The sequence below is a fragment of the Apodemus sylvaticus genome, chromosome 4 (genome assembly GCF_947179515.1).
Source record: "Apodemus sylvaticus chromosome 4, mApoSyl1.1, whole genome shotgun sequence".
In the NCBI taxonomy this organism is placed as follows: domain Eukaryota; kingdom Metazoa; phylum Chordata; class Mammalia; order Rodentia; family Muridae; genus Apodemus; species Apodemus sylvaticus.
This window is the reverse complement of record NC_067475.1, coordinates 33,234,056-33,378,234: the sequence shown is the minus strand read 5'-3', so window position 1 is coordinate 33,378,234 and position 144,179 is coordinate 33,234,056. Positions and strand designations below refer to the sequence as shown.

The 144,179-nt window shown below is 43.2% G+C and overlaps 2 protein-coding genes and 1 pseudogene across 4 annotated transcripts; 2 read left to right on the top strand and 1 right to left on the bottom strand.

The window, feature by feature from the left end:
* Positions 1-6,782: 6,782 nt before the first annotated feature.
* Positions 6,783-21,649, top strand: Pitx2 (paired like homeodomain 2). Of its 3 annotated transcripts, none has more exons than XM_052178504.1 (4): positions 6,783-6,828; positions 7,364-7,462; positions 18,345-18,550; positions 21,018-21,649. In XM_052178504.1, the coding sequence occupies exons 1-4, from the start codon at positions 6,783-6,785 to the stop codon at positions 21,579-21,581; spliced, it is 915 nt and encodes a 304-aa protein (XP_052034464.1). In that variant the 3' UTR covers positions 21,582-21,649. The 3 variants fall into 3 exon arrangements, with proteins under 3 accessions (XP_052034464.1, XP_052034463.1, XP_052034462.1); XM_052178503.1 differs by having other exon boundaries at positions 7,325-7,462; XM_052178502.1 differs by lacking the exons at positions 6,783-6,828; positions 7,364-7,462 and adding an exon at positions 17,255-17,459.
* A 49,104-nt stretch (positions 21,650-70,753) lies between these two features.
* Positions 70,754-140,218, bottom strand: Enpep (glutamyl aminopeptidase). Its single transcript, XM_052179266.1, has 20 exons — positions 139,217-140,218; positions 128,672-128,813; positions 126,401-126,532; positions 116,105-116,225; positions 113,139-113,293; positions 112,381-112,494; positions 108,367-108,501; positions 106,341-106,406; positions 102,159-102,224; positions 101,877-102,028; positions 94,575-94,651; positions 84,005-84,138; positions 83,820-83,875; positions 81,523-81,673; positions 78,989-79,062; positions 78,772-78,876; positions 78,511-78,681; positions 77,620-77,760; positions 72,490-72,568; positions 70,754-71,543 (listed from the first exon to the last, which is right to left on the bottom strand). Exons 1-20 carry the CDS (start codon positions 139,906-139,908, stop codon positions 71,400-71,402), a joined length of 2,907 nt encoding a protein of 968 aa, XP_052035226.1. The 5' UTR covers positions 139,909-140,218; the 3' UTR covers positions 70,754-71,399.
* On the top strand, positions 85,204-85,997 carry LOC127682702 (60S ribosomal protein L7a-like; annotated as a pseudogene).
* Positions 140,219-144,179: the final 3,961 nt, after the last annotated feature.

Sequence of the window (144,179 nt, the reverse complement as noted above, 5' to 3'; positions counted from 1 at the left end):
AATTAGTTGTTTAATGGGAGTATGACTAAAAATGTAAAAGAAGGATTAGGAGCGTGAAACGTATGTCCAACTCCTTCCCCACACTCGAGGAGGGAATGAGAATCATTCTGGATCTTCTATTTCTCCAGGAGACATTTGCATTTCCCACCAGCTGCTCACTTCAGCTGCACTGGTGCTGGGCGCTGCTGGGGACCCAGCTCAGCACCGAGGGACTACAGCCGCCCACTCTGGAGGTTAACCCTGCGGGGTGGGGGAGACTCCAACAGAGAGAAGGGAGAGTGGGCGTCCGCTTCGCTGCCCGGAGCCCCTTCCCCCAGCCCTGGCCGCAAACCTCTGAATCCTGGAGTGGGGAAAGAGTTGTCTGGGCAGACGTGCGCGGCTCTCCAGCGCAGCTCCTTCCTCTTTTCCTCTGCTCTCAAGCCGGTCTTGATTTCCACCGTCTTCCCACATTTCTGTGAGACTCTCCAGCCATGCCACCAGCTCCTAGCCAGGCTGATCTACTAGGAGCCCCTCTTAATTTCTCTAAAATACCAAGGGAGAAAAGAGAGAAATGAGACATTAGCCCATTCTTTTAGAGGGTGAAGACCCAGCAAAATAATAGTGGATGGACAGAAATGAAAATGTTCTTGTTCGGGACATGTTCCTGTGAGGTGAGACCAGAGAGGACTTGTTGAAGATACTTGATTTCCCGCCCCCCCCACCGCCCCCCAAAGGCTCAGAAAAAAAAGAGGAAATAAAAATAAAAACAGCACATGGCGGTTTTCCTCCTGTTTCTCTTTGAGTTTCCATTGAGTAAGGAGAGAAAGTTTGAGTTTTCATGGACCTTACAAGACTTAAAATGCTGCTCTCTCATCGGTTTTTCCTGGAGGCTGAAGAGGCTGACTCTTTCCATAAAATGAGTCCATCTGTCGACTGTTAGCTATTTCAAAGTGAAGGGATTTGGCACTCAAAACAAATTGAGCAAGTTTGTTTGCCTGTTTTTCCTGCTAACACCAATGAATTGAAACCACGGAGTCATTCAAGAAAATACAGAACATACTCCAGACAGCCCCCAAATTCAAAGGAAACTCGGCTTGTGTGCGGTAGCCCTGGGTTGGTGTGTATACATCCCGTGGACATCCTTCAGAGGAGTCAGCGTATCTTCCTCAAATTGCATGAACTGGTGTGCTCGTTTAGGGAGAAGAGCCTATGAATTTTAGAGGGGACTTTGTTTTCTATTAGAGACTAAAGAGAAATGTGTTTTAATGGCGGGTCTGATTGGGTTTTGTTCCCAAGAAAGGATTAATATTGGTGAGAAAAACGCCAAACCATGTGGTTCCACTATTTTCTGATATTTTCCTAAAACATGTCTTGACAGGATGCCCTTGAGATCGAAAGAACTTTGTCCCATATGCCTGGCAGAAGCCTTCACACCTGGTCTTCCAAGCGAATCATATTTATAGTCCTTCCACGCACAGGCAAGACCCTGCCAAAATATCCTGTTCGTTTCCAAACTACAGGCTCATTAGGAAATCAGAAAATATGGAATTAGAAGTAGGGCCCACTTTCAGAGTAGGAAGGGCCCCTCCAGCCTTACATACACTAGACTCGAGAGCTGACGCTCATATGGGGGAAACTTCCTCCTCCTTCCCCACCCCCATCCCGTGCAATTTAACACCACTCTCAGTCAGGAACCTTAACCTCGTCATTTTAAAAAATGAGATATCCGCGACCCGGGGTGAACTTGTTGAGTGTAGGTACAGCAGAGGAAATTCTAGACTCTGAGAGTCCCAGACTTGAGCCAGAGCTCCCATGCTGAACACTGGCCCGTGTGTGGCCCTGTCTACCTGCGCTCTTTCTCTCTGACCCACCCGCCTTGACCCCAGACACTGTGCCCCAGCCCTGCCTTACTTTAGTCCAGGCCCATAGGTCTGGTGAGCTCTCTCTCTCTCTCTCTCTCTCTCTCTCTCTCTCTCTCTCTCTCTCCACTCCTCCCACCGAGATCGGCTACGGCTCTCTCTCCCACCTTCTGCGTCTAGCTCACCCTATTTTTCTAACTTCTCCCAGTCATCATCTCCTTTGCCACCCCATCCAGCCAGCCACCTCCAGTGCTGCCCTCTGTAGAGCTAGCTCCCCCTTCCCTCCCACAGCCGCTGCTGTAGACAATCAGTACTGTGACCGACTTTCCTCTACAGGCCTGAAAGGAGGTCGCGCGCGCGTGCACACACTCACACCCACACTTCCGAAGCCTCACCGGGATCAAACCAAGGCACACTGCCCTTTGTCTCATTTCATGGGCCACTTTGCTTGTCCCTTTCTCGTAAGCCACCCAGATTTTGTTCCGCGCGAATAGGTTTCTGTCTCCCCAGGCTCTGGCCCTCCCACTCAGATTTAGAAGGGGTTTGACGAGTGACCTTCCCCCCTCCATGCCATCCTTGTCCATCACCCCCCCCCCATCCCCATCGCCCTGCTCTCCAGATAGGGTGCTAGCTCCTGCCCCTGAGCCAGCTCCTGTCGCTCGGTGGTTGCCTCCGGCCCCGCTCCTCCGCTCCTCCCTCCGGGATTCTGTCCCGGGCCGCAGCCGCCTGGGCCCCTGGGCCTCACTTCTCAACCCTAGTGGTCCCTCCGTCCCTTCGATAGCCCCTGCACGCTCCCCCCGCAGTGGCCCAAGCGTTGTGCTCGCCCCTTGATTGCCCAGCATACAGCAGGCTCGGCCGCCCGCCCGCCCGCCCGCGCGCCACTGTGCACTGGAGTTTGGTGGAATCTCTGCTGACGTCACGACACTCCGCACACGGAGTCGGAGCGGAGGGAAGAGAGAGGGATGAGAGCGAGGGAGGGGAGAGAGAGTGCGAGACCGAGAGAGAAAGCCGGAGAGCAGCAGACAGAAACTGCCCGCGCCCGCTAGCTTTAGCAGCTCCCCGCGTGGACCCTCTCGGAACTTGGCACCCTCAAGATCCACAAGGTTTCACCCAGACCCGCTCCACGGCGCTGGCTGTGCAGCCCGAGCCTCGGCCGCCTGGCAGTCACCCTGGGAAGCGGTGGGACGGGGAGACAGCCGTTCTCTCCGGTAGCCGGTAAGTGGAGGCCCTCTCTCCCACAGAGCTGTGAGATAATGCGAGTCTGGAAATTTGTTCCACTTTGGAGAACCTCCGCTGTGTGTGATTTGTGGCTCGCCGGGCTTGTGTCTCCCGAGGTAGCGCAGTTAGCAAACAGATCTTGCAGAGAGCTCTGCTCCTTTCGTCCTCAATCTCAGACACTAGAACAGTCCTACCGGGCGCTGAAGTCGACTGGAAGCCAGACATGGCTGGCATTTAAAACGAGGCATCTTCCCTGAATTTTCGATGCCAACAGGGTAGGGAGAAATCCTCTGACGGAGGATTAGCCGACTCGAGATAAAGGGCCAGCTACAAAGTTTCGGCTACTGGAATAGATTAGCCCCCGTCCCATCATTACCCATTGGAGAAAAAAAAGAGAGAGATTCCATCTTAACTGGCAGTTAGTGACCTCTCAGGCCCAAGCGAATTACCTGAGAGGCAGGCCTAGATGCCAAGCCGCACAATTACTTCGGATTATAAATCCTTTAAATTGATCACCAGTCAACTCCAATCTTGTACCGCTGGAGATGCATTTTAAACGGATGCGGAGAGGCCACTATTTAAAACATGCGATTCCAAACCAGGGAAATACGTGCCCTTTTATTCCAATTTAATCACCTTCCCTAAACAATTTAAAAATCAAACTATCCTAGGAAGCTGGGACATTTTTGTTTTTATTCTATTTTGTAGGACTACAGTATTTTTAAGGTAAATTAAAATGAGGGGAGAGACTTTTGCTGTTATGAATTACAATAATGTACATTCATACATTCTAAACTATTTAACAAGCAAGTAATTTTATTTTTAAAAGATCTCTGCACCCTTTTCAGACCATTAATTACAATGAAAGATGTTTTAATCACATGAAGTACCATTTAGAGGCAACTCCACCCTAAAACCAAGAATTTCACAGAAACAAAGATTGTTACCGAAATGAATTGAGGATTTGTTGGTTTGTTGTTGTTGTTTTTAATGTTGGTGATGGTTGGGGTTGAAAATGAGCATAGTCTTCCAATAATCAAAGTTTAGTTTAAAAACAAAGTAGCTACTTCACTTATAGAATGTTTTGCTTTGCCTCAGCAAAACTATGCCTAAGTTATTGCCCTGCTTTGTCCTATAAGCTGAGCGCTGTTGCCTTCCAATGCTCCAAGAAGCACGCATTCCACAGAGCTTTAAAGAAAGCGTGCTTGCTCGTGGAGAAACGAAGAGCTGTGTTAAAGTGGTATCTTAATTTCCTTAAATGATTACCCACTGCAAATTAATTTGCTGGCTAATCACACCAATTTAGCTCATTTAAAACATATGGCCTCGTGCTTTTTATTTTTCAGCTTTCCATGAATGGTTCTGCTGTGGGATAAGAAAGGAAATGAAAAGGGTGAAATGGGAAAGGGTTTTATTTCCCTGGGCTGATTAGAACCCAGTAGTTTCTTCTACAATTCTATCCTTGAACGGCTCTCCAGAAATCAATTTTTTTTTAAGCAAACTGCTCTGTGTCTTAGGGCTTGCCTGTCTGCCTGGCCAGGGTGGTACTGTGCATGCTAACTGCTGGGTAGTGCTTCATTAACACAGTATAGAATGGAAGCTGACCCAAACCCGATTGCTTGGCATATACATTCCAACCAGGGATGTGAACTTTTGGCATGAGAATAGCTTCAAATCAGGAAATGTCTCCTATCTAAAATGTTGAGATTAGCCATCGAAACCAGTGTTGTAATCTGGCAGTGAAATTTGTCTGTCACTCATTAGCTGCCTGGATAGGGCAAGTGTGAGTGTCATCAGATAAGACTTGAAGATCTCTCTTTTAAAAAAAAAAATCTTCATCAGTTAGTTAGACTGGACCCATTTATTCGGCCTGGTCGTTCTATGGAGCGTAAAATTAAAGTCTCAGGATTCGCATTGCTGCAAAATACATCTCAAAGTCACAAGGACACGTTAGCAAGGAGCTAAGGAACACGTCTTGGGCCGAAGCCCTACGGGGTCTTGAAGCTTCGCTTCTTATTGCTTTGATTGGCCTCAGCATCAAAGCGTGGGTGGCTGTGGGGGCACATGTGTAGTAACTGACTTTACAGGTCAGGTCTTTCTCTTCTATATATTTCAGTCCTTGAAATATAAATAAATAAATAAAACTATTTGCAGTAGCCATCTGCAATGCTGTGGGCTACCGGCTAATAATGCAGCCAGTTCAGACATATAAAAAAAAAAAAGATTATCGAAATGATGATGACATGCAAATTTCCCCCGAAATTATCATAAGTAAACATTTGAAGTCTGGACTAATAAAATCCCATCTGTGTTACTTCATATCGAGTTAGTAGAAAGCTGTGATAATGAATTTTGTAATATCTCCCGAACAGACATCTCAATCAGGGACTAATCCTGTGATTTTACTGCAGAATCGCTAAATCTGGAGCCGCCAAACTGCTACTTCTGGGCCCACGGGTCCACAAGGATCCGCAGAATCCCTACCCCTGGTCTCATTAGCTGGGGGGGGGGGGGGCTGCCTGTGACTCCCCCACTCCTGGATCCCCAGGCCACCACACCAGGCGGCCCCTCCTCCAGGCAGCACGACCTTGGCCTGGGTCCCCTGGAGCTTGGATTGCTCCAGAAGAGGCTGAGGAGCAGAGAAAATGCACCTCAGGCCAAAACTCGGCCCACCAGCCTGGCAATGCCCGCTCTCACCTCCAGCCCTGTGCTCTAAGAGAAAAAAGATCCTCTGATCGCAGGCGTAGCCTGGTTAGCTAAGTCAGGAGTCAAGATTCGAGGGGCCTGGGAAACCCTTCTTCCCTTTCTTGTCTGAAAAGCAACGGTTCCATCTAGCCCTCCGCCACCCACCTCTCCCGGTTTGCCTGTGGCAAAGAAAAGGGGCCGCGTCCAAAGCTTGGCTGTCTGAGCTGCGGTTGGAAATTTGAAAAGGATCTAGCCTGCCTGGGACGGGAAAGGCCGAAACTGGAGGAGCAGCCTCCCCAGTGCCGTTTGGGCTTGGCGGCCTCTCCAGAAACGCTTGCCCGGGTCTCCTGCCTCGCTCAGCCCATCGTCTAACTCAGCTCTACGATCTTAAATCATACTTTAGGGTAAATAAATGGCTGGATGAGTATCTCCAGGGAAAAGTGTGGCTAAATATGGAAACGCGGCTCCTGGCGGATGAGAGGCCCTAATTCAGCTCCCTCCTGGAGCACCCTTGGCCAAGAGTCCCTCCCTTTCAGAATTACAGAAAACCGAGGCAAAGTTGCTTTGTGCGACCGGGCATGCTGTTTCTGGCCTTCTGCAAATGTTTGCTGAGCTCAAATTGACTGACACCGTATTGAATGGTGATCTTTCCAAAGAGAAGCCCGTTCTCCCCACCCCCCAAATTGTGTATAAGCTTAAGGTTGCTCCCCGGCCTAGGCGCCCTTGAAAGCAGTCCCCGCAGCTTTTCCAGAAGCTCTGTGGGTTCGTTGGCCTCCTAACCTCTGGGCCTTTTCCCCTTTAACTGGGGACATAACCCTTCCAGGTAAACATCGCTGGGAGTCCTGGATTCGAAGCTGGGAAGATGCTCTCCGGCCGGTTGAGGCTGAGGCGTGCGTGCGGCAATCCTCCAGCAACTAGTAGCGCTTAACACCTAGAGCTGATCCTGACCTCCGAGCGAGTAGCTGCCTTTGAGCCTCCAGCTCCCGACCGGCCGCCGCTTCTCAAAGTCGTACCTCTCTTCTGTTTTACAGATAACGGGGAATGGAGACCAATTGTCGCAAACTAGTGTCGGCCTGTGTGCAATTAGGTAAGAGCTCACTTCTCCTGCCCGGGTCCCTAGAAGGGAGACAGCGTTCGTCTTGCGAGAGCGGAGAGAAGGCTCCGGCTCTGCAGCGAGACACACACACACACACACACACACACACACACAGACACACACACACCCGGGCAACTGGAACTTTCTCCAGGGGAAAAGTTCTTAGGCGAAAAGGAAATCAGACTAGTCCAGTCGTGGCCTTGCCCTTTCGGAGAGGTTTGTCCTCGGATTTACTAGCGAAGACTGCCCTGACACTCCTCCAAGCTGCCCGTCGGGTGGCCCAGGGACAGATCACTGCCCTCACTGGGTTGCCAAGGGGCCGGAGGGCTGAGCGTGCGGTCCGTCCTTCCTCTAACGGGGTCTTTGCTCTCTGTCCCTCTTTCTCCTCCCGTCCCGCCTCGCCCCCTAACCCTGGCCCGGGGCTCCTTTCCTCCGCCCTTTGGCATCCGCTGCCACCGCACGTGGGGCGGGCGCACTAACGGCCCAGGCGTGCAGCCGGCGGCCGCTGAATGTCTCTTCTCCAAAGACTCCGAAATCAAAAAGGTCGAGTTCACGGACTCTCCCGAGAGCCGGAAAGAGGCAGCCAGCAGCAAGCTGTTCCCGCGGCAGCACCCCGGCGCCAATGGTAAGGGGGAGGGAAGAGCAGGCCGCGCGCCGGGCTCCTGCCTCCGGGACTCTGGGCCGCCGGTGAAGCACAGGCAAGCGAAGCCGCCAAAGCCGGTGTCCCCTGCTGCAGAACTTAGACTATTGGCCTCTGGGTAGAACGCGAAGCAGCCGTCCCAGGGACTTTAATTCCTTTCCACAAATTATACTGCACTCCTGAGACCCAACACCTCTCCCTTTTCTCTCTCCCTGTGGTCTGATCCCCTGCGCACGCCCTAGCCTACTAAGGCCGCTGCATCTGATGTGCAAAGTGGTCCAACAGCGACCTCTGTCGCTCTCCTAGTCCCACTGCAACGCTGCACCACCAGGGCCCACCCGCTCCCTGAAACTCAAAACCAAGCCTCGCCCAGGCGGCCGGGCTGGGTGCAGCTTAATCGCGCCAGACGAACGCTGGAAAGTCGCGTTGAAGGCTCGCTTCGAAGGGTCTGGGTTTGGACAACAGCCCTAAAGCGCAGGAGACAAAACTATGCACTGCGCACGAGGGCCGCAGCGATTGTGTGCTCCTGTCAGCGAGCCCCTGCTGCTGGGTTAGCTGTTAGGCCTTGGGCATGGATAATGTGGTTCCGTGGTTGGTTGGTTTCACCCTAGACATGTTCATAGGCTTGTGCAAAAGGTGAAAAAGTCTCCCACGCACAGCGAAGGCTCTGGAGAAAAAAAAACGCACTCGTCCTTAAATAATGTATGTGTGCATATAAGACATGGAGAGGCCGTCGTTTAGAATACATGTAAAATTCTAATTTCAGTATTTTTTCTAGTCTCCGGGTTTTCTAAGCTTCGTATTAAGTAAGTGCCCGACCTTAGGAGGTTGTTGTGTTGACCTTTGATTGTGTGAGGAGATAAAACTCCCCACAGCCCTTGATCCCAACCCCCCACAAATGTTAAATGTGCCAGAGGGGGTAATTTGGAACTCCCGTCAAATAAACAAAAAGTATTACTAAGAAAAAAACAAAGACATTCTGCGTGCATCTGAGCAAAAAGCATTATTTGTCGAAACAAAAAGCTTGAAGCAAGGCGCAGTCTTGCTCCCCTCCCCGACTTCCCCAGTCTTCCTGCTGGGCCAGTTAAACGCTCACTTGTCCGGGATTAACCCCAAGGGGTTAAATGGGGGCAATGCAGAGATAATGTCGGCTGATTTCTGTCATTAAGATTGTGTTAAATTCTTCTTCTGTTTGATAATCGGTCGTAAAAATAAATTATTAGACCGAAGAATGTTTGGAATATGGTTAAAAATCAAGAGTAGCGATGACTCCCGGGGAGAATGCTTTGTGCAGGGCCGGCCTAGGCCCCGATCCGGCCTGGAAAGCTCGAACCCAACTTTGTAGTGGGGAGGGCGGGCCGCCGCCCATCGGAGGGCAAGCTACATCCTGTGGGTTGTGACCCTAGAGCTCGACCCCACCTCTAACCCTGATTTCGTTGACCCAAAGAATTGTTTCTGAGGCTAGGTGGTCTGCTTTGGAGCTAATAGACCGGAGGACCCATCAAGGAGTCTGCAGTGGGGATAATGTCCTTTAGGGAGGGAGCCTCTGGGAGCCTATGAAGGTCCGTCCCCGCTGTCAAGTGTCCTGGCATTCGCTTTTAATAGTAGGAGAGAGAAAGAAAAAAGAAAATGGGAGGGAGGGAGAGAGAGAGGGAGAGGGGGAGAGAGGGGGAGAATATGAATATGAGGGATTGTGGTGTTTACTAGAAGAACGGATTATTTTGCAGAGTGTATGAAAGGTTCTCCCCCTATGCTGCCAAAATGTCTATTTTTCTATCTTTGGACCCAAGGAAAAAAAGCTGTCCAAATGTGTTTAATAGCATTCATTTAAGAGGCATGTGATGGGAAGAGATTCTGAAAACCGTGGGTTTTAGCTGGTTTGTGTGTGTGTGTGTAAAATGATAGATCAAAAATAATAATAGCGTGCACCAGTAAGCAAAACCCTAATCACTGCAGGAAGATCGCCTGAGTTAAGTACCTTTTGGAGATTATGAAAAATAACTTATAGAATATACAAACTTGTGACTGGAATTTATTTTTTTGTGCGTTTAAAAAAATACATATGTTTAAATGTCGTGCAGTGACAAAGAGAAAGCCAGTATTCTCCGTGATGGCGCCCACCTCTTCTTCCTCAGATAGCTGAAGTGTCAGGCCCCATGTGCCACCACTAGGCTCAAAACTTGAAACTGGAGCAGCGTAGGGGCTGAGAGAGTTAATAGAGTCTCTAGGCCTGGTGCTTGGAGGGAAGCATTTTGGCCAGTCCTATAGAAAGGAGCAAAGTCCAGCTAAGGACTTCACGTGGCTACGTTTTTTAGGAACTGTCAAATGGTCTTGACCTTCAGAGAACAGAGTTTTTGGGAGTCACTGCTGTGGAGTAGAGCATGAAGCCCACAGCACTGCCCGGCTTGGCCTCAAAGCCTGTCCAGTTTGCCCTGGGACAAGGTGGCCAGTACTCCGCCCGCTTTCCCCTACCCGCGGCCATGCCATTAATTTTTAAATAGCTTTGACAGTACACTGGGCTGAAAGTATTCTCATTGCCTGAAGTCCTAGATTTTCCCCGCCTCAGAAGGAAACTCCAAAGTCACACACATACACACTGGGTCCCCAAACACCCCTTCTTCCATGGTGGCAGTTTAGTCACCTTCAGAGGATGCGAGTAAACTCTGGCCCTTCCTTGGGCCTAGTTTCCCTCTGGGGCTCCCATTTACTACATCAGCAAATGTGGACTCCTAATCTACCCACAAAAGCAAAACAAAACAAAACAAAACAAAAAACAAAAAACAAAACAAAACAAAAAAAAACCCCAATCTGGTTTCCCTTCTATATTATGAAGCCACTTAAGCAAAGGCCTTCTAACATTCAAATCTTCTATAGCAAAAGGCAAGATGGAGGTGTCTGGAAGAAGGTTTGGGGGAAAGTGAAGAGATCCTGGCTGTAACTAGGAGGCAAGGTGCAGGTGTAAGGTGCAGCTGAAGGAGATTTGGAGCTTGAAAAAGCAAAGCGACAGGAGAACTGGGTGGTGACAGTTATCTATTCCTGCCCCCCACACCCCCACACCTCACCCCATCCCACCCCACTGGACACCACCTCCGCCATTAAACCTGCAGTTTTCTGGCAGAAGCCTTCTCTCTGCCTGTGGTTTCCAAGCCCCCACCTTTACCCCACTGGGAAATTGTACCAGATGTCCAGGTAGTCAGTCCCTGACGGTCGGTGGTGAGCATTCTTTGCAGGTGGCGATTCTCCCCACCATTCCACTCTCACTCAAAATTTCTTTAGGCTGCTTAGGCTGCTACTCCAGGAAGACTGCTGTTAATATATGCAGCAGTTGTTAGAGCGACTCCCGGGAAAAGGAAATGTATAACGAAAGCTTATTCGTGAGCAGGAATATACTAATGGAACAATCTGATGTCTTCTTAATCCTATGTAAAAAGCTTTGTCGTCTTCCTAATATTGACTGAATGGGTAATTAATGGCTCTTCATCTAGGCGAATACCCTGTAATCCAAGATAGGCAAAAGACAACAGCCCAAGTTAGAAGACAAAAGACACCGCTGCAGCCACAGACCCCTCCCCAGGGACTCCCACTGGGAAAGTTTCTGCCCCTGGGAAAGAAAGCCGGGGTGAGGAACAAGGCCTTCACTAACCAGAGACCTTGACCGTGGGCTCGGCGCTCCAGAATGCAGATTTTCTCTGTCCAGCTCTTCTCTTCTTCTTAACTTCTTTAGGATGTCCTCATACAAAAGCCGTCCAAGGATCACCCACATACAAAAGGTCCCTTAAAAACCCCAACACTGGACCATGTTTCTTTTGGATCCGGACTCTCCCTTCTTTTACAAATCTGGCTTAGAATCCATCAGGATTTTAGCAGCTGAAGTAAAGGGAAGAAAATCCTGGAGCACACACACACACACACACACACTCGAGTGCACGCACATGCATGCACACACATAAGTGTGTCTGTGTGCTGAAGAACCATTAGAAGTGATGGAGTCAACGTCTTTGTGAGGGTCTGACATGGAGTGCCCAAGATTCTCCCAGCATGTTTTGAACAGGCTGACATTTTAATTTAAACCTTTAGAGTAATACATTACCAAGGTTACTACAATGAGGTAGGCTCCTTTTTTTTTTTTTTTTTTTTTTTTTGTCAGCTGACAGCTTTTAAAATATTATTTCGCTAGGGAAATAAAAGCTTCATCTCAGATTATAGGTGGGTATTTTTGGATTTATGTGATTTATGGTCACCATGGCAACTAATGCCGAATGTTAGCTACCAGCATGTCTGGGAAAGAAAGAATGGAGAGTGGGAGAAATAGGAAAAGGAGGTGAACATGAGCTAGAGAGAGGGGATTGATTTAATCCAATTATTTTTTAAGTGACTTCAGTTAGCCGCCGCACCTCCGTCTCTGCAAACCTGGATGTGTGTATTTATTTTCATTTTCATTCTCTTCCTTCCCCGGGCTGTCCTCAGCTGTCCTCTCCTCTCCTGAATCCTCTCTCTCTCTCTCTCTCTCTCTCTCTCTCTCCTTCCTTTCTTTTCCCCTCTTTTCTCCATATCGCTAAGTCACTTTTAACTATACCAATCTCACAGGTCAGTAAATTGATGCTTTCCAGAAACGGGCAAGCATCTAGTAAACCTGCCCCCTTTCCGGGGCAAATACGTGAGGGGCATTAGCTGCTCTCAGGTTAGGGGGTGTGGGCACCCCCTCCCTGCCAGATACTTCCCCCTTCTCACGGATCAGTGGGGGATACCTCCCACTGGCACCTTAACACCTAAGCTAGTCCTGACCCCAAACCCCATCAAGGTTGAGCTTTTTGACTGAGGCTGCTATGGAAGAAATACGGGTATGTTTTTATGGGGCTGCAGTGGGTTAGTGTTAGCTAATCTCTGGCCTTCTGAACTAGGAAAGAAGCTTTAACAAACCCAACCATTTTTTTTGTTTTGTTTAATTTTCGTTTACGGAAAAAGAAAAAAAAAATCATCTACAGTGAAGCTTTTTCTTTTGGAGGGAGGTCACTCTTGTGTGGAGAGGGAGGTCAAATCTGGTCTGTGTCCAGACAGTTGAAAGAGGGGATAAGAGGCCACTTCTCTGGGTACAGTGCCAGGTCTCCTCTTCCACACTACACACACACACACACACACACACACACACACACACACTACCATCACATGGCTGAATCCCGGCCAAGCCTCGAGTCCTTGAGCCACCTGGGGCTATGATGCACACACACGCCTTTCCGACCGGACAGCTCGGGGAGACCTCTAATTGAGCCGACTTCCAGGCCAGTTCTGAGTCTTTACAAAATTTGAAGATTGATTGATTGGGTCCCAGCCCATCCATACTACCACAATGGACTGTCCAGACCGACTGCTCACCGGGATGGCTGGAGGGAGTTTGCTCAAGTAACACTAAAGAGTGTGAAATTAAATAAGACTTTAAGACCGGTAATCGGTGGCAAACACCAGCAGAAGACACGCCTGACCTTGTGTCACATACTTCCCTCCTGGAGGGTCTTTTCTTTGAAGGGGTAAGCAAGAAAACCTAATTAAGGTGACCAGGGGTGTCTCCCAACACCAAGCCTCTCTTCCTTGGCCTCAAAGAAGGTATATAGCACAGCCCAGGCCTCCCCATTCCCTCTCTCTCTCTCTCTCTCTCTCTCTCTCTCTCTCTCTCTCTCTCTCTCTCTCCCCCCCCCACCCCGTCCTTCCTTTCTTTCTTTCTTTTCCTCTCTTCCTTCCTTTCTTAATCTTGAATAGAAAACTCTGATGATGGCTTAAGTCACTATCATTTCTAGAACCAATCAAGAAGAATCCACGTGGGCTCACAGTACTACTGAACTCCCCACAGGTGTGACTTGGCTTGCCACCCCTTCTTCACCTATGTCACCTATGATATCATTGTGGAGCTTGTCTCGGTCCCCATCACACACCTCCACACCTACTCTGGCATGAACCCTTTCAGTCCTTAAAAGGCAGGCATCCTATCAGGACTGCTTGACAAGTATAAGGCAAGTTAGGAGAAGGCCAGTTAACTGAAATATATATTTTTTTAAATATATTTGAATCATTTGTGTGTGTGTGCATGTGTGCTCAAGTGTATATATGCACACATTCGTGATGTGCAATTCTGTCTTCTTTAATCAGTGAGGATATCTTTATTCTTGACCTCTGGTTCCACACAATCCAAATTTCTATCTATTTAGACTTGGCTCTCTCTCTGTGCATCTGTGTCTTTCCAAAATCTTCCATACTTTGGTTCTATGGGGAACTACCACTTAACCCTGGGTTTTCCATCCATTTGGGGGGCTACTTGAAACTCTCCTCGTGTGGTGTGTAGTTTTCCATATGAACGGTCTGCTACAAGAGTGGATCTGCCAACGGCTTAAGCTGAGAATCTCTAGGTTGAATGAGAAATGACCTTGAAAATCTGTATGACTCTTTGCAACTTCGCAGTTTTGCAGAAAAGTACAGTATTTCTTAAAGCCCCTAGTCTCAAAAACAGACAAACAAATGCCATTAATAACTATTTTGCCACTACAGAATTCAAATCTTGGGGCAAAGAAACCTATGCCTGTCAATCTGGAGAACCTTTTATTCTTTGATGCAAAATAACATGAAATGAAGTACTGTGGGCTATAGTATTGTGATGTTCACAATTATACTGAGGTTTAAAAGAAGAAACTAGAGTGTGATTAGTAAACACATTGGATAGAAAGATCTGGATTCATATTGACTTAGTTATAGGTCATTGGCTGGCAAGTGCAAGGAAGAAAATATTTACTTTGCACATATACTTTATGAACTTGAGGGAATTAAAGGAAATTCAATAAGAAAATGGCTAGAAACATTTAAAACCCTTATTTAAAAGACTTAAGCAAATTAGAGTCTTATCAGATTAAAAACCACTACAAATGTAAGAACATTGTCTTCAGCGAAACGCTGTGGGGTCTGAGGAGGAGTTTCTCCTGCCCGCCAAATCTCAGGGATAAAATGCGTCATTTAAGCACCAGATAATGAGTAGAATGTAAATTAATTTAACCTTCTTTACCAACAGGCTCCTGGTGTAATGTGTATAATTTAGTGATAAGGTTGCAAGACCTAATATAGCTGGATGTATGAGTCTCAGTTAATTCAGGCCTGACACAAGGGCTTGTGTTCTGCTGAGCAGGTGCATGTGTGTTTATATGTGTAGAATGGGGTGAGGCAGAATAAAGGTTAAGACTAAGAATGCTGACCTAAAGCTTATAAAAAAAAATGTCTAAATTCGTAAAGTGGCATGGCAGTGGTGTGAAAAGACTGGAAATAATTCTCATTTGGTCCTTTGAATGGTCTTGGGTGTCTTTAAGATGAGGGGGAGGAATTGTTGATAGTGTTGGGGGTAAGGGTAAAAGAGAGAGACAGATGTTATAACTATATCTGTAGCTAGCCTCATTTGCTTAGTGCCCGGTAAAGTTCCCCAGTCTTGTGAGTAAGAGCTAGGAAGGAGTTTGCTGAAGATTCCTTATACTGGGGCTGCAAATCATTGACTATAACGTCAAACAAGTTACATTCAAGGAAGATAACACTAAGTCCACCGTGAAACAATCGCAAATGCAGAAACCTGGGGAGGGGAGTAGATTGCTTTGTGTTCTTCAGCCAACCTAGGCTGGGGGACAAAAGAGGTGTGTGTGTGTGTGTGTGTGTGTGTGTGTGTGTGTGTGTGTGTGTGTGTGGTGTTGCCAGATCTCAAACCCAGAACATCCTGGGTGCTAGGGAAGTACTCCAACACTAAGCAGAATCCTCCCCTCCAGTCCCACAAAGAACTCAAAGAAAATATTTTGAATGTGTTTGGATTTATATCTTGGGAACTTAAATTTCCTTTGGAGTGATGCTGCATGGGGCTTATGGCTCCGTGGGTGATCTGTTTTGTTTTATACAAATGAAGAAGATTTTGCTTTTCCTACTTGGGCAGTCCTCTAGGCACCCCCCCCCACCCCCAGTGCAAATCTTCCGTTTCTGCCTACTTGTGCAGCGTTGAGCTCCCTAGGAAAAGAAAATGACTGTTTAAAATCATCCTTGAAATTGGTCATTTGGCAACGTTCTTAATTGTATAGAAATTCATTAAGGCATATTTTCTATATAATTAGCTCAAGGTTGTTGATTCTACCGGCTAAAGCCTGGATTTGAATCTGATTGGTAATAAAGTAAACAAGAGAGTCGAATTTAAAGCGTAGCTCTCTCTCTGGCTAGGACGAGCTTAATACAGTGTACAAGGAATTTGAAAGACCTAGGATGTGTCTTAATCAACGTTAAGTAGAATGGATAAGCTCTCGGCATTTTGAAAACGCTGGGTTAGGGTTTCTACTCTATTGTGAGTTTTCTGTCTGGGGACTAATAAGCATTATAGAGGACGTGATTTGAGGCGACTTTTTTTATTCATGTATAAATCCAGAGTGAACCACTAAGCAGTTGTTCGACTAAAGTCAAGGTAATTTTCTTTTGACGGGTCCATTTTCTTCTCAATTTCTAATTTATTAGCCTGCCTTTTCAAGACTCTGTCTTCTTTGCAATTAAAGTAAAGCTTCCTCAGATTAGGGCGACATTCACCTGACAGGCGAATGGGAGGGGGGCAGAATTAAGATGAGAAAGGTGATTTGCTGATGTTTTTAACTTTAGCTTTAGGTAGCACATCGCCTTTCTGTCCTGACCTCGGGTGTGTGTGGGGGGGGGGGGAGCTGGGGGCTCTGGTCTAGAAATGGATGTAGTGAGACACAAAAGAGAGGGGGATGCTTGCTAACTGAACCTATATCTTTCGATCTTCGACTTTATTTCTTCTTTACCCTAACCCTCTGACTCCAAGTCTCCTCTCCCCCACCTTACAATCCTAACCAAAAGCCTAATAGCCTTTGGCTGGGCAGGAGCAGAATTCCCAGGAGCTCCTGTGTAGACCTGGTGGGCGCTGCAAGGAATTAGTTGGGCCTCGCACTGCTGATAGGTGCAGACAGAACCATCCCTCTGCCGCGGCTCGGGGCTTGGTGATTGGTGTGGAGCCACGTCACTCCGACTCGAAGAAGGGTCTGGGAGGAGGCGGAGGCGGGGAGAGCTGGGGAGGGCCGCCGCAGAGTGACGTCTTGCCACCAGGAAGCCCGCCTCTGGTTTTAAGATGTTAGGCCAACAGGGAAGCGCGGAGCCGCAGACCTCGCCGGTCTCTCGCTGGGGTGTCTGGAGCTGAGCTGCGGCGGGGCCTGGCTCCAGCTCGACGGCCCGAGGGGGTGTGCGTGCGAGCCGCGGAGGGTGTGCTCGGAGGCCCGCGCCGCGGCCGTGGCGGCTGCAGCCGCCGCGGGGGGATCTAATATCAGCTACCTGTCCCTGTCACTCTTGACACTTCGCTGTCAGGGCTGCAGCGCGGGGGGCGGGCAGAGAGCTCCCGTTGCTGTCCTTATTGGAGGGGTATCTAGGGGAGGGAGGGAGGCACGAAAAGGGTCTTTGCCCATTCTTGTTTCGCTTTGGATCGTGGAAGTCGGCTCCCTAAAGAGGCTCGCAGCGGTTCCCTCCTGCCCACGTCCCCAAGTCTCCGTGGGCCCCCTGACTTTCGGCTGCCGAACTCTTTTTGGCTGGAGTCTGCAGCTAGAGGAGACAGGGGCAGCTTGACTGGAGGACTCGGCAGTTTGCGTCCCCTGGCTCTCCAAGTCTCGGCTAACACAGGGACACTTGGCGCCTAGAGCGCTACCCACAACCGGCGGCCACCGGGGCTCGACTGGCGGTAGCCCTGGACTCGTAGGGCGCCGCACTCCCTCGTCCATGAACTGCATGAAAGGCCCGCTGCCCTTGGAGCACCGAGCAGCCGCGGCTAAGCTGTCGGCCGCCTCCTCACCCTTCTGTCACCATCCCCAGGCGTTAGCCATGGCTTCGGTCCTAGCTCCTGGTCAGCCCCGCTCCCTGGACTCGTCCAAACATAGACTGGAGGTGCACACAATCTCCGATACTTCCAGCCCCGAAGTCGCAGGTAAGGCGCCGCGCTGCCCCACGGACGCTTGAGCGCAGCCCCCTTGGCGCCTCCCGGCCAGCTCGACCCCCGAGGAAGTCGCCCCCTCCTAGGGAAGGCGTGGTCGGAGTGGTCGTTCTGGCGGTTCAAGGCAGAACTTCCGGGAGCCTGGATTCTGGCGACCCCTGTCCCTTCCATTCAGTCCCCTAGCGACTTGGTTCCTTGTGGCGCTAGAAATCCCTCCCACGCCGCCGAGTCTACCTTGGTCTTCCTTCAGTTTCTTGGGTCACAGTTGCCTCCGCATTTCTATTCAAGGGCGTTCAGAGGCCACCCCAACTCTGTCCCCCTTCTCTTGATAGCTTTTACCTCCCAGGGGTGCCTCGCGCCTTTAAAAAGTATTTCTAAAATTACTTAGAAAGGCCCCTGGCAACGAAGCGAATCTCCCCACCCTGTAAGAGGCTGGCGGACTTGTGAGAGGCTGGCGGACCTGAATCCTAACACTCACTCTCCTAGCCTTCCAAAACCTCGTGGAAATCTGAGGTTTGGGGTGGGTTGGGGGGTGTCTGTAAAACACGCGCGTGTTCGTTTCTTAAAAGGATGCGTTTCTTCTCAACGGTGTATACTTTTGAGCAAAGGCTATAAAAAATGAATCTACCGCCTCGGTGAGATAAACGTGTAAATAAAACGTGCGGCGCTGGGGGAGGGGAGGAAATGGGGCGCACACACCCACACTTTCACCGCTCACCCCCCAGACACAGCGCTCCCTGTGGAACAGAGGCTCTGCGCACAGCCCTGTCCCCGCCCGGAGCCCGACTCTTCGCCGCCTCTGCCACCGAGTCTGGTCGCGTTTTGCAGTTGGGGGGATCTGACCAAAACTAAGTGTTTCCTTCTGCTTTGCTTTTTCAGAGAAAGATAAGGGCCAGCAGGGAAAGAATGAGGACGTGGGCGCAGAGGACCCGTCCAAGAAGAAGCGGCAACGCCGGCAGAGGACTCATTTCACGAGCCAGCAGCTTCAAGAGCTGGAAGCCACTTTCCAGAGGAACCGCTACCCAGACATGTCCACTCGCGAAGAAATCGCCGTGTGGACCAACCTTACGGAAGCCCGAGTCCGGGTAGGAGCCAGCACCTAGTCTGGGAAAACTAGGGGGGGCCGAGGCCTTGCCAAGCTCCAGAGCCTGCAAATCAGAGGAGGCGGTAGGAGTAGTGGGTGGGAGGCAGTGTCACCCCTTAAGGACGCGGGTGGGACGCTGCTTTAGAAAAAAGAAAGGGCCGAAGGCCTCCAGGCGGCAAGTGTGCCCGAGATTGCTGCCCCCGGTTCCCAGGCAGAGCTGCCGCCGGGCGCAGGCGCCGGCAACCTCACCCGCTCTCTGCCGGCCCATCCGGCGCCCTCCCAAGCTGAGCTACGCGGGCATTCCTCAGCAAAGGGCATTGTGTTCCCGGCTTGCCGTCGCCAGACAAGCGCCAATAAAATCCCTCCCCGCCAGGAGCTGTGAACAGGCTCCAACCTGTGCGCCTAGAACAAGAAAACCCTCCAGAAACACGCAAGGGTTGGCCTCACTGGAGAACCTTCGCGCCCAGCCCGGCCCAGCCTTTTTTTTTTCCTTTGACTAGCAAGAGTTGCTCGCAGGTCTTTGCCGGGGCGGGTTTTTTCAGCCATTCCAACTTCTCTCAAAATCTACCACCTAGTTCTGTAATCCCTGGAAGTAACGACTATTCTGCTAGCGTTTTTAGGGGGAAAAAAAGGAGAAGAAAGACGTTTCAATTTGGTTTATTTATCTTCTCGAGAAAGTTCAGCTCAATGAAGGCTGTACTCATACCCCTTGCTTAATTATAGTCATAGATTTATAAAGAGAGCTTACCTTTACTTTGTAGCAAATCTGCCCCTTTATGGACTGGTCAAAAAAAAGAGCTTAAATAAATTACCCAGTAGCAGTATCCTGGTTTAATGCCGGTCGGTTGGAATGTCCAAGATTGTTAAGATTCTGAAAGAGGAAAACAGAACTCAGCAGACTTCAGAGCCCGCTGTTTTAGAAAACAGGTTCTGTGTAGAAGAAAGCAAGCCCAAAAAAGTGGGGGAGGGAGGACAAAAAGAAGAATAAAGACAATATATGTCAGACAACAACGAAAAGTAAAACTAAAGCGTGTTCCCAAAGCAAAGAGAAGGAAGGCACAGTGTTGCTCTGAGGCCGGCCAGGCAATGCGGGTTGATAAAGGAGCCAGGACTCCGCGGGGAGTGGTTTTAGTTTAACTGCCGGGAGTCAGCGCTCGTGCAGGGGCCGCGTGGTTTTGAGCATGGTCAGTCTTTCATTAGCTTTCTGTAGCATCAGGGAACGATGGGCCTTGCACGTACTCTTCTCGCCTGGGCAAAGTTTAGAAGGCCTGGAGTAGAAATGACAAGTAATTAAAATAAAGACACAGTTTGTCTTTCACTGAAATCCCTGGGGAGAGCCCTCCCACCCCACCCGCTTTCCCTCGGCCCTGTTCCTCAGCAGCGGGTGCGCGCTCCAGAGGCCTGCTTCCAAACACTTACTTTTTCAGCCAAGTGCGTGAGGCTTGCTTTTTATAGCAATCGAGTGTAAAGAGGAAGGGGGAGGGAAAAAAGGAAATCAAGAATGAAAGGAAAAAGAGAAAAAAAAGCGGATTAGACGGCTGGGCGCGACGGAGATGTGTAATGTGAAACATCACCGTTGTCAGCCCTGGGCTGTTGAGCCAGGCCTCTCTCCAATACACAAAAGCTGCTCTCTGGGGCGACCGGCGGGCCGAGTGTGGATTGGGAGAGGGGTTGTGGCGGGGCCACCGGACGCGGGAGGGGGGGGGTCGGCCAGCCTCCCGCAAATCCACAAGACAGCACTGGACCGGTACTAAGCAGAATCCAGAAGCTGGCTAGGCTTGGGTAAGAGGAAGGTGCTACAGATCAAAACGAAGGGGGGGTGGAGGGCTCTGCTCACTGGTTCAGAAATCCCAGTTTACCTTGCTTAGCTCCCGGAATTTAACGAGCAGACGACGAGGTGGTCTTTTGCTTTTTATTTGGTTGTTTTTTCTAGGGCATCCGGGTCTTAGCGATTTCGGGGACGGACTGGAGGGAAGGGAGGGTCTGTGTGGGAGGAGAGTGGGTCCCTCCCAAGCCCCTGGTCCTCATTACTGGCTTTGGAATAGAAGCAAGTTTGCAAGGTTCGGGAAGGGTCCCATGTATTTTACACTGGTCTTGGACACCCGCCCCCCCCCCAAAGAGGGCCTAGAGGATCAAGCGGCCCCTAGACCGCCAGGCATTCGATTGATTGGACTTCTGTGTCTCAGCTCACAGGCCTGAGGCCCGGGTTGGAGCTGGCGAGGCCTCTAGAGCTTTATTAAGGCCTGGGACAAGCACCAGTGCCGGTTAGCTCTGGTTAGCTCTTCTCAGTGGTTTCCACACCTCGTGTTGTAGACTGCACAGACCCGGGAAAGCAAGAATGTGTGCGTGCTTAAAAGGTCCAGCGTAACCCAGGCTGGCTTCTGATACTTTGTTTTGAAACGCATTTTATGAGTTTTAAACTAATTGTCTCTGTGTCCTCCGTCTCATCTCTGTCTGCACCACCCCAGGTTTGGTTCAAGAATCGCCGGGCCAAATGGAGAAAGCGGGAACGCAACCAACAGGCCGAGCTTTGTAAGAATGGCTTCGGGCCACAGTTCAATGGGCTGATGCAGCCCTACGACGACATGTACCCCGGTTACTCGTACAACAACTGGGCTGCCAAGGGCCTCACGTCAGCGTCTCTGTCCACCAAGAGCTTCCCCTTCTTCAACTCTATGAACGTCAATCCCCTGTCCTCCCAGAGCATGTTTTCCCCGCCCAACTCCATCTCATCCATGAGTATGTCGTCCAGCATGGTGCCCTCCGCGGTGACCGGCGTCCCGGGCTCCAGCCTCAATAGCCTGAATAACTTGAACAACCTGAGCAACCCATCGCTGAATTCCGCGGTGCCCACGCCCGCCTGTCCTTACGCGCCGCCGACTCCTCCGTACGTTTATAGGGACACTTGTAACTCGAGCCTGGCCAGCCTGAGACTGAAAGCGAAGCAGCACTCCAGCTTCGGCTACGCCAGCGTGCAGAACCCGGCCTCCAACCTGAGTGCTTGCCAGTATGCAGTCGACCGGCCGGTGTGAACCGCGCCCAGGGCGCGGGGATCCGAGGACTGTCGGAGTGGGCAACTCTGTCCCAGAAAGACTGAGAATTGTGCTAGAAGGTCGTGCGCACTACGGGAAGGAAGAGGGGGGGAAAGAGATCAGAGGAAAAGAAACCACTGAATTCAAAGAGAGCGCGCCTTTGATTTCAAAGGAATGCCCCCAAGTGTGTGAGGTCTTTTGCTAAAAGTATTCCCAATAGTTGGAGGACGCGTACACCAACAAATGTTTGACTGGATATGACATTTTAACATTACTATAAGCTTGTTATTTTTTAAGTTTAGCATTGTTAACATTAAAATGACTGAAAGGATGTATATATATCGAAATGTCAAATTAATTTTATAAAAGCAGTTGTTAGTACTATCACGACAGTGTTTTTAAAGGCTAGGCTTTAAAATAAAGCATGTTATACAGAATCAGTTAGGATTTTTCGCTTGCGAGCAAAGGAATGTATATACTAAATGCCACACTGTATGTTTCTAACATATTATTATTATAAAAATGTGTGAATATAAGTTTTAGAGTAGTTTCTCTGGTGGATGCCTTGTTTCTGAGACTGCTATGTACAACCTATCCTGTGTATAACATTTCGTACGATATTATTGTTTTACTTTTCAGCAAATATGAAAAATGTGTTTTATTTCTTGGGAGTAAAATATACTGCATACAAATTGGTCTGGATTCTTTCTCCCTTTTCTCTGTCACATGACCAGGGTGTCTTTCTCAGTCACTAACTACCTCCAAAACAAACCAGTTTCCTCTGCCTGCCTAGTCAAACATACAAGGCACTATTTAAATTCATAGAAATAGATTCTAGCCATTCATCAGGAACTAAAAAAGAAAACGGGAGGGGGACGGGGGTGGGGGCGTGGTGGTGGGGAAGCTGCAAGCTGGTCTATAAGCCTAGATTCTTCTTTGGCCTAAATCCATCAGATGCCATTGTTGCTAGCAAATAATACGAGAGAAAGAAGAAAGGTGGAAGAAATTTTGAAGTATGCCAACCAGCTTGGAATGATTCGGAAGCTTGCTCAATCAGAGGGAAAACCACACCACCAGTAAACTGTTCTGGAGGAAAGGTGAGAGTGTGTACTCATGCACAGTTTGTATACATAAACTCCTTAGGAGGAACACATCTATAATAAATTTACAAGGAAACACCTCCAGTTCAAAATATTTAGGCCTCCACGTTTATCTTTGGGGCTTAAGTAGAGAGATCCTTCATTTATATTGCATTACTATTTCCAAGTCCTTTGGAGACATTAAAAGAAACAAAGACCTTTTCTAATAACTACAGCCGTTTGGTTCGTTGTGCCAAAGAGTCCGGGGTTGAGGGGTTAGAGTGGAGTTTCCTGAGTCTTGTAGAGCAATATGTAGCTGAGGCAAAGGTCATGCCCCCTGTGTTTTGTTTTAAATAATATTGACCCATTAATTCTAAACCTGCTTGTTCCTGAAATTATACAGGATTATAGTTTGCAAACTGCCGGACAATGAAGCAAATCAAGATGAATTACAGCCTGGGCCCTCCGTCCTATCCTCTGACATCTAAATAGGGAATGAGGTCTGTGTGAGTGTTTGAAAGAACTTTAAGCCCAGGCTCCTCCTCCTAACCCAGCGTTTTAGCTCCTTTTTGTTAAATGTGAAATTTGATTTCGTAACCAATAGTAGCAAATAAGGCTTACTTTTCTAAGACTTCACCGCCTAGGCGCTGGGAGGGTCACCAGAGGGTGTTCTGAGGTCTTTTGTTATTCCTGCCCCCCCCCCCCACCAACCCCCAATACCAGACACAGTATAAGCTGCTACGACAAACACCGGGAGAGAAAAGTGGCCTCTGGTTTTCTGAGGCCGAGAAAACGAGTGTTTTTACGCTTAAGTTGCTTTTTATCTCACCGAAACATTACCTAGGAGCTTTGGAGCTCAGCCACACAGTCTTTGTTCTGCGAGGACCTGCCGCGGCCGCTTAAAACAGATCACAGATAATATCCCCGATTTAAGATCAACTGCTCGGCGCACATTAACTTTCTTTTTCTTTCTTTTGAAAGCTTCGCGCCTGTCCTGTTGCGGGATCACGCGGTGGGTGGGGGGTAGAGAGAAGGCCTTTGGACGAGGGTCACCTCCGTCCTTGTTCCCTTGAGAGCAGTGGAGAGGAAAGCGGTCATCAAGGGTGGACTTTGCCTTCTGGAACCGGGGAGGCGGGTAGGAGGGAACCAGCCGGTGTCTCTCTGAGTCTTGGCGTGGTTGAGAAGAGTGGGGGGGGGGGGAGGGTGCAAACTGGGTGGAAGATTTGGGGATCTTGCCTAGAAGCGCCAAAGAGGGCAGCTGGCCTATTTTGCTTTTCCTGCCGATCTGATCCAAGGTGACTTGGGAGCGCATGTTTAAGGGGTGAGTCTCGGCCTAGTTTCTTGGCTCAACTAGAATTCTGTTAAAGAAAACCAATCTGCAAAAACAAAACAAAACAAAACAACAGATGGAAGAGTTGTCACTTCCCCAACTTTAGAGGTTCAAAAGAGGGGCGGGGACTTGGGGCAGAAGATAGGTCCTGTCTCAACTACCAAAGCTACGCATTCTGGACTTCCATTCAGGCCTCGTCCAGGATTCCCAGCCAACTCACTCTTCCGCAGCACCTCTCTTTTCCCTGGAGCCCGAGAAACCTAGTTCCTGAGCGGGTGGAGCCCGCCCCTTGCCCCTCCTGCTCCTACCCTGGTAACCCCCCTCCAGCCATCGCCACCTCCACCACCTCGGTTCCACTCAATCGATTTTTGCTGCATGTCAACACTTATTACCGGTGAGTGTGAGGGTATTTTTTTTCTCCTTCTCTAGGTCTCTTAATGATTTCTGAGCTAGTTGTGTATTAAAGTGCTTAAAGAAAACTTTAAGGTAATCTATAGCATGAAGATCAACCTCCCGCTCCCTGCCCTACCCCGCGTGGGTTCAAACATGGCGAGAGCGCTTAGCGAGGGAGGCAGGCTTCAGTGGCCTAGGCACCCAGCGAAGCACCTCAGGGGCAGCCAAAGCAAACCCGGCTTAAAGCGAAGGAGGCCTTGCTTAGACCCTCAGTGGGGCAGACCCCAGGTCCTGCTCTGTCGCTTAGCTACACATTCAAGCTTTCTCCCACCTTGATGGCTACGGTATAATTGCGTTTTTATTTTACTTTTATCTTTTTAAAATTGGACATCTTCTTAGGGTCCCCAACTCGCCTTTCTTCTAATACGGGATTCAGGGTGGAGGCTGGGAGAATTGTGTATAAAACCTAGTACCTCCTTATCACCTCCCTGTTCCTAACAGATTTGATGCCCACAATTTGCTTACAAACGTAACTGTAAGGGAAAGATGGTGGCACGACCCAGCCCTATAAGCAACCTCCTTAGAAGATCTGCTTCTCCCTGACCTGGTTTTTCCCCGCCCCAGATCTCCCTGGGTCCTGAAACCAGGAGTCCTTTTCAGAGCGAAACAACACCGCCAACAAATTAATGGGAGAAAAAGAAATACCATCTTTAAAGTCCCAATATTCCTCAAAGCCCTATAAATTAACCCGTGGAGAGCAGCGAACCCTTTTAAGGAGCGTCTATAAAACTCCTGCGCGTTCTGGAAAGAGGACAACCTCCCCACCCCCTGTCACGGCGGCGGTGACCAAAACAAAGGTCTGCTCTGCAATCCACATCCAAATCCACGAGTCTCCGACACTGGTCCCCCCCCCCCCCCCCAGCCTCTGTCGCCCACCAGAGATCTGAGCTAGCTGAGCAGTCCCAGGCTGAGAGCTTTAACTTTTTTTTAGAGCTGAGGAGAAAGGGAGGGATGTAACCAGATCAGAGTCTTTATGAATATAGACTCCCACTGATTGATTTATAAACCCCCAGCGAGCGGCGGCAGTTAACGTAAGCAAGCTCGCTGACGTGCAAGAGAAACTGGTGGACTGGGTCGGTGAAGCAGGTCTGAAAAGAAATGCAAAGAAGTCTCTGGTAGCCGATTTTTCAGGAGAAATCAGAAAGAAAACATCTTTCCTCGCCCATTCTCCCAAACCATTGTGTTTAAATTTAATCTGAAAAACAATACTTCTAGAAGAGATGTTTTTAAAGTCACTGTGAACACAAGACTGATTTACCTATACAGACTTTTTAGCAGATGTAACCTGGGAAGATTTTATGTTAATCTTCAAAGTTGTCCCCTCTTCCTTTCTCCTGACTCCCCACAAAGGGGGGACCTTTTCATTGCTGATTTTTCTATCTGAGATTAGAAGTAGGATGTATTGTGTCCAGGATGCATAACTTCATTTCCGTCCTGAATACTTTATGTTTTATGTAAATGTTGCTTTTAGATTTTGTTTGGGGACTAAAGAAGTCCCCGAAAGAGATAAAGTACCCCCATTAAAGAAGTTAATTCTACTTAATTGCTCCAAAAAAAATCCCAGTTACTCCTTTTGTGGTGGTGTACTGTAGCAGTTGTAGAAAAGGGGGAGATACTTGGAGCCAAAGCTGTTTCCTAAAAGAACCATCTAGCTTCCTTTTAATTTAAAACACGCTTTAAAAACATTCAGTGACTGTATGGAGGAGTATTTACGTTGAGGTGATAGTGTTGCAGGATTGCTTTTCTTCCCCCTTTCTCTTTAAAAGGAGGATAAATGAAGTTGAGACTAATTAGTTGCTCCCCACGCAGTGTGTGTAGGTGTGGGAGGGGGAGGTGCCCTGTGATTTTGATGGATCCCTTCCCAGCCAGCTCGCCTAATCTTCTGGTTAAAACATTTAAGGTCTCCTTCAGTTTTCTCTCTCCTCTTTCCTCCCGCACCCCACTGTCTTTTTTTTTTTTTTTCACCCAGCCAAGGTTTTTACTTTGTTTTCTTTTGCTGTTTTCTTTCTCCTATTCCCAATCCTAGCAATTTAGAAAATGGCCCATAGCGCTGAAGGCTGATGCATCCAGATTAAGTCTTGGGTTGTTTATCTTAGAGACTTGGCCACAGCTTCCTTGTTCAAGAACTAGAAAAGCCCTCTTTGCTTCCTTCAGCTAGCTGAAGTTCCCAAGGTCCGTTTGAGAAGGTAACATCTAGAACCCTTTACACTGTCCAGGATGGAACAGGAGGGCAGGATTTCGATTGTGATTCAGAACTCAAGTCAACTGACAGTTCAATTTCCCTGCTCTGCCTCTGTCAACAGTTCCTGCAACTCTGTCTCTGGGATAGGTATCACCCATGGGTTGATTTCTGCAGGGAAGAAGAGAGAGGGAGGAAAAAAAAAAACCGGCACTTTGATGGGTCCTTCCCTGTTCTCCCGGACGGAGAGGCAGGACTTTCTCGGGCGTCACTTCACGGCGATGCCTGCGTTTGCTGGACCGCCTGTCTCCCAGACAGCAAGCTTCACCTCGCTGTGTGCGGGCACGGGGGAGGGGGAGGAGAAGTCTTCAGACAGAGGTGGGAATCCTGTAGGCTGTCCTCAGGACACAGCTTTGCTTGCCAGAGCCCAAGGCTACAGATCTCTTTGAAAATAAAGTAATATCAAACAAAAGAAAAGCGAAATAAAAGCTTTCTGCGGACTCTGGGCCCCAGGTGAATCGTCATTCCCAGGGCTTCAACAGCCGCAGCCCCTCGGGTCCCTGCTGAAAGCCAGAAATGGAGGCAGTTGATCTTATCTGACGAGGTAGCGTCTTATCTGTTTCAACGACAAAAGGGAGGGTCACGTCTGCGACTGCTGGGCCGCCCTTCCAGGCTCCAGCGTCCCCGTGCGGAGGTGTCCAAGCTTCAATCCCCTTCTCCAGGAGAGCTGATCTGGTTTGCCAATTACCAAACACCAGGCCCTGGGCAGCTGGTCAGGACCTTTTGGACCTTGGAGTTCCGTTCCGCCCGACCCGCCGAGCTTGGCTTTCGGGTCTTCCAGATGCCGCGGCTCCACCTGAGCGTGCCCTCGAGGCCGGCGGCTCCTCCTAGGGCCGCTAGACCTGCTGGGTCGGAACAGCCCAGCTCTGGGACTGTCCACCGATCCCCGAAGAAGCTTTACCTTAACGTCCTGACTTTTTTGTTTTATTGTTTTTGGTTTTTTTTTTTTTTCTTTTTTTTTGGACGGAGGTTAAGAGCAAGGGGAGGTGGTAATAGCTCGGACCTCTCTTTAATCTAACCGTACTTTTCTGACACACTAGGAGAGAATATGGAACCCCGCAGGCCAACCTATGCAAGTCCAGGTTCTCTCTATTGGGTCTCGGCATGGTTTCTGTGTCTCCCACACAACACAATCTGTCTTAATCAGCAGCTGGACAAACACCTCTGCTTCCTGCCGCTCCCGCAGCTAGTAGTCCGGAATAAGGAGTCCAACGCCCTTGATCGGGGAAGTCAGGATGGACACAGGGCCCAGCAATGGAGTTGTGGGGAATCTAGCGCTCCCCTGGGTGGCCCTACAAGCCCTGATAGGGACCTGGACCTCAGCCTGGCCAGCGGTCCGGACATAGTCAGGGCGCGACCTCGCAGCAGCAATCCCCGAGCAGTAGGGCCCTCCTCCCCTTCACATCCATTCTCACCCTCTCCTGGCCTCTGCTTCTTCGCTCCGAGCGGTCATATACCTTGAGTGGGTCACCCCTGCTTGCCTCCTTCAAGATGCCTCAAGCACGGGGGTTGAATATTAACCGGCTAGAGCTATAGAGTGGGGTAAAACATTACATATAAAAATGAATCATCTATCCGATCCCAGAAGAGAAGACCTATAGCCAGCTCTGCGTCTAGAAAAGATCTGGCCATGTCCCGTGTCCCCACTCCACTGACTGCTTCTACCCACCGACCATTCTGCCGCAGGTGGCCGGGGAGGACAGATACGGAATAGCCAATCTTTTCCCTTGCGGAGCCCGCGGTTAATTGATGGTTTCAAACACAAGCTAAAGTCCTTTCGAGAAAGGTCGGGGACAGCATTTCATCTCTTATATGAACTGGTGGAGACAGCCTTTAATCTAAGAAGGCCCTCTGGCCTCAGGGTGAAGGAGGAAACCATCCTCCTCCCCCCCCACACACACACACACCCGCGCGCCCCTGCTGTCGCCTCTGGCATCGCTGAGAGCTAAGGCTGGGTGGGTAGCTGGTGGCAGGCAGAGTCGGGAGCCTGAGCCTGGAGGAAGGCCAGCCCTAGAAGGCTACAAGCTAATAGGGCTGGCCTGAACTGAGTACTCTGGCCTGAGGGCCTCAGGAAACTCCTCCTACTCGTCCCCATTTCTCAGTCCCCTGCCTCAGGCTTCGCCTCTTCTCGCTCTGACCTATTTATTTCTATTAACCAAAAAGTAACAATGTTCTACTCAGATTTAGCAGGTAGGCCCAAGTATCCAGTCACTCGGAATTTATCAAAAGATGACAGGGATTGAAGGAGTTAATGAGGGATTCTGCAGCTTCTCACTTCAGTGACCTTACCTGGGAAACAGTAGTGACAGTCCCCACTCGGCTAGCTTAAGACTCCTATATCGCAAATTCCTCAGTAGGACCTGGATTTGGTTTCTTTCTCTCCTTCTCCCTCAGCCTGATCCTCTCTTTCCTTCCCTGCCCCACTCGAAAAAGATAAGGTGGTTGCTCATTAGAGAAAGATGTGATTCAACAGGAACCCCCCCCCCATTGTCAACAAGCTGCAAGAAATGCCCCTGCCTCCTAACAAAATGGAATTATTTCTCCTACAAAATACTTATTTGATCTAAAACGAAGTGCCTGGCTTATAATAATTCTTTTCCTTAATTTGGACCCTGCCTCTGACAGATTCCCCAACCAGTCTCATTTTCACGGAGAGTATTTATCTAAGTTTTCAAGTTAAGAGGTCCAAAAAAAGAAAAAAAAGTGGTTTTGGTGATTTGCCTATCTAGTTAGAACTCTGTACAGCTGAATGGCTTCAGATGCCCCTCTTAACTCATTCAAAGGCAGCTACTTCTTCCCAGTGTTCACAGCCTGTAGAGTTAGTGATCCTAAGTACTTCTGGAAAGGTTTAGAGGCTGGCAGCAGAGGCAGCAGAGTCTAGGGAAGGGGAGTTTTTGGCATCTTCGCAGGTGTACTCACCATGCCTGTCCTGAGGTCTCTGTACAAGTATTAATTGGATGTCACCATTCAGTTAGTTCTTAGGGAACATGGCTTAAGTTTAAGATGTGGTTACACACTTAATCGAGTCCTCTCCTGGCTTGTCACTGCTCATACTTCATTGAACACAGTGTCCCCTGCCATTCCCAGCACAGCAGTGACAGACCGACTTTGTCATCGTCCAATTCTGCGTTACACCACTTCTCCAAGAAAAACAGAATCGACTCAAATGTTCCACTGCTCTGCTCCAGAGAGACGACGAACACATCAAAGCAAGGAAATAAAAAGAGGTTTGCATCACGCGCTCAACATGAATGTGAGACTCAGAAATGGGCCAGGAAGGGTATTTACTCTCAAAGGTACCCGGTGGCTGGGGAAGGGGAATTATGGAGAGTCTAATAGCCTCAAACTATCTTCTTCCTCACCAAACTACCATGTTATCTGACACTCTGGATCTATTTGTGTCCCTGGTAACAGGGGGTTGGACTGACAGGTCACAGACTAGAGGGCTTGGGTGACTGAAAACAAGTTTGACAAGAAAGGAATCTGGGTGGAGTGCCACCATGGCAGTGGAGAGAGGCTGGGGCTACAGTTCCAGGAGCAGCTCCGGCAGCCCCAGGCTCTGCTAGATCCTGGTTTACACAAAACTCTTCCTCAGAGGAGAGTTTGTGACAGTACGATGTCACGGAGGAGGAAAATTTTAACCTCTGTCTACCCTTGCCTTCTCTTTATCTCCCATTCCTTTCTACCCTATTCTATCTCACTACAATCTCCCCAGGCTCTTGTCCTCTCTTAAATTAGACATTGAATTACTTTCAGTTCTCTCTCTCTCTCTCTCTCTCTCTCTCTCTCTCTCTCTCTCTCTCTCTCTCTCTCTCCATATATATATATATATATATATATATATATATATATATATATATATATATATATATATATATATACAGATAAGAGTCTACCTGGATACCGGTGTGTTGTCAAGATCATGGAGTGCTCATGTGAACCTCAGCAGAGGTTTGGGGATGAGCAGGCACTACGCACTCTACCTTTGTCTCTTAAAAGGGACCATGCCTGTTCTTTAGTGAAGTTCCCTTGCATGCTGGATGTCCTGGGCTGTCATGAGTACAGCTCTTTCAGGGGCAGCAAGACCCTTAAAATGATCAGCAAAGTCATTTCTACCTTCAGCCTTCATTTTACCTTTATTTAATATAGTGACAAAAAATGACTTTGCCTGTATCACTATACATGTGTACATGTGTGTGAGGAGGCCAGAGGACAACTTAAGGCCCACCATTTAGGAACGTGACCCAGCTTATTATTTTTTTTAAAAAAAATATGATTAGCCTGTCTGCATGTCATATCATGTCATATATGTGGAGAAGGAGGAGGACTTTTTGGAAAGAGTTCTCCCCTTTTCTCTTTCTACCTTTTGGGGTTTCCAGGAGTCAACCTCAGGGGCACCACCACACCTACATTTTGCCCAGGTTCTGGGTGTGCAACCCAGGTTTTCCTGCTCGCAAGGTTAGACTTTTGCTGACGGAGTCATCTCCCATTGCCAATTTTCTGTCCTATCTTGGAAGTTTCCTCCCAGGAAGTACCACCTGACTTGGAATATCTACCTGTCTTTCAGGAAAGTATACAGCAGACCATTTGATGGACTGATGTGGTAATCAGCCCCTCTCTCCATCTTCCCATACAAAGGTCCTTGGTTTGTAATAGCGTATGCTTATTGGGTGAGCAGCATCTTGTGGTGAGCTTTCTTTCTTTTGTGGTTGGCAAATCCTTTTGTTCTAGCGCTGTAACCCTTTAGACTAGACCTGTGTTGGCAGAGACCCTTCCTCCACACAGTTACCCCACTCTCTTCCCCTCTTCTTGGATCTCTTCTCTGCTTTTCTAATCCCATCCAAAGACTCAACTGATGTCATTTTAAATCAGTGCTACCATCTTTGTGTTAAACCTAGCCTCTAGACAGTTACTGTTCTCATGCTCAAAGCTACCTTTTGCCGTACTAACTCCTTTGGTGATTCCTAAATAGGGCATTTAATTATGAGCTAAGACTTTGGAGGTCATTTTTTAGCTTTTTGTTAGAACTTGACATAATACTTGATAAGATAGTAGATGTTCAATAAATGCCTATTGATCAAATGGTATAATTAAAACCTTTGTGTACAGAAATAAACATCAAAGACATTAAAATCTATTTGGTTGGCACAAATTAAATCTCAGATTAATTCTAATTAATTTTAAGCTTTTTTTCCTCAACAAACCAGACATGTAAAAGCATTCTGTGGAAGTTTCGCCTTCAACTTTCCACCACCCTCATGATGTCAGAGTGTGTTGAGGGCGATGAGTCATGATCTGGGTTCAAAAGATGCCAGACACTTGTAAGCATGTTGACATTACCAATAAAGACGTTTCTAGAACAGTTAACTTGGGGAAAAGGTATGGTAAGTAGGTGGGAAAAGGTGTTATGACTGGTTGGATGGGGGTCTTATGTTGGTAATCCTTAGGAGGATGAGGACTGAGTGTCGCTACAAGTTCAGATCCAGCTTTGGCTATAAAATGAGACCATGGCTCAAAGTGAGAGGGAAGGGAAGTACTGAGGTGGGGGAGACAGAAACAGAGAGACTATGTGTGCATAACACGAGACAAATATTCCAGCTTGTCTGGGATAGCTCGTCTAGCTAAAGGGTTAGAATATCCAATGTTTGAAATTATTTTACTCTTTAATTAGTTTGGCTATTTACAATACTATCAACATATATGATGATTGTCCAGAGTATAAGATAATACTATCAACAAATCTGGTCTTTCTTTCCATCTTATTTTTGTCTTTGGTGCTTTGAATGAGCCTTGGTTTCTTCCTGTTTTCTTTTGTAATATTTATTTATTTATTTTATATATATAAGCACATTGTAGCTGTCTTCAGACACACCAGAAGTGGGCGTCAGATCCCATTACAGATGGTTGTAAGCCACCATGTGGTTGTTGGGAATTGAACTCAGGACCTCTGGAAGATCAATCAGTGCTCTAACCACTGAGCCATCTCTTTAGCCCTTCTTTCCCTTTAAAAAATATTTATTTATTTTATGTATAGGAATGCCCTATCATCGTGCAAATCAGAAGAGGATATCAGATATCAGATCCCATTACAGATGATTGTGAGCCACTATATCATTGCTGGGCTGGGAATTGAACTTGGGACCTCTGGAAGAGCAACCAGTGCTTTTAACTGCTGAGCCATCTTTCCAGCCCCCAAGCCTTAGTTACTTTTATGTTTCTCATCTTTCACTGAGCTGTATTCCCATCTTTATTTTTTATGATAAGAGACAAGAAAGTCTGTGTGGTTAAAAATACCAGGAAAAGAAAAAAAGCACAAAAAATATTTCATTCAATCAGAGTTTTATTAAAGTTGCAGACTAAACAAATTGCATTTTAAATTTTGCTAATAAAAATATGTATTATATGTAGTAGGACTCTTGGTTGTTCTTTGATATATTCTCTCTCTCTCTCTCTCTCTCTCTCTCTCTCTCTCTCTCTCTCTCCCTCCCTCCCTCCCTCCCTCCCTCTCTCTCCCTCTCCCTCTCCCTCTCCTCCTCCTCTCTCTGTCCCCCTCACTCTCTTTCCCTCTCCCTCTCTCTCCCTCTCCCTCTCTCTCTCTCTCTTTCTCTCTCTCTCCCAGTCTCCCTTTCTCTCATCCCCTCCCTCCCTTCCCTCCTCTCTCTCCCTCTTCCTCTCTCTCTCTTCTCTTCTGTAGCACTGGCTGTTCTGGAACTTGCTGTATAGAACAGCTGACCTTGAATTCCCAGAGACTGGCATGCCTATGACTCCTGAATAAGGGAGTGTGCCCCCATGCCTGCCACCTCACAGATTTTTGATTTTCTTATTGATGAAAAGATATTCCATGGACCAATTGTCAAATGCGTCTCACTTTCCAGAAGTTAGCAAGAAAGGCAAATGCTAGATGAAATGGGAACTTTGATGAAATATCCGTGAAGCTTTGATAACTCTTGATACTTACCAGAGGAAAAAGCATTTTTCACTAAATAAATTAACAAATACACATATAGACAAACAAGTAATGATGGGGTACAGAGTTACAAAGAACTACAGTGGTGTGCCTCATGTCTAACAATGACAACCTTGATCATGAAGTTTCTTACAGGACTCTGAGAGAGGAGTCAGTGGCTAGTGGGTCGAAAACCAAGAAGAAAGTCATTAGAAAAATGAAAAGCCATAATTTTTGGAAAGTATGTAATATTTCTTATTTGAAGGACTGATGTTGAGGAGTAATTTGCCTCAGATTGCTTGGTTAATCGATGGTAGATTTGTGCGTAGAATAGAACTGTTGATTGTCAACATGACTAAACCAAGAGATATTCCCAGTACATGAATAAAATACACTTTTAAGAGGGTGTTTTCAGATAACATTAACTAGAGAGAAAGACCTATCCTCATTGTAGATGGCCCTGCTCAATATATTGAAGACCCAGATGAAATAAAAGGGATAGAAAAAAGCTGCACTCTAGTCTGAACAGTCTCTCTCTCTCTCTCTCTCTCTCTCTCTCTCTCTCTCTCTCTCTCTCCATCCATCCATCCACCCACTCATCTATCCATCTATACAACCACCCATCTATTGATCTATCCATCCACCCACCCATCCATCCATCCATTCATCTATTGATCTATCTATCTATCTATCTATCTATCTATCTATCTATCTATCTATATATCTCAGTCTCTCTGCTTCATGGTGGTCATGAGGTAAGCAGCCTCTGCCCACATGCTCCCTCTCCTATGCTGGTCTGCCTCACTGTGGCCTAGCAGTGCAAACAGTTGACTTCCAAAACCGTGAGCTCAAATCTTTCATATTTCCTCTTTAAACTCTCTCTCTCTCAGCATTTGTCATAGTGAGGAAGAGTCTAGCCCTGGACTAAAATCAGGCACTAAGCAGTGTCAACAGTCTGAGATTGTTATTCTTCTTCTGCATTACTTTTTGATGACATGATTGGAAAAATGCCGTTTATTAGATAAAAGAAAAGTGATGTTAAAAGTAATGTGAAAATAATAGCACCTACTGTCTTCTAAGATGAGCAGTGCTGGTAAAACAAGATAATTATAATGACTGAGTTGAAGATTTTTACTCTCTCTTGTGAAGTCCAACACACATTTCTTAGGGTAAAGCAACACACAGAGACTTAAGACATTTTTTCCCGGATTTATTTATTTTACATATGGGAATAAACTGTAGCTGTCTTCAGACACACCAGAAAAGGACATCAGATCCCATTATAGATGGTTGTGAGCCACCATGTCATTGCTGGGAATAGAACTCAGGACCTCTAGAAGAGCAGTCAGTGCTTTTCACTGGTGAGCCATTTCTCCAGCTCCCTCTTAAGACATTTTAACATGTGATATTTTAGATATAATGTGAAATTCAGTACACTCCCCCTAAAATCATTAAAAGATATATATATGTATATATATATACACACATACACACACACACACACACAAATGAGAAACAGTTATATAGTATATAATCAAGTTATTTTTGCCTTCATTTTGTATACTATACATGCCCTGCTTTCCTGCTCCTCCCCCCTCATCTGCGCTGTCCATACTTGAGACTATCTGAAGATCTTATTTAGCTTACATATTCATACTCCAGAAAAAGCCTCCCTGATATCCTGTGAAAAGGTTGGGCCAGACTACCTCTCTTTTGTGCTTTCATGGTTCCATGTCTTGTTGGGATGATGAAATACACAGACAAAAGCAAGTTAAAGGAGAAAAGATTAGTTTAAGCTTGTAGTTTTCTAGATTACAGACCATCATAGTAGAGAAGTCACAGTGGTGGGGCTTTGGGAGAACGGCACACATATTACAATCACAGTCAAGAGCAGGAACCAGTGAATTAAGGCATGTTCACTTACTCTCAGCTGTAGGCTTGGATTTTCCAAAATCTACTTTAATGAGGGTTAAATAATGCTTTAACCTCCCTTGTAGCCCACCATCCACCAGAGGTAGTGTAAAGGAAAGGTTAATAGGGCAAAGGAGGAGGAGGACCTGTCTAAAAATAGTTCTTTGAGTTGATTCTAGTCTTCGTTGGCAGGATATCAGCAGTTTAGTTCACATGAATTAGCAGCAGAAGCTCGATCCACTTATAAACACCAGTCATGAATCAAGAAACTGCAGTTTGATTCAGAATAAACCTCAAGTCTCGGCCAATAATCGGACTGAGTCCACAGAAATGAGGCAAGAAGTTGCTGAAATATCAGAAGTTCTTTGGTGCATTTCTCTCAGCAACATCAAGATAAACGATGATCTGCAAAGAGCGGCAAAGCAAAGCAATGCCGCAGCGTCATCAGTGCGAAGACCAGTGTCAGTAAAGTGCAGCAAAGACCATCCAAGAGTGGCAAGGTGAACCAACGCCACACTGTCATCCACTGTCTGTTGGGTTATACTTACACCCTTTCCAACCATCATATGTTCTCTCAAGCACCCACTCTGCAAAACGTCACACGCACTTTTATCAGGGCAGCTTCCAGAAAGACACCATGTGTCTGTTCTCAGCAAAGAGAAATTTCACTTCACTCAGCTCCCTCTCTTCATTCTTATACGGTTTGGGATTCCCTCCCTAGCGGTATTGTTGCCACCCACTGTGGACACATACCAACAGACCACCTCAGTCCAGAGAGTCTCACACTGAATTCCCTTCCCAGGTGATTCCAGACTGTGTCAAGTTAACCGTTAAAATTAACAATCTTTTTAAAAACAATTGGGATGGAAGTCTTCCTATCGCCATTCCCACCAAGGAGCCGGGAGACTCCACAGCCTTCTGTGCATAGCCCGCCAGGAGGGAGTGATCTCCCAGCAGACTTTCACTTTTGAGTGCAGAGGTGAGATCTTCTTTCTGGAGAGGACCAAGATAGGAGCACACAGGGCCTAAGATCAGTGGAGCAGCTGAGACAGAAGTTTTCCCGCCTGCTGCCATTTGCACCAAGGAGCTGGGAAACGACAGTCTTCTGTGCATAGCCTGCCAGAAGAGAGAGATCTCCCAGCAGTGCTTTCACTTTTGAGCTCAGAGGAGTAAGGACACAGGCTTACAGGCCCACAGGAGGAACAAACTCCAGCCAGAGACAAGAATACCAACTAGCACCAGATGGTGAAAGGCAAGCACAAGAACCCTACCAACTGAAACCAAGGCCACATGGTAACACCAGAATCCAATTCTCCCATCACAGCAAGTCCCGGATACCCCAACACACCAGAAAAGAAAGAGTTGGATTTAAAATCGTATCTCATGATGCTGATAGAGGGCTTCAAGAAAGACTTAAGTAACTCCCTTAAAGAAATACAGGAGAACATCAGTCAACAGGTAAAAGCCCTTAAAGAGGAAACACAAAACTCCCTTAAAGAAATACAAGAGATCATGGGTCAACAGGCAGAAGCCCTTAAAGAAGAAACACAAAAATCCCTTAAATAATTACAGGAAAACACAAACAATCAAGTGAAGGAACTGAACAAAACCATCCAGGACCTAAAAGTAGAAATAGAAGCAATAAAGAAATCACAAAGTGAGACATCTCTGAAGATAGAAAACCTTGGAAAGAATTCAGGAGTCATAGATGCAAGCATCAACAACAGAATACAAGAGGTAGAAGAAAGAACCTCAGGTGCTGAAGTTACCATAGAAAACATTGACTCAACAGTCAAAGAAAATGCAAAATGCATAAAGCTGGTAACTTAAAACATCTAGGAACTCCAGGACACAATGAGAAGACCAAATCTAAGGATTACAGGTATAGAAGAGAGCGAGGATTTACATCTTAAAGGCCCAGTAAATATCTTCAACAAAATTGTAGAAGAAAACTTCCCTAACCTAAAGAAAGAGATGCCCATGAATATACAAGAACCCTTCAGAACTCTAAACAGATTGGACCAGAACAGAAAATCCTTCTGGCACATAATAATCAAAACACCAAATTCACTAAACAAAGAAAGAATATTAAAAGCAGTAAGGGAAAAAGGGCAAGTAACTTATAAAGGCAAACCTATCAGAATCACACCAGACTTCTCACCAGAGACAATGAAAGCTAGAAGATCCTGGGCAGACCTAATACAGACCCTAAGAAAACACAAATGCCAGCCTAGGTTACTATACACAGAAAAACTCTGAATCATCAAAGATGGAGAAACCAAGATATTCCATGATAAAACCAAATTTGCACAATATCTGTCCACAAATCCAGCCCTACAAAGGATAATTGATGGAAAATGCCAACACAAGGAGGGAAACAACACCCTAGAAAAAGAAAGAAAGTAATCTTCCAACAAACCCAAAAGAAGATACCCACACAAACATAAAAATAACAGGAAGCAACAATCATTATTCCCTAATATCTCTTAACAACAATGGACTCAACTCCCCAATAAAAAGATATAGACTAACAAAATATTTCTCATGTAAATCTTCAATTTTATCAGAAAATGTTTGCAATTCCCTTTTAATTAATTTAGTAATTTCTTTTATGTCCACCATTTTATCTGTATTATTTTTCATGATAATCTTCAATTTAATATGTCTCTCTATATACTTCCTCTATTTTATCAGAAATATATTCAATGTAAATCTTTGATTTTATCACAAATGTTTCTAATCCCACCTTCAATTAATTTAGAAAGAGTTTTTACATCAACCATTCTTTATGTAAAATTTTCCATGAAATAATTTTAATGTGTTTGTCTATTTATTTCTTGAATTTTACCAGAATACTTTCCATGTAAATCTTCAATGTTATCTAAAAATGTTTATAATTCCACCTTCAATCAACTTAGAATTCTCTTTATGCCTATTATTTTATCTATATAATTTCCAATGATAATCTTTAATTTTAACATATTTTTCTATATATTTCTACAATTTTATCAGAAATCTTTTCCATGTAAATCTTCAAGTTTATCAGAAAATGTATATAATTCCACTTTTAATCAATTTAGGAATTCTTTTATGCCTACCATTATTATATCTATATAAAAAATTCCATGATAATCTTTAATTCTAACATGTTTTCTACATTTTTCTATAATTATCAGAAATATTTTCAACATAAATCTTCAAATCTATCATAAAATGTTTCTATCCCATATTTCAATTAATCTAACAATGTTTTACATGTCTACCACTTTACTCCTTAATTTTCCATGAAAATTGTCAATTTTAATGTGCTTATCTGAAATATTTTCCATATAAATTTTTAATTTTATCATAAAGTGTTTTTACTTCCCTTTACTTCCCTTTTCAATAAATAAAAAAGAGCTATTAAAATAAAAAACAATTTCATAAACTTAGAACATCTGAAGAACATAAAGCAAATGATTAAGTTTAGAATCTCACAGCTGGGATTTTCCACTACTCTTACATGTTCAGATCACATATTTTCTCTGACATCAAAACTACAGCACACAGGCATACTATTATAAATAACTGTTCACCCAAGTAGCCTGTTACCATATTCCTCTATTAGAGGCCATTGATTCACCAACCTAGACTTGAAAGGAATAGTTTTTTTTGACCTGTTGTCAGTGTCCTCACTGGGTGCATAGATATTTGTCTTCCCAGGAAAATTCATGCAGCAAACTATGTGAAAGAGTTTGGACTCTTTAAATATATACTGCCATGATCAACAGCTTGCCTCCCCTCTCCTCAGAATCCCAGTTAAAGCAGCTCCCAGATTCCCAGCTATAAAACACTAGATGATGTAAGCATCTGCTTTCTGGCTGAATTTAAGGTCTATGGAAGGAAGTCAATGTTTGGCATTTGTGAAAAGCCCTTGGCTGGGGAGGTCATAGGCCCTAGTGATAAAGCTATTGCTATTGGACATGATATGCTAATCAAATTATCTTCTAAATAATTATGTTTATGCACATAGATTAGTGCTGATGCCACTTTGGCCAGGAAGCTTTTTTTTTGCAGTGAGTGACAGCTATGCTATTGCAGAGACATATAACTAGTTGACATGTGGGGAATTCATGACTGTTGAATGCTTAGCCCTAAACCAGACATCTGTCTTGCCCTCTCTAAGGCTCAGAGAACGTTGTGGAGCTGGAGAAAGCAACGAAGTATTGTAGAATACTCTAGAACATGTCATTGCCTTTGTACTCCTGAGCTCACAGGAGCTGAGCTTACCCTCACTGAAGATTTGACCCATGAATGTGAGGCAGGACTCATAAGACACAATGAGGTCTTAGAGGGAGTTAATGGTTGTGGGGGGCATGGAGAGACACATTCTTCAGTGCTATAGCTAGTGGCAAGTTGCCCACGATACTATAAATATTCTTTCATTGAGACCCCTGTAAGCAACCTTAACTAAAATCAGCGAGTCAAAAGGGGACTCATTAGAAAGGGTAATGGGGTCATTGGGAGTGAAGGGGACATGAGAGGGTCATAGGGACGATTATGATCAGAATATGCACATATATGAAGACTGCCATGGTGAAGCTCTTTATCATGTATAATTTATATTTTCTGGTAAAAAAAGAAAAGAAAAGAAGATGTAAGAACTAGATTAGGTAAGCCTGATGGGCTGATCAACTAATCAAGAGGCTAAGGAAGGAAGACTGTAAACTCAAGGTCTGCCTGCCTGGGCTACAGGGCATGTTCACCGACAGCCTGGGCAATTGAGAATCTGTGTCAAAATGAAAAGCAAAATGACGTCTGGTGACAACCCATTACTAGAGTACCTGTCTAGCAAGTGCAAGTCCCTAGGTTCAGTTTTCTAACACACACATACACACACACACACACAAACTTGGTGAGATAGCAAGTTTATTTTAGAATGTATTTTGGAACAGTTTTGTTATGTTGAAATAGATAGCTAATACACTGTCTATCCACATTTTATAGTAAAATATTTGCCACTTTTAATCTATTTGTCTCACTTGTACGTAGTGTTTTTTATGCTACTTTAAAATCATTTGTCGGGATTCAGAAATAAGTCAATGTACTCAGCTAATCACACTTTAAAATAAGTGAAGGAAACGCATCCCAAGTAGAGGTGAAACGGGGAAGATATGGGACTTAGGAATATCGGTTAAGAAAAGTGCAGGACACAAAAGAAATATAAAATCAATGGCAGTAGGCAGAAAACAGTGACCGTTAACAATTTTTTATCAAATTTATTTATTTATTCACTTTACATCCCAATATCAGCCCCCTCTCCTCCCAGCTACCCCCTCTCTAGATTCTCCCCCATTCCTCCTTCCCCTTCTCCTTTGAGAAGGGGTCGATCCCCTCTGGGTTCGCCCCACAGGCTACCTCCCATCCCTGGCACATCAAGTCACTGTAGGACAAGGCTCATTCTCTCCAGTGACTTGTTTTTTTGTTTTGTTTTTTTGTAACAGTGACATTTTATAGAAAACAAAAGGAAGTTTTTAAAAGTTGTCTTTATTTCTTAATGGATAAGACCATCATCGCCAAGGCTGATCTTGAGCCCAAGCAGGTCTTGTGGCCTTTAAGGCACAGAAGGACATTGAGAAAGACAGGACTGAAAGACTATAACCAGAGTTGGGACGGCAGGAGTGTCTCACCACCCCAGCTTACACGTGTGACCTTTACAACTATAGCTTAACAACACTTGTTTTTTTCCAGTGTTATTTATTTTTCTGTCAATAGGTGTTTTCCTCTGGGATAAAGCTGTCCTTTTTATTCCAACCGTATTGGTTACTGGAAGCTGCCGATCAGTGCAGCTCCCAAGACCAGGCAGTGATGGCACAAATTTTCAAGCAGAAGTTAGAAGAAGAAGAAGAAGAAGAAGAAGAAGAAGAAGAAGAAGAAGAAGAAGAAGAAGAAGAAGAAGAAGAAGAAGAAGAAGAAGAAGAAGAAGTTCTTGCTGAAGAGATGAGTTTTTCAAGATCCGTGTCCCTGCCAGGGAAGAAGATGGAAGATTCTGGTAGGACAGAGAACTGACTTAGAGAGAAGTGCACATGAGAGGCTGGGGAAGAGAGATGGGGTGGAGCAGAACACTATGAAGAGAATGTGTCTGTCCCTTTAAAGCTGTGTTCTTCCTGAGATGCTGCTACTTAGGCCTGCGCGCGCGCGCGCGCGCGCGCGCGTGTGTGTGTGTGTGTGTGTGTTTGCCTGACTTATGACATAATGAGTCTCTCCCAACTAGAACCACATCCCTGTCTCAGTACACACTCTTTCCTTACTCACGGGCTTCCCACTGAGAGAAAAGAAGGCACTTTTTGGAACCAAAATTTGACATTCCCTGTTGGGATCCTCAGAAGTTCGATGGTATGTAGACAAAATATCTTGTAGTGGCTCTCAGCCAACACTGCCTAGATGGTTCTGAGAGAATGAAAAAGAAGAATCATATACACACATATACATAGATCCTTTCTCCTCCCTCCCCCAACAAGCACACACACATACACACACACCCAAACATACATACACACACAACACATACACATATACCCACACACATACACCCACACCTACTCCCACACACATACACATTCATACACACACACCACACACACATACACACACACACAAACACACACAGATAAACACACATACACACATAGGTACATAGAATACATACACATAGACACACACACCTGTTAAGCTATTTTTTATTTATTTTTGGGATATTTTTTTCTGCCTTTGCTTTAATAGTCATTGAAGGTCTATTATATTTCCAGCACTTCTGAAAAAAACATCTGCTCTGCATTAGTTCAAGACACTAGATTTTCAAACTGTATCTAATTATAGATAAGATAACATCTTTAAAATGAAACAAACTGAATATTATCCTTTACGAAACTAGAAAATCCTGAGCGAAGGTCCACAACTTTTTGGGTTCTACCCACAGCTTATGTATCTTTTCTGGTGTTTTAGGAAAAGATTATCTCAAGGAACTCGAAATATGATCTCAGATGCAAATGCCGTTCAATGCTATAGCTTGGAGGACTCAGTTCTAAGGACATTTTGGGGAAAGGTTATTTTTTTAAAAAATGGATGCAAACTCTAAATTAACTATAGCTAAATAGCGTGACGTGCCCTGAAACTCTAGCTCTCCTCATGGGAAGAAGCAGACTGATACAAGCCAACCTAAACCTATCCTCACAGCATATGTTTAGGAGCACAGCCATGTTGAGAGCATTATAATTCCAGCTTCAGTTATTGCCTTGAAACAAACAGTGTTTGGCCAGCCATTCCTCAGGTGTCTTTCTCCCCTGAGTATTCCTGTATTCCTGAAGATCAATGGTCATAACCACTTTCTCCTCGGAGAAAATACAGATGCTGGCAAGGAGGGACTCTAAAGCTTTGCTCTGGATGTGTGTGGTCCAGCGCCGCCTCTGTCCTGTGGCTGAGCTCCAGATGTCCCGTAGCCTGCAGTATTTAAACATCTTCATTTCTAAGTCGAGATGCAAACTCTTAGGACTAACAATAGATAATTGGGTGGTTCCCATTAGAAAAATATAGGGAATTTTCATTATAGTCTGTAGTTAAGACTATGCTATAAATTTATACAAGAAATTAGATGTTGGGGATGGCAAAAGGTGTTTAGGATTGAGCCTGAGCCCAGGGACCTACCTGGTAGAAGGAAAGAACAATCCTGTGAATCTCCCCTGGTCTCCACCAGGGCGCTCTAGCCCCTATTTTTGGTTTCATAAAACAGGGTCTCATATTTAGCTTTCAACTCACTAGATAACTGCAGCTGGTCTTAAACTCCCAAACCTCCTGCCTGTGCCTCCTATAGGCTACGATTTCAGGCATGTACACCAAACATAGCTCAAAACAAACAAAAAGATTAAATTTCTTCATGCTTACTTTAAAAAAAACTCTTCAGGCTCAGGCTCGGTGGTTAAGAGCTCCTGTTTCTTTGGCTGAAGACCCGGGTTTGATTCCCAGCACCCACGTATGTTTCATAGTCATCTATAAGTCCAGTTTCAGAGGATCTGACACAGATGGTACACCATATACATGTAGGCAAAACCACTCAGCACATAAAAATAAATTAATATAAATATAAATTTTTTAAAAAAAAATCTCGATTCTGACTTTGCTCTGCCCTCTTCATTCTTTTGCCATATGTTGCCAATATTTTTCTTAGTTGTTCTAGAACTAAGATTTCATATTTGCTCTTATTTTTAAATAATTCATTTTATTTTATATATTTTTTCTTTTTTCTTTTTTCTTTTTTCTTTTTTGCTATAAGGCTTCTCTGTGTAGCCCTGGCTCTCTTAGAACTTACTTTGTAGAAAGGTTGGACTTGAACTCAGAAGTCCTCCTCCTCTTTGTCTGCCGAGTGCTGAGATTAAAGAGATAAATTTATTCCTAACTAATTGTTATTTCTATAAAAGCATATTAAAAGCTGTTAAAGCTTCCACGGGGCATAAGAGCTGAAAGGAAGATAATAATTACTTTTTCAGTTTTCATTATTTTAAAATGGAGTCTCACGATGTAGCCCAGGCTGGTCTACAGGACTCTCGTTCTCCTGTCTGCGCCTCCTGAGGGCTGGGATCACCAGCATGTGGCAGGGTACCCGGCAGAGGAAGGGTTTTATAGAGGGCATGCCATTTAATTATGAGAACAGATTTTTGAGATAGGCATATTCATTTTGCAGATGGGGAGCCCAAGGTGACAAAAGATGAATTGATTTACCCAAGATAATCCATCTAGGAACTAGTAAAATTTAACTTAACTCTGAGGTTGTTTGAACTCCAAAGACTTTCCTCTTAACCACACACAATCTGCCACTACTACCAACCACCCAAAATCCAAGACGTAAGTCTTAGTTCCGTCCATTCCATAACTCATGACGAACCTCTGTGTAAGGCAGATGTGCTAACTGCTGTACACGCAGTGGTGTCACCTGAGTCCTGAGATGCTTAAGACAGACAAGAGAAACTGTGCCATCAGATGACTGAAGCTCAGTTACAGTGAGGTACTTAATAGCCCGAACTTTCAAGGGAGGGAGAAACAAAAACAAAACAAAATAAACAAACACCAGTGCATTCAGTGGAAGAGACTGTTTTTGAGTCCTTCTGGTTTGGTTTTTTTTTTTTTTTCACTAAAAGTCCAGTAGAATTTTAATGAAAGTGGAAGGAGAACCCTGGAGGCCGAGAGGGAGAAATTAGAAATTGAGAGTCGATGGTATATGGGAGGGATTCGCTGAACCAAAAATAATATGTTGTGGGGAAGACATGGAAGATAAACTTGGAAAGCTAAACTGTGACTAAACCATGGCAAGCACTGAAATCTAAGTTTGGCGATTCCTCAGCTACCTGTGGACCCAGCTATACCACTCCTGGGCATATACCCAGAAGGTGCTCCTACATGTAATAAGGATATATGGTCCACTATGTTCATAGCTGCCTTATTTATAATAGCCAGAAGCTGGAAAGAACCCAGGTGTCCCTCAACCGAGGAATGGATACAGAAACTGTGGTGTATATATATATACACAATGGAGTACTATTCGGCTATTAAAAACAATGAATTCATAAAATTCTTAGGCAAATGGATGGAACTAGAAAGTGTCATCCTGAGCGAGGTAACCCAGTCACAAAAGAACGCACATGGTATGCAGATGTTAGCCCAAAAGCTCAAAATAAACAATTTACAATTCACCTAGCACAGGAAGCTCAAGAAGAAGGAGAACTTAAGTGTGGGTGCTTTGGTTCCTCTGAGAAAGGGAACATAATACTCACAGGAGCAATAAGGGAGACAATGTGTGGACCAGAGACTGAAGTAAAGGCCACCCAGTGACTGCCCTACCTAGGGATTTATCCTATAAAGAGTAACCAAACCCCAACACTACAGCACGAAGCGTGTACCAAAAGGAGCATGCCATGGCTGTCTCCTGAGGGGCCCTGCCAGAGCCTTACAAATACAGAGGCAGAAACTAGCAACCAACTATTGGACTGGGCTTGGGGTCCCCAACAGAGGATCTAGAGGGTGGTCCGGAGGAGCTGAAGGGGTTTATAACCCATGGGAAGAACAATGACACCCAGACACCCCAAGACTCCCAGGGACTGAATCATCAACCAAGGAGTATACATGGTTCCAGCCAAAAATGTGGCAGAGGAATGCCTTGTGGGGCATCAGTGGGAGGAGTGGTCTTTGGTCAGGTAAAGGCTCAATAGAGGCCACAACAAAGGGAAATGGAATGGGGTGGGGGAGGTGGGAGTGTGTCAGTTAGAGGGGCATATACATGGAGGCAGGGGGTAAGAGGAGGGGTAGGGAATCTTTGGGGAGGAGGGCTTTAGGGAGGGGGGAATTGGGAAAGGTTTTACCATTGGCAATATAAATGAAGAAAATACTCAATTTTTTTTTTAAGATTTATTTATTTATTATATGTAAGTACACTGTAGCTGTCCTCAGATACACCAGAAGAGGGCGTCAGATCTCATTACGGATGGTTGTGAGCCACCATGTGGTTGCTGGGATTTGAACTCAGGACCTTTGGAAGAGCAGTTGGTGCTCTTACCCGCTGAGCCACCTCTCCAGCCCCCAAAATACTCAATTTTTAAAAAAGGAAAAAAAGCTACAGATAGATTTTGCCATAAAGAATGAAATTGTGTCATTGGCAATGAAATGAGTGAAGCTGGAGATCATCAGTTCAAATAAAATAAATCAGACTGAGGAAAAAATAAAATAAACCTCTTTGGCAGTTCCTCACAGAACTGGTGAGGAGTTGGGATTGAGGTTTCTGGACAGCATGTGTTGTCTTTGTGTGTTTGTGCGGTGAGGACATGTGGCTAGATCACCTGCTGGGAGAGGTAAGCTAAATAATTTAAACTGGTGTCACAGTGGAAAAGAGAAAATGGAACTAAAAGAAATACTGTCAGGAGACTTGGGTAAGCTGGCCTGGGAAGACGGTGTGCTTCAGCTACTTTAGCTTCTGTGAGTGACTGCGTAGATGGTGAGTTCATCAGGAGAAACTCATCATTTGAAGAGGAGATCTGAAGTTGGGTGCTCAAGAAAGAGCAGTCTTGCATGGCAACCGTGACATGCAGAAATAGCTTTGGCATTCCAACTTCACGAAGCCCACTTTTCCGGGTAAAGAAGCCACCAGTTGATAGGTCCATCCAAGACTAGCCCTCAAACAGTACCTAGAAAATCATTATACTTTGTAAATTGGCAAATACTTTGCACATTTTTTAAAATTTATTTCTCAACTGCATCAGAAAATCAACACCTTTTTCTAGTTGAACATGAACCTAGGTGTGGGCAACAAACATTTTCTAAATTTTCTTACATTGTCATATTTCCTATTAAAATAGCTAATTATTGTATCACACACACACATATACACACACACACATACGCACACACACGGGGCAGTGGGGTAGTTTCTGTGTCCGTGGCTTATGTGTGTGTGAGATGGTACTTGTGTGTGTACATGTGGAGGCCAGAGGTCAACATTTTCTGTCTTCCTTTATCGTTTCTGTCTTATTTCAGAACGTCATACTATGTGTGTAGAATGTGCTTTAATCCCACCCCGCTCCTATGATCCTGTCATCTCTTCCCATCAAGCCCTTGTCACAGGAATTCCTTTTCTACTTTGAAGCCACTTTTGGTTTTTGTTGGAACCACATTGCATTTAATGAGGGTGTTCTGCATGAGCATGGGAAGGATTTATTGACTTCATCAAGGGCAGCTTGCCGTGGTTACCCACTGAGGACTATGACTCCCTCTCCTCTAATATCCACCCTGTCAGTGAATGTGGACACTGTCAATTACACTGTTTGGCCACAGATCACCCATAATCCACTCATCATCCCCCCACTCTTCCAGCTGGGGCTACATATCTTGGCATCTTGTGTGCTGGAGATTTGAACTCAGGTAGATCTTCATGCTTGTGTAGCAGGTATTTACCTACCAAGCCATCCTTCCCCCCAGCTCCAGGTAGTTAAGTTTTAACTGAGTAGAGATTATTTACTTAAAGAATCTATTGTTTTTTATGTGTACTTACTTACATATACCTGCATGAGTTTATGTGTCTTTTATTTATAACCCACAGAGATATAAGCACAGGATCCCATGCAACCAGAGTTACAACCATAACGGTTCAGGGAGCTTAATGTCCAACAAATGAGCAGTACGTTCTCTTAAGCACAAAGTCACCTCTCCAGCCCCAAAGTCAGTTTTAGATTTCCAGGTTAGAGTACTGGTTTTGGGTAGGGAGTGTCCCTAGTGATAGGAGAAATTAAGTACTAAGAGACTAAAGATTGGGGCTGGAGAGATAGCTCAGTGGCTAAGAGCGCTGACTGCTCTTCTGAAGGACCTCGGTTCAATTCCCAGCACCAACATGGCAGCTCATAACTGTCTGTAACTCCAGAATCTGACCTTCTCACAGACATACGCAGACAAAACACCAATGTATGCACTTAAAATAAAAAAAGAAACTAAAGAGGGAGATTTATAATCTATGAATAGTTTATTAACCAGTTGACCACTTAAGAAAGCATTGTTGGACACTAGCTATAGCTTCATGGTGGAACATTTGCCTAATCTATGTAAGGTCCCAGCTCCAATACCAGCAGTAGTGTGGGGGAAAATTAAGATCTGTGAAATCTCACACAGCAAAATCCATTGGGAAACAAATAGTAACAAAAACACTGCATCTGCTCTTAAGTTTAGTGTGCAAAGAATAATGAATTTATCCTACCTTATAATTTTACCAGAGACTAGTATTTGGTGTATAACTCTACTGATTCAATCATATGTTTGTATTTTCCAAATTAAAAATCTAAACTTGTAATCTTCAATACTCACTCCTTGAGGGATTTGTCAGCTTAAACCAGTCTTTCTAAAATGTGTTAGAGTTTCTAGAGAAGTTAGAGTTATGTCATACATGACAAGCTATAATGTAGGTTCAGTCCTGTAAATGTTTTCTGACTTCCACACATGTGCTGTGACAAGTATGTGTCCACATATATATGCCCCTACACACACACACACACACACTCACACACAAATAAATAAATAAATAAGCAAGTGAATAATAGATAAATAAACTACATTGCTCATCAAACTAATCAATCATTCAAAGTTCAAAAACATTGTTTACATAGTAGAAATGCAACTCAAAAATATGATGAGGTTGGAATGTAAGACTGAATTTTGACAGAATTTAGTGATTGACAGCTGAGAAGGTGTCGGTGGTTGAGAACCAGCCTTTCATGCATGAGGCCTTCATAGAATTACACAAAGCAAAGAAAATTAATAAAAAAAAGGGCAAGTTTAGACAGTAAAAATAAGTACTTAAGGAGGTAAAGCTAGATTACCAGAAGCACCGGAGAATTAAGTTATCAGTGATTTTCCTGAGCATAGCCACTAAGCTCCACGATTTCACCAATAATTCCCAGCTCCTGTGGCTGACATTCTTCTGCTTGCTTTCCCTCACAATGATTAGAACTTGACTGCCTGGCTAGAAGACAGAGATGTTGGCACAAGCTTGTATTTTAGGGCAGAATACACATTTAGTATGCACAAGGTCTTCAGTTCAATTCCTAAGATGTCAACTGAAAAGGTGACATTGAAGATATGATGAACTGTCAGTGTCACTGGCTAGGTTAAGACATGAGGGACATGCACCTTGGCTTTGCTTTCCTCTGAATAGCTCTCTGACAATAGGGCAAGAAGTAGATACTATTGCATGAGATCGCTATGAAGAAGTCTGTAGGCTGCCTGACAAGAGCCAGCAGGTACTTATCAGGTGTGGTGGCTAGTCTCAGTTGTCAACTTGGCTATATATGGAAAGAACTACAATCCAGAACTTATAATGATCTTGTGAAAAGGTAAAGAAAGGCTTTGGTCCAGTTGTGGTGATACATGGCTTTATTCCCAGCACTCAGAAAAGCTTCTTCATGGCTGCCTTCAGATCAAGGTGTAGAACTCTTGGCTCCACCAGCACCAAGTCTGCCTGGATACAGCCATGCTTCCTACCATGATGATAATAGACTGAACCTCTGAAACTGTAAGACAGACTTAATTAAATGGTTTCCCTATGAGAGTTTCCTTCGTCATGGTGTCTCTTCACAGCAAAGAAAACCCTAAGACAACAGCGTGTGGAGAAGTGTCTGGGAAGGGGACACTAATACCACAGTCACTTTTTAGATGGTTACAAGGGCAGTCAGTATCATCAAACTTTCAGAGGAACTACTTGGATAAACTCTTCCCCAATTCCCAACTCAAAGAAACTGAGATAGCAACTTTTTATTATCTCGAGGAGTTTGGTAATTTGCTGTATAATAATATTTAACTGGCATACCTGGACGTGGGTTACATTTTAGCAAGCCATAAGATGATGGGAGAGGCCCAGGAAATACCCATTTAAAGAAGCTGACATTGAAGGGATTATTAATTAATATGAAAACCTCTTGAGTAGATCTAATGGTCACTGAAGACTACTCATGAAGGAATATCCATGGTGACTGGAGAAAACAGTTGAAGAACTCTGTTGCCTGCAGTATTGTGGAACTGAAGACTATAGCCAAGAAAACAGATGTAATGAGATCTGATTCCTTCTTCTGGTGTGTCTGTAAACATCTACAGTGTGTATATATATATATATGTGTGTGTGTGTGTGTGTGTGTGTGTGTGTGTAAATGTGTGTATATGTGTATATGTGCATATATACTGTATATGTATTAATATATATATAGATATATATTAAATCTTTTTTTAAAATAAAAAGGAAAACAGCAGGGAGGGGGGATGGGTTGTTTAGGTAACAGATTTCCAATTAAAGTCTTGAAGCTTTTTTTTTTTTCTTTTCTTTTTTCTTTTTTCCCCTTCGGTTTATTTTGCAGCTCGTGATGAAACGTGAGAAGAAGAAAGCAAATGAATGGAAGAATTGTCAAGCCACCAGAACCTAAGAATTGTTTACTTTCAAAATTACCAGGCTTTCCAAGATGGAAAACAATGCCAAGACAAAGAAGAGGCTTCTAGACCAAGATCCAGTGCAGGCCTGCCAGAGAATCCAGGCCGAAAATGAAGCTGAGGGTGCGACTGTGATGCTGTCGGTTAAAAACCTTAGAAAGGTCCCAAGGTCATGCCTCAGAGAACACTGAGTCAGATGTTGGGTATGTCACTAGTTCAGTGATTTCTGCAGGAACCCTATGCAGAGAAGAAATGATGTTGATAGATTCTCTCTCTCTCTCTCTCTCTCTCTCTCTCTCTGTCTCTGTCTCTCATGCATGGTGTGTGTGCGTGCATGCATGCGTGCATGCATGCGTGCATGTGTGCCTGTGTGTGTGTGTGTGTGTGTGTGTGTGTGTGTGTGTGTGTAAATGGAATCGGCTAAAATGCACAAGATACCAATTGTATTTCTATGAGGACACAATCGTCAGGGATGCTGATGGATTTTATGGAAAGGAACAGAGATGCATCAGAAGAAAAGCTTATGGACTGACAGAGTTCTCTAGACAAGAACTAGATTTAGAAAAACAAGGGGCGTGTCACGGAAAAGACGTTCCCTCCAAAGTGGAAGCAGAGGTCTAAAGAGCCCCCAGATAGGTAGTCAGTCCCTGGAGGCAGGGGTGAGCATGCATGGAGAACTTCTGAGATTTGTTCAGCAGGATTCCAGAACTTCTATGAGCCAGTGGCTCCAGCACTGCCCAGTATCGTGCAGCAGTTACTACAATACTGTCCCACTGTTGGGTTATATACTTGGAGGAGGCATCTTATCTATTTAGTTCTCAGGTCTTCAGATCAAGAAACCCCACCGATAAATCTTCACCTACATTTAGACCTGGTTGGTATGCAAGATTCTAACTAGACTTTAGGAAGCTATTGCTGATGGAATGAGGCATTTGGGAACCTTGGGAAGATGGAAGATATTTCACACATGGATGATGGTGGTGGTAGGGGTGGTATAGGAGATTAACTCTCATGTTAGTGAGCAAGATGGCTGCTGAATTATTCTCTCTCCTTCTGTTCCTGAATAGTCTTCTCCCACAGGAGATAAAAACCAACCTGTACCACCCATAGTACAGAAAAAATGGAAAGGATACTGCATGGCTTTCAATGCTAGTGGTTAAAAGATACTGTGGTTTCTTCGTCTTCCTCTGTTGGATCACCTACTCTGAGGCAAGCCAGTTGCCACGCAAGCCACGAGGACCCTCAACCAGAACTGTCTATGGTAAGGAGCTAAGCTGGAGTGAATTAGTCACGTGAGAGAGCTGTCGTAGAGGACAGCCTCCAGCCCCACACCAGCTCGAGGGAGATCATGCTGCAGCCAGGCACCTTAACTTTGATTTCATGAGAAACACTGATCCAGAGTCACTCAGCTAGGCTGGCTCCAAATTCCTAAGCCACAGAAACCCTGTAAAGTAATAAGTGTTTGCTGCCATTTTTAGCTACTTAGTGTTGGGGTGTTTGTTATGCAGCAACTGGTAACTAATACAATGAGTTGCGCTCTCCGAGAGTGGCTGGAGTATGACCTAATTGCTTAAAGATGTTAAACCTGTTTTGGTTGCATCAGATGAAGACTTTCTGTATTATCTATGGTAACAGTCCACTTCTAGAGCTACACGTATGAGATGCTGTGTGTATACGTTAACTCTTATTCTCTGCTCTTTTTGTTTTGTTTTGTTTTTCAAGACAGGGTTTCTCTGTGTAGCCCTGGCTGTCCTAGAACTCAGTCTGTAGACCAGGCTGGCCTCAAAGTCAGAAATCCACCAGCCTCTGCCTCCCAAGTGCTGGGATAACAGGTGCGTGCCACCACTGCTCGGCAATTTTTATACTCTGAAAGATATTGTTCAAAAACACAGACAGCATCAAGAGGCCCTCAGAATGATGAATACTCAAAACACACAGGATCCCAAAGTTTTGACTTATGAGTTTTGGCTTTCTGATGATGCTGAAGAAATAGACACTTAGTAAAAACTATACTTTGAATTTTGATCTTTTTCTGGGCGGGTAATTGTGCTGTGATGACTCTCTTACAGTGTTTGGCAGCAGCAGAGAGTTCCCTGTCAACTGCACAGTCAGTAGGGGAAGTGGCTGGTGTTCTCCCCTGTGTGGTGTGGCTGAGTTATCATGGTTGGGAGGCAAGTGTAATAAATGCATCGCCATCTTGCATTTTCAGTATGCAGTGTGTTCAGTGATGTGCAGCCCTGTTTTACGTTGAGAAGCACGTGTGTAACATGCGGGATACTCAAGACAACTGTTCCTGTTTGTCTTGAGTGGGTTTAGGAGTGTCCTGATTATCTGCACACATCTAAACCAGCAGCATCAAGGTAAATGTAATAGATATTTCCTGTGAATCCTGTGTCCCATAGAACAAAAGGCTGAAATGATAAAGGCATAGATTCCATACATCAACCAGATTATATGGAATCATTTTTTTTTTTTTTTGGTACTTCAGATTATGGAGCAAAACAATGGCTCCCTCACTGAAAGAGTTACAACATACGCTGAGTTACCCCCTGCACATATGTATGCAGAAAAATCCTCAACTGGAATGTTGTACAAACTTCAAAATAATTCCACGGAGTTGTTTTCTAATCTGGTCCATTTGTCTAGTGAACTACAACCACCGGATTTACAGGACCTCTCTCACGTAAGTTCCAAAACTTAGGCGACACTACAGACTTTCTTCAGATAATTGCTCTACCTTGGTGCTTCCCAGATGCAGGAGCATTTAGACATGCAGCAAAGGATGTTCTCCCTCACCCTGTTTTATGGACAGGTTAAAACCTGAAAAGGTGGCATCGCTAGGATCGCTGTATTTTCGGAAGCCACATTAATCTTTGTCATCATGTTAAAGCGAAACCCCATGATTTAGAGCAACTTGTAAGAGGTAAGAATAACTTCCATATTGCAAAGTACAAAGATGGTAGACGTAGGCCACCTGTGTCACAGAAGCCAACTTATTTCCCACTGTTTGAAGCCTATGCAGAGCCTCTTTCATGTACCAAACATGAAAAGCGATATGATGTCAATGTCTCCTAATTATTGATGACACAGTTGAGAAAAGAAATGAATGCTCTTCATTCTCAAAGTAACAGTCACAATTTGGGGGGGGGCTCATATTCTATAGTTCATTTTTAGTAAAAAAAAAAAAAGGATAAGTTAGTATTACATTGGTAAAAGCAAGCTAGGTATTATTGTAAAATGATGCTTATAATTGTAAGAACAATGATTTATCTGCAGTACTTTGCTGGATTTTGCTTGGTGTGCTATTCCTTTAATGAGAAATATAGAAATGAAACCATAAGGTTTGTTTGTTTGTTTTTATTTTTAAGATTTATTTATTATGTATACAATGTTCTATCTGCATGCATTCCTGCACAGCCAAAAGAGGGCGCCAGATCTCTTTATAGATAGTTATGAGTCATTGTGTAGTTGCTGGGAATTTAACTCAGGACCTCTGGAAGAGCAGCCATTGCTCTTAAACTCTGAACTATCTTTCCAGCCCTCTCTTCCTCTTTTGTTCTTTGTTTGCTTTGTTTTGATTTTGGCTAATTGTCCCTAGAGTTAAGAATTTTTCACTATCTATAAGTTGAGATTGATATTGATGAAAATACATGAATGTTATAAAAATCTTGAATTGTTGTGGATTGCTATTTGAAGATGAAAAGTCAGACTATTGTTTCATATTTAATGTTTTACTGAGAAGGCAGCCGCCTTTGTCTAGGAAATATGTGTATATGTGTATGTGTGTATATATACATATATATATATATATATATATATATAATGTCAAATCTGATCTAAAATGTGAATTGTGAAGGCTCTTTTGACACCACATTTTATACATACATACATATATATGTAATATATATATATTCAATTCTTAATTGTTTTCTTAGGAAAAATCTTAGGTTCAAAATCCCCAGGGTTTTTTCTCCTTTTTTTTCTTGAAAAAAATGTACATCTCCATAGTTTGAAATATCATTTCAGGGACTTTGCTATATTATTAAATTTCATAAAAGTCTGTGCTTTTCTTGGAACACGGAACTACAGGACTGTACAGTATTTTTCAAGTAAAGAGAAAAAAGAAGAGAAATTGTGTGTGGATGTGCTGGTGCCAAAGAATGGGTCTGTCAGTAGCGATCCTGTGCTTCATTCAGAAGAGCAAGATAAAGCCATCGTTGCAATAGCAAAAGTATTCAGACTGCTTTCTACTCACCCTCAATCAGGTGTGTGTGTGTGTGTGTGTGTGCACATGCAAGTATTTTTAAAAGTTTTTAAAATGCTGTCCCCTTCAATAAGAGACTTGAAAAGGACCCTAAAAACACTGCTTGTTTTTCCACTTAAACATTATTACTGAAAAACAACTACTTTAAAGGAATCAGTAAGCTGTGGGTCTGCTTAGGGAGCATGCATCCTTAGATCTTAATAGTCTTGGTATCGGTCTGGCAGTTCCTCAGAAAACTGGGCATGACACTTCCGGAGGACCCGGCTATACCACGCCTCGGCATATACCCAGAGGATTCCCCTGAATGCAACAAGGACACATGCTCCACTATGTTCATTGCAGCCTTATTTATAATAGCCAGAAGCTGGAAAGAACCCAGATGTCCCTCAGTGGAGGAATGGATACAGAAAATGTGGTATATTTACACAATGGAATACTACTCAGCAATTAAAAACAATTAATTCATGAATTTTTTTAAGCAAATGGTTGGAACTGGAAAATATCATTCTAAGTGAAGTAACCCAATCACAAAAGAATACACATGGAATGCAGTCACTGATAAGTGGATATTAATTAGCCCAGAAGCCCTGAATACCCAAGACACAATTAGCATATCAAATGACTCCCATGAAGAAGTAAGGAGAGGGCCCTGGTCCTAGAAAGGCTTGATCCAGCTTTGTAGAGGATTTCCAGGACAGAAAAAAGGGAGGGGGGTGATTGGAGAATGGGTTGAGAGAAGAGAGCTTATGGGACATATGGGGAGGGGGGAACCGGGAAAGGGGAAAGCATTTGGAATGTAAACAAAGAATTTAGAAAAAAAAGAATAAAAAAAATAGTCTCTGTATCTGGCAGATAGTCTGTTTTGGATGAATTACTTCAAAAATAAAACTAAATTTTTAGGCTAGACGTGGTGAGTCATGCCTTTAATTTGGGCACTGAGAGGCAGAAGCAGGCTGATTTCTGAGTTTGAGGGCAGCTTAGGCTATGGAGTACCAGGACAGCCAGGGCTACACAGAGAAACCTGGTCTAGAAAAGTTAAATAGATAGATAGATAGATAGATAGATAGATAGATAGATAGATAAAATTAAAATTTTTGAAGATGAAGCATCATTTATGAAATTTGGTTCCATGACAGGGCATATCTTATTTCATAGAGCAAAATCTGTATCCTTAAGTATTAACAGTAAATAAATACTAACAGCTTAACACAGGTAGGCACAACCGTAACGAGGCCATTTACCAATCCCATAATAATTTTTGCTTTAAAATACTTTTATAGGTCACATCCAGGCTGATGAAGTACATGGAACAGCGCACCAATCACATGAGTTGCTGAGATGGGAGCCCAGAGCAGCTAAGGACAGGAAGATTCAGCAGAGACGATTGGTCTGAGTACTGGCCGCTTTCAATGCTTTCTTCAAGTGTGTCTGACTTTGTTCATATTTTTACCAGATACCTGGAAACTAGCAGGATCGTTGTGGGACTTTCCTTGGCTTAGATGGTCCACCAGTTTCAATTGGCAATAATCTCTGTCCTAAAAGGACCCACGTGTGAATGGTCAACCACAGTGGAATGGTGGGTAGCCGGTGGATGGACCTGCGCCTGCGCCTGAGCCGTTCCAAGCTCCTCAGACGGACAAAGAAAACCTCTGAAGAATTTTAGGAATCACAGCTGAGCTCTCCCTCACTAATCCTGCATATTTGTATCCTCGAATTGTCTTAAATGTCTAGGAGGTCTATCTTAGAGTTAATAAGCATAAGAGCCGACAACAATTTACTGAAAAGAATCGCTGCCTCCAGTGCTCCACCAGAGCTACGTCACTTGCTGGCACTTCTGCGCTGAGTCATTTAATATGTTGTATAAATGATGAGTTTGATCATGTCGATGATAGTGGTCTGGCCTGCTTTTGCAATATTAAGTTTTAATGTCTTCTGTGCTTGAATATAGAAAAGTTTCTCAATGATTGATTAGAGCTGCTTGCTGGCTATTTCAGAACATTACTTTTAAAAGCCCCGTGTTGACAAAATAATTTATTACTAAAACTCTTGAGATTGCTTTTTGAAACCCAATGAGGACTATGTGATTTTTGAAAGCTATGTTCAGTGGACATTAGTGAACTAAAGAGAGTAAAAATTAAGGCAGTTGTCTTAATATTTAAAGTCTGTTCCTGTCCACGAGCCAGAATGGCTGTACAACCAAAAGCCACCGTAAAAAATATTTGAAATTCCCTGGAGTTTTATTTTCATTTCTTTTACAATACCTGAGCAGTGGGGCTTCTATGAAGAGAATAAAATTATTTAACCCTCAAGTGTAGCCTTGAAAACAATTTGTTTTAAATCAATGAAAAGTTAACATGGGAAAATTTATTTATGTAAGTAAACATGATGATTATGAGGAGGAGGAGGAGGAAGAGGAGGAGGAGGACAGAGAAAAGAGAAACTAAATCAATCATGAGACTTTCCTTCAAAGCAGGATCTCATTTTTTCTGGGAATTTGAATTACCTAGGTAATTATTCCTGAATCCTACCATTCGGACTGAACAGGCAAAGCCCATTTCCAACAGTAAGTTCAGTTAATGTAGTAGATGGCCCAGCGTTACCTGTCCCTGATGTTTTCTCACGTCAATAATAACAGAGTAATTCTGCCGTGTTTTAACTTCCAGGTACTCAGCAAATATGAATTCATCCTTGCAGCACTCCTACCGACGAGGAAGAAAAATTTTAATAAACAAAATATAATAAAAAATAAAATCGTGATTAATTTATTTGAAAGCACCTGTGTAGGACACGCAGCGGAATTAAATTGCATGTTTATATTAATGACATAGAGAAAGGTATCACAGTCTTCTTGTTCATTCTTCCTAGAACAAAAGAATTTGTTAGGAGAAGGGTTTCAGTGGGATAGAAGCAGGGTGGAGGATGGCCGTGGGGGATTGCCAAAATAACCAAAGTTCATTCTAGAAGCATGAGAAGTTGTCCAAAAAAATAGAAACAAATAATCAGAATAATTATTAATAATATTAATAATTGTTAATAATAAATAATAGAAAAGTAGAAATAAACAGGAAACTTCCCTGAGGTTCGTCTTTCAAGTGTCAATATGTCATAAATAGGTATTTTCTCAGTCCATGTTCCTGTTATTCTCCTCCCTTGATCTATCACCTCAAAACTTAGCTTCTAGCTAATTTTGAAACTGAAACTGAAGGAATTAATTAACAAGGGCTTCCCGAGATTTATAGCCTTCAGCGACATTTGTTTCCATAAAGGACAATACCAGGGAACTGGAGCCCCCTTAGGAGACAGCAGTGTGTCCCATCTCCACTGGTCTAAGTCAGGCTGCATCTTTAGGGAAGCCGTGCTCAGTGACAGTCCTCTGCCTCCCTGCGGTGGCCCTGGTCAGTCCCCAGGTCGCTCTCCGCTCTCCCGTACCGCGGGGTGCGGCCTCAGCGCTATCCCCGGTGCATTCCACCTTTGCAGGGCGCCTTTCTCTGGCCTGCGCCTGTGTGGTGTGGGCCCAGAAAGAAGGATGCGGATGGAAGGGAGGACGGTTCCCCGGGAGCCCGGGGTGGGCAGAGGACCAGAAAGATCAGTCTCTGCTGAGCGCTACATCGCTAGAGAAGGAGACAGTAAACCTTCAGAAGTTCCTCCTACAATAATTTCACAGGAGGCAGAAAGACGCTGGAGGAGAGGGCTTCACGTTAAAAGTGGCCAAGTCCATCTGGTCTTCGCGTCTTTGTTCTTTAAAGTAGAATAACTCCTTCACCGCACCCACCACGCTTCAGCTCAGAGACCACAGGGTCCACCTCCATCTGCAACGCATTGGAAGCCTTGGCACTTCGCGCACAAATCCAAACAGAAGTAAGCGTTGAGGACAATTGGATGCGTAGCTGCCAAGTCTGCTTAGCTAGTTTGGCTCAGCCCTTGCTCAGTAGTAAAAAGAAGCAGACAGCGTTTGGGTTTGGCAAGGTCACTGTAAAGTCCTTAATTTGCCACTAGAGGCTGCTCTGAAGTCTTAATATGAAGTCTGATGTAGTGAGAAGAAACCCTCCCTCTCCTAGTTAGGAACTTGGAAGTCTGGGAGTGGTACTAGTTTGCAATTCTCATGGAGATATTTGATTCCCACAAAGAGCCTTTTGGCTTTTTTTTTCTTTCTTCTCTTTCTTCCTTCCTTCCTTCCCTCCCTCCCTCCTTTTTGTTGTTTTTTTTCTTTCTTCTCTTCCTTCCTTCCCTCCCTCCCTCCTTTTTGTTTTGTTTTGTTTTTGATACAGTGTTTTCTCTGTGTAGCCCTGGCTGTGCTAGAACTCACACTGTAGACCAGGCTGGCCTCGAACTCAGTACCTTCTGCTTCCTGAGTACTGGGATTAAAGGTGTGCGCCGCCGCCACCCCCGCCGCCGCTGCTGCTGCAGCCGCTCTGCTCTTCTTCCTCTCTCTGGTTCATATCAGTGTTGGGTTTCTGTGGGCATCCAAGTAGAAGATAAAGAAATTCTTACTTTTGCCTTATTGCCTCTGTATTTCAAAGAAGTGTAGTGTATACGCCCAGAATGTCTGTGTCCTCTATTACTAAATGTTCATTTTGCTATTAGGAAGAAGCCCTCCTGCATAAAAGGCAGAGTTCATGACCAAAATGCACTATGTCTGTAGCATTTCTTACAAACCATTACGGTGGATTAGGCTGTTCTCGTTCCTCGTCCCCTTTTAAGATAAGGGATACTGAGAAAGGTTTTTTATTCTCTCAAAAAGGCATGATATAATTAGATCTCAAATAAGCAAACACCAGATGACAAAGGGTGAAGATTTATGAAGAGTTCCAGTAGCTGATGGAGACTTCCTCTCTTATTAAAAGCATATTGCGTTCCAGCAAGCGAGACCCACCCCTCCTTGTCAGATGGCAAATGGCTAATCTAACACATGAAACTCACGTGTGCACCGTTTTATGTGCATACTGAATTACTATGCTAGGTGTGTTCTCTTGTTCTAGATCTATTTTGCTTTTGGTCGTTCTAGGGTTTTATTTTAATTATTTATTTTTTGTGCATGAGTGTTTGCATGCGTATGTCTATGGACCACTTGTGTGTCTGATGCCTGCAGAGGCCAGAAGAGCACAACCAGATTCCCTGTAACTAGACAGTTGTGAGATGCCACAGGAGTGCTGGGAATTGAATTCAGGTCCTTTGCAAGATGGCTCTTAACTGCTGACCTATGCTAGGTATTTCCTGTGCCAGTTTTTAATATTTATACCAGTCTGATAAAGTAACTATTACAATCTGTTTTTTTTTTATTTATATGTATGTGTGCATATGGGGTGTACACCTGAGCCTAAGGAACAGTATAGTTTAGCTAGGTGTGATGGCGCACCCCTAGCATTTGGGAGGCAGAGGCAAGTAGATCTAGCTCTGTGAGGCTACCCTGCTCTACATAGCAAGTTCCAGGACACCTAGGTCTAGAGAGAGAGAATCCCTGTTTCAAAACCAAAAGACCTACAGAGTTTCATAGATCACTCACAGCCTGCCTAATGTCCCATACTTCTAGGCTAAGATCCTGAAACACTGATTAGGGGTCATGAGAGGGCAAAGAAAGGAAGAAAACACAGATAGCTTGTACAATGGGGCTGGGATCAGGTGGGATTTCCCAAATGCACAGCATGGAGAAGGGGCTAGCTGGACTTCGGAGAGGGTCTCTGCTGGCAGCGGGTTTAGACTGTAGACACCTGGGAGGAGGGTGCGTGTTTCTGTTTATGTCTGTGTGTGCACAGAAGCCAGGAGAGGGCGCTGTGTATATGTGCACTTCTATTACTCTGTCTATTCCTGTGAGGCCAGATCTCTTCTTGAATCTAGGGCTGATGTTCTCGTGGCTATGCTGGGAGCCAGTAAGTCGCGAACATAGCTGGGACTATTTGCTATGGATGTCATGCCCTCCCTGTTCACTATGTGGATGCTTAGATCTGAACCCCTGTCCTCCTGGCTTCACAGAAAGCACCGTTAACCACTGAACCATCTGTCCAGTGCTGCCCCCCCCCTACACACACACACATACTCACACTTCTAAGGACACTGTGAGAACTAGGAATTAACTCATTACTAACACTTGTAGAGGGGGAAAAATGGAAGAATTTTTCCCAGAGAAAGCTTCCCAGGGATTCAGAGCATTTACACCGATAGTCTAGGGAACTCGAGAGGGAAAAAAAAAATGTGCTGTCTCTAAAAAGCTGGTTGTTGAGTCTTCTTTGTGGATAGCTACACCCTTGCACTGATATTTTACAATTTCGCTATCTCGTTACTGTCAGGTTTATAAAAGACTGGAAGCTGACCAAACAAATGGTGTCATTTAGAGATGAAGACTTTCCCCCAAAGGCCCAAGTGTAAATGCTCAACAGCCAGAGGGTAAATGCTGGAGATTCCTGAGGGCTTGGTCTTCACCAGTGGATTCGTTCATTAATTGATTCATTATTTGATTGCGTTATTGGGAGATGAGTCCTAGTTAGAGGAAATAGAACACAGTGGGGCAGGCCTTTAAAGACTATCTCATCCCTTTCGGCCCACCCCCCTTTCTGTCCCTGCACTGTAAGCCACCTCAGCACATTTTGTAGTGTGTAACATTCTATTTTACCATGCATGGAATCATGGTCTGAAACCATAAATCAAAATAAGTATTTCCTCCTTTTCAAAGTATTTCTCTCGGGCATTTCATCAGAGCAACAAAAGTCTGCCTAGCATAGAAAACTGGCATCTTAAACTTGGGGACACTGATGTGACTACAAGATTCTCAAGGGTTCAAAGTCCTTGATACTGGTTTGTGGGAGGAATTTGGAAAAGTTTGGAGATGTGGACCAGTGGAGACTTAGCATCTGTGAGCTGAGCTTAGAAGACTGTTTCAATGGGTTTTCAGAAGACCACAATAGGAATGGAGACAGTAAAGATGATGCTCATAACACTTTATGATGTGTTCTCATAATGAGAACAAACATTCTGTTGGGAGTTAAGGGAGACACCACGCTTGTCATGTTGTGTCAAAGAATTTGTTTAAATTGTTTTGGTGCTCAAAGATGGCTTGGGAGACTGAGTCTTAAGATGTTATCACCAGTGGGTGTGATGACACATGCCTTCAGTCCCGGCACTTGAAAGGCAGAGACAGAACTTTGACTTCAAGACCAGCCTGGTTCACATAGCAAGTTCTAGGACTACCATAGCTACATAGAGACCCTCTCTCAAAGCAAAAAAGAAAAGGTGGGGGTAGTGGGGAGAAAGAGGAAGGGTGGGAAGGAGGGGCACTGTCTTCTAGTTAATCTGTGGAAGATATTTTGAGGTAGCCCAACATTCAGGTTGTTGCATGAGTATAGTTAGTTGCCCTTACCCAGGTTTAAAATGAAAACTGGGAGTAAAAATCAGAACAGAAAGGTTTGAAAAATCTGGTGTATTTAATCAGAAAATCTGGAATAAAGCTGGAGCTGAAGAGGACATAGTTTCTGACCACATTATTTCACCACCATAAACCACCAAAACCCAAGTCTTTTGCACAGGGACAGTAGAAAAGATACTTTGAAGATTATTTTTGAAATTGGCCAGACTCAACCCATTTCCAACTCAAGAGTGTTAAAGAAGAAAGTCTATCCCTTGAGAACAGAGTATCTCTGTTGGGTACCTCGCTTGAATGGTCAATGCCTAAGAAGTTGTTTCTTCAGGATCCACATCACTATGTCCAACTGCCTGGGTATTCAGAGGTCACTAAGGCCACAATCCAAGTGAATCTGTTTATTAATTGAGCTGATGAAGATCTTGTCATTGTTTGTGTGAGGCTAATATTGTTGATAATGAAGAGCTCAAGAGTTGTGAAGTCATGGAGGCTTCCTCCTAGTTTTCAAAGGAAGGCCAGGCAATGTATGTCAAGGCCAGGATTCCTTTAAAGTAGCCCAGAGGAGGGTGATACAGGAGAGTGATTAGAATGAGGACAAGGATGTAATAGAGACTCCCAAGGAAGTAGAAATGTCAGGGATGTGGACTATCTACCAAGGAAGACAGCCAGAGAGGAGAGGAGCACAGGGAAAAACCCGTAGTGGTAGAACTGTCTAGCCCTGTGGAGCACACAACATGCTTCTGTGTGCTCTGGGTACTGGCCTGTAGGATTTAATGTTTGTCCTTCTGTGTTTTAGCATTGCTTTGATCTCATCTTTATTTTCCTATAACCCAGTTATTCACTTTTAGAATGACAGCATTGGCATCTATACTGGCTGGTTTTGTGTGTCAACTTGCCACAGGCTGGAGTTATCACAGAGAAAAGAGCTTCAGTTGAGGAAATGCCCCCATGAGATCCATCTATAAGGCATCTTCTCAATTAGTGGTCAAGAGGGGAGGGCCCCTTGTGGGTGGTGCCATCTCTGGGCTGGTATTCTTGGGTTCTATAAGAGAGCAGGCTGAGCAAGCCAGGGGAAGCAAGCCAGTAAGAAACATCCCTCCATGGCCTCTGCATCAACTCCTGCTTCCTGACCTGCTTGAGTTCCAGTCCTGACTTCCTTTAGTGATGAACAAAAATGTGGAAATGTAACCTGAATAAACCATTTCCTCCCCAACTTGCTTCTTGGTCATGATGTTTGTGCAGGAATAGAAACCCTGATTAAGACAGCATCTCTTTGACATCACACATTGTGCATATATAAATTGTTTAATTTTGCAGAGACTCACAACTTACCTGACTTGAGTCTTGGCAGAGAACTTGTATCTGGACATTCAAACAATATTGAAAGTGTTTAGGTTTGGGGACTCTTGGAGAAAGAATAATCACATTTCTGCATTGAGATAGACATGAACCTTGGGGAGAATTTTATGATTTAGACATGAAATGTGACCCCCCTATTCCCACTGCTGCCACTGCCGCTGCCACCAAAGGCCCAAATGCTCAAGACTTGGACGCTAGCTGATGGGATTTGGGCAAGTATTTGGACCACATGGGTACCACCATCACAGTGTCTATCACAAACAGACCTGCTTTACTGTATGCTATCAGCTCAGACATTCTGCCTTGCCAAAAGTAATGGAGCCAAGTGATTGTGGACTTAGACCTCTGAAACCATGAGCCAAAGTAAATCTTTCCTCCTGTTAAATTATTCCCCTCAGGTGTTTTGTCACAGCATCAAACCTTTGGGTAAAGTCAAAGATGTAATTCAAACAGATCAAGTGTCATGTAATGTCAAAGCACACATACCAGGTTTTGTCATGTCTAAGTTGTGCTCATGAGTGACACCCAAGTAAAGTACCTCTTCCCTTTAATGCCAAGATGAAAAATAGAACGTAAAAAAATCTTAGCTTGGAAATCAAGACTAAGATGTAGGGTATTTTCTGGGGCAGTAATTTGAAGCATGAAATCAGTGTGTTAAAGTTTAAAGATTAGATTTCAGTTGAACACTTGGGCTTAGACATATAATAAACCCAGCCTAACTAAGACCATGGGGGATCTCATGGTATTCTGTTGTGCTTTAATTTGTGAGTACACACTTTAAAGTTTTAGCTAAACTTTGGTATTTTATTGACTAATCTTGGTTGACTTTAGAGTATAGTTTATCATTTACATTTAAAAGAAAGACCAAAATCACAGCCTTTTAATTACCTCAAATTATGGCCCTGTCTGTCTATTAGAGGCTTTGTTAAACTTTTATGGCTTTCTCCTAGATAAATTGCAAGCTTGAATGTTTTGAAAAGTTGGAACATCATTTCTCGTTATAATGTGAGTAAATATTTTACAAAATCATACATTTATTTGAGCCTTTATCGATCTCTACATTTGAACCTTTAACACCGTGGGTGAGAATCGGTCACACTGCTCAGGCATAATCATCGTTACAATTTTAGCACAAGATCCTTCAATTAGAGATCATATTCAATTGATCTGGAAATGTTAATTGCAAAGATATATTGACTAAAGTTATAGATTATGTGTTACTTTATCAAGAATTGTTTATCAAGTTGTTTAATTTATTTCTTCTAAAAGAAGAAGAAATGGCCAAGGAGGACGCTTAACCACATTTTTATAAAGCTTTTTACAAAACTGAAGTCCTCTTCTGTGTCCTATAACTTGGGAGAATTTACTAATTGTTCTATGCATCAGAGCAAATGGATGTAGAATTATTTATGTGGGACACCCTTACTTTTGCACAACTTTTAGAGTGATTTCTATCTAGACAGGTGCCTTGAAACTTTTCTAAGTATTTTCCAACATGGCCTCTAGCTCATCAAGTTATTAAAGTCACTGGGATAAATACCTGTTTTCAAAGTCATTTTGGTTTGATAAAACTTACTAAACTGCCATTAAAATAATATTGTAGAAAGATTTTTCTGAAGAATGCATTTTTCCATTTTGATATTCTGAACTTGGCTTTATGTTATGAATTAACCCTGTACTTTTGCACCATCCCTTTGACTTTCTGTACAACTGTTTCCATAATTCACTACTGAGTTTCGATGATTACTCACCCCAGGAAATGTAGTTTTAGCAGACTGGTGAGATCAAAGCCCTATTAGGATGGGATCAAAGTGAGATCTTAGGTGAGTGCCAATAGCTCTTTAGAGAAAATCTGTGGTAAAGATACTGCAAGACCTGAAAAGGATGTCAAGAAAACTTTGTTGTTTTATTTTTTTCCTTTTGGAAGAATAATGATCCGTTTCTCTACTGGTACAAAGGGGAGATGAAAATCAACTATTATGTGGGATATTTGACAGAAGAGAAAGAATGCCTTGTGGAATGCAACAAGGAGGGAGCCAAGCACACACGTGGAAGACATTGCCCATGCTCTTAAGAAGGCACTGGCCTATCACGGGTGCAGTTCTCTGCCCAGCCTGCCACTGGCCATCCTCCAGTGACTTTTCTTTTGAAATACTAAAGAAAGTAGTCAAATGAGAAAAAATTATAGAAGCCACTCTAGTTGAAGGGATACTGGTTAGCTGACATGCCTGGAAAAGAAGAAAACAGTTATTATTTAAAAAAAAATCTATATTGCACACATCTTTATGCTTGGACTGTATGCTGAGCTAAGAACACTAGAAGATCATGTTCTTTTACTTGGATAACGTTACATTCCAGAAAAGAGTGTGGATTCAGGGAAATACAATCTGGCTTCGCCATTGACTGCCTTTCTCTTTCTCACTGAAAAGTAGCATACTGTAGGATTTAAATAAATGGAGGGGGGAAAGGTACCTGTCATTAAAATAAAAATTCTCCCTGGGCATTTCAAAACACTTGCTTTAGTATGACACGTGGCAGAACGAATCCGCCAGTCTTTGAGGCTATGAGCTCTTGTTTCAATGTGTCTTCCTTCTGTCCTTTCTGTGCTATTTGCTTCTTCAGGGGAAGGGAGTTCCTTCACTTGGTTTTTTCATGGAATTTCAATGCTTGCTAGACTGTTTTAATGATAACAAAATAACATTACTCTCAGCTACAACAACCCCACCTCCTTAGCCTCTGTTACAATTGGGACCTCAAATGCACCCCACAAATGCATATATTGCAAGCTTGGTCCCAGACTACTTTCTGGAGGTGGGACCCAGTTCCAGGATGCAGATCATCGGGATAAACCCTTGAAGAGGATCTTGGGATCCTGACCACTAGGAGGTAAGTAGCCTCCTCCACCAAACCTTTCTGCCTTGTTGTTATGCCTTACCACAGGCCCCAAAACAACCAGGCCAGATGACCAAGGACAGAAACAGGGAACCAAAATAAATCTCCTTTTAAGTAGATTTTTCAACTATGCTGTGAAGCAGTGGAAAGCAGACCAACAAACCGTCTCTGTTGGTTTTCAAATAGAGGGAAAAACAAATGACTGTGCTTTTCCTAATAGGAAACTAATTATTGGCAAAAAAAAAAAAAAAATGAAGTGATTCATTGTATTCACACGTGGGTTACAGTGGTGATCATAACAGCGTTCTCACCTCCCTTTCATTCTCTCCTCCACCCCTCCTGCCATTCTTCCTCCCATCAGTGCTTATGGTAGCCTCCAGATTTCTTTTCCATAGAATTTGTCATATAGTTGTGTGTGTATGTGTGTGTGTGTGTGTGTGTGTGTGTGTGTGTGTGTGTGTGTGTGTGTTTCTGTTGGAAAATAATAGTCTTTCTTTGGAGGGCCTTTTTCACTGAAATCGAAAAAAATAACTCAATTTAAATTAGCTTAAATGTAGAGATTTACAGGCTTACATATTTCAAATATCAAGGGTATGTCTATATGGTAATGGGCAGCATGATCTAGAATCAGTGCAGAATAAGGTGACCAGACTCTGGCTAAATTGTATGACTGTGTTTTCTTTTGTTTATTTTTTGATGTGCATTTGGACTAATACTCACTTTTTCGCTACTTTGAGTACCACTTCTCTGAATATCCACGTATAAGAGTCTGGCCGGGTAGTGGCTGTGCATGCCTTTAATCCCAGCACTTGGGAGGCAGAGCCAGGTAGATCTCTGTGAGTTTGAGTCCAGTCTGGTCTACAGAGCAAGTTCCAGGACAGCCAAAGCTACACAGAAAAACCCTGCCTCAAACAACAACTGCAGAGTTTTTGTATAAGTATGAACATTTTTCCTGGAACTATTCCTAGGACTAAAATTCCCTCATTTGGTGACTACATTTAACATTTGCAGAGCTGGGGAAGTCAGTGTTGAAGACATCTCAGGGACACCTATCAATCAATAGAAGTATACAGAAGTCAAACATCAGGGATGACACTAACTGAAATACCCCAGAAATGGGAGAGAGAATCTGTAGAGAACATATCCAGAGGTTAGGCACGGCCCCCCAGTTGAGGGATGAGGTCAATTACCCATCTCAAAAATTTTAACCCAGAATTCCTCCTGTCAAAAGGAAGTGCAGGAACAGAGTAGAGCAGAGACTGAAGGAAAGGCCATCCAGAGATTGCCCCACCTAGGGATTCATCCCATCTGCAGAGACCAAACCCAGACACTATTGCTGATGTCAAGAAGTGCTTGCTGACAGGAGCCTGGTATGGTTGTCCCCTGAGAGATTCTGCCAGAGCCTGACCAATACAGCTATAGATGCTCACAGCCAACCATTGGACTGAGCATGGGGTCCCCAATGGAGGTGTTAGGGGAAGGACTAAAGGAGATGAAGGGGTTTGTAACCCCATAGGAAGAACAACAATATTAACCAACCTGAACCTCCAAAACTCCCAGAGACTAAACCACCAACCAAAGAATACACATGGAGGGGCCCATGGCTCCAGCTGCATATGTAGCAGAGGATGGCCTTATCTGGCATCAATGGGAGGGGAGGTCCTTGGTCCTGTGAAGGCTCAATGCCCCATCATGGGGAAATTCTAGGTTGATGAGGCAGAAGTGGGTGGGTGGAGCACCCTCATAGAAGCAGTGGGGAAGGGGGTAGATAGGGGTTTTCTGAGGGAAAACTTGGAAGGGGGATAACATTTGAAATGTAAATAAATAAAATAACCAATAAAAAATTAAGAAAAAAAGAAATCGAACATCATCCTGGCTCTTTTTCTCCTTACCACAAGGAACGGTCTTGCTCCACATCCCTTAAATGTCCATGAATTATTTTTTTTTACAATTTATTGATTTGCTTATTAATTTTGTATGTATATACACACACAGGTATATGTTTTGTGTGTTCTTGCACATGTCATGATGCATGAGTGAAGTCAGGAGCCTCCCCAGATTTGTTTCTCTTTTTGTTACACAGGTTTCAGGACAGACTTCTAACATTGGTCTTCTGTACAAGAGCTGTTACTTATTGAGCTATTTTGCCAACCACCCTTTGAATTTTTTTTTATTAATCTGAGTTCACTTTTTAATTTTTAACTAAACATTTTATATTATTTCATTTTATTTTTCTTCTAGTATGTTATGTTCCCTTTTAATAGTTTTCATTACTTTTTTATTGCCATTATGAAACATCACAACCAAGACAACTTATTGAAGAAAAAGTTCATTTGGGTTTACTGTTCCAGGGGGTTCAAGTCCATGATGGTGAAGTGGAAGCAGCAGTGACAGGCATGATGGCATAAATTGGAAAGAGGAGACTGAAAAGGGCCTGAGTGAACTCTCAAAGCCTACCTCCAATGCCACACCTCCTCCAACAAGGCCACACCTCCTCCAAGGCTACACCTCCTCCAACAAAGTCACACCTCTTCCAACAAGGTCACACCTCCTCCAACAAGGCCACACCTCCTCCAAGGCCACACCTCCTCCAACAAGGCCACACCTCCTCCAACAAGGCCACACTTCTAAGCCTTCCCAGACAATACCACCAACTGATGACCAAGTATTCAAATGCCTGTGGTGGTTTTTCATTCAAACCACCACAGCTCCCATATTCGAAAGCTGGTTAGAATCAAAACAGAATCTTTGTGTAATGGGGGTGGGGGGACCCTGGTTCATCAGTCTGTACCAGTCAAGGTTTATTTGCAGTATTTGCATATGAAGAACAAGAAGGAATTCAACAGAGGGAATGAAGAATGTGCCTACCATTCAAGGGACTTCAGTAGAACAAGGAGGTGAGTGCTGGCCTCTTTACACCCAACTCTTTCTGATCCAGAAATAAAAACAACTAATATCACCCAGAAATGAGCAAATTGGGGGTCACAACTGTAATGCCCTGACCGCAGACGTGTTAAGCGGGGAGGGAGGGTCCTTCGGAGGCTGCCTGCTCAAGCCTGCCTTTTCTCCTCAGTGTCACAGGAAGAGTGGCTCCTTCACTGATTGCCTTCCAAACTTTGCGCAGGTGGACATCAGCCGTGGACCCTGAGCTGCGTGGAGACTCAGAGTCCATCATTCCTGCCCTGGGTGACCCAGGCTAACGGACAACATCTAACCGATCTTGAAATCGTGTGCTCTTTAACTGTCATGAGGGCATGAATATTTTACTTTTATCTGTTGCGATTTAATATTCAAGGGTATTCTAAAGGAGTGTCTGATCGGAACCCTGGCTCTGGAGCCAGTCAGCATCCTTTCTGCCCTCTTTGCCCCCGACCTCCACCCCAAGCTCATTTCCTCCATTACTGTTTCAAAGCCACTTGTTGATCTCAGGCACTGGAAGTATGGTAGCGGGGTATGTGGCCTAGGGCCTATGATGTCAATAAATTGAAAGATGGCATTTTGTGTTGTGTACCTATGCCCCAAATTCTCAAACCAGCCCTGAATTTTCCAAGTAAATTTAGATTTTTCTAAATGGAACAGATGAGAAAACAGGAATTCTGTCTGAACTGCCATTGTGATCGATCGGACATCAAGTGCCACAATCAACAGACCCTGACCACCAGCTTCTATGAAACTAATGTCTTCTGTCCAGTCACCTACATAAATTAAAATTTTTATTTATTAATTTAGTATATGTGATCATGGGCACATACACATCTACACACCCCCTACAAACACATACCCCCCCCCACACACACATACACACACACACACACACCATACACCACAGCACATGTCTGGAGGTCAGAGGACAATCAGCAGGCTTGGGCTCTCTCCTTCTACCCTGTGGAGCCTAGGAATGGGACATAGGTTGTCACCCTGAGCCTTCTCACTGGTCTACATATATATTTTTTATCAGTGGTATTCTATATAGGTTTAGGTTTAAAGGTTTATATGTAACATTTATCTACAAGAAGACATATCTTCAGATATGCAGCTGTGCTTAGGGGACAACCGTTTTCTCCATTTTCACACTTTTGCTTCTAGGGAGGGCAAGGCTAAATTTAAAACTGCCTTCTCTCCTTCCTGAAAAGTTTCCAATTACTTTCACTCTTCCCTATAAAAAATCCATGGAGCACAGTTAAGCGCCCCATGCCCACAAATTTCATAGCGCATTTGAAGGAAACTTGGCATGCATCAGGAGAGACAAAAGAGTATCATGCGTGACCAAGGTCAGGCTCTTGAAGCATACTTGTAATGGGCTAAATTATTTGGTGAATGCTGCTGGCACATTCACGCAGGAGAAAGGTGACACTGGGAAACAATGTGTTTTTCAAGGTAATAATTTAAATTTATTTTTTTTTTAAAAAAATGCAGCATCATTTGATTGCTTCCATAAGACCAAAGGCAACAGTCAGTCATTTCTTTGGCTCATTCATTCAATCCTTGAGCAAAACTTAAGCCAAGGTTACTTTGGTAGGATTTAAAGCAGTGAGACATTTGTGAATAAAATGATATTAGGTCTATGTAATTCTGAATAATAAAATAAAGATTAAGATGGCAATTCGTCCTGCAAGTACTGGTATTTAAACTTTAAAAATCAATCAGAGAGAAGATTAAGTGGTGTTTCTTTAGTACTAAAAATGTAAAGCTAGGACCAAATTGCTCTATTTTCACAGATTTAAGATACAAGGAATGATATTTAAAGACATTAATGTGACTATTAAACCCTTCAGTTTATAAAGACATTCCTATGAAGTACACTTAGCAGAAATCCCTGAGTATATTAAATACTCTATTAGTATCTTCCTTCAAAAACAAAGAAGAATAATTTAAAAGCTTTGCGAGACATAAATACAGTACTTAGCAAAAGCAGAACTAGTTTCGAAGGCTCCCTCTGCAGTCTGTCAAACAGGCCACCTCAGGCGCCATGGTGCAGCGGAGGCACAGAGGAAACGCCGTATGTATGCGTCCTACGGCAAGCCAGCGAACCACTCACTGATGGCCTGCCTGTTCGCTTGCAGCCACGCGATGTTGTTCCTCACGGTTTCCAACACTTGCTCTCTAGGCTGTGCTCCAGCACCGGCATCCGGATATCTTTCAAAAAAGCTCTGCATCTAGAAAAGGCAGGGGAAGCAATTAGAAAAACCATCCATTCAAAGCCCACTTCTTCAGGAGTTTCATTTAGAAACTAGCTTTGTTCATTCTTATGGGGGGGAGGGGATTTGTTGGATGGCATCTCCTGGGGTAGCATTCAGAGTGTTCCTGCCAGGCTCATGAGCAGTCACTCCTCATTGGGCCCCGATGAGCTTGTTCAACCACAAGAGGCATTGATCAGGAAGGAGGTCACCATGCTGTGATTAGGATGCCCACTTCTGTGGATTTCCCTATTGTCTGCCCATTTACTAAAGTGTTCTGTAGACATTGTGGCCTGTGATGTGATAATTTTCCTCCAGCTTCTACTCTAGGAGTCTGCAGAGTTTCATATACTTTCATTTCCTGAAGACTTAACAGAAAAATTTCTCTTCAACAAAGTTCTGTACTCTCTCCTACCCACTCTTCCCAGGTCACCCCGAAAACTCGGCCAGAATATTACTGCCATTTTCAAAAATAAGTATGACTTTGTTTCTTAACATATGCAAGAATCGAAACAATTCAATATCTAATACACAGACGTGGAAACTTCATGACATCTCTGTCATACACTGACTTTTTTCCCTCTTTGCTGGACTTTCAGAGATTTGGTATTAGTTTCAAACATCTCAAACTCTCAATTCTGAATGGACTCAATTTCAACCAGCTTATGTCAGAGTCCCAGACGGCCACCTGGATAGGGAAGACACTTCCATGAGCCAGTACCAACCTTCCCAGGCCTTATGTTTCTCAGTTTTTAAACCTCATTATTTCTTTGTCATTTGAGTCATTTTTTTTCAGGTCAGAAAAAAAGCAGTGTATAATTAATTAGATATAAGGACTTTTTTCCCCTTCTTGCAGCTGGGATTTGACTAGAGAAAAGTTGAAGTTGTTCCTTCCTGGACAACAGACAGGACTCTGCCTCCATACCTGCCAGAGCTGCAGCTCAGTGTTGAAGGGCTCAGCTATGGTGACGATCCTGCCAAGGTATCTGTCATTGATTGTAAATCTGTAGAGAAACGAGGAGAGTTAATCAGAATATTGGTTTTCAAGCATAAAATCTTTTACTAGATGAGAAAGGTATGTGTGTATGTGTATGTATGCACACTCATGAGTGCACACGTGTGCACATACATGTGAGTGCCCAGCTCTGTGCACTTATGTGTGTATGCATGTGAGTGTGTGTGCATGTGTGTGTGTGCATAGGTGTATACACTCATGTGTATATGAGTGTGCATGTGAGTGCATGTGTGCGTGTGTATGTGTGCGCGCGTGTGTGTGTGTGTGTGTGTGTGTGTATAAAGTGGTTTTCAAAGGAAATTAAACACAGTAGCAAAATATAAGATGTCTCTGAGAATAAACAAACTCAGGTCATACAAGCCTCATGCCCTGAGTTCAGTCCTAAAATTTCACAGTGGATAAAAAGAACTGACTCTTAAAAGTTGTCCTTTGACCACCATGCCCTAAATAGCTCTTTCCAGAATTACTAGTGGCTTTTATACCAATAAATCTAGCTGGATGTTTTTGATCTTTACTCAGATTTTAAGTGACATCAGATAAAAGACCATATCTTTCTTGAAAAAAAAAAACCACTCCCCTCTTACCCTCAAAGAAAACCATAAGCTGGGTGGTGGTGGCTCATGCCTTTCATCCCAGTGTTTGGGAGGCAGAGGTAGGCAGATCTTTGTGCATTTGAGGCAGGCCTGGTCTTCACAGTGAGTGCTAGGACAGCTAAGGCTATACAGAGAAACTCTGTCTTGGAAAATAAAAAAAGAACAAAAGGAAGGAAGGAAGGAAGGAAGGAAGGAAGGAAGGAAGGAAGGAAGGAAGGAAGGAAGGAAGGAAGGAAGGAAGGTAGATAGATAGATAGATAGATGGACAGACAGACAGATGGACAGACAGACAGATTATACTTAGCAAGCTGAACCCTGCTACAAACCCAAGCTTGCCCTTGTCACCTCTTTCCTCTCCTACTCCTATACCCCTCTGTGCCTGTGAGTCCTTCATCTTCACTACACTCTCTGGTCCACTTCTCATTATCTTTTGCTGCCAGTTGGCCATTGTCTGTTACTGGGCTACTGAAGAAGTTAGCTGTGTTTCTGAAATCCATCTGGTCTCCCTGGTGCCTATACTTCTCCACTACCAAATGAAGCATTTGTTTTCAGAATAGATCCATCATCTCACTTTGTCTCAAGCTTCTAGTGACTGAGTTATCACTGCTCCTAGACGAAAAGTCAAATTTTAACACGACTCTATCCTTTTTGACCTTTATCCCTTTCTTTCCTGGTAGCCTCAGCCAAGATCCTTCAGTTTTTGTTTACCTAGTTCATTCCTGCCCTTCAGTTCAGCTGGCACTTCCTTAGGGAGACCTTGCTTCCAACCTCCTTCAAGTTGCTTATGTCCCCTTTGCACTAGTTTGCTATACCCTGAGTCTCTTTTCTGGGTAATTACTAAGGTCGCATGTATGCATTTGTGAAACTCTTGATATAATAATATTGCTCTCACCAACGTCTTAAATTCTGCAAAAACAGAGTTGGGTCTGTCTTTCCCATTGCGGCCCCGATGCCAAAGATCCAGCCTAGCATAAAATGTGTGCACTAATTACTCACTAGAGGGAGGAATTATAATTTAAAATGAGGCATTAGGAGTTAGAGAGATAGCCCAACAGTAAGAACACTTGTTGCTCTTCTAGAAGACAAGGGTGCAATTCTGAGCACCTTCACAGTGGCTCTCACTATCTGAGACTCCAGGTTCAGAGGATCTGATGCCTTCTTCTGGCCTCTCCAGGTAACAGACATGCATGTGGTACACATACATACATGCAGGCAAAACACCCATACATATAAAATAAAAACATTCAAATTAAAAATGAAGAAATAAAATGATAACGAGAATATTTAAGAACAACACTAAGTACAGAACTTCTTGGGAAAATGGGCAGTTACTATAAAGTGTCATTTACCAGAACTCATAAAATTCTTTTATTCAGTAGCAATAGGATATGAAAAGGGTAATGTGGCTAGGGCGATTCCACGTGTATCTAATAAGTGTTCATAAACAACTCAAGAACAGACACTGATCTGACAGCAGAAATTATTTCTGACCAATTCCATTTTATAGATCACTTAGGCATTATTATTTCCTGCAGCTTCTGAAAAGTACACATACTGGTGTGGTAAGAGGAAGATGGGAATTTTTAAAAGGCGAAATATGTTTGTTGCTGCAGTGAGAGTCTACGAGTCCCAAGAACAGCTGCTAATGCCAAGCTATAGTTATTTGAATGGCCTATAATTTCTGTATTATTATTGTTGTTTGAGTCTTCTAAACTAAAAACTAAGAGAAGTATTTGGGAGTTAGCAACAAATACATCGAATAAAAACTGCAAATTCTTGTATAAACACTACCTGCACTGCAACAAATTATGTTCATCTCAAGGGCCCAATATCGTATAAAGTACAGAAACATTGTGTCTTTATCAAAGAGCTAAACCTACAATAAGAATTCAGGTATATCTTAAATGGCTTAAAAAACTTCAATGAGATCATCTTCTTTGATTTAATATTTATAAAACTAATATTAGATCATATAGAAATTATTTTTGATGTATTCAAAACTTATAATTAAGTGCTTATTAAATTTCTTGAGATAATGTTTAGGCCACATTCATTATGTCAAAATTAATGAAATTTTTCATCTATAACAAACTAAAATCAAATTTGATCAAACCTCACTGCTGAGCTACTAAGTTCACTGATTTTCAGAGTTTCACCTGAGGATTTAGGAGACACAAAGGCAAAAGTCACTTCCCACATAGACCGAGGCTTTGTGTTTTAGGCTCAAACTAGAGAACACAACAGTGGTCTGGCAAAAAGCAGAAATAAAGCTTAATAGAAAAACAGATTATGCATTTGAGGCTAACAATAAATTGTTCAGAAACAACGCTCAATCCAAAATTTGGAAAACATTTAGAAGTTTGGAAATATTTGAATAAAGTTTGCCTCATGTCTCTTTAACTTGTCTTTTATAATTTATCATAGGGAAATTCTGTTTCTTCAAACTGAACATAATCATGCCTTTTGTGTAACAGACATGTGGCTATTGTATGATTTTTTTTTTGTGGGGACCATCTGCAATAATATCTCATGAATGTTAGAGCAGCCAATGATGAAGAAATATTAAAAAGCCTTAGGCAAGGCTTTTGAGCCCAGCTCTGACAATGGTCAATCAATTCGTTGTCCTTGGAGAAAGGCTTAGTTTATAAGGTCTACCATGTTTGCTTTAAAGCCAGATGTTTATGGTCTCTATAAGGTTTTTTTCTACTTATTAATTGTTAAGTTATATAATAAACACAAGATATTTTTATCTTTTCACAATGATTTAAAAGTAAACATTGTGGTTTATTTATATAAATTTCTTGCCACATATATGGACTTGGAGTCTTTCAGGTGGGAACACATAGTAGGTAACCATATTTATAAATGGAAAGTGCTTCTCATCCAAGATTAATTCATGTGCTCCAACAGCATGTGCTTGTTGAATAGATTTGCTCATTTTAAACCAAGTCTTTCACACACACACACACACACGCACACGCACACGCACACGCACACGCACACGCACACACATATGTCCTCAAACCAATGTCTAGAAACAAATGAACAGGTACTCTCATTAGCCCTAAGAATAGAAAAGGCAAAGCCCATCATAAACAGGCCACAGCAATGTGGGAGGCTTTAGCTGAAGGCGTGCATCTCGGAGGGAAAAGGAACAGATGCAATGGTCCTAGTGAAAAGAGGAAAAGTCACCCCTGTGGCCATACGTCTCAGGGGACAGTACGAAACCTCTGCTGACAGGAAAGAGCAGGATAGAAAACAAAGAGACTTTCTAACATGAGGCTCACAAGCCGAATGGCCTCTCGTCACTGTGTACACATTTATTTGGGAAACATATTTCGTCTCTATTCTATTTCATGTCTGCCAGATCAATGTCTCTTTAGCGGACATTGAGCATTGCGTTCAGAGGATCAGAGCCGAGCACAGCAGCACATCCTCATCGTGGGGCTAAAGCAGTGAGAAGCTTTGAGAACCATCTCTCATTCGCTCTGCCCTTCTGCGGACATCAGCCCTTCTCATGTTCAAACCGCTATTACGAGCAGAATGCAGGTCAGTCATAGAGTGGGTGCGCTTTGCTTTGAGAACACAAAGCCCTGGATCTTCCAGTCCCCAGCACTAACAAACTATGTGTGCGTATGTACCACACATACATACCAAACATATACAGCACACACCACACACACACACACACACCACACCATACATCACACACCACACACATACATTTTTTAGTACTATCGCCTAAAAAATTGTAGTTCTCTTTTAAAAAGTATTCAGAATACTTAGAGTCTATTACCTGGTTAAGAGAGATGAATGTTCTCACATATGAGTTCTGGAGACGTTAAGCTCTTCTTGGAGCCCAACTCCTGGAATTCTCATCTGGTTCTCAGCAAATAGTAGCTGAAAACTAAACACCTACCTGACATTTTGCTATGCAACAGTATAGTGTGAAGAATTATATTAATTCATTCATTATTATTATTTTCATGTGCACTAGTGTTTTGCCTTCATGCGTGTCTGTGTGAAGGTGTCATATTCTCTGAAACTGGAGTTACAAACAGTTGTGAACTGCCATGTGGGTGCTAGGAATTGAGGCCAGGTCTCAGAGTGAATAAGAGTAACTAGTACCCTTATTCACTGACCCATCTCTCCAACCCCATATTAACACATTTTAATTAAACCAAAAAAAAAAAAGTGCAATTTAATTCTCTCTCCAGACCTCAGAATCATGTGTATCAACTGGAAACAGTGACTTTAAGAAAAAGGAATTGTGCCTAAATGAACATACCCAGGAGAACAGTGCTGGTTATGTTCATTACTTTTACCTTAGCAATATGCCACTTTGATGTGGTACAGAGGTCAGCGAAAGCGCACCCAAGTGAAACACAAGGCACCTGTAGTGTGTGTCAAATGAGGAGGACAAGAGGCCATTATCTGATGGTCCCACCTGCTGACCAGATAATCCCAGTTGAGCTGTATCCAGTTCCAGGCCATGGTCTTCCCGTAGGTGTTGTAGGAGATGTAGCGGATGACGGTAAATACATCCTGAGTTTTAATAATATTGGGGTCTTTGACCATTTCCAGATACCTAAGAGAAGGCAAAAAGAAAACAGCTTCAAAGTGAATATTAACCGTCACCTAAATTTCCCCCTGCTTTCATCCCAGCAACTCAATTTGTGAGGCGTCAACTGACGAGTGAGTTAAATATGGCATCTGGGGAAAGGTGGTCTTAAAAATTAGTGTTATTTAACTGTTCTTAAAGAATAACCTCTATCGAATTAAAAAAAAAAAAAAAAAAGAATAACCTCAGGGCTGGAGTGATGGCTCAATGGTTAAGGGCACTGGCTCCTCTTCCAGAGGTTCTGAGTTCAAATCCCAGCAAATACATGGTGGCTCACAACCACCCTCTGGTATGTCTGAAGACAGCTACAGTGTACTCATATACATTAAATAAATAATTAAAAAAAGAATAACCTCTAGTTTTGGTGAGCACCTAAATCTAATAATTTAAATTTAGTTAATATTAAATATTAAAATGGTTACTGAAAATTAAATTATTTTAGAAATATCAAAACAATTAAAACTAAATTTGAACAACATGGAAGGCCTGGTGGCAAGCGGAAGCAGGGGGATCGCCTTAATGCTAATCTACAGGGCCATCCAGTGAGACCCTGTCCAGAAAACAAACAAACCGAAAGAAAGAAAGAAATGAAAATTAAATTACACATAGTATGCACAGTAATGCTTGAAGACTTGCCTGGTATGGGCAAAGCTTTGGTTGGATTTAATACCCAGGACCACAAAGCAAACAGGAAACAGCAAACAGCACACCGTTTACCTTGCCAGGAGCGTAACATCCTTCACTGACGCTAACCCATAGAGCAGTTTTTCTTTCTCTTGTGCTAGAGATGTGTTCTGATACTGCTCTAACATATAGTTCCACGAAGTCTCATTGCCAGAGTTCTGCATTCCGTAGCGGTACACCAGCAGCCTGAGGTTCACAGGAATGCTGCAAGAAGAAACAAGGTTTCAGGCCTGTTAAATGTTTAGTCACACCATTTAAAATCTTCTTACAGGCAAACAATATGAGTAGTCTCACCTTTCATTTCCTTTTAGCCAGGACTCAAATAACCGGGAAGCATTGCCCAAGGCATCTCTGTCTCCCATCTTGCATGCGAATCCTAACACAGAGGCCCGGAGTAACCTTAAAACACAGACAAGCACAGAGCCAGGCCCTCAGCAAATGTTCGCTATGTCATAAAACACAAATACACAAACGTTAGGTAACTATTAGTTTAACAAAGGTAAGAAATCACTTTTCGATGTGGCTTCCAGTGTCCTCCCATCCCAGAGAATCGGCAATGGGCTTCACTCGGCCTTGAAAGTACGTCTGAAAGAGAAGCACAGTACACCACGAGTAAGAACTTGCTACATCTATGCATCTTCTATCAACCTAGAGCCCCCATTGTAGTATTTCCCCTACTAGCCCTGAGAAGTTTGGGCCAGTGCTTAGAAAAAGAAAGTGTTTATATTTTATAATATTGAATTTCCCTTCAACCCTAAGCACCGAAATCACTCTAGATCTTTCTTTAATATTTTGTAGAACATTGACCGAGCCCTCTGCGATGCTCACAGTCTTGATGGTCAATGTGACACAAACTAGAACCATGGGAGAAGGGAGTCCCAGGGAGGGGCCTGTCTAGATTGCCTAGGTAAGCCTTCAGGCAAGTCTGTGGGGGATCTGTCTTGCTTCCATCCTTTGACGTGGGAAGAGCCAGCCCACCATGGGTGGCGCCATTTTCTGGGAAGGGTAAGCTGAGCAGTCACAAGCATGCGTTAACTCTTTGCTCTCTGCTCTTGCTGATGATGTAATAGGACAAACTGCTTCAAGTTCCTGCTGCCCTGCCTTCCCCACAATGGGCTGTATCCTGGAATTGTGAACCAAATGCACTTTAAATTGCTTTTATCAGGGTATTTTTATCACAGCAACAGGAAAAAAAAAAAAACAACTAAAACACCCACTTTAACTTATCTTTTTTCACTATAGTAATAATTAGGAAAACACCTCATATATTTCTGAAACTAAGATGATGTTTAACCATTAATGAAATATTTTTTTAATGTATATTACATTTCTTTTTTTTTATTCGATATAATTTATTTACATTTCAAATGATTTCCCCTTTTCTAGCCCCCCCACTCCCCGAAAGTCCCGTAAGCCCCCTTCTCTTCCCCTGTCCTCCCACCCACCCCTTCCCACTTCCCCGTTCTGGTTTTGCTGAATACTGTTTCACTGTGCTCTAAGAGCAAGAATTGACAAATGGGACCTCATAAAATTACAAAGTTTCTGTAAGGCAAAGGACACCATCAAGAGGACAAATCGGCAACCAACAAATTGGGAAAAGATCTTCACCAATCCTACATCAGATAGAGGGCTAATATCCAATATATATAAAGAACTCAAGAAGTTAGACTCCAGAAAACCAAACAACCCTATTAAAAAATGGGGTACAGAGTTAAACAAAGAATTCTCACCTGAAGAACTTCGGATGGCGGAGAAGCATCTTAAAAAATGCTCAACTTCATTAGTCATTAGGGAAATGCAAATCAAAACAACCCTAAGATTTCATCTTACACCAGTCAGAATGGCTAAGATTAAAAATTCAGGAGACAGCAGGTGTTGGAGAGGGTGTGGAGAAAGAGGAACACTCCTCCACTGCTGGTGGGGTTGCAAATTGGTACAACCACTCTGGAAATCAGTCTGGCGGTTCCTCCGAAAACTGGGCACCTCACTTCCAGAAGATCCTGCTATACCACTCCTGGGCATATACCCAGAAGACTCCCCACCATGTAATAAGGATATATGTTCTACTATGTTCATAGCAGCCCTATTTGTAATTGCCAGATGCTGGAAAGAACCTAGGTATCCCTCAACAGAAGAGTGGATGCAAAAAATGTGGTATATCTACACAATGGAGTACTATTCAGCCATTAGAAACAATGAATTCATGAAATTCTTAGGCAAATGGATGGAGCTAGAGAATATCATACTAAGTGAGGTAACCCAGACTCAAAAGGTGAATCATGGTATGCACTCACTAATAAGTGGATATTAACCTAGAAAACTGGAATACCCAAAACATTAATGAAATATTTAACAATGATAGCTATTTAGACTTACAAAGACCATTTAGGGGTCCTTGCTACCCTATTACCACAGGCAGGCAAGTCCTCTAATGTTCCTATTACACAAGTGAAACTTACACTCACAAATATCAAATATCAAAATCATTTTTGTTACAACAAATCAAATACCACAAAAATCAAATCATTTTCCCAAGGTCTCTCATTCAGTACACAAAATAACTAGATTTGGATCCACAATTTGTTTAAAATTGCAAGCAACTTGTCAAAGAGGTACAGAAATGACAAAGAAAAGGTAAATAGAGATGAAAACACTAAAACAAAAATCCCAATGTGGAGGTTAAGAGTAAGAAAATATAAATTTTTTTACTTTGCTACATTTTGTTAAAAATAAATTAATTTTCTCAGATAAATCCATTTTAAAGTGGGTTCTAATTTATAGTTTAGAGTGTTAAAAATTTAAATAAAACAGTCTTAATAGTCATTTTGATACTAAAAATTGATGCCTTTTGGAGACATATGCAAACACAGATACTAAACATTTAAAAGTGAAACAGATCAAACAGCCCGGCTGCATTGACTGCTCTAGTTCTCATCTCTCGACTTCATGTGGTACATAGATATTCCCCCAGAGGTTCTTCCTCTAGAAGCCACCCTAATTAACTGAACATTTACAATTGTGGTAAACTGATAATGTTAACATCACCTCTATCATGGGGTACAGCTCTCTGTCATCTTCAAACATGCTAATGATGTAGCTTACAGCTGAGATGACTCTCTCCCAGGGTAAGAAATCCTTTTCTGAGTCAAGATACCTGGTCAAGGTCAGGGCTGTTTTATAATTCAGAAGTTGAGCTCTGCGAGAGAAAATAAATAAGACAATTAACTGAAAACCAGACTTTCAATTGAAAGACCAGTGTGGTGACCCTAGCATTTTATGTGATGAGAAGTCCTCTGCTGAGTAATTAAAAAACTGCATGGAGAGAGAGCTTGGTAGTTAAGCGCACTTGCTGTTCTCCCAGAAGACCACAGTTCTCAGCACCCCTCTCAAGAGGCTCACAGTTGCTTATAACTCTAGCTCTAGGGGATCTGATGCCCAATTCTGACCTCTGTGTGCCCCCACATATGTGTGAGTGCATACACACACACACACATACACACATACACACACACACACACAAATAATAAAATAAACACTAAAAAAAAAGAGAAAGAAAAGAAATTGCATTTATTGTTGAAACTCAACTGTTGATACTCAACTGATCCCACCATGACACCATGACTTCATGGTAGTCAGTTCCACAAAAATTTATGGAAAAGCATTTTTAAAAGTTTAGTTCAGGTGTATTTGAGAAAAAAAATAAATAGAAAAATTGTCTTTAACGTTTGTATTTTGAGTGTTGATATCCAAGAAAATGCTAGTCTCACCTCTCTGTGGTGAAGAGAGGTGAATGAGGAAGCTTGAGGCTGGGCAGAAGTGGAGACTGAAGGCTCAGCCCTAAATTACACATGACTACGTCTCCCAGTGAGGCTCCGAGAGCACTGCAGAAGTGCTTCAGAAAATGCATCTTTACTGTTAAAAATCCAAGGGGTGTGCATTTCAGTCAAGTAACAGAATTCAATAGGAACTTGTATGGAAAAAGTCCTATTTTAGGTTCCGTGCACCTGTTTTCTCATGGAGTCTTACAATAGTCTTCTGTAGTCCTCTCCAATTTTCTATAAGGAGATTGATACAGATAGTGGTTAGGAGACTTACTCCAGTTTCTACAGAACCAGGATGATTTCAGTCAAGTTCAAAAGCCTATCGGTTACCCCTTTGAGAACCGATGGCATCTTTCGACTTCCCATAAATTATCTAAGGAGTTTATGTGAAATGTTTCTGCTTGCTACCCTAGCCAACCAGCTATTGATCTGCTTGGCTAGTAGCTACTGGACAACAACTCTAACAGTCACATGGTTTCATGAGAAGGGCTCAGATGCCCACCCTCATAAGAGTGTTTCTTGGGCAGTATGGGTTCTAACAGGCAATAATGATGCAGTACTGTTGGAAGACACAGAGCGAAAGATTAATGCTTAGCCTAGACCAGACCAGAAGATGCTTCTGAAGGAATTAGTATCTATCTACTCTCATGTTTAGACAAAGGTTCTGAAAAAACTTGGATATCAAATCAGCTATGTATGTGGCTCCTGCAGAGGATCAGAAATTTAAATAATTATTAGATTCAGGTGACCTGAAAAAGTCAAGAAGCCATGGTCACTGTTCTTCTACTCCCCAATCTAGATTGGTTATTTTTCTCTAAGTTCAAGTTATTCTTAGGCCATGAAAAAGAAAAAAAAAAAAATCAGTCTCTAAAATGGTGTCCGAATGCTAGCCAAAATAGCTTGCCATGGCTTGTCCTTGTCCCAATAACCTAGATAAGAACTCACAATTCTAGTTCCAAATATCTAGTAGTAAGTGTGGGTTTACTGTGTATCTGTTAAATCAAATTCTGAAGGCATATTTAAAACCATGTCATGTATATGCCACTTGGTTTTTTGGGGGGAAGAGATGGGCCTGTCACTGTGCACTCGTGGAGGTAGAGGACAGTATATTGGAATTATGTCTCTCCTCCTGTCATGGGGATCCTGGGCTAGAACTTGGGTCAGCAGACTTGGGAGATGCTGCCTTTATCCTTTGACCTTACCAGGCCAAGGTACACTCGGAACACTTTCAAATATCACTAAGTCAAAGACCCAGATAGGGAGTAATTCATACTCCATTCCAACAGGGAAGGGGGTTGGAGTGAGAAACTTGTTTCTATGAATAGCTAACATCAGTATTTGTTACAAGGCTCATATGAATTTAAAACGGGAGTGAGCAAAAAAAAAAATAACAATAATGCTTAAAATATAGATATTTGGATGTTTTCAATTTAAAAAAATCAAATGTAATTGTAATTAATTTTAAAGACATATGAAAACTCGAGGGTATTTTGAGTGACCTAATCTTAGTTAAAAACATACCTTGCCAAAGCAAAAGCGTCATCAATAAAACTTGACCGGTCAGCAGAGGAGAAGCTCTGGAAGAAGAAGAAATGTGGGCACCATAATTCTCAAAGCAAAGAGCATTGGGGCAAAAAAAATTAGTATTGTGAAAACGCTGTCCTTGCAACAAAATCACAATAGTTCATAACTGTGCTACACCTTACCGCGTGGTTTGAGGAGAGAGCCCCAGCTATCCACTCCCAAGTTTCTTCTTCGTAATTTACACGATAAAACCCAATGTGATCTGGGTTTATTTTGAGAAAAACATCTCCAGTGAGATTAGCATCCAAAGTGATTCCTGTGGCAGTAAATAAACACTAATGAGAAACATGTTTGCATACACTGTAAACACAGAGAAATTAGACCCAGAGGGCAAAGAGGAAGGAAAAAAGGAAGAAAAGCAATATTAGCTCAAGGAGTCGAGTTTGATTTGGACCCAAAGCCCCTAAGCCTAATTCTTATTTAGTTGCCTAACTTTAGAATGTCACTGGAGTAAGCAAGAAGAACGAGAAATAAGCAATGTCAACAGGCATCCTGCCACTTGTAGCGAACACTCTTCCCTGGCAGCGGCGTGCCACAGGAGTGCAGTAACTTCAAGCTGGTCAGTCCTGCAGGAATTAACAGTGGTGCCTGCAGACAAGGAAATCTATGCCTCCTAGGAGCGATCCCTACATCCCCAAGTATAATGGATTTCAAAGGGAAGGCTATTCACTGGGTCAGCCCCAAGAAGGGCTGAGATCCTAACATTTAAAGAACACCTTCTAAAATCATTACTGAAGCTGGACCCGCTGGTACATGTTTATAAAATTCTAGCTACTCGGAAGGCTGTTGCAGCTTATAGGCTTACCTGGACTACAGTGAGTTCTAAAATCAGTCTGGACAACCTAGTGAGAGCTTGTCTCAAAATAAAGTTAAACATGTCTGGAGATGGGGACCAGTGGTAAAGCACTGGCCAAGCAGGAGGGAAGCCCCTGGGTCTAATTCCCAAAACAAAGTATATTAACATTGTAGCTAGTGGAAATAACTATTGCTAAGTAGAACAATGACGTGAGAATCTGACAGTTTGAGGTGCTAAGGGCATGCTACAACTGACTCAGAACCCAAATGCAATGAATGTTCTTTCTTGGCCATCCATTTCCTACTTGTGCTTTCAATTAGATTAGCCTTTGAAAGGTTATCTACCTCCTTATTTCAGCTGAATGAAATGGTGGGGTTTCATCAATGGAGTTAGCATATTAACTTTCCAATTTCTCAAGCATCAGGCTTTTAGAAGCCCAGTGCTAAAGGGAGAGAAACTTAAATTTTAGGTCAAATATACACCTTAAAAAATAATACCTGTGGCTCTCTCCTCCAGCCTAGCAAGATGCCCAAAGAAAAGAAGGCCCAGGGGAAGAAGGTGGCCCCAGCCCCCACCCTGCTGACATGAAGAAACAGGAGGCCAAAAAGATAGTCAATCTTTTGTTTGAGAAAAAGCCCAAGAACTTTGAAATTGGGCAGAACATCCAGACCAAAAGAGATCTAACACGTTTCATCAAATGACCCCGCTATATCAGGCTGCAGCGGCAAAGAGTCATCCTCTCTAAGTGGTGCAAAGTCCCTCCTGCCATTAACCAGTCCACCCAGGCCCTGGACAGGCAAACAGCGACTCAGCTGCTTAAGCTTGCCCACAAGTACAGGCCAGAGACAAAGCAGGAGAAGAAGCAAAGGCTGCTGGCCTGTGCTGAGAAGAAAGCCGCTGACAAAGGGGACGTCCCAACTGAGAGACCGCCTGTCCTCCGAGCAGGAGTCACCACAGTCACCACCTCAGTGGAGAACAAGAAGGCTCAGCTGGTGGTGATGGTCCATGATGTAGACCCCATCGAGCTGGTGGTTATCCTGCCTGCCCTGTGTGGAAAGATGGGCGTGCCCTACTGCATCATCAAGGGAAAGGCCAGGCTGGGCGCCTGGTCCACAGGAAGACACGCACCATTGCTGCCTTCACACAGGTTAACTCGGAAGACAAGGTGCTCTGGCTACGCTGGTAGAAGCTATTAGGACCAATTATAATGTCAGATCCGCCGCCACTGGGGAGGCAACGTCCTGGGTCCTAAGTCTGTGGCTCACATTGCCACGCTGGAAAAGGCAAAGTCTAAAGAACTCACCCCTAAACTGGGTTAAAGTGTACACTGTGAAGTTTTCTGTACATAAATATAATTATAAAATTATCTTCCAATAATTAATAATAATAATAACAGCAATAAACTACCTCTGACATCAGTATTCACCAGGATCACTTCTAGACTTTTCCATTAGTATATATTTTGCCTGCATGGAAAATAAATTACTCAGATAATGGTGTGGAAAGTTACATTAAGCGAGAGCCTTCAAGGAGTTTACTGTAGGGACCATGCAGGGACGAGTTTACTGTAGGGACCATGCAGGGACCGAGCAGGCAAGACTGGTAGCAAGGCCTGAGGCTTTAGTGTTAATGACACAGGCCACGCCAAAGCATCATCCTCTGGGAAAAACACAGGGAGACTGTCAAACAAGGAGATGACATGCCTAAGTCTGCTTTCCAGAAAACGCTATTTTGACAGTGCCAGGGGAGAGATTTTGGATTAGATTCTAAAAGCATGAAGACCTGCTTGAAACCCGACTGTAAAAATCTAGAACAAGAAAGGGTTTGAACTTGGACTGGTGTGACCACAGTGGGAACAGAGTGGAGACCTGTTAGAGGTAAAGAGCGGCCTAGCCCCTCCTCCTGCCTGGGGGCGGGGCGAAGGCTCCCACAGTGGAATGAGTGATGGCGTTGGCAGCGCAGAACAGAAGGAGGCAAGTTTGGGAGGAAAGGTGATTTAAATTTTTGGAAGCATTTGCACGGTCTGGAAGATGTCCAGGACCCAGTAGTTTTTCATAATATAGAAGTCAAGTCTTCCAACATGACAATAAGTTTTCTTAGGAACTTTCAGAACAGGTACTTGACAAAATATAAACCCTTCCCGCACTGGGGCAGTATTAATCTTCCTTGTCATTTGGCCCATAGGGAAGTTGTTGAAAGGAAGCTAATCTTTTGGCAACCTCGCTCTTTGAATGTTTGTATTGGGAGGAGAGTTTCTTGCTAAGGGTAAAGCCGTATGTTACTGAAGATAGAACAGGAACTTCTGAGTTTGACAGACCTGGGGTAAAATCCTTTCCACGAGACTGGCAAGCTGTGGAACTCTGGCCAGATCACTTGACCTCCCTGTGTCCCAGTTTACCAGGAGGAAAACAGGGATAAAAATCCTTCTGGGGCTGTTATGAAGATTAAGATAACGCGGATAGCACAGGGTCACTTCGTTTGGGGCTGTGTGACCAACAGATGCTAGCTATCCCCGTTATTGTGAAACACGGTAGGCTGCCAGTTCTAGAAATAGCCAAGCAAATATAAATAACGCTGAGACGTTCCTGGCAATGCATCTAAATACTGCAGTAATTTACTGCGCTTTATATGTACCTGGTTAAGCCTGTCTAACGTTACTGTGATTTTTCTCACTTTATAGATGAGGAGGAAGCTGAGACCCCGGAAGTCAGTAGTTAAGGACTTTCCAAGTTTATGATACTTTGAGAACAGCTGACAACAGCAAACCGTACAGGTGTTCCACGATCTAATGAAGAAAGCAGAACTCAACAGCCAAGGTTTGCTTACGGGCATGAGAGTGTGCATTTGTTTTTATTTTATGATTATAACAACAGCATGCATTCTTTATGGAATTCTTGGAAAATAAAGTATAAAGAATTCCAGGCAGGGTGGTACATGCCTGTACTGTAATTTCAGCACCCGGGAGACCGAGACAAGAGGATAGATGCAAATTCAAGGCTAATCTGTGCTACTGTAGTGACCCTGTTTCATACAAAAGCAACCCTCCAAATGTACACAATAATATAAAAAAATTACTCATCAATCTTAAATTTTTAAATTTTCTTTGTGTGCACAGGAGAAGCTTCTACATGTATGCACAAGCAAACATAAAACACACAATGACACCCTACCTACTCTTTCGAAGATTAGTAATCTTTGCTCATTTGAAATTATACTATGAAGTTATATTTTATATATTTGAAGATGTATGCACAACGACCACAAAGGGCTCTCACCATCCACCTTATAAATGACTATGTGCTGCAAATGTTGAAGACGCTATCCCTGAGTAGGGGCTCTGTCTAAGAAACTTCCTTCTCAGGGCTGGTGAGATGGTCCAGTGAGTAAAAGACTGGCCTCGCAGATGGAAGACTCATCCTGGGACCTTCAACACCCAATGTAGGCATGCATCTGTCAACCCAGCACTAAGAGGGCAAGCAGAGGTGAGTTCCCAGGGCTCGTGGCCAGCCAGTCTACCCAAAAACAGTGAGCTCCAGGATCAGTAAGAGATCTTGCCTCAAAAAAATAAGCTGGAGAGTGCCTGACCTCTGACCTCTCTAGTCATATACATGGTTGAATGTGTATGCACCAGTGCACACACAGGTCTACAGTGTGCACATACACACATAATGAAAAAATGTTTTCAACAAAACTGTGTGCTACATGTGCAACCCTAGCTATTCAAGAGACTGTTATCAGAGGGGGGTGAATCATGAGCTGAAGGCTGGCCTAGGCAACGTAGTAAGATTCCAGCATGATACAGGGGAGAAGAGAAGAGAGGTAGAAGAGAGGGGGGGAGGGAGGGAGGGAGGGAGGGAGGAAGGAGGAATTGAGTCATGACTGTGCGAGTTATAATTTCAGAGCTTCTTCCAGATCTCAACGACTGACACAGAGCATTCGCCTGCAATGGAAATTGGCTTCATTTGTTTGTTTGCTTGGTTGGTTGGTTTTTTGTTTGTTTGTTTGTTTTTTTGTTTGTTTGTTTGTTTTTGAGACAAGAAGATCATGCTTCATGGCCCAGACTGGCCTGGGACTTGCTATATAGCCTACGATGGCCTTGAATGAGGAACCCGCCTCCCTCAGCCTTCAGCTACAGGTTTAATACATAATCGATTTGGAAGAGCGCACACAAAGGGGAGCTGTATAGCGGAGATCTGCTGGTGTGTTTCCCATCTGCCCCGGCAGGCATCGCCCACCTGATCAGTGCACGCAGTCCTCATCTTTTTAAAGGCCTGGTTCTGCAGAGAATAGCGTACATGGAAGAAACCCGGTCGTCGTTGGCCACACCGTTCCTTTCCTAGGTAAGAGCTAGATGACACACACTTGTCTCCCTTGCTGCTAAGTAGCATCCTACAGCTGAGGACCGGATGTAGAACGCAGCCAGAAGTAATCGATGCTCTGCTAGTCCTGGTCCCCCCACTTTCTTTCTCTGTGTTCCAGTTGAAAAACACCCACAAAAAGAGTCTGACATGCAGGCCGTATTAGAACTACAAGAAGTAAAAACAAACAAACAAAACCAGATTTTCCAAGTCGTTATTTGCTGGGCAGTCACCTGGAAGACATGGTGAGTCAGAAACACTTCCTTCGGCTGTTTGAACAAACAAAAAACTTTCATCGCATCAAGACATGGCTGACCATTTACTAGTGCACTGACTGGCTCGCCTGGACACTGCATTGTATTAGCATCATAGTTTGATGACATCTTTAAAATGGTGGCTCCATCCTATGATCCCCTACTCCTTACTCAGTATATTCTCACTGGGAAGAGATATCTAATTAGCCTACACGGGTGTGCTGGCTCGTACCTGATTAATACATACAACATTTAGCATTCTTGCTTAGTCTCTTGTATGTTTGGTTTAGGTGAATAAATCTTCCAAGACTTCATTGACTGGGGCTGAGCTGACAAACTGAGCTTCTAAACCAGCATAACTGATTTCAGGTTCGTATATTGCACAAGACTCAGCTTGAAAACATGGAGAAAGTCCTTCCTTCCTGAATACATTTAAAGGTATGTGGCCACCATTTGCTTGGTGATAAATATGTGAACACCATTTTTAAAAATCTTATTTCTACAATGCCAGGTTTTGATCATTTAAATTCATAAAGTGCAGACATGAGAGTTCCAAATATCATCATCCTGAGTCCACACCCATCTCCAAACCCTCACTCCTGCAACGGAGTCCTGAGCCCACTCCTGTAGAAGTGTCTTAGGCCAACTCTTTGACTCCACACCGGAAACAATGTTTTAGTCCCTCTCCTAGACCCCAGTCCTGGAGTCATGTCTACAGAAACACCATGTTCAGACAAGATTGACGATAACTCCTTTGTCATGTGACAACCTGCATTCCTTCTAAATGTTCGAATGCAACAAATCGAAGCATATAGATGGCGTCCAATTAGATGTAGGCGAATATAAAACAAAAAAGTTATAACAAAAATAGCAACTGACATCAAAGACAGAGAGAGCTGTACCATAACTACAACAGAACACACGATCTAAGAAGAGCAGACTGGGCAAACAACCCTGCACTAAGAGCATGCTTACCAAATCCTTCCATGTGTCTAGCGCTTATTAATTAGATAACAGATGCGGAACGAAAGATACCATGAGTACTGTAACCTTCAAGGAGCTTATAATTTAGTTGAAAAAGAAAAGAGAACAAATGAAGTTTCCACAGCAAGGGTTAATTTACCAACCACTAATACTAGGAATCACAAGACTGACAAAACTGCCAGTATCAGCTATATAAGAAAAGTACTTGGGGACTGGATAGATGGCTCAGCAACCGGTTAAGAGCACTGACTGTTCTTCCTAAGGTCCTGAGTTCAAATCCCAGCAACCACATGGTGGCTAGCAACCGTCAGTAACAAGATCTGACTCCCTCTTCTGGAGTGTCTGAAGACAGCTACAGTGTGCATACATATAATAATAAATAAATACATCTTTAAAAAAATCAAGAAAAGTATTTGGAATGATTAACCTAGAAGAAAATCCCAGTGACCGAAAATAGCAGCAGTAAAGATAGGAAAATACATTTTGATAATAATAAGCTCCCTTTAACTGAGTCAAGACAATTTAAGTGAGGATAATTTGGGGGTGGGGGTGGGGGCGGGAGGCTCTAGGTTAGAATCGCCAGGAAATATTTTGTGTGAGATTTACTCCTTTTCTTAGAAAGGACATATTTTTTCCCTACTGTTTAAAGTATCACAAACAATACTTGTGTAAATAAAAGATCCCGGAAGTCCTCTTATTGCTGGAGGCATTTCTGACTATGAGTCATCAGAGTGCCAGGAGCGGGGGGTGGGGCAGGTAATGAGAGCTGCTTGCCCATCCTGTGTACATTCGTCATCTGTGCCCTGAGCTCAAGATGTCCTCAGACAGGAAACAGGAACTCATGGCCCAGCCTAAAAATGGAGCAGGCACTTTGAAGTAGGAAGAGGTGTCTAATTTGTTTTTTGTTTTGTTTTGTTTTGTTTCTGGTGATTCTGACGTTTTAAATGGAGGTAGGTTTGCTCCCGTAGCTCCTTGAAGACCGAACCTAGTTCATTCATTTATTCACTCCTTCCTATGATAAACAACCATTCGGTGTCTGCTGAAAAAACAGTGCAGCAGCAACAGCCAGAAACCGGCTCATTTCCTCAAGAGAATATTCTTTAAGTAAGAAAGGCAGAGAAGCGCCAGTGGCGATAATGCAAATGCTTTTAGACATACCTGAGAGGCAGAAGGGAGCAGGACACCCTCTCCTCTTGCTTTCACACTGGCTCCCTGAGTGAGCCACAGTCCCCACCGCCTACTCCCCTGCCCGCCCCGCCCCTCTATACTTTGTCAATCCTATTACCCTAAAACTCCAGTGAGCCTCTGAGCTCCTGACCTAGGTGTTTTCTTCCACAGCAACCTGGACCCACACATCTGCCCTGGTCCTGGTCTGGTGAGTGCCTTTTACCACCTGCCTCAGGGTAAGAGCCTCTTACAGCAGAACCTGCATCTGTCCGGGAAGACCTGTCCTAGATAGCTGTAGGATAGGAAAGGTTACACTTCAGTCTTCAGGCCTTCATTCCCAAACTGCCTCCAAAACTGCTTTTTTAGAAATACCTTCTTGAACTGGGCAGTGGTGGTGCACGCCTTTAATCCCAGCACTTAGGAGGCAGAGGCAGGCAGATTTATGAGTTCGAGGCCAGCCTGGTCTACAGAATAAATTCCAGGATAGCCAGGGCTACCAGGAGAAACCCTGTCTTGAAAAACCAAACCAACCAAACAAACAAAAAACCCAAAAAACAAATAAAAACCTTCTTGAGCTAAGAATGTAGCTGATGATGCTTGCCAAGCAGGCATGACATCTTAAGACTCCTTCCCCAGCAAACTTTATAAAATCAGGAGTACAGGCCCATGCCTGTAATTCCAGCACTCTCAAGGTGCAGCAGGAGAATCAGGAGTTCAAGGTTTTCCTTGACCCGTAGCAAGTGGGAGGCTAGGCTGGTGGTCGTGAGATTCTGTCTCAAAACAAAGCAAACTAAAAACTTGCCTGAAAGAATAGGCTAATGAATTAAGGATTGAGTATTCCAAAAATGTTTCTAATAATACTAGAAGACTTGTTCTAGTATTATTCATATTTGTTCTCTTGAGTGAGTTTCCACTATCTAGAACATTCTCTTATATGAAATCCTTACTTCATTAAAACACTGGGAAAAAATTGTGTTAGACTGGATGAATTATTCATGTTTTTAAATGCATAAACAGCAATCAAGCTGCTACGGAGACAGTCTTCTGACCCTCAGCTAAACACAACGACCAACGGGAAAAATATGTGGTGACGGTTCATCTGAAGGTGCCCAAATCCCAACATTCTTGTCGTGCCTTTTATTACTGACATGGAACATTTTTACTGTATTATTTCTTTCTGCCCTCTTCATTTTCTGTTGGCACACAGGCCTGTGAGTAGAAAATGGTCCACAGACAGACCAAAAGACATTCAGCTTAGAGTTCAATCACAGCGTACACACGTAAAATATTGAAACAAAAAGGCCTCCATCTGGAATTTCTGGAAGGATTCAGTTATTGGCCACAATGTCATAACCATCATTAGCATAAATGATGAAGGGGGTGTGGTTTCCCAAGAAGGCCTGTGGTTTCCTATGGAGGGGCGTGGTTTCCTAAGAAGGGGGTGTGGTTTCCTATGAATATGTTTTCTGTCAGGAATAGCTAGCCCAAAGATGGGTCTTACTTTCATAATAGTGAAGATGGGAAAGCTGACACTAGAACTAAACATGTAAGAGAGCTTATAATAAAAGTTAAAAAAAGAAAAGAAAAAAGAAATAGCAAAGATGAAAAATACCCAAGGCAGAAAAACTACTATACAAACGCTCCTAACAGTATTCTGTAGGATTAAAAAGATCCAAAGACGGTCAGATAGAGAAGAGAAGACATATCCATATGAATATAGAATTATATATAAAAACATATACCCATTATGTAAGAGAATGAAGGAATGATCCTTGCCACAGCATGAATGAACCCTGGAAAAAATCTATGTTAATTGAAATGAGACAGTAGAAAAACACTATTATATCAATTCACAAAACCGATTTCCAGAATAAGTATGTCCTCATTGGCACAAGTTCAGCAGCTGCTTGAGGCCTGTTCATGTGGAGGACAGAGGATGGTATCATATAGCTATCATACAGCTATGAACTTATCCAAAGAGATTGGATGATACACTTTATTTTAAATTTTGTATTTTACGCTGCCCTTGACTGCAGGCTGACCTGAACTTACTAGATAGCTGATGATTACCGAGTCTGAGATCTGCTTGCTTCTAGCTCTGGGATGATGGGATGATAGCTGCTCACCACCACATCTAACCAGATATGTGGTGCTGTCAACTGACCCCAGGATTTTTTGCATGCTGGATAAGCATCGCACCGATTGAGCTAGAACCCCAGCTCAGGTAACCCACTTGAGATAGGCGATTTGAGAGCAAATAACCAGGTAGAGATGAAGGAACACAGGATGCTTTTACCTTCAAGAAAGCCTACAGAGTGTGCTGTTCTGAGACCACATTCTCATCGGACAGAAAGAAGAAATCCATTTTGTCTTAGATGAGAAATGTTTTGCAACACTAAATAATTATAATGGTCAAAGCATAAAAAGCAAGATTCTCCATGACTTCTTCCCTGTGACACAAGATGTACTATGATAGTCTCTGCTCTCAAGTGACTTGAATTATTCTAGCTAGAAGGACAAAGTACACAAATAAAATATTTCAAACAAAGCAAAACAAACAAACAAACAAACCCCACAAACCAAACCAAACCAACTAACAAAAAAGGCAAGATTCTCCTGGGATTGATGCTAAAATCTCTCTTACTTAATTGTTTTTTTTTCCACCAGCAATTTGAAGGTTTGTAATAAGACCTCCTTGTTTTTAAAGAACCTGAATTTTTTTTCAGATAGGGAGAAGAAAAATCAGTGGAGAGAGTACAAGAAACACATCTGTAGCTGATTTTTCTAATTGAAAAAGAACATGTAAAAAGCAGGCCATTCATGTCACATTTTAAGAATTTCAATGTCTTCCTTCTTTGATACAAAAATCAGAAGAAGAAAGAGAGGAGAAAAGGAAGAAAGAACAGAAGGGCAGGGCAGGGAGGAGCCAGGAAAGTCCGGAACCTTATGCTTTGATTTCCCAATGATTGACAGGTAAGTAAAATTCCTCAGGCTCGGGCAGTTTATTCCTGTCTGCCAGGACAAACCACTAGAAGAATACTGTCAAGGTGGGGGAGCTGCTTTGCTGTATTTCTATTTGTTTACTGAAATGCATCAATTCACAGAAGAAACGAATGTGTTAGATAATATTTACCTTGTTCTGACCTGTTGTAGACTGTCATCCTTGAGCTGTTATTTTCGGCCCATCTGACTGGAATATTCCATGTGTAACTAAAAATTTAAGAAGGAAACACTTGATCATGTGAAGCTTGAGCATCAGAATCAACAGATGAACACACTTTTCCTTATAAATGATTGGCCAGTACGTAGCACACAACATACACAGCTTGTAAAATGTACTTCAGGGACGAAGATAGGCCATGCCAGATAGTTCTCAGGTTCTATAAATCCACAAAATATATAATTTTACATAAAATTAGATAAGGAAGAAGAAAATTCAATATTCAGTAAAAAATGCTTTGAAATAAATATCTTGTACAATTCAACTTGCATAAATGTAGCATTTCGCATCATAACGCAGAGAGCCTCTGCATTCAAGCCTATGTAGGTTCTAGCATGGTGTGTCTTCTATCAAGTTATATTGAAATTCTGCCTTCCTACTCACTAAGTCTTATATGTTAATCTCTAAAATTCGCTTAGTAATTGCAACCATGACGTAAGTGCTGGGAGAGAAAATCACCAGCTGAGCTAATTTCTTGGGGTGCCCGAGTGTTCTCCTTTGCTACTTAGTATTTCAGTCATTCAGGGAGGAGAAAGGAGTGCTGGTTTTGTTCTACTGTTTGTGTCAGTTTTGTGGAGTTGGAGGATTGATTCTAGGGCCCCCTGCATGCCAAGGATGCCCTTTAGCAATGAGCTACGACTTAGCCTTTTTGAGACAAAGCCCCTTTAGACTTCCCAGGCTGGCTTTGAACTTATTCTGCAGCCCAGGCAAGTCTTGAACTTACCACCCTCCTGTCTCCAGTAGAATGTCTGGCTACATGGTTCAGGAGACCAGTGGTTCCCCTGGCTCTCCCATGAATGGTGAATGTCGTGGATGCTTCAGGCTTACCCAGCGCCACCTCCTTACATTTCTCTCTCCTTCCTAACTAGGTATGCTCTCCAACCTGGCTAACTGGGAGATGCCCTCCGGCCACTGGGGACTGAAAGCCTAAAGCTCCAGGAAACTTATTCCTCTGAATGTGGCCCTTCTTCATGGTGGATGGCTGTGGTGACAACCCATCTTAGCTAATCTGCCAAAGACATCTGAGCATGCTCCAGAGCTTCCCCTACAGATCCTGTCTCATGCCCCTGCAGCTGCCCCACCCCACCCCTGCTCCCTGCACCTTCCTGGGAAGTCACTTTAACTTGCCATCTCCCGGTCTGTTTTTAGGGAGTGTTACAGCTTCTCAGAAGAGGAACAAAACAGCATTGTAAAGAGTCCTATGCTATATTCTGGCCATGGTGCTAGTCCGGTGCTAATGGGAAGGCCAGTTGGTCTTCCCCACCTTCCCTAGCGCCAGTCTGACCCAATATGGAACTGCTGGGGGCTTCATGAACTGTGAGCACAGTCTTCATATAGGGTGGCCTCCTTCCTGGGACTCTACCATATTAAAGGCTGGTAGAAGATGTGTTACTGGAAACAGATACAAAACATACTCTCCTGGGATGTCTGGGGGTGTCATAAGTCAAAATGAAGGAAGGCAGTGGCACTACTCTCTTCTAATTTTAGCACCATGATATTGTACCTAATCTCCGCTGAGTAAAGAAAAAGATTTCAGAGCATAATATGGCCAAGAGCGGAAGTCACGTAAATGAAGCGATAAAAGCTGTTAGGTGTTATCTAAATTCAGTGGCTTCAGGGATCATTCCTGAAGGGGTAATTATCATTCTGACTGACTTACGGGCTCCATCAATGCTAAATATGGCCAGTCTAATTTTCTCCACTGACACTGAATCATCTAAGATAGTACACCTACTCCCAATCTTCTGTCTCTTAATGTGGACTGGGCACCCAAGGTCCTGATAGAGAGAAATACCACAGACAGAGATGAAAAATGGTCCATTTGAAGAGATGGTTGAGACCACAATATGACCCACAAAGGGTTCATCTGAATGATAAAACGTTCTGCTCTATGCTTCTCCTAATCTTGGATTAAGCAGAGAGAAAGACACCCAGAAGAGGTCACACAGCCCACAGTGTAACTGAGAGCACCATCGCCTACCACAAATGAGCAACTCGGAAGAGGGGGAACTGAGCCTTAGCCTAGGAAAGGTCCAGTCCCTTCACTTGGATGAAGGTACTGCTTAGACATTCTTATTCATGTATGCTAGTTATACAAGACGACAGGGTGCCTGAAAGTATGTATTGCAATCTAATATTTTAATAAGGAGAAACATATGAAAGGTTCCCTTCGGTTTTAAAGTCTCTTGTTTCCTTTGTTCAGTTACTATTGATTTGTAACAAATTGTTCTCGATGAGGAAGAGCGAGCCCGTTTCTGTTTCTTTTCCTGTGGATATATAATTGTATTTTATAAACTCAAGACAAATAAATCTACTTTATGATAAATGATCTCTAAAAATCATGCCTCTAAGAATCAAAATAAGGTGCATACAGTATCTGATGAAAAAGTTGAAAAATATTAAGTATAAATGTTACAACTAGACTGTCTTGCTAAATAAAATTTAAAAACTTGTAACAAAGGGAAATTTTATTCCTAATGATATGTTTGGTTCACTTGGCTGTAGTTTGTTGGGGGAGGGGTCTGCATAGAGGGGAACTGATAACCAAGGAGGTTTGTTTTGGGGTTGTGTTTGTTTGCTTGTTATGCCAATCCCTCTAGCTCAAACAAAGCAAGGGCTGGCTCTCTTTGCTTAATAAACCAGTGGCTCCACATGACAGGAGGAAACAATTACTGGGAAACCTGCCTAGTGGAAGCTTGTTTTGCAAGACAGAGGATGTTGTTGCCTTGCACACTGTAACATCCAATGCAAATGTTGACACTGGGAGGGAACTTGGGAAAATACAAATGTCATCTGTCAGTTTTCTCCCTCAGGTCTCTTGAATCCACACTCTACTAACCAACTCTCCTCCTCGGTTCGGTTCCCATCCCTGTCCTGGACTTTCCCTCCCTCACCTCCTTCACCTCCCTCACCTCCCTCACCCACTTTCCCAGTCTTCCTATGCAGCCTGGGTCTTGTAGCTGCTAGTCTGCCTGAATTCAGAGGAAGGTCCCATCACTTCCTCTCTGGGCAACCTTGAATGAGTTGCATAATCACTTTCTGCCCCGATTTCCACATCTTTCTTTTTTTTCTTTTTCTTTTCCGCCATAAAATAGATCCAAAGATCCAAAGGATGTCAAATAGCTCTAGGTGATTAATCAGTGCTTGGTGTTGCATTATATGTACACGTGACTAATTTAATCAGTGCTTGGTGTTGCATTATATGTACACGTGACTATTTTCAACCCGGAAGCTCTTCATGCACGCTATAGTCCCTCCCTTTTCTCACCTTAAATATTAAATCGTGGGGAAACAAAGTCTCCTGTACACTCCCCAGACCCCTTTCCCAATTAACCGAGGCTCAGTTAATCAGTTCTCAAGTAGGACACGAGAGATTAAGTATTGTGAAACTTCCCATGGGATGCTTGTTACCCATGTGAGAAATGCCTTGGAAATTTAACATTGAAAAGGTTAGTAGTATTAAAGTTGGCCAATCTGCTTTACTGAGACAAAATAGTAACTGCAAAGAAGCCAGTTTATAGCAGTTAAAGTTTCCCAAAACACCTTCCTCATGCCTGGTAATGCACCTCCTTCATGTTGTAGTAACTCCTCCCAAATAATTGATCTTGTGGTACTTTATATGTGACGTACAGTGATATTAAAAACTACACAGAATATCATCAAAATCATCACAAAAGAAATGCAAGCATCTCCTCAGTAAGAATTAAGTAGTAGTGCAGCCTGCAAGGGCCCTGGGAAGTGGGCAGGCATGAAATTCTCTTCACTCAAACTAAGTGTTAAAATTATAAAGGAGAATTATAAAAGCTGGGGTGTGGGTAGGACTGGAGCAATGGCCAGGGACAAGTGATGCGCTAGGACATCCCACTTTACTCAACATTCACGCTGGGAGGGTTCAGCTGGACCAGAATGGTGTCCTTTATCCAGTGACCCTGGGGCACCCCAGTGCTTGATGTCCTGAGCATCTGATTCTCAGTGTAAGGGGGGCGGGGTTGTGAGTTAGTATGCAAAGCAATTCTGTAACTGTGCACAAGTGTCTACAGCACTGGGTCGAAGTTTGATGATGAGTAAATGTCTTAGTTAAGTTTTTACCGCGCCCATGATGCTTTATAGACACCATGACCAAGGCAGCTCTTATAAGGAAGCATTTAACTGGGACTGGCTTACAGGATCAGGGGTTCTGTCATCAAGGTATGTGGAAGGCAGTGTCCAGACAGACATGGTGCAGGAGGACGTCTTCATCTGAAGGCAGCTAGGAGAAGACTGACTTCCAGGCAACTAGGAGTAGGGTTTTAATGCCAATACCCACAATGACACACCTAATCCAACAGGGCCACACCTACTCCCAACAAGGCCACAACTCCTGATAGTGCCAATCCCTGGGCCAAGCACATACAAACCACATACTAAGTCTCTCAACGGTGGTAAGTCCTGAGATTATCACACTTTACTGGCTTTATATTAAACACATTTTCTAAAAACTACACAATTAAAGAGAATAACATATTGGTTTGGATTTCAGTTGAAATTCCTCAAACATCTTAACTCAAGAGCCATGTTTAATATTAGGGGAAGAATCTTGTCTGGTAAAATTGTGGAATTTAGTTTTAGCATGATGAAGTGTCTTTTGATATACTCTATGTGTGGATTTAATGCTTTTTGCACTTATTTACTTATTTATTCAGTCTGCAGGGGGCACACACGTGGCTGTCAGGGGCTAACTTCTTGGAGGGGGTCCTCTCCTATCACTGTGTGGCTTCCAGAGAAGAATGTGGGTCATTAGATTTGGCTGCAAGTGCCCTCCCCCAGTAGGTCACTGACCCTATATCTGTGCTTTAATTAGATTTATAAAAATATATAGGAAATAAAAATATAGATGATACAGATTTGTACATCTTAATTGAACCTTTACTACTTTGATATGACTAGTTTTTGGATTTTTTGAGACAAGATGTCTTTATATATAGTCTTGGCTATCCTGGAACTCAATCTGTAGACAAGGCTAGCCTCAAACTCTGAGATCTCTCTACTTGTACCCATTGAGTGCTGGGATTAAAGGTGTGTGCCAGCACTGTCTGGCTTAGAAATAAATTAAAAAGTTTTGATTAGTAGTGTTTAGATGAAATTGATCACAGGTATACATTTATGTGCTATATACAAGATAATTTGATTAAATTTCAAAGTGAAGTGCTACCTAAATGCTCAGGGGAATTTACCTTGGACAATTTGTACATTAGTTCATAATTAATAAAAAGTTTGAAGAGCTGGTGCTGAAAACCCTAGGTTGTCACATCCCCTGCCTCAGGCCAAAGCTTCTGGCTTGGCTCTCCAGTGTAACTTGACTAACTTATTACCCAATATGCTCTACTTAAACCGTGACAGGCCTGGCCTACTTCCCTTATGTTACTTCTTCTATTTCCTTTTAACAGTAAATTTTTTAAAATAAAATCATTCTCAGGCTTCTCCATGGGTCGGAAGTGGCCCTCTAGGTGAGTCTCACCACCACCTTTCTTGGTGCCACCTTTGCTCTGTAAAATGAGACTAGCCACTGAGGGCTAGTTCAGGCTCACACCCAATTCTCAGAGGACAATTCACAGAGTTTGTTCATTTCCATGTGATACACCCAGGGGGCCCAAGGACAAGCTACAAAGTGTCCCTGCTAGTCGGGAAGAGACGCAGCTCCTGCCACACCCGGTCCTAACCCTTGCCTCCAGACTCTGCCACTATGCCTAGCTGGTCACCTCGTCCTTGGGCACCAGACTTTCAAGCTTGCTGCCTTCATGTTTACCATCTCGTGGGTCAGTTTTATATTTTTGGAGAATTTCTCCCAAATTTACTTCAATGAAATTTTTTTTAGTTTTTCCCTCTGTGGTCTCACTTTGCCTGTCTAAGGCACCGTGTCTTGGATAATAAGCACAATAGCTTTTTAAGAATCTCTGAACATTTCTTATAATTTTCTTTCTTTTCTTTTTTCCTTTTCTTTGTTTTTGCTTCCTAAATAATGTCCATAGAGTCAGGGCTTTTTCATTTGCCCGCCTGGGGTTTAAGCTTTTACGCTTAGACATTTTGCATGTGTCTTCTTAATACTCAACTGTCTGGTCATATTTAAGAAAGGAGAGTTGAGTTGATTACTTTGTTGTTTTGAGTCTGCATGTACAATGTGTGCATACGCCATGACACTTATGTGGGCACGAGAAAATAAGCTGGGGTGCTGGTCCTTACCATCCCCCTTATATGAGACAAGGTCTTTCCACTGTTCATTTTCATGTATGGATTCTGGGGGATGTTCTGAAGTCACTATGCTTCTTGCCATAGAGGTAGGGGGTTGCCAGTACACACTGCTCCTCTCCCTGGCCTCACATGGGTTCTACGATGCACACTCAGGTCCTTGAGCTTACACGGCAAGTCTATTACCAGATGAATCATCTCTCCAGACCACTGATTATTCTTGTGGATGCCATCCCTTCTATAGAGGAGGGAGATAGGTTTTGGAAATAAGCTTCTCCCAGTAGCAGGTCTAGGGGGGGGGAGGGCAGCCCACTCTCTTTGCAAGGATGTCTTTGCTCTGGAGCCTCCCCTGTGGAAGTCTTTGGCTGTCCTCTACTGTTTTAGTCTATTTGGGGGGGGGGGGAACAAGCCATCTGGATTCCTGCCTGCAGTCACCCCCAGACTTCTGAGAGTTCTCTACATTGAGGGTAAGAGTGATGGATGGGAACGAAGTAGAGGGGTAAGCCCCAACGGCACGGCTGGACTCATTACTCAGCCCATTTCACCTTCATTTCTCACAGCTCCTCTGTCCTCTTTATTGTGCACTGCACAATAAAGTTTACACAACAGAAACGGAGTGAAGAGCCTGTCTAGGGACAGGGCGCCCTGTTATTATCTCTCAGCATCTCACCTGTTCCCTTTGGACCACGATTTCTTCTTTGGCCTTTCTCCCAGAATTCCATACTGCCTACAGGCCCACCCACTCATGTTCAACACCATCCCAGCTTGATTTCTTTTACTGCTTCCATTCTTTTATTCTTTGGTGTCTACATCGAAGATAGACGTGGGCATACGCTCAGTTTGTCACTTGGCTAGCTTTAAACTCTGTTGCCTAACAGCTGTACCTTTATACTGTCGTGTGGCACTCATACCAGGACAGCAGGACCTAAGCATGTGAGCAGGGTTTCTGTTGAATGATTTCTACTGTTCTTTTACGTGGGTCATCCTTACCCAAGCTCTGATGGCGGCTGGGAAGGGTCAGCTTTGGAGTCCAACAGAAAGCGTTTCTGGGCGATGTTCTGCTTTCCACTCACAGTTAGCACAGGATAGCCCATCTGGCTGGTCCAGGTGTCCATTACTTCTTTCACTGGTTGACCGCTTGCCTGTCATTGGGGGACAATGGAGCTCCATTAGTTTATAAATGAGGGGAAATCAAAAAATGACTAGTGATATTAAAATGTAAATCACTTTTAAGTTGAACGAAGAAATGTTTGAGGGTATTGCCTTCCTTACCTCTTCCAGTGATTCCCAAAAGTCTGAAGTTTTTGCATTGTTGAACTGGAATTTTTTCAAGTACAACTGTAAAAGATGAGCGCTTTTTAAAGCCCAGCCTTGGCTTTCCTTGTACCTCCTCAGCCCCACCTGACCTTCCACAACTATTCATGCTGTTTCATGGCATGAGATCACACACACACACACACACACACACACTCACATTCACACACACACACCAGACAAGGAACAGTCATGACTTTCTTGCAGTAAAACATCATTTCTGGACACCGGTATTTCAGTGTTGTTTGATTTCCATATTATTAAGTATTCTTTGCATTTTTTCAGCCATCTTAAAGGTACACACTTCTTTAGTTCTTGAACTTAAATGGTTGTGGGTGCAATTTGCTGTGCTAAGGAAATGAACAGGTATGTAGTCTTCTGAATAATGGCAAAGATGATTATGAGTGGATGGGAGAAATTACTCACTTTGGAGGGCAAATTTTTACTCTTCTAATACTTTTAAAACATACATTTTTAAATGGAAAGCTGCCCCTTTGGAAGTTCTGCTCACAAGAACTCTGCATGGGAATTTCAGAAGCACTGGGACATGCCCCCCAGAGAACTCAGTCTTTTCCAATCCCTTACCTGGCCATGGCTGGCGGGGTGGGGGTGGGGAGATTGTGGTTGGTCTTTCGGAGACTTGCCAGTGTTCCTGCCCTCTCCCTTCTGTGGCTTTGTAGACCTGTGCTATTTAGTATGTGGGAATCTTACCTAGAAATCAAACTTTCAAGTGTTCCCAGTGCATAACTTCGTATGTAACATTTAATCTCTAAGTTGCTTTCATGTTCAGGAGGTAATATATCTGGGTCACATTATCTTCTAGGTTCTTCTTTTTTTTCGGGCTCTTAGAAATAAAACAAACTTAGAATCCCAGAACACCTCCAAGAGGGCTAAGGCCAGCTTGGAATCCTGCCCCCATGTTAATTCTTTTGGTTAACCCACTTCTCAACACCACCACCAGAGGGCAGGCAAAGGAAGGCAGAAGTGTGTTTTTCATCTTCATTCCAGAGTCAGTATATATAACACTTAGTATATAATAACAATTATAACTGTAGCTACAGACAAATGCAGTCTTCTAGAGAGAAATGCCTTCATAAATGCATCTTAGAGGAGTTCATTTGCTCAGTGGGTTTTTTATTAATTAATTAATTAATTTCTTTTTATTTATTTATTTCGACTGTTTCTCATTTTGAGACAGATTCCCTGTGTAGTCTAGGTTGGCCTTGATCTTGTGTCTATCCTGCTAAATGGTTTTGTTTTGTTGTTTTGGTTTGGTTTTTTGTACACTTACAAGATTTTTCAGCAGAGAAATAGGCAAGTCATATTGAAACTGGATAGGATGTTAAATATTACTTAATATAATGCTCCTGTTTTTGCGATAAAAGAAATGGCCCTGGTCAAATGCCTGTGTCCTTGGAGGAAGGGAGGTGTGTCTGAGACTGGTTAGCAAGAGTCTGAATGCTGGATCAATGTGTGGTTATTGGTTTGGCTTTTCTTCCTCCTTCTCCTCTTCCTCCTCCTCTTCCCCCTCCTCTTCTTCTTTTTCATTGCAGTTTATTGTTTCTCATGAACTTGAGGCCAGATTGAAATTTATATAAACAGTACCAAAAAGTAGCACTTTTATCTTTGCCAGGTCAGTGCTTCCTAATAGTCTATAGAATTTCTCTTCTCTTCTGTATCACAGTTACATCAGCTTTCAAGTCTAAATCACACAACAACCTCAGCCCTAGCTCTCTTGTTAGTTGGCATGGGTGAGCACAACAGGAAAATGAACAGTGTGTGCTGTTAGCTTCATAGGAGGAAAACTAAGGTCTTTCCAGCTTAGCCATTCATCTTTTTCCCAGGTTAGTACTAACAGAACAAGAGAAGATGGATACACTGCTACTAGTGCCTCACCATCTATATTGCACTTTTACAATGCACACTTGTGGCCCATGAGTCTTTCAGTGAATGACAGTGTCATTCTGTTCTGTGAAGCTGTACTTGATGGGATGAACACCAAAAAGGAGACAACTGGTCTACCCACATTCAGCAATGGCTACTTTTCCTAATGGAGAATCAGTGTGAGTAGAAAGCTAGAATTTGTAAAGTCCTTGAACTCCAGTTTCCCAGACCATGGGACTTCAGGGCAACAGCCATGGTGTGATGACAGCAGTTCAAGGATGATTCGGGTGACAGGTTGAATGTCCCAGGTGATCTGAGAGCTACACAGATACCTGAAAATACCAGTTCAGGTTTGAAAATTGAAAGAAAGAAAGAAAGAAAGAAAGAAAGAAAGAAAGAAAGAAAGAAAGAAAGAAAGAAAGAAAGAAAGAAAGAAAGAAAGAAAGAAAGAAAGAAAGAAAGAAAGAAAGAAAGAAAGAAAGAAAGAAAGAAAGAAAGAAAGAAAGAAAGAAAGAAAGAAAGAAAGAAAGAAAGAAAGAAAAAGTGCTTTGGTGTTTTTTTTTTCTATAAAATCCTGTTTTCCTATAAATTCATATAAATAAATTCACCCCATAACACTTTAATGGTATGAAACATATTGCCTATTAGCCATTGAGCCAGGTTAAATTTGTGGGACCATTTTTAGTCGTGGTTAGAGACCGTTATAACTTGAGAAATATTAGTCTCAGGTGAGGCTTTTTAAGTTAATGGCAACACATTAGGTTACAGAGGACTGGGAATTTATTGAATGGTCTGAGCATGTGTTGAATGGTTAGCTTGGCTGTTTACTTTTAAGGACTTTTTGATAGTTCTCTACAAAAGTTAATGTGAAGGAGCATTTAATTTAAAGTCAGCTCTTAAGATACTGAGAATGTTTTAGCAGCAGTTTAAAATGAAAACTATGTAAAAAGTGTTAATAAACGCAACCTACGAAGACATGGCAACAGGAGAGTTATGGGGGTTGGGGGTGGGATTGTCCTGTAGTGTCATGGTCCTGGAAAACAGCATGAAAAAGAACTGATACTCTGTGTAAAAACTGTGTCTTTTATGCTATATGGGTTAGAAGACACTAGAAATGGCTGTATCAAATGCCTGGGCTATCACAAAGGGAAGCTGGAGAGGGAGGGGGAGCAGCAGCAGCGGGGGATGTGATTCTCTTTCTAGGTTGGAATGGGCCCACCCAAAAGATAGGGTGGCTATAGGGACACATGTACAGTGACTTCAATAAAAAGCAGGAGACACCAACTCTGAGATGATTGGCATAGGGCATTCTAGAAGAACATGAACTGGAATGGCCAGGGGCATGGTATGTTAGCACAGGAGGTGTGCAGAGCATCAGAAAATGACTTCTTGTTTATCTTCCCAAAGGGACCAAGGTATCCGTAGTCACTGACTTTATAAAAATAGGATTCTTTATATTGAAGATTTTCTAAATCAATAGTAAGGAAAAGGCCTTCTGCTTTCTGTGTGGAAAGACCAGTAGAGACAGATTTAAGTGTGTCTGTCATGCTGCTATGTCCCTAGATGCATCCGTGATGGCCTCAGAGCCTCGGGAGAGCATTCTGGTTGGCATGAGGTAATGAGGAAGAGACCTCACAGAGAGACCCATGCTCTTACAAAAGATGCAGGAATATTTGTTCCCTGTGCCTCATGAAGACATGGGCGGCTGTCTACAGGGCAAAAGGTCCCTCACCAGCAACTGAAATGCAGCACCTCAGCCCTGGATTTTACCAGTGTTGTGGGAAAATAAATTTCTTTTGTTCAAGCCACCTGATCTAGGCTGTCTTTTCATTGCAGGCTCAGCAATGTAAAGAGTATCCACACATGTAGAAAGTATCCACACATGTAAAGAGTATCCACACATAAAGTATCTGCACATGTAAAGAGTGTCCACACATGTAGAAAGTATCCACACATGTAAAGAAATCCGCACATGTAAAGAGTATCCAGCATCACTAAGTAATCCACTTGAATTTCTCCATGACATTTCTGTAAATGATCATTTCAGATGCGTATAGAGCCTTAACTTGATGTAAAGTCACCCTTTATCTTTTATCACACCTTTATCTCTTGCTTATCTGCCCATGTTCGAGGAATGTTAAAAAAAAAAAGCAACTGTCCTTAATCAGCCTGCCAAAATTGTCAGCCAAATATCAATATAGTTTACTTTTGCTACCGCCAAAAAAATAAATATATAAATAAATAAATAAATCGTACCTGACATCCTGCTTGGAATTTCTCTGGTGTTATCCAGTCTTGAAGCATTCTCAGAATAGACGCTCCCTGGGATGGACAAGGAGAGTGATTAAATTAATGAGACTGCAAGGAACATTTCAGGATTGTATCCCAGTGTTTCTTGAAGAGCATTCTGATGAAGTACATAGTTATTATGCTATGCCATAGGGTAAAACAGAGAGAGGGGGAGGGGGAGGACGGAATTGGGGAGGGAAAGGGAACCCCTTCTATGTATGTGTTTCTAAATATCTAAGTAAGTGGTAAAGAGAAAATGCCCAAATTGCCATCCTGTCAGTGACTTGGTCGAAATGGTTATTGCACTTCCCCAAGTCAGCCAGCAGGTGGCGCTCTGTTAATGAAAGAAAAGAAAAATGGTCCTCACCGCACTTTCTTGGCTGAAGCGCTAATTTCAAGGAGAAATTCTGGCAAATTATTAAGTACACCTCCACATTATTTAACAGAAGGAAATACAAAATGTCTCCCAAAATAGTTTAGTATAAATAGATATGCAATGAAGGCACAAAACCATTTTATATCAAAAGTAGTTTTGCTTCATTTTGTTTTATAGATCTGTAGAATTTGAGGCATGCCCTGATTCCCAGCTTCTTCCATGTTGGTTGATACTAGGACATGCTACTTGTAAGATTTTTTATATCCATTTTCAACTAATGTACATGAAAATATTGCCTTCCCACTTAGTAGTTTTTACTACAATTTCCCAAGTATTTTAAATTGCATTTGGACGCAGTAAGAACAAGACTTAGAAACATATTTATTTCTGACACTATTTTAAGCCCTTGGCATATCCAGGTCTTAGAGAATTGAGTCTGAGCTTTCCTTTGTGAGTCCCTAAGGCAGATAATCAATAATTTAAACAGAAGGCAGAAAAGATACCACGGGATGAGAGGGAACGCTGAGGATCATGGCATCAGCTTTGCATGGTAAGTGTTTTCACATAGGCTGACTTTGATAAATATCATTTTAATAATTATAAAGGCAACCACATCAGGGTTCACCCACTATAACAGCAGCCTTTCAGTAACTTAATACAATGGCTGATTGTGAGGAACCAAGATAGGAAGCTACACAAAGATTTAAATTATATTAATACGAGTGTGGGACACATGTGGAGGAGGCATCGTAGGAAGTGTTGTGAGGAGAATGCCACAGACGCTTGGGCTGCACATTCCTAGCAGCACCTTGTCCAGCGTCAGTGGCTAAAAATATGCCTTGCCTACAAAATACAAACATAACCCTCCCTCCCTCTCCTCTCCCTCTTCCCTTCCCTCTCCCCTCTCCCTCCCTCTCCCTCCTGTCCCTCTCCCCACCCCTCCTCCTCTCCCTCCCCCTTTCCCCCCCCCCCCCCTCTCTCTCTCTCTCTCTCTCTCACATACACACACACACACTGGATGAAGGTTTCCCCTCCAACTAAGCTGCATTTGAACAGTTGTTCTAAACATCAAAGTGTCCTCCTATCAGAAATGTCCATGTAGTTAGTTGGCTATCCTCTCTGACCCCACGGCAGAAAGGTAAGACATAGTTTCTCTCTCTCAAAAGAAAAATCAAGGTGAAGGGCTGGCAGGAGGGTTAGTGGGTAAAGGAGCTTGCCGCCAAGCCTCACAACCTGAGTTCAATCCTCCAGGTCCACAGGATGAAAGGCAAGAAGCCGCCCTCTCCCACCATATGCATCTGTGGCCCTGCTCCCTCAAAATACATTTAAAAAAATAAAGAAAAAATTAAGTTGGATGTTTAAGGTATAATTGCTGAATTACTAGAATGAAGCTGCTTTAAACAGAAATGAAAAAATGGAAAATTAATTCCCAAATTCTGTATCAATGGAGTATCAATCGAGTCTTTCACATGCAAAATACCATCAGCTGTGTTCTCCCCTGTTCTCCAGCCCTCACACCAAAATCTAATTATTTTTTTTAAAAACAAAATTTTAGACGTGGACTAAAAACGTCAGCCAACCAGAAGACGTTCCAAGCCAATGCTGTTTATCTCCTACCTTGCTGTATGATATTCCATCAAACACAGAAGTTATTTCAGCTGGCGTGGACACGGAGACGACCACAGGATGTGAAGACATCAGGGAGTCATCCTCTTGCACAGGTAACACATCTTCAAGCAGCACCTGACTGAGCTGAAATGGCAGAAAGCAGAGAAAGCTAGCCTTTCCCTCGGATGGCTTAGCCTTTCCCTCGGATGGCTTAGCCTTTCCCTCGGATGGCTTTCTATTTTATAACATTCCATGTGTTCAAAACCACAGGAAGAGAAATGGAAATGACTCAGAGTGTGTAATGAGGTCTCTAGGTCTTCAAATGACTCCGGTGCCACCAACTGCTCTACACGGATTCTAGTCCTCTTTCTGCAATCCGTACTGTCCTGCATTTTAAACTGGACCAAACATCTCAACTTTTCTTGTATGTGTGATGGGAATGATGTCACCCCTCGGGGTCATCATGAACATTGACGGAGGTAGAGAGTCAATTGGCCAAAGATATCGTGTCCAGTTACTTGTCCCTGGAATGTGAACAGTTTCTAATCAATCAAAGAAACCACTAGCTCATGCTTTAGTTCCAGTGATGAGTTGTGATTTGGCCCAAGGTTCTCTCAGTCAAGTGGCACAGCTATGATTCCCGCAGTATGGTGGGCCTGCCTGGACTAAGAGCACAGTCTTCCTCTTTTCTTGACCCATCACTTAAACAGATTCCCTCCATGCTAGGAGTGAGAGCCCCTACTCTTTGCACTTGTACACAGGACTCAAACTCCAGTTCATGGGCACCACTTGATACACAGTACCTGGTACTCAGGGGAACACAACAAATTGTCTCTCATTGTTACTTTGATTCATAGAGAAGAAGATTCTGAAAACTAACCCTTTTAAACTAGTACTAATTTAAAAAAAAATCAACACTTTATTTCTTCTACTAACAAAATATTTCCAAAGGGGGGCCTTGTTATATTAACTTATTTTACTTAGTGTCATGGTTGCCCTTCATAAGAGACAAGGTCCTGTGGCTGAACTCAAGATGGTTTGACTTGAATTTTTGTTTGTTGGTGGGTTGGTTGGTTTGCTTTGGATATCCGGAGGTTTAAGTGAAAAGACAAATCCATGTTCTTGGCATCAGAGAATCTAAATGTAGCTTGGCTCTCACATCACTGGGAGGTATTATTATCTCCTTCAAACAAACAGTTATCGCTGTTGAAGTAAGTTACTGTGGTATTCACGGCGCTTTCTAACTTATTTATCGGACTCCTTTCCACAGAAGGCTGACCATAAGCTGGGAATTCTGTGAAGATTAAATGTTTTTAACAAATGACTTGATCGTCTGCTCTTAGCTAAATGCAAGATGGAAAAAAATGGGAAGAAAGGAGGGGAAATTACAGCTGCATTACGTGATTATATTCCACTGAGAGTTCAGAAAATGAGTAATGAATTCTTCTAGAATACACTAATCCCCGACATACGCACCCCCATCCTGAGAATTGAGACCAGGACTTTGCCTATGCTAGCAAAGTACTGTATCACTGAGTTACATCCACAGCCCTTGGTTTTCCACGTCAGGACCTCACTAAGTGTCTCAGGCTAGCCTTGAACTCTTGATCCTGTTGCCGCAGTCTCCAAGTTGCAGGGTTCGCTGGCATTTACAAACAAACTGGGCTTAACCAGTGTTTTGAAACAGCAAAATTGGGATCTTAACAGACACTCAAATGTTACAATTTAATATGAGAATTTGATATAGGGGAGGTTGCTAAAGTACTGTAAATAAAAAAAAGACAAAATAAATTGCCTGTTGTGTAATTTATTTTAAAAAAATTATGAAGTCATCAATGTTTACCACAATGGCGACTGGAAACTGGAGATTTTTACTTATCTCTATTCCTAGCCTTTGTCACAACTGGCTAATGTCCTATAGCACATGCCCATGAAACAGCATTGCCCCAAATGTTAATAGTTCTAGGGTGGGAAAAAAAAAAAAAACCTGATGTAAATTAAATGTTTAAAGACTCAACTTTGCAGTGGTTTTCTCACCTTTCAAAGAAGGTTAGGGAAATGCACGTATTTAATATAAAAGATAGGTTTTCCAAGAACCAGGCTTGGTGGCACACACCTTTTAATCTCAGCACTCTGAAGGCACAGATAGGCAGATCTCTGTGCATTCAAGAAGGCAGGGGTGGTGGTGGATTTACAATTGCTTTTTTTTTTTTTTAATTTTTAATCAACATCAGCTGTGACTACAGGTACAAGATCAAGCCAACCAAACTCCTAGCTTAGATGGGGAGAGGTCATGATGTCCCACCCCCAGCAGAGGAGCTGCCTCACCCCCAGGGGAGGAGCTGCCCCACCCCCAGGGGAGGAGCTGCCCCACCCCCAGGGGAGGAGCTGCCCCACCCCCAGCAGAGGAGCTGCCCCATCCCCAGGGGAGGAGCTGCCCCACCCCCAGCAGAGGAGCTGCCCCACCCCCAGCAAAGGAGCTGCCCCACCCCCAGGGGAGGAGCTATGGGCAATTGATGAAGGCCATGCAGAGGAAGGTTCAGTTTTTTCCAGGAATGTGGCCCTGGAAAAGCTACGCATGTTCCAGTAGCTGGTCCTATACCTGAGTGTTTGTTATGTGTTTTTGTAAGGACATAAAATTGTGAAGGAAAGTGGGGGCAGAGGGTAGAGGAAAGAGGCAGGAAGTAGAAAAAAACTTTTTAAAGATGAAAAAGAAAAACAGTTATAGACTTTTGAGCCCCAGGGAAGCTAAACTTCTGTTGGATGGTGTTTTCTTGTATTTTTAAATTCGCCTTTTAGTAGCCTTTCTGAGGCTTAGGAGACATTGGAGTTTAGAGGTCATTTAAAAATACTTTTAGAAGTCAGAGAAAGATAAAAATAACTCCAAGTTGAGCGATCTTGTTATGTCTTGTTATGTCTTTACCAAATTCACATGGAGACTAAGCCTTTTCAATATGTTTTATTGTTCGCCTTTACAACAACGGGATGAGGTAGTTATGTCCATCTGTTTTTAAAGGGATGCCAACAAGGTAAGTTACTCAATGTCAAAAAGAGTTAGTCCAGTAGAGGGCAGTATTGTACACGCTTCTTGGCAACTCCATCTATAGGTAGGACTATCTATGGAGTGTGCATACATGCAGATATACCACCAGAGACGAATACTTACATGATCTAAATACAAACAGAAAAGGCTTGATTTTTCTCAAGAGGATTCTGTAGCATTTCTGGAATTTTTTTATTCCAGGTCCCTTGACACACTGTGAGAATGTTTACTATGCCTACAGTCTGGGAACTTGGAAGCTTACTTGATACAGAACAATGCTCTCATTGGACATTAAAGGGAGACCTGACCCAGAGAAGATCGTGCACCTTGCTCAGGGCCACGCTTCCTGCTGGGCATCTGAGAGGTCGTGTATTTAGGATGCACCCTTGGACCTGACTGCTACGCTGTCACCTCTCCACCACCTTCCAGCAACCTGCTCAAATCAAACAGCTTACAAAATAAGACTTTGGAAGAATGGACACTTTACTTCCCAGAAATGCAAAGTGGGTGTTTCCTACACTTTCTCCTCTGAACCCCCTATTCTTTTTCTTTTAAAGATTTATTTATTTATTTATTGTATTTATTTATTTATTATGTGTATGTACACTGTTTCTGTCTTTAGACACACCAGAAGAGGGCATCAGATCTCATTATGGATGGTTGTGAGCCACCATGTGGTTGCTGGGATTTGAACTCAGGACCTTCAGAAGAGCAGTCAGTGCTCTTAACTGCTGAGCCATCTCTCCAGCCCTGAACCCCCTATTCTTACAGATGTTTGTTTATGGCCCCCTACTGCCTCGATGACCCAGGTAAAGGCTCTTGGTAGAGAACATCTCAGAGGAAATCCCTGGCTCCAGTCTGACCTCACAGTGGATATCCAAGACTGCCATTGTATTTAATCCAATCCTAGACCATTGTGAAAGGCTTCAGTCGGGTTTCCACAAAGAAAAAAGGTTCAGAGAGTGTGTGTTAGGACTCACCATCTGCCAGTCCTTTTCTGCGTGATTTACTCCCAAGAACTCAAAGTACGAAGCAAATCCTTCATTTAGCCACAAGTCATCCCACCAGTCCATGGTCACGATATTTCCAAACCACTGAAATGAAAAAGCAGTGAGGAGGTAGTCAGATGTTTGCTCACATGGTAGGGAGTTGCGTAGGAAATTTCATGGCGCGGATTTGTAACTGACACAGAAACAGTCAACGTTATTGTACCTAACATGTATTTCCCACCTTATCTTGATTTGAGGAATGTCAAATTCTCCAGTTTACTCCCATATTTTAAGGAAGATATAATGTTATAGGAAGGTCTCTTATGTTTTTATTCAGTGCAAAACAGTCTAAAGCAGTGGTTGTTAGCCTTGATAATGCTTCGACCCTCCCTTTAATGCAGTTCCACATGTGGTGGTGACCCCCAACCATGAAATTATTTTTGTTGCTACTTTGTAACTCTAATTTTGCTTCTGCTATGAATCATAATATGCATATATGTGTTTTCTGGTGGCCTTAGATGAGTCCTGTGAAACCGTCATTTGACATCCACCAGGCAACGACCAACAGGTTGAAAACCACTGGAAAGTTTCTGTACAGTTAAATATTAGTTGAGACTTAGACTGTCTTTCCTGGGAGATGTTTTGAGCTGGTCTGTTTTACTTCTTTGACCATCCACTCTTTGTATTACTGGTGTGGAAAGAGGCCAGTTTTAAACGTGAGTAAGTTTGCTTCAGGGCCCTCTTTCTACCTGGTGTACGAGTTCGTGGGCGACCACACTGGCCACTCTCTGCTGGTTGGATGAGGATGACAGCAGGGGGTCATACAGCAGGTTTGTTTCTCGGTAAGTGACAAGTCCCCAGTTTTCCATGGCGCCAGTGCCAAAATCTGGAATAGCAATTTTATCTATGGAAAAAGACAGTCTGGTGAGACTTTCCACTCGTTTGCAGTGTTTCTTACCAAATTAAGTTCTTTGGTTGACTTTTTTAAGGCTAAAAATAATGTTTCGGAGCAAGAGGCAGGAATCATTTGTGCAAACATTGGGTCCTGATGCACTCAACATTCCCACGGAGAAGTTCCTGGCCTTCAGACTTCAGTGTGTCATCCTCCCTTCCCCCTCCCCCTCCCCTTCAGACTTCAGTGTGTCATCCCCCCTTCCCCTCCCCCTCCCCCTCCCCTTCAGGCTTCAGTGTGTCCCCCTCCCCTTCAGATTTCAGTGTGTCCCCCTCCCCCCCTTTTCCTTAAGGACTACATGACTGCTCTTTCTTTTGAAGCCTGTACAATTTTTATGTCTTGTCTTCCCTTTACGGTACTTCATTTTTAATAGTTTTCCCCAGCTTTCATTTATGACACTGGTTATAAACAGCATCTGTTCGGGGGATACAGTGTTGGGAAAAAAAAAAAAAGAATGAAGTCTTTAAATGGAAACTGAGAAGACAGAGCTTGTGAGTGAGTTCGTAGAGACAGCTTGCATGTCAAGGACACAGACCTTGACACCCCAATGACGTACAATTTAAGGACAGTCTGATTCTCTGCCAATCTCATTTCCTTTCCTCTTTTCCTTTCCCTTCCCTTTGCCATCTTCTTTTATATTTTAAATAAGTTAGAGGGACAGGGGATTGACCAATTTCTCTATTTTTTTAATCCAGGTCACAGGAATCTCTGTCTTTATTTTCTCTGGATTTTAGATGTAACACCCAACAAGAGGCGGCAGTGCCGGGCACTTCCACATTAAATTTGCACACAGGAAAAGCATTGATTAGCAGGGAATACAGCTTTCCCAGTTAACGAACTATAGCCTGAATGTAATTCTTATTACTATCATAATTTAAATGAGGCACAAAAATTTAAATAAGTGAAATTTCATTCTAACATGTACGAAAGGGACCTTTCTGGTTAAAATAAAATTTCTTAAAGATTTTTATGAAAGAATAAAAAAATCTCCATTAAAAATCAAGGTAATAGTAGTGATTTCCTTGTCATGTTTTTCTCATTCTAGGGCTGGTGCTCATGGCATAAGAATATCCCTCAAGACTAGGAAAGTGTCACCCCCGCAGGCAACATTTTTCACAATGTTGGAAAGTATAATTTGCACAAATCCTTGAGCAAATGAAAGCAATCTCTTCTCTAGCGAATATGGACATTATAATTAATTAATGTCAATTCAATTACCTTTTGATATAAGTGAGGACATCATTTCCAAAGCCTCCACTATACAGCTAATTCTGCAAGTGTTGAAGATGCCCAGGGAAGCGCATGGGTGGGAAGGGAAGAGGGGGAGGAAGAGAGAAGTTCTACATCTGGGGTCACCGCACTCACACGGAGTGAAACAAAGACACTGATCTCTGCAATCCAGTCCCTGAAACATTCGAAATTTTCCTTCTGACACTCTGCAAAAGCTACTTGTCTTTCTATCTCCTCTCATAATTGATACGTGATACAAAGGAACATTGAAGTGAAAATGAGGCGTGGGGTGTGGGGGTGCACACACGCAAAACCACTGTGCCTTTTGCCTTCCACAGCATTTTGTTGTTGTTTGTTTGTTTGTTTGTTTGTTTTGGGGGAATTTGGTTTTTCCGAGACAGGGTTTCTCTGTGTAACCCTGGCTGTCCTGGAACTCACTCTGTAGACCAGGCTGGCCTCAAACTCAAAAATCTGCCTGCCTCTGCCTCCCAGAGTGCTGGGATTACAGGCGTGTGCCACCACCTATCGGCTCCACAGGATTTATTAAGGTGGTAGGTACTAGATGGGGAAGTAGATTCTTGGTTTCTCTCTCTCTCTCTCTCTCTCTCTCTCTCTCTCTCTCTCTCTCTCTCTCCCTCTGTGTGTGTGTATGTGTGTCTGTCTGTGTCTCTGTCTCTCACTGCCTCTCACTGTCTCTGTCTCTGTCTCTCTTTCTCCAAGACAAGGATTCTCTGTGTAGCCCTGGCTATCCTAGAACTCCCTCCATAGACGAGGCTGGCCTTGAACTCAGATCCCCCTGCCTCTGTTTCCCAAATTCTGGGATTAAAGCTATGCACCACCACAGCCCAAGCAGTTGGTTGGCTCTCTCAATGCCTTTCTTACAAGTGTCTCCAAGGGTCTTCCAGTTACAGCTTTGTTCAAACTGGTCACTCAAGCTTGTTTGTGCTGTTGATGGAGACAACATGTCCATATATTTGAGATACGGCTTTCCTTGCATGTTTTTTAAAAAATGTATTTCTCTCCACATCGAAAAAAAGAAAACTCCAGAAGGAGCTTTATTATTTCATTCCCAGGCTAGAAAGTATTGCACAACAAGGGTTGGGTCGGAAGTACGAGGATCTCTTACAACATCACTGACCAACCTCACTGCTTCCAACTTCCTTAGGAGGGCCATGCATGCAAACCATTGGAAGAGTCCCAATTTTTAAATCAAATGACATAGGTGGCTGTTTTGGCCCCACTGTGAACAAGCACTGCAGGAGTTGCTTTCCAAATCAGGGATCAGATCTTCATCATATAAGAGTAGAGAGTGACGATTATTTCTGAAAGACCACAGCGTGGATCTTTGACCTTGTGGTTAACATCAGACACGAAGTGCATGCACGTACTAAAAAGACTCAGAGATGACCAGTAATTAATGGGAATATAATTTTAGACACACTAGGTTAACTTAGGTTATTTTTTTTTAAAGACAAAACAAACAAACAAAAAACAAAGGCAACTTGAAATGAGGAATTGAAAGTATTTTCTCACCCAGTTTAGGAAGCGAGTACTCCATGGCAAAGTATTCTTCAAAGTAATCAAACACAGCTTTGGTTATGTTTGCCGCGTATTCTGCTGTGTCCTTTTGGCTGGGCTGGACGTAAATGGTGAGCTAGGAAGGAAACACAGACATTCAGAAAGATGAGTCTTCAGATAAAAGCCACGCCCACAGACTGGGAGGTGTGACGTCATCACTGAGCGCCGGAAGCCCGTGGGGCCAGAGCTGCTAGTTGGGATCCCCAGCCTGCTTTGCGTAGCCTTGCACAAACCACGTCTCGGCTCTAAGACTCGAGTAAAAAGGGTCATTAAGATGTAATGTGTGACACTAGTGAGTAGAAACAGCTTAAGGCAATTGGTGTGTAAGCCAAGGGATAAGCCTGGTACCACATGTCAGACATTAAAAGATATTATCGCCCTTAAAAAAAAAATCTGTACTGCCTGGGTTGGGAGAGATGGCTCAGCAGTTAAGACCACTGACTGCCCTTCCAGAGGACCTGGGTTAAATTCCCAGCACCCACATGACGGCTTACAACTGTCTCTGACTCCAGTTCCAGAAGATCTGACACCTTCACACTGACATACATGTAGGCAAAGCATCAACGCACATAAAATAAAAATAAATCAGTTTTTAAAAAGTGAAGAAAACAAAACCCAAACCCTTGCATTGCCTTTTTTGGAACCTGTGACTCTGTGTCTCTGTTTATTTTTTCCTTGTTCCCACTAGTTTGTCACAGTCACTAGTGTACACAGTTCCTTGTGAGGAAACAAGCTCATTTCATTCCTCTCACTGAAGGTGCTTCTGACTGCGTGTTTCCTCTTTGTGACGTTCCTCTCTGCTTCTCACGCTTCAATTTCACTCCCAGAGCCTAAAATATGATGACTCCAAGTTTTCCCAGGAGGGGTGAGTAAGAACCATCCGTTCCCTGAGGTGCCGGCGTATTATGTCTCTGTGACCTAATTTACAAACCAAGCTGAGCGCAGATTTTCATCCCAACTCTAATCATACACAACTTTATTTTTTTAAAAAATATAGTATTAAGAATCCTTCTAAGCAGATGACTAGATGCTGCATCTGGATGCTGGGATCTGTACTGAGGAATCTTCTTATTGTTTAGAGATTTTCAGTATGTGAGTGAAGAGGGGAAAGGGCTTCAGACTACAGTCTGCTACATTTGTGAGGCAGCCAAGGGAGATATGAACCTGATCCAAACCCCCACAGCACTGGTGAGATTCGGTCATTTTGGTGAGTGCCAAGACTGTTGACCCAACTAGACCAGGTGATTCAAGATCAGAAAAATGCCAGAGGTGGGCGGGGAGAGATGACACCTACTTATTTCCTGTTCCCATTGCATCACTACAATGATGATGTTCATTTGAGTATACACCCCCTGCCCTGCTTCTTAGAAAAGAACTCTGGAGAACTCCTACAATATAAAAGGCAGATAATGAAAGAACAACCCTTAAATAACCAGTGCTGACTGACTGTTCCCCATCTTAGCTGATATTCTCACCTCTTTTGCATAAATCGAAATGACCTCCCACCTCAGCCAGTGACCCTCTCAACAGTCCTTGAACATTTTAGCCTTTACTCTCCAAAAAGGATGAGAAGATCTGTTTCTGCTTCCCTCTCCTATATCTTCTTGTTGAGCAATGACAGACCTCCAAGTGATAACTGAACTTAAGGAGCTACCAGCTGGCAGCCACTGAACAGAACACTGGAGACCTGTTGTGAAAATCAAAGCCAGCATGGCGGCATGGCTGTGCCTTACTGCCAGTAGAAAGGCTCAGAACCTTTCACAAGTTATTGTGCTAGACTCGCTAAGATTTTTTTTTTTTTTTTGCCACACTCATTCTCCATCAGACATTTAAGGGAGAGCTGTCCTCTTGACACTGCCCTGCCGTCTACACCCCTGTGCTTCGGGCTGTCTGTTTGGAATGGGAAGCCAAGTTGAGAGAACGGGAAGTCAAAGGATAATGAACACTCTGCTTCAGGTGAAGTTGTGGGGAGGAGAAAGCCTTTGTGCCATTTCTGCTACTGCTTTCCTATCACCCACAGAAGGTGAGCCCCTTTGACTGAATCCTGGACTTAAGCATTCAACTATACTACCACTGAGCTGTGTCCCCAACTCACATGGACTTCATCTAAGCACTCTTCTGAAACAGAATCAGTTACTTTTTTTTTTCTTTCTCCACACTTCTATTGATGACAGAAACTGAAAAGACTGCTATCAACATTTATTCCTTCCTCACTGGCTTCTGAGGGAGTCTCCCAACCCCCATCCCCGCACAGAAGTGTCCACCTGGCTGGCTGCAGATTACCCATCACCTAGGAACTTTCCAGACAACCCCTGTAGGTCTGTTATTTTCCAGACACAGATTTGACAAATGAGCTAAGGAACCATCGACTAGCATCCTTGAACTGGTTCGACTATCCCTTATCTACAATTATAAAATTCAAAGAGTTTTGAAGATTTTTGCAATTAGCCAAATCATATCCATAAGTGTATCCTATCTGCTATATGTCAGGAACATATTATGACATGGAAGATTCTACCAACATGCCAACACTGTCTGCTATTGGAAGCCTCCATATAATGGCAGTAACATCCTTTCAACTAAAGAACACCTGTGATGTCTGGACTGGAGGATTTAGAAAGGCTGCCCCTCTGCAGATGCCCCCACTGCTGCCCATCTCCAGTTCCCTGTCAGTGATGTCATCATGGCCCACTCCTGCATCCCTCTCCTTCCTCGGGACTTAACGGAGGGAGGTTAACCTTTTTCTGGTTTCTGCTGGACCTCAGCACTTAAGTCCAGAAGAACTTCCCTGGAATCAACATCACTTTTACTAATGATTATCTTGTTTCTAGTTCACACACTGGCTTTACTGAGATGATCATTCTTAACTTCGTGGCTAGCTGCTCGGAAATAATGACTTTTCTTTCCTCGTCTTCAAGACATATCTGCCTTCAGTACTCAGTGAATTTATTAACGGTTAAATATGAGGTTTATAAACTTTATCTGTAAATGTGAGGATTCCAGAGGCTAACTGTTATTTATTTTCTAAAGTAGGATATCTACCCTGAAGAAATTAAATTTTTTTTTGTTTTTTTTTTCTAAAGATTTATTTATTTTTTATATGTGAGTACACTGTAGCTGTCCTCAGGCACCCAGAAGAGGGCGTTAGATCTCATTATGGATGGTTGTGAGCCACCATGTGGTTGCTGGGACTTGAACTCATGACCCTTGGAAGAGCCCTCAAGAAATTAAATTTCTGATGCATACCACTACTACAGAGGACTGACCCTACCTCAGAACACTGGGTCTATTGCACAGCTGGACTTTATAAATTCCACTGTAAATTGACACATCTGCTCCATCATTTCAATAGCTTTTCTCTTATCATACGAGACTCTATTATAAAGGAGGTATAGTTTTGTAAAGGTTCATTTGTTGTATTTTATGTGTATAAGTGTTTTGACTGCATGGATATCTGTGTATCATGTGTGTACCTGAACAGGCCAGAGGGAGACTCAGAAAGATTCCTTAGATATAGATGGTGGTGAGCAGCCATGTGGGTGCTGAGAATCAAATGTGGGTCTTCCTCAAGAGCAACAAGTATTCTTAACTGCTGTGCCAGCTCTCCAGTCCCGTAAAGTAAACATTTAGAATTTTTAATACGATGACTTTCATTCCAGTATCTCTAGCAGTTTGAGGACTGAAACCGAAGCCCAGGAGAGTTGACATCTACTTGCTGTCACTCCCTTCCTGTGTCTCTTTGTTAGACTTGACTACCATAACAGACCAGCTAAGAACTACTTAGCGAGTCTTTATAGCATCCTTCCCCGCCCATCCCCTGTTTGTATCCAAACCCCAAACCTGTACAAACCTCCCCAACATTTACTCATGAGTCTCAATTCAGGTGATGCTAGCACTTCTCCTGCAGGGAGCTTCCCATGCTACATATCAGGCCTATGGATTGTCAACAACTATGAACAGAATGACATATTGCATGTTACTGCTGGTCATGTTACTGAAACTATTCCATGGATCCTGTCTCCACAACCTCTTATTCACTGTTAGAAATCCGAAGAGCTCTGGAAATCCAAAGTATTTTATTTTTTCTAAATTAACTAATTTGGCAATACCATTGGACATGAACTGATAGGTAACTACCCATTCTTGCATATGTGTTAGGTGATATTATTGAAGATGACATCACTGTGCTTAGTTTTATATCTGTATTATAAATATCCTAGCAGGGCAGAAAGTTATAAGAGAGGAGAATTTGGACAAAACAAAACAACAAAACAGCAGTGGCACATTGTTTTCTTTGCTTGTATGCTTTCAAGTTTGTCTTTCCAAATGTGAAAGTTTGTCAGTCCAACCTTCTTTGTAGATATTGAGTTTGTATGGATTGTCTGTTATAGTCTTTGTGTTTTGAGACAGAGTCTCATGTGGTCTACACTGACTTTGAAATCACTGTTAGCCAAGGTTGGTCTTGAACTATCCCCTGGCTTCTATCTCCCCGGTACTGAGATTACGGGTGGGCTACTAAGGCCACACATCATCTTTTTTAAAATTTGTTTTTATAACAGTAACAACAACCAAGTGTCAGATAACTTGTATTGTCTGAAGTGAGCTACCAGTAAAAGCTCATGTGGTCTCAGGGAGCAGCCTGGGCTTCCCCAGCCCTTCCTAAGCAGCTACTTGCTAACCACCAAGCTCTGAACACATTTGGAACCCATAGCGTTAACAATTGCAAAAACTATCACAGTGCTAAGGAATTTTGTATATACACCAATTTATCTCTACATAAGATGCAAACCTAAATCTAGGAGGAACATGTCATATCAGAAGGCAAAATTGGAAACACGCAAACAAAAGGATGTTCCAATGTTGTTTTCTCCCAAAGATCTTATGCTGGCTGGTCCGTGAGCACCATGCACTCACCTGTCCTTGCCTCCCCAGCTCAGGGATCACACATGTGTGACACCTTGCCCAGCTTTTGATGTGGGTGCTACGAAATCAAATGCAGGTCCTCGTGTGTATGCAGCACACATTTTACTGACTGAACCATCTTCCAGGGCACTCTATCCCCAACATAACTTTTAAAAACAATAAAATGAACTCATATCCAAAACAACTCCATAGGAGATTTTTAAACCACCCTTTGCATGCCACAATAATAATTGCTGTAGACAAGATGTCAATTGTAAACCAGGCTGGCCTTGAACTCACAGAGATCTGCCTGCTGAGTCCTGGGATTAAAGGTGAGTGCCACCACTTCTGGCTGTTAATAATATTATTAACAACACAGCTAACATATATAATTATGATGTGATTCCTGAGAGAATGGTGGGGTGGTAATTTTTACATTTATAGCTGAGCAGTTATCTCACACAGTGAAAGTGTCATGTACACCAACTATACTGTGTACAGTTCAGTGTAGATAGGTGGGTGGGTGGGTTGCTTGGTTGGTTATCCTGAAGTAGAATTTAGTGTCATCATTTGCTATAAACCCTTAATCAGTCAACTAAACCTCAAAAAGCCTCAGGAGGTGGTTTCTTGCCAAGATCTGGAAGAGGGAGGGAGGGAGAAAGAGAGACAAAGAGAGACAGAGAGAGACAGAGAGAGACAGAGAGAAATAAGGGCACACAGAGAGATATAGAGAGAGACAGAGAGGGCAGAGAAACAGAGATAGACAGAGATAGAAGCAGAGACAGAGATATATCTGTTGGTGCCTTGTCTTAATAGTTACAAAACTACTATAAGTAATTCTTCAAATGTCTCCCTTTTTTCAAGAATTGAACAAAAACATAATACTACTACTCTTCAAAAAAAATTATCCAAAACCAAAAGTTTTCTGAGCTATCTTAAAACTCTATACATTTTTCTCATGTGCATGCTTGTTTTTTTGTTTTGTTTTGTTTTTGCCAAGACAAAGAGAATCCCATGGGGGTTTTGTGGACTTTTCGTTTCCGTTTTGGGGGGTTGCTTACAATAGATGGCTCCATTCCTGACGCATGCTATATGTCCTTTCTTCTAGTTACAGCAAAAATAGACTTTGATCTGATGACAAGTGGTAAGAAAACTGTCAGAGGGTTGAGTTTATACCCCTCACTGAGCTTGATGACAGCACCCCAAGTTCTTGCATTATAAAGTACACACTGAGTGTCCAGGGATTAATGTCCCAGAGCCACACTGTTGGAAACAGCACGGGTAAGAACAGTCCTTGGCTCCACTCAACTTCTATGGAGGACACTGTGTGCACAGCAATAATTTAGCCCCTTCTCTAAAGTATTTCACTGAAAGGGTAATAGGACCTCGGGTCCAGATGTGCAGCCAATGCTGCTCTGCTGCACCTTCATGCTCCCAGCATGCAGCAGTGGGTAGCTAAAATACAAAATGGGAGACCCATAAGACACAGGAGGGCTTTAACGGAAGAGTCTCTATGGAACTTGTAAGAAGCAGCAGTGGGTAAAGTCGGAGCCATCAGCTTGCCAAGTAGGTACAGGGTCTCACCCCTAATCAAGAAGCTATCTGCAATTGATACCCACTGGCAAAATGAAAACCAGTTTTCTCCAATGGATTGTAACTGGGTATATCTACCATACTCCAGCATAGGCCCCGTGACCAGGAGTAGTTAGCCAACACAAAAAGAATCCCATGGGTTTTTAATGGACTTTTTGTTTCCGTTTTGGGGTTTGGCTTTGTTATATTTTTATCTTACTGGTTTTGGTTAGTTTGTTTTGACTTTCATTTCTATTTGAAATGAAACCATATTTTCATTTGGTTTTGAAAGACACAGAGAGAAAGAATAGGTAGATGATAGACAGGCAGGCAGACAGACAGACAGATAGAATAAGTTGGGTAAGGAAGTGGGGAAGACATTGGAGATGTTGGGGAGAGGCAGATGGATGTCTGCGAGTTTGAGGCCAGCCTGATCTACAAAGTGAGTTTCAGGAGGGCCAGGACTGTTGCATAGAGAAACTGTCTTGAACTCCACCCCAAAATTATTAGCCTTGAATTTGGGCGGAAGTAAGGGAGATTACAGGACAAACAGAAGGGAGAGGACACAGTATGAGTCAGAGGGAAGAGAGAAAAGGGGAAATGATGTAACTATATTTTAATTAAAAATTTAAAATTATTTTTAAAAATTGAAAGATGTGTAAGAGTCATGGTTAAATGAGTAAAAAATGTAATAGAAAATAATAGTACAGGAGGGATGACAGGGTTTAGATGGAGAACTGCTTTTCTCTTTCTTTTTAAAAAATAATTTAGGTAAAAATACTTTAGAAAAACTCCAAATGATAAATATCTGTGGCTGCGATCTAGGAAAGTCTGTATCGGAGAGAGCCCATCATGTGATATGGGACATCCTGGGAGCCTGTCACTGGGAGTAGCATGGCCATGCAGACCTTCATTCTCCTTAGTCTGAGACCCACCAGAGATACTTGCACTATAGAAGCAAGAAAGTCAGAGAAACTCAGGCTAGAAGCCAACAGCCCAGGGCATCATTCATGAGGCTGTACTAACTGACTGACTTTTACACCAAAAATTCCGAGGCAATTTTTCAGCTAACTACTTATAATTCATGTTTAAAAAGTTGTAAGACTTGGTGTGTTTCTTCTGTTACATTTTCGTTTGTGTAAGGCGGCTGATTTTGTTTGTTTGTTTGTGCTTCTCTCTGAAGGATCAGACTGGGCACATTTTCTTTTGGGGTGCCAATATTAGCCTTCAATTCAGTGTGAGCATATGAAGAGCTGGCGGGGGCAAAAGGAAGTTTCGTGAAGCATTAGCATGCACATTAGGTGTCCTCAGGTGAAGCTCTGTTCAACTCAGGAGGACATCACACTGTGTAGCAGAAGAGGCAGAAGGTAAGGCGCCCCCTGGCGTCAGCTCCAGAGTCACCACCTGGCTAGGTTCTGACTAGAGCATCCGGGAATTTCAGAAAGCGGTTCAGTTCTGTTAGCCTCTTAGGAAACAGACCAGAAAGGGAGAGTTGTGACAGTATATCCTCCGCTCCCCTTCCGAAGGGTGGGAGCCGCTGCTGATTTAAGACAGACCATTCTGCTGTCAGCTTTCACAGGAGAGCCATTTAAGAAGTATTTACTACTGTTGGGATCTTATGCAAAACGGTATTTTCCACTACGTTGCTCTATTCCTTTACACAAAACCCATCCTTAGAAGCTAGCCAAACGATGATACACGCCATAATGGCTCGCCCAGGCGGCAGAGCTGCTCGGGGGACTCAGCGAGGGAGCCATCGGGAAACTCAAGCTCACACTCGCGATTAGAAAGTCACTAAGACTGGAATGTCCGCCCGCGGCTGGTCGCTTGGCTGCATTCTGACTCATAAACCTATGTGAGCGTAGAGGAATTGCCCAGCCTTTCTGCCTTGTCTTGATGTTCTACTCAAAATAGAAAACAAAAGTACCCAAAATGCAATCGTATTGTAAAAACGAAATGGGAGAAGCACCTGTACAGGACAATGGTCGTTTATCGTGGGTTCTAAAGAAAGCACTCAATAAATATTGCACATTTGCTATGACACTGGAAGAAAACCATGAGACGGACCAATAGACTCAACTTCGTATCAGGCCAGAGGCACACCGCTGCCTATGAGAAGAGCAGTCTAGAAAAGCAATTTCCTCCATTGATGCCATCCCCCCCCCCCCAATACGCTGTATTATCTTTGAAAACTGGTGGTGGCCCTCCATCACACTAACAGTCATATCAAAGCGACACAGGTGGCTGGAGAAACAGTTGAGTTGGATCAGTCCTCCTGAGCCCCAAGCAAAAGGTTATGGTATGTTCCCCCACCCACGATAACTTCTCTATTGAAAACCCAGGGTTTGCACGAACCAGCATCAACCCCACTGATAACCTAAAGGAAGGCAGCTTTGTCCAGGAGCACTTCATGGAAGGAGAAGCATCTGACTCTCCCCTTGCAATGACTGATGATGAGGTAATGCGATTTTCAGAACATTGTGTTTCCCAAAAAACTTAGCTTAGTGTGACGCTTTGGAAAGAATACAGAGTGTCAGTCCCTACCTCTCCCCAGATGGCTCTTGAGCAAAACATTTTAACTCTGTAGGCTTCAAGTTTCTCATCTGTAAGATAGAGTAGTGACTTTGTCCTTATAAATGTATACTCTGAAAAGTATCATTTGGATATGTGTGTGTGTGTGTGTGTGTGTGTGTTATAGAGGTGAATTGATCTACTTTCTAAGCAAAACAAGAATCCAAAGAATGGCAAGTAGGGGCTTCCAAAGCAAACCTATTTAAAAACGATTTATTTTTTATTATTTCATGTATACGGGTGTATACATGTATACCTTCATGTATGGCTGTGAATTATGTGCATGCCTGGAGCCTGAGGTAACCAGAGAAAGGCATCATATTTCCTAAAACTAGCGTTACAGATGGTCATGAAGTGATTACGTGGGTGCTGGTAATCTATTCCAGATCCTCTGGAAAAGCAGCCAGTGCTCTTAACCTTTGAGCCATCTCTCTAGTCCCCAAACCAAAAAGAAAAATTATAGACAAAAACCTTTTTTGGTTTTTCAAAAAGGAGTCACTGGGACAGCAAGAGAAATCATCAGGTCAGGGGGCTTGGTACTACTCTAAAGATCCGGGTTCGATCCCCAGATCTTATGCGGTAGAAGAGGAGAGGAAACTCCCACAAGGTGTCCTCTGACCTTCACACCATATGTACTACATGCTCCCTCAACCCCATACTAAATAAATAAATGCCAAGGAAATTTAAAGTATCATTTGAAATACATATTTTTGGGTGTTTTGTTTTGTTCTGTTTTGCATCAGAATCTCAGGAAGTTGGTGCCTGTTTTAATGACATATAAAAGTGATAACCATGAACTGTTCAGCTCCTGGATGCTTGTAGAATATGTACCTCCCCACACTAGCTCTCCTGAGTTGCTCCTTCTAACACACGTGCCTAGCCTTGCAATGAAGTTGGGTAGGGTCATAGCATCTGACATACTTGTACTGGTCTGTATTGGAGCTGGCTTTGAATTTCCAGTGAAGCTTCCCTTTGAAAGAATCCAAGGCTGTGAGTAAGTACAACTGTCACTTTGTTTATTGGTCACTGTGTCCTATAGCTTGTGCTTTTCCCTACTGTTCAGTGTGTCATGACACTCTTAGAACCTGGTGACTGACTAGGTTTCTTGACTATTGTACAGAAAACAAATAAGCAATTATTTCTGAAAGCCAGAAAGTTAACCACAGACACATTGGTGGGGAGTTTTTGAAGTCTAGGAAGACTCACTGGTTTGTTGCTATTGGATATTCTCTGTATGGAGGTGAACTGGTGGACAGCAAAGCACACGAGGTAAGTGCTCATCGGGACAGACTTCATAAAGGTGGTTTTCTTCCAGTCGTTATCCACCATCTCTTCTCTCTATGGGGAATAGAAGATCAGCTTTTATTTATCACAAGATCGACCATGAATAAGACAAACCAATGAATCCTCTAAGCCCCACTCCCTACTCAGAAGTTCATTTTTGAAATTGGGACCTCAAATGCAAAGTGGTAATGCTGAAGAACCTGTAGGAAAAGTCACTTGGTTTTGTCAACACCCTGGAAACGACTGAACTACACTTTGGATCATATTTCTCAGGGAAAAGTAAGTTTAACTGGCCTATCAACTGGGCAAGAGTTTATCTTTCTAAAAACAAAAATCCACAGTGCTAACCATATTTTAAGATTTGATCCTTTAGTGAAGAACAGGCTGAATCTTGCAGAAGGAGAATTAAGCAGTCAGGAGCTGTGTCGCCATGTGTAAGGAGAGTAACGACTGTGTAAATAGTCAGTGAGGGCTTTCCTTCCCCAACCCCAGCTACCTACATTGAAGAGACAAGGTATGGACACCAAAGTCAAGACCCTGGTTACCGCTGTCAGGAGGGATTCCATTGTTTGACCCCACTACTAACTTGTCTGGTTTCTTCATCCACACCAGTTCTGCCATCCTCTGTCAATCAACTACCAGGCCTCGGCCAAGCTCCTGCACGTCTGTATACAACCACTCTCCAGATGGGAATATTCTTACCATTTGTGGGTATGTGCTTTTTCCAGAGAGAAAAGTTACCTCACAATAAAAGTCTCCTGGGATCAGTTTAGGTCTTTCTTCTAACAAACCAGAGAACCATCCTGCTCCCAACCAGTCTCCGAATCTAGCAGAATTAAAGATGTAGCCCTTGAAGTTGAATAGGTCACAGGGAATGGGAGGTCAGTTTGTCTTTTTCATGCCCCACCATTCTTTCCTCTCACCCACTCCAAGGCAATCTGATGACACCTGCACCATCATCACATTTTAATTCGTGGGTCAAACCTAAAATTTTATCCTTTACTATTTCTTCTCCAATCCAAACTGAATTTCCCAAAGAAAACCACCTAAAAACTGGGTTCGTTCTGGGGCTGAGGACATTTTACATTTTAATCTTTATATATTAGCTCTTTTTATTTGGTTTGCACCTTTTCAAGGATCAGTTTATTATTAGGAGGATGGGTTTCCGTGATATTTCCGATAGTGAATCAGAAAGATGGGAGGTATAATTTCTAGGCAGAGATCAATTATATTGAAGAGTGAGCCTGTCTTTAAAAAAAAAAGATTTATTTATTTTATGTATATAAGTGAACCATTGCTCTCTTCAGACACACCAGAAGAGGGCATCAGGTGCCCATTACAGATGGCTGTAAGCCACCATGCGATTGCTGGGAATTGAACTCAGGACCTTTGGAAGAGCAGTCAGTGCTCTTAACTCCTGAGCCATCTTTCCAGGCCCCCCCCCTTTTTTTTAAAAAGGAGCCTGACTTTTTTTACACATCAAATGTGTCACGTGCATAATAAACCATAATTTCAAGGTAATGGTTTTTAGTTAACAATGCCACTCATGAAAAGGAAACACGGGAAAGCGTCCTGTACAGAGTGAGTTCCAGGACAGCCAGGGTTATACAGAAAAACACTGTCTCAAAAAAACCAAACAAACAAACAAACAAACAAAAAAAAAAAAAAACAAGTACCCAGGCATGGTTACTGCAGCCCATTATTAATTCAATGTTTCATAGATTCTTTCTGCAGGAAAATCTATAGGCATGGTGTTCCCTGAATTAAAGAACCAAGAATTAGTGTAATGATTTTTTTTTTTACACAGCTTTATCTGTTTTAAAAAGAGGGCTTGTTTTGAACTGAAAAGTCTAAATAGTAAGTCTGGTCTAGAAAACTTTAAGTGTGTCATTGATTTTTTTCATGACTAGTGGTTTGTGTGGTTAGACAGAGCCCCCAGCTGATCTCTGTGTATTGTATTCTTTCTTCCTTAAAAATTTCAAGGTGAATTTATTGCTGGACTGTGATTTTATAGGTTGATAATTTCCTAGAATCAAAGAAAAAAAAGATTGCTAAGATGTATCCTTAATCTTTTAAATTGATAGCTATAGCATTTAAGTTCAGAATTCAGGGTTCTCTTCTATGGTAAATCAAGCAGTTGAAGTAGTATTGCAAACTGAGTGTGCACAGAAACAAAATCTTAAAAATACTTACCTCTACTGGCATATTTGAAAGTGCTGAGTATTCTTTCGGATGAATGATGGAGATATTGTAGGTTGCCTTCTTGTTGGGTTCATCGAAACAAGGGAAGGACTTCCTGGCGTCTGTTGGTTCGTGGTCAGTGGCCGCTATGCTCCTTAGGAATAAACAGAGACACAATGCACACGGCCCTTCTGACAGTCCCTGTGTTTCTATGCCTATAGAAAATATGGGCTACATTATTGTAACTGTTAACATTTCCATGAGCTCTACGAAACTATCAAATGTCTGTCAACAGATTTCAGAATTCTGAGGGTATTCTACCTAACACCTCCGAGCAATAAAGGACAAATACCCGCAGGCCCAACTGCCTGTTTGTAACTGTCGTGAGCTGTGAGCAGGTGTGTTCCATCATGGAGCAGAGGAGTATCCTCTCAAACCCTCCCTTTTCCCAGAGGAACATTCCTCCCTGCTTATGCTGCATCAAGGACAGCACTCCTGCTCATTTGCAGGCAAACTTGGTGCTGAGCCATCACCCTGGCGAAGGGCATGTTAACCTGGTCTGAAGCCCCATTTTGAGGACTGAGGGCATAGCTCAGGAGTAGGTGATCCATTGCTGTGTACAAGGCCCTGGGTTCGATCTCCACCACAGTCTCTAAGTTCATCGTCTCTAAGCTCACTTTTTGAAAGACAGCAGCATTCCTCATAGCTGCTACTAGGCATGTGCTTGTAGGCACTAAACTACAACTGTTTAACACTTCTGCAATTTAAAAGTGAAAATATGTGTATTGCATATTGCAGTAAGAGAATATGGTTTATATTTGCTCATTGGATGAAACAGAAAATACAAACAATAGAAGTAAGGTAACATTGATTGCTGTCATCAATAATTTGTGCAAGAATCATGTTAGGTTCTCATGGACTAGAGAAGCAATCACAAAGAATACTAAGCTAAAGAGCCAGAAGGGGTGGCTCCTGTAATTCACCCCTGTAATCCCAACAGTTGGGAGACTGGACAAGGAAGATTACTTATAGTCTCAAGCCAGTCAAGGTACACAGAGCCAGGCCCTGTGTCAACAACAAATTCCAAAACAACCACACACATACACACATACACACACACACACACACACACACACACAGAGAGAGAGAGGGGGGGGGGAGAGAGAGAGAGAGACCACGATCACCACCACTACCACAATAACAAATGCTAAGTTATTAGCTCTTTTTATTTATTCTAAAGCTACTATGAAGCCCCCACCCTTACACACACAGATGCACACACCATACTCCTACCAATACACATTGCAAACATTACTCTGTTCCCAGATGATGAGTTTCAAATGACACTCTCCATTAACAGGAGCCAAGGTTCCTTAAAGAAAGGGCTGCTTCTAGGGATGGGTAGACAAGTGGTGGTACATGTCTTTAATTCTAAAACTTGGGTCCAGAGGCAGACAGATCTCTGAGTTCAAGGCCAGCCTGGTCTACATAGTGAGTTCTAGGACAGCCAAGCCTTCTACACAGAGAAACCCTCTCAAAACACAAAACAAAGTCCATGATGACCCAGATCATCTTGTCATGCCAAGAAAATAAGGAGTCCTCAAAGGATCATGGGAACAAGTCAGGAGACACAAGTGTTTGCTAGACAGGATTAGTACTTGCCAAACCTATGGGAGCTGGAACATTAAGATCAATGGATGGGATTACAACTCACTGAATAAACTATGAACCCATGAATCATCCTCATCCTCCTCCTCCTTCTTTCTTCCTTCCTCCCTTCCTCACTTCCTTCCTTCCTCCTCCTCCTCCTCCTCTTCTTCTTCCTTCTTCCTTCTCCTCCTTCCTTTTTTGTGTGTTTTATTTGTAGCATGTAGACTAGGCAGGGGGAGCCACACACTATGGCGGAGTGTTGAGAGCAGAGGCCAGCTTGCAGGAGCTACCTTTCTTCTTCCACTATGTGCCTTCTAGGTCATCAAGTTTGGGCATTTGGGCAAACTAAACCATCATTCTGGTTAGTTTTTGACAAGTTAACAAACTAGAGTCATCTAGGAACTGGGAACCTCAATTGAGAAATTACCTCTATCGACTAGCCAGCATGTGTGCCTGTGGGGCATTTTCTTGATCCATGGTTGTTGTGGGAGCTGCTACCCCTGAGTTTTATCAGAAAGCAGGCTGGGCAAACTAAGGAGATCAAGTCACTAAGTAGCACTCCTCCATGGTCTCTATTTCAGTTTCTGCTTCAGATGTTTGCCTTGAGTTCTGCTGGTCTGTGACTTGGTTGTATAAGTCAAACATTCTTCCTCATGTTGGTTCTGATTGGTGTTTTATTACAGCAGAGAAGCTAATTAAGACAACCCAGGAGCTCTTCTTTGATTTTAAGTTTGATTTACAGTCTTATTTAACTAAATGATAGACATTTTATTTCACAGTGTTATAGATTCAGATCAGGACTTTGTGCTTGCTAAATTCATATTCTACCAATGAGATACATCCCAAACTCTTAGAGACCAGGAATTTTAGAAGGAATACCAGATTTAGAAAATCTTTCCCCAGCACTCTGGGAGGCAGAGGCAGGCGAATTTCTGAGATCGAGGCCAGCCTGGTCTACAGAGTGAGTTCCAGGACAGCCAGGGCTACACAGAGAAACCCTGTCTCGGAAAAAGAAAGAAAGAAAGAAAGAAAGAAAGAAAGAAAGAAAGAAAGAAAGAAAGAAAGAAAGAAAGAAAGAAAGAAAGAAAGAAAGAAAGAAAGAAAGAAAGAAAGAAAGAAAGAAAGGAAGGAAGGAAGGAAGGAAGGAAGGAAGGAAGGAAGGAAGGAAGGAAGGAAGAAAGAAAGAAAGAAAGAAAGAAAGAAAGAAAGAAAGAAAGAAAGAAAGAAAGAAAATCCTTCATAGATGTCAAAAGAATCAGGTATAGACATATTTGCATGTTTCAAATATTCTCCAACAAAATGCATGGGAAATTACCTGAAGCACAAGGTTTGAAAAAAATAATATCACCAAGCCAGTGATGGTGGTACACACCTTTAACCCGGCACTGTGGGGTGGGGGGTGGAGTGGCAGAGGCAGGCAGATCTGTGAGTTCGAGGCCAGCCTGGTCTACAGAGGGACAACCAAGGCCACACAGAGAAACCCTGGCTTAAAAAACAAACAAAAAGTGATACCACCAACAATAACTGGCTTATAAGAGTAGAGACATGGGCTGTGTCTCCTGGTAATATCACTTCCTCAGCCACTACATAGTCTTTCTTCCCTGATACTCCTGATAGAAATGTTCCTCTAACATTTTTAAAAGTTCATAAGAAAGCCACGTAAATGGAAACTGGGGGCATTCTTAAAATAACCTTTTCAGAACTACTGACATGGAGAAAAATGAGGCAAGGCTGGGGAACAACCTGGGTTTAAAGGAGGTGGTGGTCCTGGCCAGAGGTCCAGATGGACACATTCTGGGAGGAGCAGGAAAGCAGCCAGGCTGCTACTGAGTTAACGAAGAATCTGAGTATGAGCCCTGGGTTGCATAATTATTTTGAGGCTAAATTCTTTGATTAAAAAAAAAAAGTTAGAGAATGCCTAGCACTTAAATATACCCTGATGTTAAGATATAAGTGAATTATTTAAAGAGAAAAGAGAGGCAAATGGGAGCAAAAGGTAAATAATTGGTGAATCCGGGTAAATTATTTTTAGAAGTTCTAAATACTATTCTGGTAATATTTCTGTAAGTTTGGTTTTATTTTTTAAACTAAGTCACCTAGAAAAACCTTAGCCAAGAATTTGTTCTGCAATGGAATAGTTATTGATTAGTGTGACGCTAACAGTTTAGTAAACCAAAATTTCATTGTTTTTTGTTTCGTTGTGTTTTGTTTTTTGAGACAGGGTCTCATTGTGTATCCTTGGTTGCCCAGGAACTCACTCTGTAGACTAGCTTGTCTTTGAACTCACAGAGATCCACCTGCCTCTGCCTCTACCTCTGCCTCTGCAGGGATTAAAGGTATTCACAACCAAGTCCTGCACAAAATCCTTAATTTTAAACATTTTGTAGGTTATACTGGATTGTAAATACATTAGACTCTGAAGAATCCCTCATATTTTCCCTAGAATAGGAAGGTCTTATGACACAATACAGCAAGGGACCACCCATGCTACCTGTTTTAAACAATTGTTTTGCCGGGCAGTGGTGGCGCACGCCTTTAATCCCAGTACTTGGGAGGTAGAGGCAGGTGGATTTCTGAGTTTGAGGCCAGCCTGGTCTACAGAGTGAGTTCCAGGACAGCCAGGGCTACACAGAGAAACCCTGTCTTGGAAAACAAAAACAACAACAACAAAAAAACAAACAAACAATTGTTTGGATTTCTGATTATTTCCCCCCCCAGAGGCAAAGGAAAAGGAACAATAATGTTTCAGTTTAATCCACCTTAGAAATAAGCCAACAAAGTAATGAGAAAGAGAGACAGAGACAGAGACACAGACACAGACAGAGCAGGGAGGGATCTGGAGCTCAGGCAAAAGTCTGAATAATTAGGAAGTGAAGCTGTCCTTCCAGGCAAGACCCTTTCATTGTGTACGTTTTCAGAAGTCCTTTCTCTGCTGAACTCTAGAGAATAAACTCCCCAGAACCCAGGTGAGAGAAGAATGTTTAATTCTTTTTCATTCTCTCCTTTAAAAGGACTCTGATGAGTTGTTCTCCTAAAATAGAGAGTTGCTGTTTTTGCTTGTGGACAGAGCACTGGAGAGCTGCAGTGTCTTGGCTCAGTGGGTCTGTTTTGCTTTGGTGGTGGTCTCAGCAGTCATGGGAGCCTAACACGGTTACAGTGGCTGGGCTATGCAGGGTTAGGGTTAGGGTTAGCATTAGGGTTAGGATTAGCATTAGGGTTAGGGTTAGGGTTAGCATTAGGGTTAGCATTAGGGTTAGGGTTAGCGTTAGGGTTAGTGCTAGGGTTAATCACTAGGGTACAGATAGGCAAGATGTGTATTGGTTTGAGGGTTGTTTTCCATTGCTTTGTCTTTTTCCTTATCAACATGAAGAACCCTGGGATTTTAAAGGAAAAACTCTTCTAAGAGGAAAAATTCTGAGAGTTTAACCTTTTGTCTTCCCACATGTGACCTTCAGCAAGTCACATCATCAGGGTGAGTGGAACTTAGTCACCAGAGTAAGCTTGCCTGTCGCACCCTGGGGTTCATCAAATGATGCAACTCCTCAAGACACACCCCTATAAATCTAGAAGATAAACTCTGTAACCTTTGCCTTTCTGAAGAAGGGTCATGCTGTGTGATCCAGGAGGATCTTGAACTCATCCTCCTGCCTCAGGCAGCCCAGAATTAGGATTATAAGCAGGTGATGAATTAGCCTGCCTCCATTTTAGCCTTAAAAGCCATCTTATAGTAAAGACAAACTAAGTTCTTTCTGTTTATGATTAAAACTCTGTTTCTGAAGGATTGGACTATGCCCTACCTGTAACCATAAGTAAAGTAGTTTCTGTAACCATAACCAAAGTAGTTCTGATACAGGTACCAAACCTTTATTTCAAAAGGTTATTATAACCACCTATGTTGCTAACCCATTATATATATCATATCATATATCATATCATATCATATATCCACCTATGACTACCTATTTCTGGTTATGGCCACCTTGCAATCGTATCTTTGTTTCAAGAAGTCATTATGACTAACTTGTTATATGTAAATTCTGCTCTTGGAACCTTGCCTCTTTTCCCCCACAAATCTCCCATTTATAAACTCCTCATTAATATCAAATGAAAATATAAAGGCAGGGTAGTTCTCAGGCAATTTCACCAACCACACAGAAGAGGGTCAATGAAGTTGCCACAGAGGGGGACAGAGCAGAGGCAGAGGAAAGAGAAAACAGACACAGAAAGAGAAGAGAGACAGAGGATTGGGAAGGGAGGGGAAAGGGAAGGGGGAGGGAAGGGGGGGTGAAATTGAGAACCAAAATGTCTGGGTTATACAGTGAGGAGCCGCTGGATGAGAAAGCCCAGCCCCCGGGGTTGGAAGGCTCATTGTAGAGGGCAGGGGAGATAGCTCATGCACATGAGTCAAAAAAGCTTTCATTAATTAATTTGGCCATCTTGGTTTGGGTCAGGGGTCTTTTTCCTTGAATCTTTGGGATTGACACATGCACTACCACACCGGGCCAAGACTTTCCGACATGGTGCTTTCTGTAATCTAAGGTATTTAAATCCATTTATTTGGTTGGACTATGCATTTGGAAAAAACACATGTGTAAGTTCTACAGGCAATACAACCATATTTAAAAATGATAACATGTGCTAGGTGGTAATGTATACCTTTAATCCCAGCCCTTAAGAGACAGAGGCAGACAGATCTCTGTGAATTTGAGGCCAGCCTGATCTATGCGATGATTTCCAGGACAGCCAGATCTACATAGTGAGACTCCGTCTCAAAAACAACAACAACAACAAAAAGTAGCTTGTTTCTCCTTTGGTCTACTCAAGAGCTCAAAAAGCTCTGCTGACATATGACCAACTCATTTGTTTGTTTTTCGAGGCAGGGTTTCTCTGTATAGCCCTGGCTGTCCTGGAGCTCACTCTGTAGACCAGGCTGGCCTTGAACTCAGAAATCCACCTGCCTCTGCCTCCCAAGTGCTGGGATTAAAAGCATGTGTGACCACTGCCCAGCTATGACTAAGTCTTTTGATTGTCACCAGACTTTCCTACATGCTAAGCAAATTTGAAAATAAGGTATATAGCAATATAAAATGATTTTATAGCACAATCTCTACTTCACAATTAAAAATCCTTTTTGAAATCTGAGCTGGACTGCAAATGAATGAGAATTGCCCAAGAGTATCAGGAGACACTCGGAAGTTACCCTGTAATATTCTGAATAACTAATTACACCAGGCAGATGTGCAGACTTCTCAAAGAGACCTCCCTGGGCCATAGTGGGTTCATAAGTTACTCGTTCGATTGAGGGCTCTAAAATCTCACTCCTCATATCTTATTAACTCACCATCAGGGAGAACCTCTGTCTGTCTTCCCCACCAAGGTGCTTTGGAGAAAGCTGAGGCAGGAGAGGCAAGGCTCTAACTCACAGCCCTGGCCACTCTGTATCAACTTTAGAAAACAAAATCCCTGGCACTGTGCTCCCCAGTAATGACTCCCAGGTTGTGCTCAACAACTTAATAACAAGAGCCAGCAAGGCAAACAAGAAAACTTGGCTTAAATCCTTAAGCAGAAAGGCTTCTGGTGTAGGGCTAGCAACTAACCAGCTCTGTGTCTACAGTCTACAGAGGGTTCCCGAGTCATGCACAAGGCCTGCTCAATCGATGCAGGGTGGTCATTCACACCCCATTGGAATTGTATGACGGATTGAATGAACCAGTTCATTATTTAAATCCAAATCACATCTTTCTATGCAGAAGAGACCAAATCAAATTTTCTTGCTTCTAAAATAAAGCAAAATCAGCAGCCCTTGCACCAAGCATTTAAGACCACCTCACAGATCTCAAGCTACACTAGTAGCATTCGATGTTTGGAGAAACATCTGACGAGAGCTAAAATTTCAAGGTTAAAACTTCACGACTGGGTATACACATGTGTGTGTGATAATAATACATTTTCCTGTAAATACACTGTTCTCACACAGCTACCAAATCTTATCCTAAACTTTGGCAGTTTGCTTCACTCATAGTGAGCTAAATTCCTACCCTCTGTGTCTAACAGGCATCTACAAGTCTAAAACTGAACTTTTCTTTCCCACCAAATTCCTTGTCCTGTTTGCAGTATCAATGAACGTAAAGCCATTACACGGATGCTAGATCTTGAGTATCTTGAACCCATAACTTTAGCCACCATCAGCAAACCACCAGACCTGAGTTATTTTTCCTCCGTGTTTTTCCCCATGTGTCCTTCTGTCCCCCTTGTGATGTCACCTGACTTGCCCTCCTCTCCTGCCCCCCATCACTCTCCTATCCTAGGATGGAGAACTCTGTCCTTCCCCATCCCTGACCATGAGTCACCACAGTAAGTCTTCCTTATCCCACGAGACCTCCTTTCTCCCAGTGTCTTCCCACAGTTACCTCTAGTTCGCCTCATTACAGAAACCTCACCAACAAACTTGCTTTCTTCTTCCCACCAGGATTTCCTGGCTTTTTAACCTTCTCTGTGGCCTCTGTGAACCCCACTGTAATATCAGAGATTTAGTTTAAACACTACCAGGGCTATGAAAGAAACCAGAAAACTCAAGTTGGAAATAGTCACAAGTGATCATCTCTATGGTTGTTCCTTGCATTGTGTAGGAGCAACTTCATACCCACAACTAATGGAAAAGCTAAGTGTGTTGCACTACACTGTGCCGAGGCGTGCGTCCTGCATGTCATTCAGTGGAAGAATGTTAAAGGACATGCCAACGTGGATGTTTGTTTTTATAACCTTTCCCTGTTTTGGTTTTAGGTTCCCTGCAATGACTGTGTATTATTCATGTATAAATAAAGTTAAAAATCTCTTGTTATATCGGTACTCTTTGACCTGGTAATTTGACTTTTAGGATAATAACCAACCCAGGGAAATAAGCAGATGTGCGCATAAAGGTGGATTTGCAATGATATCCTTTTCTCATATGTTAATAATCATAGAATACTAGAATCAGCACGCAAGTTCAACAATAGGATGGGATAGAATTCAGTGCGGTCATGAGATGAGATAGTACACAATTTTTAATATCAGGCTCTTGCAAATATTTAAGACAAAAGAAAAGGCTTATGATATATTAAAGTTTTAAATCCATATAGATACATACAGATATATAAATATAACTCAGATTCAATTTTGATTGCCTAGGAACGTATGTGCTGATTAACACATTAACGGGCAAATTCATTGAGCTGTGGAACTGTTTCTATGTCTTGCAATGTTGTTATTTTTTTTTCAAATGGGGGAAATCAATCAGTTTGCTCTTGAGCATGGTGGATCTTTCTTTTCCATGTTTCCCCCTCCTAACCCCCCTCCCACCCCTCCCACCCCCGGAACAAGGTTTCTCTGTGTAGCCCTGGTTGTCCTGGAACTCACTCTGTAGACCAGGCTGGCCTCGAACTCAGAAATCTGCCTGCCTCTGCCTCCCAAGTGCTGGGATTAAAGGCGTGCGCCCGGCCTTTTCCATGTTTTCCTTTGGTTATCCTTTCTACTCAGTGTGCCCATGCACCACACAGTAACGTGAGGCTGATTCTTTATTCTCCGATAAACAGGAGGAAGAAATCTGACCCAGAGATTTTCCTTTACTCCGAAGGATGCTTCAGACAGCAGAGGAAAGGGATTCGCAGAGGACTGACCCTAGCTGGCTCCGGGTTTGAAAGGTGACCCGCAGCTTCTTCTCAGTCATTTAACTCTGCAGAATCTCCACAGGCAAATGTCTAAGCAGGTTCAAGCCCAGTGACAACTCAAGTGTAGAATGTTGCCTGGATGCCTGGTCACCACTCACAGGGCGATGGGTTTGTGAATTCAAGGAAGGAGCTTATGCCTTTTGCCAAGGTCTGATAAAAACCATTGATTTGTGTGAATAGCAGATAGGAATGTAAGAGATTAGATAGAATATATATTAGTTTTATAATAATTATAATTATTTAATGTATATTTTAAACACTTCTGCTTGGGACACTGCAGGGAAGGAAAACATTTGTGACTGCCTCTTATGTTGTGAAAGGCTTAGCATTACTTTTGTTGTTGTTGCTTGTTTTTTTTGTTTCTTTGTTTGTTTTGGATTTGGTTTTTTTTGAGACCTGTATAGCCCAGGCTGTCCTCAAACTCAGAAATTCACCTGCCTCTGCCTCCCAGAGTGGTGGGACTACAGGCGTGTGCCACCACTGCCTGGCTAAGGCTTAGCATTACTACTGCCTGCTTAGACACAGTTGGCAGTCCCAAGACTTACCCATAGGCCATCATTGATATGGGGTTAAAGCACTCTCTGAAAGCCTAAGTAGAAACATAGTTCTGACTGTAGAACAGAATACATAGCTGGGCTTCTCTTCTTAGTTGAATACCTAAGGGCCAGTCAGATCTTTTGTAATTTTCATTAAGATTCTTCTCCAGTAAACTGCACAAAATAGCAATTGATACTTAATGCAACCATCATTGCAAATGAAATTGTCCTTCCTTGTGAAATCACTGTGATATAGCCCCAAAACACCAGTGTACTGGTACTTTGTATGGATGTATAGAGTCAGATGTAACGTGTCGTGATTTATCATGGGGGCATTGATAAAAGACTTACTGTTTTCTCTAACAGGCATTCTACTGATGACGTCGAGGTTGGTGATAAAATTTCAAATTACAACAAGGCAAGACATTTCCCTTCTCAGATGAGCAAGTAGAATTGAAAGCAAGGGCAGATAGAAAGGAATCAGACCCACGAAATACAGGATGGGAAAGCAAAGAAGAAAGGCAAATAAACATTGCAGAAGCCGGATTCAGAGGAAGCACCGCACCGAATCACACCTCTCTCACTGCACACAGCCCCGCACACAGCACAAAACATAGACAGCACCGTGTACACGCTACAGCACAGCACAATACAGCACATACTTGGTTAGCCCGTTCTCCGTGTAGGTAGTTCTGTAAAAACCCACGAGGGAGCCATTCAGCCAGCCTTCGAACTCCATGGTCAGCTGATAGACACTGTCCCCACTGGTGGCCACCAGTTCTTCTTCAGCCTGGATCACCACGTACTCCTGATTCTTGTACTCGAAGCACCGTCGAACTGGTACCTGCTCCCCAGAGGGCCTCCTTAGCTCCGGCAGCTTGGTAATCTTGGTCTCCCTAATGTGGAGCCATAGATCACTAGTGGGTTTGCTCAGGTTGACAGAGATGGTCACTATGCCTGTGTACCTGTCTTCCTCCATCAGGGCCTTTATCTCCAGGTCGTAGTGAACTGGTTTGATAAAATCCGGCAGCCTGAAGTTTTTCCAGTCTCCACTATCATCTTCACTGTCAGGGCAGACATTCTGGACTTGGGGAGGCAGAGCAGTGCTGACACCGGGTGGAAGTTGGGAAGGAGCCGGGGTTGTGCCCTGCTCGGGGGTTGTGCCCTGCTCGGGGGTTGTGCCCTGCTCGGGGGTTGTGTCCTGCTCGGGGGTTGTGTCCTGCTCACACGACCTGGTCAAGCCCACAGAAAGTCCCACTATTAATCCAACTGCCACTACCACAGCACAGATGATGGCCACGTGTTTGCCTTTAATGCAGTATTTCTTAGAGGGCTCTTCCTCTTCAAAGTTCATTTTCTCCCCCGAAGTCAGATGTTACACATGAAAGGATATTAAATTGAACTAACTCTCCTCAGCTGACTTCCCTTTTCAATTGGAAGGCCTCCCCAGGTTTGGCAGCCTGGCTTTGCTTTTCCACACCTCTCCTTCCAGTGTTGATGTCCGTCCGTGTTGGGCGTCGGTGTCTCTTCCCAGTCCTGCACGTCCCCACTGGCCACTCCAGATGAATGCAGAAACCAAAGAGTAGGATGGAAACTCAGAAGAGAAGGAGGAGGAGGACGGATGAGAATGTTGGCTCAGCTCTGTATAAACAGCGTCTCCCCAGCCCTGCCCCTCCTGAACTGGAGCGAGTTAAATATAAAACAGGGCTGAGCCTATCGGGGGCCGGGGCCGGGCCGACAGGGCAAGGGGTGGGGGCTGGGAGAGGTGGAGATTTTGCCAAACCTCTGTCAGCCTTGAGGGAGAAAGCATTTGGCTAAGAGGTGCTCTTACAATAGGAAACACAACCTTTGCCATCAGATCTAGAGCTTCTTCCTGCTGTGTGAGTGTGACTCTCTCAGCCAAAGGACTTCTTAAATTTCACTATTTTATTAGGGTGTCTGCCAAAAGAGCTAAGTGTGGGTTTTTTCCTCCTCTTTTCCCTCAAATTATGTAAACATTCCAATTCTGTTCTCAGCAGAAATCATATCTTGGAGTTGGATACTTGGAGAAATTTCTGAATTTAAGGATCTCTTAGCTACTCAGTGACAGAGTTTACAGGATCAGGTAGCCCAAGGCAGGTGGTTGGAAGACAGTAGGGGAAACGCTAAGAAACTGGCCAGGTCAGAAAAGCCGGAAAGGAAGAAAGAGAGTGAGATGGAAGCCTCGAAATGACAGAAAGTTGAGGGAGGCTCTCTGCTTGTCTCTATGCTCTGGAAGCTTCGGAAGAGTGTGTCAAGTTTGGAGCAGGTAACCGGTGTAAAGGCTGGCCCTGCCCGGATAGCCATTAGGGAGTGAAGGTATGGGTAGAGGGTTATAGCTTCTTTCCTTATGAGTAGCCAAATTTCAAGCACTAGCCATCTCTGAGAATGGCAAGGCCAACATGTGGAGGTTTTGAGAATTATATATTGTACGTGGTGCACTACATAAGGTACGTTATAGAAAGTACCGTGGCATTCAAATTTAGCCCATAGCAAACAAACAAGCCCACGTGTCATGGTATAACACTTGGAATCCCAGTGCTGGAGAGGACCAAGCAAGCGGAGCCTTGAAGCTCACTGGCTACTCGGCCTAGCCTACTTGGTGAGTTAAGGCCAGGGAGAGACCTTGTATCGAAAACAAGATGGTTGTCTGTCTGAGGAACAGTAGTCGAGTTTGCCCATCCTCTGGCCTCTACACACATGCACATGTACACACGAGCACCACACACACACACACATGCACGCAAAATTACAATCTTCTCTATTGCCCTTCTTTGTTTTCTTTCCACAGTCTTCAAATCTTGGCATGGTGACCTTCTGAGAACACACTACAGAAGAACTTCCCAATTTAGCTGATGGTCCACCCATCTTGATCTTCTAGTTTTTTGGTTGAGTTTATTCTAATTTACTTTTATGTGTATGAGTGCCTTACTTGCACGCATGTCTGTGCACCATGTGTGGACATGATGCCCGAAGAGACAGAAGAGGGTGTCAGATCCCCTGAGACTAGAGTTACAGACAGCTGTGACCGCCATGTGGGTGGCAGGAATTGAAGGGTCCTCTCGAAAAGCAGCCGGTACTCCTAACTGCTGAGCCATGTCTCCAGCCCCTGGCAGGATATATTTGTGAAGAACTTGAGTTCTTCTGTGGAACACTTTCTAAGAAATGCTACTTTAAACAGTTCTAAATTTCAAACTAAACAAACAGTGAAAAGAAAAGAAACCCTGAAATGTCGACATAGCCCGTTGATCTCTAACATTTGTGAGATTTTCTCATGAAGCAGCACTGAGGCAAAAATGGGGAGAGGTATGTCTTCTCAATTACAGATCCATTTGCAGCTATTAATTTCATATTCTGAATGTTATGGTCTATGAAAAAAAGAAAGAAGGGAACCAGGGATATGTTTGGCTCTGTGGGCCCATGCTGAGACATCCCTTCTACTTCCCCTTGAGGTGGAATAGAGTTTATTTAAGGCATGGGGAGGGGAGTTGGGAAAGGAGGAGAGAGAGAGAGAGAGAGAGAGAGAGAGAGAGAGAGAGAGAGAGAGAGAGAGGCCAGCCATGAACACATGAAGAGAGGGGGAAGGGGAATGGGGAGGGAAGGGACAGAGGGAAGAGAAGAAGTGGAAGAGAGTGAGGAGGGGGTGAGCAGCCCCCTTTTATAATGAGTCAGGCACACCTGGCTGTTGCCAGGTAACTGTGGGAGAAGCCTAGAAGGAATGCGAACACTGAAATGTTCAAAACTTTTCAAGATCTTTTTGTTTTGTTTTGTTTTTCCTTTAGTAAATCACCTTTCTCCACATTAGCTCCAGAGTTCCCCCTCCTCCATTTTACTGTAAAGATCATCTGAGATTCCACTAGATGTTTGATAAGCCAACATTTTGAAGCCTGTCTCCATAAACAAAAGGCAAAATGTATATCAGAGTTTATTCAGCATATTAAAAAATGAAGGGAAAACTATCTGAAAGAAAACATGTATAATAGTGTCAAACTACATTTTTTTTCTTTTAAATTTCAGGCCGGCTGACATATGTGTCTCTGTAACCTCCACCCTGCCTGGATGCATAGCCAGGAGGGTGGCAGCATCTGTGCTCCGACCTGTCAGACTCGAGGGGGAAGTGCACTGAGGAGGACGGAGAAAGGCCACTCACCCTGAAAGGTCAAAATGTCAAAAGGAATTCATTATGTCAATGTATTTGTTCTCCTAGAAATACATGGTGTGTGTGTGTGTGTGCGCGCGCGTGCGTGTGTGTGTGCTGTGTAAAATTTCATGCCTTAGGTCCAGTTCTAGCCCAAATGTCTTCATTTCATCAGGATGAACATACTAAGATTGCCTAATTGACAGAGGTAAAGCAAAGCTCTCCGGGGACGGCAGAGCAAGTGTGTATACCACACACAACCTGGCAGGGCAGCTTCCAGAAGACCACACTTAGGGAATTCCCATCGCAGCCAGGAGTGGCTCCTTCCCTCACTGACGTGGAATGCAGAGTCTGCAGCAAGAGACTTTCAACTATGAAAATCCTCCCCATTCTTTATCCCATTCACAGGGAGGATCAAGGTAGCCCAGGCTAGGAGGAGACTAAGGAAGCATCACCCACCTAGATAAAATCATTCCTATTAGATAAGCTTTCCTTGAATGTTGTAGAAAGGACTGTCCTGACTGGTTCCCGTTCTCTAGGCCCTGGCCCTGAGGACTAAGGAGGTAGCCATTCACAGTGGATCCTTGACCAACACCTCCAGCACCTCCAGGATTTTTTTTTTTTTTTAACAACAGAGATCATTTTCTGTTTTGAGTACAAGGTCTAGGATCTGTTCTCCAGTTCACGACAAATGCTTATGAATTGCTTAATAAATCAATAAATTTAAAAGAGAAAGAGAACACCAAGAATTCACTCTGGGAAGAGGTGGTGGATGTAATATGCCATAAGTGTTGAGATAACATAAAGATAAGATAAAAAAGAATCAGTCCAAATTCCAGAGAAGACAGGAAAGACTACACCAGAGCGGGGAATATTATCTAACCTTGAGCAAGAGAAATGTTCCTGGATAATTGCTTCTCCGAGAAGTCACCAAGGCCAGGCACTCACATGACATTGGCCAATTCCTGTGCCCCTCTCTTTTTCACTTGACGCTTCAGGTTAAGGCTTTTTTTTAAGGCCAGAGATTTCATATTTCACAGAGGCTTATGGGATCTTTGTGTGTGTGTGTGGGGGGGGGGGCACCACATCTTCTAACACTAGAACCACACCAAGAATTCCTGACGACTATGAACACTAGGGCAGCTCTTCAGCTAGCCCTTGACGCCTGTCAGTAATCTCAGAGTAACCCCGGTCTCAAGAAAGAGGAAAACTCAAACTGGCTTCACTTCAGACAAAAGGGAATCTGTTCTCTAAGCTGTGGTATTTTAGGAAACCGTTTCCTATCAGGTTGCTAAGAGTGTCGCTGTTATCAAGGATATAGATTTTGTAATCCTCACGGTGAATTTTAGGCTTCAGGGTTAGAGTTAGGAAGTTAATCTGTAGTTGACGTGCTCGGGGCAGTGTTCACAGTAACGCTGCCTCCCCTCCCTGCTCCACTCCGCAACTTTTGAAATTAATTTTAAAATGAA

Coding starts and splice junctions, on each gene's coding strand:
- Enpep (XM_052179266.1), bottom strand. CDS start 139,908: ATGAACTTTGAAGAGGAAGAGCCCTCTAAGAAATACTGCATTAAAGGC. Junction 78,682..78,771: donor TGGCTAAAAGGAAATGAAAG/GTGAGACTACTC, acceptor TTCTTCTTGCAG/CATTCCTGTGAACCTCAGGC. Junction 71,544..72,489: donor CTGAGCTGCAGCTCTGGCAG/GTATGGAGGCAG, acceptor TGCCTTTTCTAG/ATGCAGAGCTTTTTTGAAAG.
- Pitx2 (XM_052178502.1), top strand. CDS start 17,255: ATGAACTGCATGAAAGGCCCGCTGCCCTTGGAGCACCGAGCAGCCGCG. Junction 17,460..18,344: donor TTCCAGCCCCGAAGTCGCAG/GTAAGGCGCCGC, acceptor TTGCTTTTTCAG/AGAAAGATAAGGGCCAGCAG. Junction 18,551..21,017: donor TTACGGAAGCCCGAGTCCGG/GTAGGAGCCAGC, acceptor GCACCACCCCAG/GTTTGGTTCAAGAATCGCCG.